Source organism: Coenobita brevimanus, chromosome 114 (assembly GCF_032717465.1).
Source record: "Coenobita brevimanus isolate Jiangsu-jjx chromosome 114, ASM3271746v2, whole genome shotgun sequence".
In the NCBI taxonomy this organism is placed as follows: Eukaryota; Metazoa; Arthropoda; class Malacostraca; order Decapoda; family Coenobitidae; genus Coenobita; species Coenobita brevimanus.
The window spans coordinates 459,171-585,279 of record NC_137067.1 but is presented as its reverse complement, the minus strand read 5'-3'; the positions used below and the strand labels follow the sequence as shown (position 1 = coordinate 585,279).

General features: G+C 41.9%; 3 protein-coding genes across 3 annotated transcripts; 2 read left to right on the top strand and 1 right to left on the bottom strand.

Annotated features, from left to right (window-relative positions):
• Positions 1–21,011: 21,011 nt before the first annotated feature.
• LOC145418406 (uncharacterized) lies at positions 21,012–34,447 on the top strand. Its single transcript, XM_080286811.1, has 6 exons — positions 21,012–21,812; positions 27,880–28,030; positions 28,320–28,432; positions 29,276–29,402; positions 30,766–30,965; positions 33,768–34,447. The coding sequence occupies exons 1-6, from the start codon at positions 21,012–21,014 to the stop codon at positions 33,912–33,914; spliced, it is 1,539 nt and encodes a 512-aa protein (XP_080142937.1). The 3' UTR covers positions 33,915–34,447.
• Positions 34,448–45,895: 11,448 nt separating this feature from the next.
• On the bottom strand, positions 45,896–76,212 carry LOC145418432 (uncharacterized). Its single transcript, XM_080286850.1, has 14 exons — positions 75,989–76,212; positions 72,743–72,932; positions 68,638–68,811; positions 67,267–67,578; positions 64,203–64,435; positions 63,516–63,714; positions 61,899–62,009; positions 59,842–60,054; positions 58,534–58,660; positions 57,403–57,483; positions 54,370–54,588; positions 53,839–53,930; positions 52,953–53,176; positions 45,896–46,010 (listed from the first exon to the last, which is right to left on the bottom strand). The coding sequence occupies exons 2-14, from the start codon at positions 72,827–72,829 to the stop codon at positions 45,896–45,898; spliced, it is 2,187 nt and encodes a 728-aa protein (XP_080142976.1). The 5' UTR covers positions 72,830–72,932; positions 75,989–76,212.
• LOC145418431 (uncharacterized) lies at positions 74,645–106,809 on the top strand. The gene is made up of 13 exons (XM_080286849.1): positions 74,645–74,793; positions 78,168–78,295; positions 79,539–79,858; positions 93,512–93,685; positions 94,008–94,319; positions 94,928–95,160; positions 98,345–98,512; positions 98,783–98,924; positions 100,564–100,776; positions 102,300–102,426; positions 102,858–103,076; positions 104,472–104,563; positions 106,606–106,809. The coding sequence occupies exons 1-13, from the start codon at positions 74,645–74,647 to the stop codon at positions 106,807–106,809; spliced, it is 2,481 nt and encodes an 826-aa protein (XP_080142975.1).
• The last annotated feature ends 19,300 nt before the right edge of the window (positions 106,810–126,109 follow it).

Sequence of the window (126,109 nt, the reverse complement as noted above, 5' to 3'; positions counted from 1 at the left end):
GAGTCTGATCTCAGGGATAAGGGACTAAACAGGCAGGCTGCCAGAGATCAAGCAGGATGGAGAACCGCCATTAGGTGACCAAGGCCGACGGATGCCAGCAGGTTGGTGCCTTATAAACGAAACGAAATGAAAGATATCAATCCTATGCTGCTGATGCTGGAAGTTACATCTTGCCATTTTTCAGAGGCCACTTTGTAATGATATAACAGTGCTTATATCTCAGTTGGTTGCAGCTGCAGCACATTAAAGTGTGTGTGTGTGTGTGTGTGTGTGGTGTGTGTGTGTGTGTGTAATTCACCGGGTCGGTCAGGATCACTTGATGGTCGTGATCGTCAGCTTTTACCCTCCCGGAAGGGAGCTGAGAGCTCATATAGTCCGATCTAAGGGCAAGGCTGTGACCTTCACACACGCACACACCCGTCCCCTTGCTCAAGGGGGACAGTAACCACCCATTTCGTCAGTGAAACTTTTCGCAACCTGAGCGAGGCGCGAACTCCCGTCTACCAGATGGCAAGCGAGAGCGTTACCACTGCACCAACGAGCGGTGTGTGTGTGTGTGTGTGTGTGTGTGTGTGTGTGTGCGTGCGTGCTGACCAAGGCTCGGGGGAGGGGGGGGGCGTAAATAAAGGAGGCAAGGCTGTGGGGACGCTGCCTGAACAAGGTTGCGAACCATTGCTCAAGATGGAAAGGAAGGAATAATGAAAAATGGCACCATGCCATCTTGATATATTTTCTACTGTAGTGGTAGAGTGACCCCAACCCTTGGTGTGCCAGTGCAGGGCATATATGTAGTGGTAGAGTGACCCCAACCCTTGGTGTGCCAGTGCAGGGCATATATGTAGTGATAGAGTGACCCCAACCCTTGGTGTGCCAGTGCAGGGCAAAAATGTAGTGATAGAGTGACCCCAACCCTTGGTGTGCCAGTGCAGGGCCAATGCCAGCCGTGGTGTGGGAAGGAAGGATCACGAGGCTGCCAAAAGATGCCTCGAGTCAAACTGAAGAGGGACTGACCCGGAGCTGCTGGTGGTGGAGGCTGTGGCGTGGACACCGCCTGGGGGGGTCATTGATGGGGTCCTGCTGGTGGTGGAGGCTGTGGTGTAGACACCACCTGGGGGGGGGTCATCGATGGGAGGCTGTGGCGTGGAGGCAGAGGAGGCCCCCTGGCGTGGGGGGGGGTATACCTAGCAAGTTAGCGCTATTCTATTCGGCAACTGAGGCGGCGGCGGCGGGGCTGGTGAGGTGAGGCAAAATATTTCTCATTACCTGACCAATAACTCGAGGCTTCAGACATTTTACAATATATTTCTATAATTATATATCCTTAGCAACTCAGCGCTCTTCAATTTGGCAACTGAGGTGAAGGTGATGTTATTGTGGTAGATGTGGTGGAGAGGGAAGGTGCAAGCTCCCCCCTACCTCACCCCCCCCTCCTTCATACTACTGTATAATAAAGGTAAGTATATTAACAAGTGATAAATAACATAATAATGACCATATCCCTTACTGCATCAGATACTCCTTTATTAGCCTCTGTAAAATAATTATTAGGCTTTGCACTGTGATATAATGGTGACGTATAACAAACAGCTTTATCACATTAGTAATATTAATGTAAAAGAAGGTATCACATAAATCTGTTACGTATTCATAAATTGGTTATATAAATACCCAGTTATACTCCAGTTTAAAGGTACCTAATTGACTTCCTGTTGTACTCTCGTGTTCTAATTATAATAAACATATACTATACCTAATGAACATCTATATATATATTGGAACTACACACACATTACATTATCATTTGTGTGTGCATTTTTGGAATGAAAATTAATATGAAAAGTGTATTTCTGACGATAATGGAGTTTTGATAAACTAATTCTATACTAAATAACGATCTCCAAAGGTAACACGTAGGACCAAGTTATATTTTATGATATATATTGGTGTCAAGCTTTCATCTTATGCATTTATGAAGATTTTACATCCAGTTCTGAGGAGTCAAAACAAATATTGGAACATGAAATAGCCTACCAGCCAAAATCTCAGTGCCAAAAACATGTGTTAAAAAGAATATATTGAAATCTTATGGAGGACACTAGGGTGAGTAGCCTTTCCAAAGACTTCACAGTATAATTGTGTAGCCTATTGCAAACAGTCCCAAGGGATCATTTGGGTGGGTAGAACTGTGGTAGGCCATTGCTCAGGGAGATGGAATTTATTATAATTATTCTACATATGCTTTACATATGATTTTTTTCTGTATTATTTTCCTATGGTCAGAGATTATATATACAGTATATATATATATATACAGTATATATATATATATATATATATTATATGTATATACTGTATATATATATATATATATATAGTATATGTATATACTGTATATATATATATATATATATATATATATATATATATATATATATATATATATATATATATGTATATACTGTATATATATATATAGTATATGTATATACTGTATATATATATATAGTATATGTATATACTGTATATATATATATATAGTATATGTATATACTGTATATATATATATAGTATATGTATATACTGTATATATATATATATATATACAGTATATGTATATACTGTATATATATATACAGTATAGGTATATACTGTATATATATACTGTATAGGTATATACTGTATATATATTTTAATACTTATTCTCACATGTAACAAGCCATTTTTTGCTTATATTTATTCAGCATAAGTTTACCATTGTACATTTGACACTGAAATATTTCTTAAGGTACTGCTATCAGAAGCTATCCAGCCAGGTCTGGTGCTGGGTCTTGCCACAACTGGAAGGCCTTACAGTCAGTACTTACAAACTGGAATGTACATGTCTTTCTTTCTTTCTTTTTTCTTGCAGTACTTACAAAGTGAGATTTATATGTGATGACTTTTTTCTGCAGTACATCTTATGGTCAAAGAAATAACTGCATAAAGAAATCCTACTAAGTTTCAACATTTTAATCCATCAATCAGTCATCTGTGGACATTTAATACACTGCTGTGTAACCTGTACTTCTATACTGTTCATCATTTTAAATATGCTTTATATGGGGTGAAATTTATGCAGTATTTCTTATGGCCAGAAAATATATATAAATAGAAGATCCTAATAAATTTCATATGGCATGTTTAAGGAAATGGGCAACACACTCATTCACTTACCTTTCAAAGCTCCTGGAGTATTGGTTCTGCACAACAGGTTCACCCATCTGTGAAAGGAAATTGACAGGCATTAGGAGAAAAGAAATAATTGATGGCATGGACTGGTGTCAAATGAGAGAGAGGGAGTGTGAGCTGGGGGAAGACAGTACAGTGGCAGGGGACAGGGCAACATGGAGGCAATTTTTTTGTGGCCACCCCTTATGGAATTATGGCATCTGACCACAGATAGACAGAACAGAAAAGATGAAGGATTAATACATGAAGAGTAAGAGCCAGGAAAGAGAATCCAGTCCATCTGGCCATCTCCTCCTTGATCTCCCCCTCCACCTCAATCCCTTACTCTTCTAGTCAGTCTCAATCTCCATCCTCTCCAGTGTGTGTATAGTAAGTCCCCTTCCCAGTTTTCTTTTTCTGCCTTCGACATATAAACACACAGATGCATATACATAAACAGATACAAAATGATGTTGAATTTGGCTTTCTTTTTTCTTGGAACAACTTTGCAGGCTTCAAGTCTTTGTTTCCTTCTGTCTATTCGCAGATGCCTTAACCTCATAACAGGTGTTCACAAACAAATCACCTTCACGTCACCTTGTCCTCTACCATTTGGCTGTCCTCCTTCCCCCTTTCATGCATGTCTCTCTATTCCATCCCTCCATCTCATCCTTGGTCTCCCCCTTCTCCTTCCCCCCTCCACCTCATGCACAAACTTTTCTAGTCAGTCTCTCATTCTCTGTCCCCTCCACATGCACCGTCCATCTCAGAGTATTTATTTTAACACTTTCAGTCACACCCACATCAACACAGAGCTTAACGTATTAATGTTTTTCAGAGTGTGGCCGTGTATGCCATGACAGGACGAGGCCGGCAGAGAGGCACAGGCCGTGGACGAGGGCGGGCAGGGCGGTTGCTGGACCCTTCCTTTAAATATACTCTTAGTAGGCTGGTGAGTGGCAAGAGACTGTTAGTAAGGTGGTGAGTGGCAAGAGACTGTTAGTAAGGTGGTGAGTGGCAAGAGACTGTTAGTAAGGTGGTGAGTGGCAAGAGACTGTTAGTAAGGTGGTGAGTGGCAAGAAACCATCTGATTGTTATTGCTGTAAAACAAATGACTGGGACAAGGGTACGGAGCGTGACGTTTCGTTTTTCGTTTCGTTTCGTTTTTAAAGGCTCCAACATGCTTGCATGTGTCGGCCCTGGTCACCTAATGGCATCCCTCCACGCTGCACGATCCATTGCAGCCTCCCTGTTCAGTCCCTTAACCCTGAGGTCACACTTAATCACCTCGTCCCATGTCTTTCTCGGTCTACCCCTCATAACCCCACCCCCAATATTAACACTTCTCACCTTCCTCACCCAATTATCATCCCCCATCCTCTCCACATGTCCAAACCATCTCAATCTACCTCTCCTCATCACAACACCAATACACTCCAGTCCCATCCTACCTCTCAACTCTTCCATCGTAAACCCAGCCCCTCCAGGCCTTGTCATTTCTGTACGTCTGAGCCAGCGAATATCTTCCTCCTTCACTGCCCAGGTCTCACTACCATACAGCATTACACTCCTAACACATGCTGCATACAAAGACCCCTTAGCACGTAGGGAGAGTCCTCTCAATGTCAGGAGAGGCAAGAGCTCCCTGACCTCAAGGATAAGGGACTGAAGAGAGAAGCTGCTAGAGATCGAGTAGCATAGAGAGTTGCCATTAAGTGATCAAGGCCAATACATGCAAGCAAGTTGGAGCCTTTATAAACAAAACAAAACATACCCCACAAGATTTGTTTTAGAAATGTTAGGAGGTTATTCTGGGAATAATTTTAAGAAATCTTACATATTGTTACAAATACTGTTCATCATCATCATCGTCATCATCCGCACCTCCTTTCCCTTTCTAGGGCAGGGTGAGGAGTAGCAACGTCCAGACAGCCCAAATTTGCCCAGTCCAATGGGCCACGCTTCCATTCACTCACCATTTAAGCCTCCGGAATCCTGGCTTTATCTGATATGTCAAAAACATTCACCATGTTCTGTAGCTTCACATAAATGTATCTGACAGAGTCAAATGTTGTTACATATCTCAAATATCTTTCTTTCCCAACAACTTTCAGCAACTATAGTGAAGTGCAGTACAATACTCCAAGTCCAAACATCCGATTCCCAAAAACCACCAGTTTCCAAATTATTTTTTGATGCCATGGGAGGATGTTGATATGATCTTTCCACACACCATCAGCGTATATTTAAAGACAAAGTTTACTGGTGTACAAGTATAAAAACTGATGATATACCTTATTACTAATACAAGCTCCTTCACCATCTTTACTATTCATGGTACTCCAGGCTATTTTTTACATGACATTCTCTTAGTCATAATTATGATTTGACTTTCAAATAATCCATTTTCCATAAAGCCTTTGGATCCAAGCTTCTCAGATTTCAGAGTTTATACTGTAGTGTTGTCTAGAGCCACTCTGATTCTTCTGATTCCATTTTAGATGTCAGGAGGTGCTGGTGGTGCATGTCTTCATGTGGTGGCACTGATGTGATTGGGCGGTGGGGCTGCCTGGTAACACAAACTTCCTTCAGTCTCCTCCCAGTCCTCCAAGACGAGGATGCCCACTGAGTTCATGACTAGAGGAGTCGGGCATTGCAACTGCAGCTACTACAGGCTGATTCACTACACTGAGGCCCCACAACAGTGTCAATATTTTTGTTTTTACCGTAACTGATTTAAGTCAAGTGGGGTTGGTGGAGGATTAGTGCCCCTCCCTGTAAAACAATTAACTCTAAGCCCTTGGCCACCCCGTTTGGGATACATGGCGTCTGGCAATGAATGAATGAATGAATGAATTTAAGTGAAACATGCTATTTCTATCTATCTATAGCCTGACACCATTATCCTGCAAGGGGTGGCTACAAACTAATTGCCTCCATGTCACCCTCTCCCTAACTACACACCCCTTCTTTCATATACCTCTCTACTTCATGCCTCAGTCTCAATCTCGGTCTCACTCTTTCTTCCCCCACCTCCACCTCAGGGAGGGGGAGACCATGGATGTTACATGCATTCATCATCTACTTCATTCATCACCTATCTATCTATCTATTGCCAGACGCCTTAATCCTGTTTGGGGTGGCCACAAACAAATCGCCTCCAAGTCGCCCTGTCCCCAGCCATTTCACTGCCCCGCTCCCAACTCACACCCCCCTCTCATATACCTCTCCACCCCATCCCTCCATCTCATCCTAATCCAGCATTTCCCCATGAGGAGCATGGGAGTATTATTCCATTAATTACAATTTATCCACAGTTTTACAAAATTTTAAAAGAAGTCTCCTCCAGAGTGTAAAGAAAATTGAACATGATTTATTAAGCTAGCAAATTTCTGATGCAATTTCTCTGCTGGAATGGCTGCATGTGAGGCCTGTTTTAAATCCCCTTAAGGCAACCCCAGGATCTGGAAATAAATACTCTTGAATTCAATCACAAGAATTAATTATTGAGTAGAGCATCATGTTTCCTGTACACCAGGAAACCATTTACTATGCTGGGTGGTAACCATATAACCAAATTTTGGCACCTGGTGGTTTGGTGGGTAATTATTACGCTCCAGTCGGATTGAGCCAGTGAAGGTTTATATCCAAGGGGTGGTTGGGGTTTATTGCTCATGTAATGCCACTCAGGGATGAGTGAGGCTGGTCACTCTCATCTGAAATGTCAGGACCAACTGCCTAGCCCTGGACTCCTACGCTCCTCATGGGGCAACGTAGGACTGGATGATGGATAGATGGATAGAGCATTGTCACTGGATCACTGCAGTTAACCTAATGATTCCCACTCACTGCTGTACTGGTGAAAGCACATCTCTTTTCCAGCACATGTCTCTTTTATTTCATATGTTAGGGAATTTCTGAAATGATGTACTGTACTGTATATGAATGACAGTTATTTTTGTATGTATGGAGTGTCATATAAATGTGTTCATTAACTGCAGGGGAAATGGCAAGGGGGCAGGGTGACATGGAGGTGGTTTGTTTGTGGCCACCCCTTATGGGATTATGGCTTATGGCTATAGAGTAGATAGACAGATAGATTAATAGCAGACATATTTGCATTGTTCTGGGCCTCATAATAGTGACTCATTCTGTACAACAATGTCAGGAACATTTTAGTAACTTTGTGATCTCATGTATCACCCTCCTCCTCTCTGACTTTTGGCTTGCTTTACTGAAGAGTAAGGATGGGACTTGAATGTATTAGTGTTGTGATGAGATGGGGTAGATTGAATAGGTTTGGACATTTAAATAGAATGGAGGATGACAACTGGGTTTGGAGGGTGAGAGATGTGAACGTTGAGGGTAGAGTTGCAAGAGGCAGACTGGAAATTACCTGAGATGAAGTCATACAGTGTGACCTCAGAGATAAGAGCTTGAACTGAGAGGCTGCTAGAGATTGAGCAGTGTGGAAAGTATCCATCAGGTGACCAAGGCCAATGCATGCTAGCATGCTAGAACCTTTATAAACGAAACAATATAAAATTGTTACCCAACATCCAATCTTATTTCTCTATGCAGATGTGCAGTTAATTTGGCAGAAGCACGAGTGATGGAGCATTGTGGTGTTTGTGGATGCGACTGAAAGTGTTGGCAGAAAAACTGAGATGGTTTGGCTATGTGGAGAGGATGGAGAATGAAAGACTGGCTAGATGAAAGTATGTGAGTGGGGTGATGCGAGAGAGGGGGCGAGGGAGATCAATGATGAAATGGAGGGATGGAAATATATGAGAGAGGGGGAAGTAAGTCAGAAGGAGAGCAGTCACGAGATAAAGGCATCTGGTGATAGACATGTAGATAAAATACATTGCTAATTTACTGTTATAGCTCAGCATTCAAGATACAGATGGCAATTTTATGTCTGGTAAAAGCGAACAGCTGGCTGGATGAATTTTGTGTGGGGGAATATATGACCAGGGTTTGGCACTCCTCTTAACTTGACTGACTTTGTCGGGCAGGTGAGTGTGAAGCTATTTGCAGAAAATCCTTTTGACCTATGAGGTGGAGCTAGGATTCCAATGGTGACTGAATGGTAGTGTGGCTCATTCAGCTGGATAAACTTTAGTTAGAATCATTCTATCAAGCTTTTTCTGACCCTTTAGACCCCTACCTTACCCCACCTTGGATGGGAAAGGAGGTCTGATGATGAGGTAAACAGAGTACAGTCAGGATGATTATACTGTATGCGATTTTTTTGTGTTCCTAAGTTTGCTCCTCACTTACTTAATTGCTCTCCCAACAGACTTTGTACCCGTCACTACACCACCATGACCTGGCCGAGGAGGAACGACCTAAGCGTATGAAGGTAAGTGTTGTTTTGACTGTTGCTGTCATGATTCCGGAGGCTTGAATGGTAACTGAATGAGTATGTGGCCAGTGGAGACGCTACAGACTCTGTACAATAATCCAAGCTTCTTTGGGGTGGGTTTAGTAAGTAATCTAATGTGACAAGTCAAACTGAGGGAATTGCTGAGTAAGACACCAAGAATTTCACTGCTGTTGGAGGTAGAAGTACTGATTGCACTGAATTTAATGTAGGAATCAGGGAATGTGTGTCTGTTAGGAAATTAGATATATTTGGTTTTCCTAGTATTAAATGAGATATCATTATATTGTCCCCATTCCGTGATCTTAGATAGGTCTTGATTTAAGGAGGTGGCTGTGCTGAGCTCTGAAAAGCTGTGACCACTGAAGTAGAGATTAAAAATTCAACAGTGTAGCAAAGAGACAGAGGTTCAAGGAAGTCAGTAAGAGCAGGGAAAAGAATCAGTAAGAGGTGGGAAGAGAGTCAGTAAGAGGAGGGAAGAGAGTCAGTAAGAGAAGAGGCGTGTGATGAGATTCAGAGGTATCACTGCTGTTTATTTATATTTTTATCCCATGTAGGTCCATAAATAAGATGAGGGTGACAAATGTTATGGATCTCTACCCATATACTATTAGCCTTTAACCTTGAATATGAGTGATGTCCCTTTTAGTTCATGCTTGCTGCTGCCAGACTATTATATCCAGCCCCATATAGAGAAGGAGTTTATCAAGGCTATATCTAACCTCTCTTGTACTAGTGAAAAAGCTATATGAGAGGTAGTTTACAGGTGAGAGGAGGCATGGTAGGCCAAGAAGAGGGTGGATAGATATGGAAAATGAATGAAAGAAAAAGAGAGGAACAGAAGTTGACAAGACTAGGAAACTGACAGTGGATCAGTACGGAGAGATAGATGGATGGATGGATGGTAGGCCAAGAAGCTGGAAAGATGTGGTAAATGTGTGTGTGAGAAAGAGGGGTATGGAGAGTGATGATGCGAGGCTACTGACAGCGGATCAGGTTGGAAGAATACAGAGGAGTGTGTGGCAAGGTTTAGGGGCCTCTTGTTTTTTTTGTTTTTTTTCCAGGGAAGTTATAGTCATTGGATTGACTTGATAGGTGGAATGAAATGTACAAGTGTCTGTGTATGTATGGAGAGGAGAGATGAATGAGGAGAGTGTATGTGCATGAGGTGGAGGGGGGAGAGGGAGGGGGAGACCAAGGATGAAGTGAAGGGATGGAGTGGAGAGGTATATGAGAGAGGGGGGTGTAAGCTGGGGGGTAGGACATCGAAATGGCAGGGGACAGGGTGAGATGGAGGCGATTCGTTTGTGACCACCCCTTATGAGATTAGGGCGCCTGGCTATAGACAGATAGAAAGAGATGGAGTCACAATTATGAGAGCTTGAGTGTTGAATATATGACTGTGGTCAGTGATATTTAGATGAGTGTTGAATATATGACTGTGGTCATTGATATTTAAATAGAAGCTACCTTGGACCCTGTGAGGCTCTGTTGTGGGTGAAGTGTGGCTACAAGCTTGGTAACTAGTCTCACAATTGTCACTCTTAGGCAGAAAACACAAGTACAGTCACTCTATGGTCTCTCTTCCCAGTGACTGAACATACTGTCAAAGACCAAGCCAAGATCTCACAGTGTTATATATCTTATTTTGTTTTTCCAACAGCCACCAACAACTCTTGGGAAGTAACTGGGTGGTTGGTTTTGGTGCTTGATTTAGCTTCCGGTTCATAGAAAAGATCAACAGTCTTAAGAAGAAGCAAGGCATCAGTTTCATGTTATTTAAGCATGTTACTTTTGTTGTGTTTCTCCTGTCCCTCCTCTCCCCCTTCCAGGACCCTACGGTACCTCACCGTGTCCTTAGGTGGGAAAAGAGGTGCTGCTGTTGATGTTGATGATAACAACATTATACACAGCACTAAATCTATATGTACAGTTCAAATAATGTATAATACAACTTAAATGGTTAGACTGGCAACACAGATCTGTATTCTACATGGCATGGGAGACTTCTTAGCATCGCTTCCTTTGTAATTTATTTTGTATATTATAGTGTTGCGGTGTTGGCGTGGATGTGATTGAAAGTGTTATGAGAAATACCTTGAGATGGTTTGGCCATGTGGAGAGGAGGGAGACTGAGAGACTGACTTGAAGAGTGTATATGAGTGAGGTGAAGGGGTAGAGGAGGGAAAACCAAGAATGATATGGAGGGAGGGATGGAGAGATATGAGACTGACTAGAAGACTGAGTGAGGTGGACCGGGAGAGGAAGAGAGGTCGACCAAGGACGAGATCGAGGGATGTTCTACCTATTGCCAGACACAGTAATCCTGTAAGGGGTGGCCACAAACAAATTGCTTCCATGTCGCCCTGTCCCCCGCCATTTCACTGCCCTGCTCCCAGTTTACACCCCCCTCTCTCATATACCTCTCCACTCCATCCCTCCATCTCTTCCTCGGCCTCCCCATCCCTCTCCCGCCCTCTACCTCACTCACACACACTCTCCTCATCAGTCTCTCGCTCTCCATCCTCTCCACATGGCCAAACCACCTTAATGTGTTTCTCCTAATGCTTCCTATCACACCCACAGCCACACCACAACGCTTCTGCACTTCCTCATTTGCCAGTCTGTCTCCCCTTGTGACTCTACATGCTCCTTTCAAATACTGTAACTCATTTCCACTGTTCTCACTCTTGACTTGAGACCCTCCAACAACATACAAGCTTCACTTCCATACGTTAGAGTTGGTATCACAATATTGTCATGCAGTAACTTTTTCACTTCCATATTTCTTATCACTGCTTTCAAAGAACCAGCAACCTTTCTTCCTTGTTGTACCCTTTCAAGCACTTCACCCTCTAAACTTTCATCCTTACTCATCACACTACCCAAGTACTAAAGTGCATTCACATTTTCCATTTCCTCCTCATCCAACCTCACTGTACATTCAGTGACTTCGTTTCCCTCAAAGACCATATCTTTGCTTTTCTCTACATTCACCTTTAGATTCTGTTTCTTACACACACTTCTTTCTTTGGCTCAGTGATAACGTGCGTGCCTATAAAGCGCAAGGGCCCAGGATCAAATCTCGGCCATGACAGTGTGATTAATTTGTAAAGTTTCATTTCACTTATTACATTGGTTGGCAGTGGTGTGGGATGTGAGGCGAGGCCTTGAGGGCAATGATGTTGTTGACAGCCTTACATCCTGGGGGTGAACTGTCCGGTGTGTTCCGCAGTGCCCCTAATGGTGGCCTCCAATGCTCTACGCTACCACGTGTGTTCAAAACTGACCAAATTAATCACCAGGGGGAGAAAGGAGTGATGTAATGGGGTGTATAAAAGCCCGTGTTGCTTAGAGGCAAAGGGGGGTTCCTCTCTTTGGCTCAGTGGTAACGTGCACGCGTATGAAGCGTGAGGGCGTGAGATCAAATCTCAGCCAGGACAGTGATTAATTTGTTAAGTTTCATTTCAGTTATTACAACAGTACAGGGAGTTTCTACACACTGCCCTCTCTCATTAGGGCTGCTCCATCATCCACTGCCCTACCTTGTATCTCTTTTATAACCCCATCCATATACAGATTGAACAACCATGGAAACATGACACATCCCTGTTTCAATCCAACCTTCAAATAGAAAAATTCACTCAGTTCACAGTCCACACGTACTGCAGCCTTAGCACCCTCATACATACTCTTCATGGCATTCAACAACTTCCCATCTACTCCATATATTCTTAATACTTTCCACAATCCTTGTCTATCCACCCTGTCATATGCTTTCTCCAAATCCATGAAGGCCACATACAACTTCTTTCCCTTCTCTAGAAACTTTCCTACTAATGACCTAAGAATGAATATCTGATCTACACAACCTCTTCCCTTCCTAAAACGTCCCTGTTCTTCTCCAACTAATTCCTCTGTTATTTCCTTAACTCTGTCAATAAGTATCCGACCATATACTTTTCCTATTACACTAAGAAGGCAATGCCCTTATGATTACCACACACTTCTTTTTCCCCTTTTCTTTTGCACAGGAGAATAACTACACCTGACTTCCAATACTCTGGAACTTTATCATCCTCCCAGGCCAATCTTCACATCTTCCACATCTATTCTGCTACTATCTCTCCCCCATGCTTCATCATTTCACCATACACTGCATCAGTTCCTGGGGCTTTCCCCATTTTGACTTTCTTCACTGCTTCCACAACTTTAATGTCACTGAGTGATGTATGAAGGAGGGGGGTGTGAGTTGCGGAGAATGCAGTATGGCAGAGGATGGAGCAACATGTTTGTGACCACCTCTTACAAAAGTGAGGTGTCTGGCAGAGACAGAGATAAATAGAAGTTTTGTTGTATGCTTCTATATTGTTTTAACATGACAGTCTGCATCAAACAATTACGAGGATGTTGAGTAATAATATATTCGTTAATTTTGTTTCATTTATAAAAGCTCCAGAATGCTTGCATGCATCTGCCGTGGTTATGTGATGATGGCTCTCTGCTCTGCTCAATCACTAACACCCTTATTATTCAGTCCCTTTTCCCTGAGATCATAATATATGACCTCACCCTGGTCCACCTCTCACAGCTCTACTCTCTACTTTCACACCTCTTGCCCTCTCCACCCAGTTGTCATCTTCCATCTTCCCCACATGCTCAAACCATCTCAATGAGCCCCTTTTCATCACATATATACATATAAATGATGCCATGCTTCCTTATAAGTACTGTAAGACCCATACTGACACTAATCATGGTACAGCTGATGTTTCCTATGGACTGGAAGCCAAACCAAGTGCCAGTACCATGTAATTACATCCCATAAGTTGCTGGAAACTGCTGGAAGAAAAGAAATCTGAGAAACAATGTGAGAGTCTCATCTTGGACTCTGTCTCATGTACAGTCACTGAAATAGGATCACTGAGTGACTGTGCTTGTGGCTGACAGGGTACATGGCCAGAGCAAGTACTGTATTTGGCTCAGGAAATAAGGACACCCCTGCCCTGCATTGTTCCAGGTCACCCCTGGACATAGGGTAGCACTGTTAGCCCACCAAAAAGGTAGTAGTGTAGATGGGTGGTTACCATTGTCCTTGGAGGTACTGTCATGGCAGTGATGAGGAGCATGTCCTGGCAGCTGGCCTTTCATAACACTCCCAGGTAAGGAACTCAACTAAATCTACCAAGTAGTCAAAGTCTGGGCTGAAACTGCTACTCATACATATCAACTATACGCAGCCCATCCTCTTGGGGCTATGCTTCCTCCATTTTCCTGGTACCTCGCGACCTGGAAGGACCCTGTTCCGACACTGGCCAGGTGCTGTCTGCCACAGGAAGGCAGCTGCTTGCATGTGGTCAGTGGGTATGCTTGGCTCAGCATACTGGGGTATAACAACAACAATTTGTGGCAGAATGTTTCCAGTCTAAGAGTGATGAATGTATGGCCAGGCACCAAGCTGTCTCCACATTTCACTCTCAGAGTACCATAAAACCTCCCATGTTAACGTGCAGAATAAATTACCGAGGAAGATGTGTTAGGAAGCATTGACAAAATACGACCCACAGTTAGAAAACAAACGAGTTAGTCTTCCAATACCGATATTTTTGTACGTTTTCTACGATGCCTCAAACACGTCAGCCTCTGAACTCGATCGTTATTTTGACCAACCTGCTGCATAAAATGAAACAGATTTTTGACATGCTCAGCCCCCCCCTCTCTCTCTCTCTCACACACACACACACACACACACACACACACCATATTCTTTTTTATTCTTGCTGCCTTCAGATTCCATGCAGCTTTCTCCCTATTCCATACCGCATGTAACTGAACTACGAAGTGCTACGGAAAGGATGTAAGGCCGTGGTATTTGTATTCAAGTGGGCTAGTTCTGTCATGTGAAAACTGAGACGTGGGAGACGATGGTGAAAAGTTACACCCATGGGAGAATAGTCCAAGTGGAGAGGATGGAGAGAATAAGACTGAACGGGAGAGTGCATGCGAGTGAAGTGGTGGGGGAAACCAAGGATGAGATAGAGGATGGGGCGTAGAGGTACGGTACGTGTGAGACGGTGAGTTGGAGAATGACCAGCCTGCGACAGGGTGACATGTAGGCGATTCGTTTGTGACCACCCCTTACGGTATTAAGATGTCTGGTGGTAAACAACGAGATGGACAAAAAATAATAAATAATATACCAATTACGTCCTCGTATTCAAAGAGTTAGCCGTAAAGGATTGGAAGGTGTTGGAACAAAAGGTGAAGGGACAATACAAGCGGTGGTGCAAAGACTGACCCGTAACAAGGTTATGTGTTGGCAAAACTGATTCTACCAAGGATATAAGCCAGGCACGGAGTAGGGGTGGGGGGGGTGAGGGGCCTACGACCCCTATCTTCAACACCAGTGATTAGTTAAGTAAAAGTATCTGTTCTGCATGAAATCAGGCCCCCTCCTTTTTCAGTGCTGTATCTGCCCTGTAAGCAGTGTGTGTGAGCAAAGGAGAGCAGAGATGAAGAATCGTGTGGCAATAGCTGAGAGGAGTCCGAGGTGTAAGTGATCTCGTGAGTGAGAGTGAGTATTGTTGATTCATTACAAGTGGAAAGGTTGGGTAGGAGAGAAACGCAGGCTACAACGTGAATTCTTCATTTTTTCAAGCGTTTCGGGCTACACAATCCTAGATGGGTTCGATGTGGCCCGGAACGTTAAAGAAAATAATGAATTCAAGCTCTGATCCGTGTTCCTCTCCCTCCTAACACTGAGGAAGGAGCTGCGAGTGTGAGTGTTGGGAGGAAGGTGTGACGTGGCCAGGGCAGGCGTGCGTCCCCAGGCCCAGCGGCTGCATTCACAACACTGCTTGCCATCAGCGCTCTCACAACCCAGATATTAACTCCCTGACGGGCTTCTATTTTAATTTATTCTTTGCATACGATTTTATTCAACTTAGCAAAGATCTGGAGTAGGGAAGGGGTAAATGAAAGGCTATGTCGAACCTGAGATGGGGCAAACACTCTCTCTCTGACTGTACTCCATTTTACTCTAACGTGGCCCCAGATGCCAGCTCTACATCATAGCAAAGTGGTAAACAGCAGATTAATGCTAGAAGTTGATGCTAGTCATGACGAAGTGCCATAGAAAGTATGCAAAGTCTTCTGTCACTGAGCTTCGAGAAATAAGCTGCAAAAGAACAAAAAGCTGGGGTAGGTTAGGGTAAAAAGGATATATTTAGAAGAACGAAACAAATGGGAAGACTGTTCACAATTCCTTGGCCATACTGCAGACGCAAATCAGTTATGGCTTGGAATTTGTTGTCTTTGAGAACTGCGGCCCGGTACAGACGCCAACATAAGCACGATTCCCTGCTGCCTGATTATACAAACGTCCCTCTACGCCATCCCTATCCTCCTAATCCCTCACAAGGTTGGTGGAGTGCAGGTACGGGGCAGCTTCAGGCCTGCAGTCCACTGGGGTCACATACAACACCGACCACACGCCAACACAGCAGCCTCCTTGCTTGCACCATTCGCAGTCTGGTCCATGTGCGATTTTCCTCCCATCTGCTCGCAGACTTGACACTATAGCAACGAAACTGAATCTGTCTATCTATATGTCTATTGCCTGATCCCATAAGAGGTGGCTATATGCAAATCGCCTCCAAAGTACGTCAACCTGTGCAGTATCATATGGCTGCCCTCCCTTCACAACTCACCCCCTCCCTCTTATATATACGATGCCTTTCCACTCCCATATGTCATTCTGGGTCTCCCCCTCCACCTCACTCATACACACTCTTCTAGTTTCTCGTATATCTCTCCATCCCTTCGTGTCATCCTTGGCCTCTCCCAGCATCTCACTTAGATAGCTACATTCTTCTATCTCATATCTCACCACTCCATCCCTCCGTCTCATCCATGGGCTCCCCCTCCCCCTCTGTCCTTCCACCTCACGCACATACTCTTCTAGTCAGTTTCCTATTGAACGTTACACAATTGAGTGGTAAGTATGAAGTGTGGACTGTTGAGTGAGAGTGGCTGTATTGATTGACTTTGTGAGCGGCGACTGGCATTCAGTGACACACACACACACACACACACACACACACACACACACACACACTGCTACTCTTGTCTCTTCAGTCTTCATCCATAACTGACGTTTTATATATAATTCTGGGCTACGATACACAAGCAAACTTGGGGTCAGGTCCCCATCTTAACTGTGATCAAATTCTCTCCTCGTAGGAAGCCTAAGGACAGGTGGGTTCAGGGTCTTGCCGTGGCTCTTGTTCCTCCTACAAAAACAAATCTGGGTTACGAGACGAAAATCATGGCACGTTTATCTGTTTCGTTTAGCAGGATGGCCAAGGAAAGGACGTTCAAATACGTTTATCTGTTTCGTTTAGCAGGATGGCCAAGGAAAGGACAGTTCAAATACGTTTATCTGTTTCGTTTGGCAGGATGGACAAGGAAAGGACAGTTCAAATACGTTTATCTGTTTCGTTTAGCAGGATGGACAAGGAAAGGACAGTTCAAATTTTTGCCATGTCTCAATAAATGGAAGTTACGACTGGTCTTGTACTCTCGCCCGTTAAGGAAGTTTCCTGACATTTTCCCCTAAACGATTTATTTTGTTTATTACTATCCTCTTTTGTGTTAAACAAATCCTTCCCCCTATACCAAAATAAATGGTAAAGAGGTGTGAGGAAGCCCCATTACGTGGCAAATATACTGACTACGGAATTGAGCGTATATGCACGTGAATCCCACTCCTGTTTGACTTATTCTAACCCCTGAGATTTTACTGGGATATGTGGTCACCCCAAGAGCAGGGAGCGAACCGACATGCATTCAGCTGTGAAGAATAAAGTTTTTCCTTTGTACTTTATTTGCAGTTAGGTTATGGACAACAAAGCCTGGGCACTTGTAGGCGTTGTACTGTGTGTGTGTGTGTAGGTAGGAAGGTAGGTCATTCATCGGTATGGAAGGTGTATGTAGTAGTAGAAAGGCCCGTCTGTATGCTATGTAAACCTGTGTGAACGTGATAGTAACCTACCTCCACACACACACACACACACACAAACTTATCCCCAATCCACTACACCACCACCACGACTTAGCATTCAAGCTGTGAGTGACCTGGTTCCATCAGATGAAAGCAGACAGCAAGGTAGTGCATGAGATTTTTCTTTCTCGGTGGATTGAGAGAGAGAGAGAGAGAGAGAGAGCAAAGTAGCGTGTCATTCACTCATTTTCATCAGTACTTATGACCGGGTTTAAATAAAAACATGTTAACATTTCACAGACAGCTAGACACTTGCTTTTCCCCCTTTTTCATATATAATTAATGTCGAATTTTCTTCAGAGAGACTAACTATAGGAGAGGAGTCATCGCCAGAGTGAGTTCCAATATGGCGGTCGTAGGCAACTCTCACCAGCTGGTTTTGTGCGTTGGGAGTATTGAACAACAAAAGACGGGCGGGGAATGGGAGTGATTTTCGTTACACCTCTTCCTCAGCGACTTGTTTTGCGCATTATACGTCAGCAACTACAAATTATGTCAAAATTAAAACAGTATCAGTGGCACAGACGAGAAAGATCAGGTGTAACATGTAAAATAAATCGCTGAAGAGGTGATATGAAGCTCCCATGCCGCTTTAAGCACTCCAGACTTATCCTTTTCTATTATTAAAAACCCATGGATACAAGTTTTGCCTATTTAAAATTTTGCTGAGTAATTGTGAATTGTCCGAGCGGGAAGATGGCGCCACCTGAACAGGATAAAGGCATGGACCGAATTTATGAAAGATCTCTGCCGTTTTCTAAGATGTTTTCATCTAACGGGACTGGGCTACTCCCACCACTTGAACAGTAATGGTGGATGCATGAAAGTGTTTTTTAGTAATGAGGGAGGAATGAATCTTTTTGGTGGCAAATAAGTGACCCTCCAACATGACTGCTCAACCATCAACTGAGCTGAAAGGGGTCAGGGAAAAATAATAATGAATAATAAAACGCACAAGAACTTAAATCTGAGCCAAGTTAAGGTAAAACGAGTAGGCCTTCCCGGTGAACTGCAGGTTGTTTAGCCAGGAACGCACCATCTTCCTTTGGGGGGACAGGGAGGGAGTAGATGCTTGTATATGTAGCCAGGTAGAGGAGTTGTTCAGTTGCATCAGTGCCACCACGTGAAGGAGCCTTTGTGAATCTCGCCCAGCCGGTCATGTGCCACATCGAGTCGTCCGCGACCCATTGTATTTATAAACTCTCCTAGGCTTAGCAGCACCGTTCCTTTTGTGATTAATTTTGCATATTGCAATGTCAGTGTATGTATGTGTATGTATATTCATGTCAACCTTAACTCTATATATTTGTTTGGTTCTACATCCTTCTCATAACATTTCTTCTCAGTGACTCATTCCCAAGGCGACTCATTCCTAAATTAATAAGTATTGATAACCAAGGACCTATTCCTATAATACAGTAGCCAGACTCCTTATACCTCCGACAGAGCCTTCTAACCATTATGCCACCAGGCTCCGTTGATGACGCAAGCTAAAGTGAACAGAGTAGTGTAAGCAGGGAGACCGATTTCTTAAGTCAAGTACTATGGGACCTCATTCCTACAGGCAGTTTATTTTCATCTGGGAGAGATCCGTAACCTTTGTCAGCTTAGTTTATAGCCACTTATGGTCAGAATGGAGGATGGATATGACTGGTAACCAAGGAGACTCATTCTTACCTCATAACTATACGCTCATCGTTTCATGCAACCACAATTTAGAATTCACGGTGTAAGAAGTGGCCTGTTCCTTCAGATGAAAATTTCCCCACTATGCCTCAAGGGGCCTGAACCTATGCATGGCCGTCACTCCCGGCGGTGCGTCCTAACCAGAGCTTTTATAAATGCAAGGCCAACGAGCGTCCGATGCGACCTTGGCCAGAACAAAAGCGTCCATAGATGGAACTGTTTATCTCATGCAATTATCCATACCCATTTACATTTGTGAGTGGTTATGGCATGAAGAAATAATAGGAGAGAGCCGTGTAAATATCATACCAGTCTCGCGAATTTTTTGTTGCTTTAAACGAAAGAGTGGCTTGTGTCAGCCAGTGTGGAGGTGGCGCGGCGCTGCGGAGGTGGTTGTGGTATGACGGGGTGTACGATGATTTGTTATTTTCGAAACTTCATTTTGCCTCTTCCATGGACTTTTGGAGCGCATTTCATTACCTAATTTAGTATTCGAATGGGTGGATGTATCTTTTAAATATATACGAGATTAGTTATAAGAAAAAATATTGGGGAATGGGGAAAATAAGGAGAACGCTCTGTTTGGGGGCCAGTAAATCTGAGCATGTTTTTCTCACTTTTCTTCTGGCCTTTCCATGTTCCTTGAAAGCGTGTTCCATTAACTTATTACGCTACGAAATGAGGAAAAGGGTATAATAATATGAGACTGGGTTGTCAGAAAGGAAATATAAGGGAGAAGGGAGGCTGCTAGGGTGTACGATGACGATCTCGGGAACTTGATTACGCCTTTTTAGATACACTAATAGCCTCACTGGAGAACCTGAATAAGGGATCGTGTTGGCAAAATAATTTTCTTATACGGAGGAGGGCGGTTATTAGGAAAAAATTAAGGAAAACGGGGAAAATAAGGAGAATGTTATATGTCTGGGTGCGGTAGTGTTAGAGCGCATGCGTTATGGGTGCGGCTGTGGCGGTATGGTTGCCTATTACAATAGGAGCTTGAATATCGCCACCTTTATCAAACCCCACATGCAGTTGAAGAATGAAGAAGCTAAATATTAACAAAAATTTCTAGAATATAGCCAGATTAGAGAGGAAACTGCAGACAGATGGGAATTTTATATATATATACACCGTATGCATATATATCTATATCTATATCTACCTATCTATCTATCTATATATATATATATATATATATATATATATATATATATATATATTGGCGTGATGGCAAAAGTGCTGCAACGGCAACTCAATATGGCGGGAGATCAGCTGGGGTGGGAGATAGGGTTGTCAATTTAGCACTTTCTTGCTAGACCTATATTTATAATCATATAAACGAATATTTAGCGGTAACTTTAAACGTTTAACGGCAAGAAATCTAACTATATCTCAGAATTCTACATGGATTTCTCGATATCCCCGTGTTTATAGGCCCACGTCATGCAATATGATTGGAGGTATTGGCAATTTTCAACCGATTTCCTGAGGATACTTGTACTTAGCGGTTTGGGGAGGGAGTTTAGTGGCATTTGTGGCTGTGGATTTGGCAACACTAGACAGCGAGGAGTTGTCGCTCGCCGGCTGGCCCTGAGCAGTAGCGATTCACGGCGCGTTGTTGGTCGTGCGGTATTCTTCCGAGGTAGTGAAAATCCCACTTCTGTCATTATGGTGACCAACAAGGAAAGGGAGATTATTATAGACGCCATACGAGTGCTCAGGTCCCGGCGAGTGAGGCCCAGCGCTCGCAAAATCGCATGGTATGTCCGGCGTGAGCACCTACTATCGGAGGCGACAACGGAGGCGGTGTTGGACGAACTTGTGGAGAGCGAGGACGTGCTCAGAGTGGAATATAAGGGCGCCACTTCGTACCGCGTGGCCGCGTCATGGTCCAAAGCAGACTTGGTTAGGCGGCGACCCACTAGGACCAAAGTTAATGTGATGAACAGTGAGGCAACATGTAGGGCTTTGCGTATGGCCGTGGAGTCATGTGGCCCTGGAGGCGCTAGTAAGGAGCAAATAGAGGAGAAGTTAGTGGCATGCGGTCAGCATAGACTAGTGGATAAGTTAGAAGTGCTGTTACATCGTGAAATTCGCGCTGGGACCCTACTACGCGTGGAGACAACTCATAGAACTGCTACTCTCATAACCTATGTCGTGCCGGCAGACGCCCCGGCTCCCCCTCCTTCCCCACCCTCCCCGACGCTGGAGGAGGAGTATGGGGAAGACATTGACGTTGAGGTGCTGGAGGGGGAGGAGGAGGAGGAGCTGGAGACAAAGGAAGTGGTGAAAATAGGCGAGATTAAAGAAGAAGCAGCCAACGAACAGCTGCTGCAGTCTGCCAGGGAGGGTGGACTGAGGCAGCGAGGACTGAGCAGTGTGAGGCGTGGGAGGCGAGGCAGGCCACCCCTTCGAAGCTTTGCCATCCCTCCATCTGCTAGAGGAAGAGCTCCTTCACGCAGGAATAAGGTATTTAGCACAATCACATGGGGTCTGAATGTCACTTAGGGATGTTACAATCGCCTAGGTATGAATCGGAGGAGAGCTTTACGCAGGAATAGAATCGTGGATTTTTTACAATCGCCTTGGTATCAGTACAAGAGGCGCACATAACACGAAAATGAACAGAACTTTCGTGTTTTACTGGCCAGTCTCACCATTTTACAGCGGCCTACGACACACACCGCTGGCCAGTGCCAAAGCCTGACCACTCCACTGAAACCTCCTGAAGTCTAAGGCGCAGGATTTTACTGCACAGAAGCCTCGTGAAGTCTGAGGGTTTAGAAACGTTTCCACTACTAAAATTCACTAAGTAACCTGCAATAATATCCATGCGTACCTATTGTAAAACTTGATAAAGGGATTTTCTCCGCGCTCGCGCGACAATGCTTTTTTTCCCCCCTTGTCCATCTTTCGAAAAAATATTACTTTGGACATTGAAACTGTCGTACGTCTGTGAATACGTAAGAAATCAACAGGTTTCACGGGCACAGAAACGTCACTCATATAAATAGCCGTATGATTAACACCTTATTCCATGCTGCAAGTCTACCTTTTCGACAAGAAATTAATACTAGAATATGATGCTACTCACGAAGTACTGAAATAATAAAACCATCAGCTGCTAGGTATAAGTTTAAGTAGGAGCGTCATATCCATCCTGAATGCGATCAAGATATCTGATCAAACTGGCGCTGAGAAACGAGACGGGATGTTACACACACACACACGCACACACTTTAACTAGGCACAAAATTGCCATCTTCATCTTGAATGCTATCCAAAATAAAGAGAATATGGTGCTAGTCATGAAGATGTGCTTGGAGAAGGCTGTAGGGTCGTGATACCAACTTATCCAGCCACGGAGTTCGGGGGAATGGACTGCACAAGGATGAGTGATGGTGAACGAACTATGATAGGTCTTCAGGTGATGGAACTGGGCCATTAATAGCTCGAATATTTAGTCGTGGTTCCATGAAATTCGATAAGCCAGTCTCCATGGTTACTACTGAAATGACCCTCCAAACTGACAATACTTGGCCATCAACTGAGCTAAATGTGGTTAGGGATTTTTCTGATGACAGAGGGGGTGGGGGGAAGGGAGCAATCAGGCAGGTAGAGAGGAAGCCACAGGAGCGAGAAGAGGTGGGAGGTAGTGAAGGAATGAAGAGAAAGGTGGGTAGATAAGAGAGAGGGGGAAGATGGAAGGGGACACTCTGAGAAAAAGAGGGAGGGAGTAGGATGAGGAGAGAAAAAAAGAGTGGTGTGCTACAGGTACGGGCAGCCTGTGTTTTTAAAAAGTCCTTGATAATACCATCGCCTGGGCAGGTGAAAATGGCCACGGTAGTTCTTTTTGCACCTTGGTTCAGATTTTCGTCGTTTTGTCGCTTATTTCACTTAAGTGGCAGAAAAAGACTGCTATGACGCTACATCCCTCCCACAGGAGTTCGTGACTAGCATCATAATTCTAATTTATCAGTGTAGCATTCAAGGGGATTTACAGATTAGTGGTGAAATGTGTTTGGAAGTTGCAGTTGACAAGAGACAAACTATTTGAGAGAGAGGGGGGGGAGGGAGGGAAAAATAAGCGTTCGTGTACAAGTATGTGGTGCAAGGTGTTTGAATGGTGCAGATTAGTTCGTGAATGTATGTTTCATGCAAGTTAGCGTTCGTGTGTACGTGTGGTTCAAGTGTGTGTGTGTGCGTGTGTGCGCGTTGGGGGGGGGGAGGTAGCGGTCACAGCCAGCCAGCCTGTGTCGGGATTCGAGAATATCCACCCGCCACGCCAACAGTGCTGCCAACCTCAGCGCATCACTACCTTTGCGTCCGCATACACCACCACTACCTCACATAGCCTCAGACTCCATGTTTTCACTCTTACCACCCGCAGATACCTCATTCGTGTTAACAGTCTCAGGTTCCATGTTCTCTCTCTCTCTCTCTCACAGTACCCCATTAACACTCGGGTTTCCATACATTAATACTCGGGTTCCTTACACCTTCCCCCCTGTCTCTCAGTATTACTTATGTCCACGTGGCCTACAATTGCCATCTCTATATATGATTGCAGTTGTAACAATAGATTAACAGTAGAATGTGGTGCTAGTGACGAAGTGAAAACACGACTGAAACGATTTGGTCAAGAGAATACTATGATGTAATATGTAAATGTTGAGAATGCTTTGCCAGCGATGAGAGAGGGAGGGAGAGAGGACATCGCCACAGATCTGCTTGAGAAGAAAAGCGTCTCGTGTCTCTATACTGTATGTAATAAACATAATGCAAAGGTTATGAATGTATGTGTAATGTGTAAAGTCGGAGAATAAGTCGCCAAAGATACAACACGAGGGAGAGGACACTGCGTCACTGATCTACTTAAGAAGTGCGTCGTGTGTGTGTGTGTTTGTGTAACACCTCAGTTTACCTAGTTCACAAAGTTGCAGGTTACTAGTGTACATAAACAATATATTCTCACTACAAATGATCGTGTGGTTTGTTGTACGGGTATGAGTTTTGTCTGTCTACAGCCAGAAGCCTTCATCCCGTAAGGAGTGGCCACAAACAAATCCCCTCCATGTCGCCTTGTCCTATGCCATTACGCTGCCCTCCTCCCAACTCGTACCCTTCATACCGGTACCTCCATTCCATCTCATCCTCGATCTCCCCCTCCCTCTCTCCGATCCTTAATATTTCCTAATTGTCCATATATAATAGTGTGCTTATCACTTATACCCGAAAAATTCTGAGTGTGATGGCTATGGACATAGGCAGATGGTTTGGCGCGTTAGGTCAGCTGGTGGGAGGATCAGTAAGTGAATAATGATTGTTGCCAGGACATGGCCAGTGTGGGAGACTGAGCTACACTGAACTTAAGCTCCTATGACCCATTCAGGGCAGTACAATCGTCTGGGTTGATTGGAAGACAAGGCGAGAGGTGGCCCTATTATGAGAGGGTTGAAAATCAATGAGCAACGATTGCTGGGAGGACAGTATAGTATAGTAACGATTGCTGGGGGGACAGTATAGTAACGATTGCTGGGAGGACAGTATAGTAACGATTGCTGGGAGGACAGTATAGTAACGATTGCTGGGAGGACAGTATAGTAACGATTGCGGGGGGACAATATAGTAACGATTGCTGGGGGGACAGTATAGTAACGATTGCTGGGGGGACAGTATAGTAACGATTGCTGGGGGGACTACAGTATAGTAACTACTATCTATCAAGCTCCTATGACACATTAAGCTGAATACAATCGTCTGTGATAAGGCATCGGAAGCTTCGTAGTACATCTTCCTGAGGGATTTACTTTCCCTGTTGTACATTCCATCTTAGGCTGTTTCAATAATTTTAATATTGACACTGCATTAGTAACATCTAAGAGGTGCGGTATGCTTTAGTGGCGTGATGTGTCGTCTGGTGAGGTGAGGTGGGGTGTGATGTGGTGAGGTGGATTATGATGTGTGGTGTGGTGAGATGGGGTATGATGTGCGGTGGGGTGTGATGTGTGGTGAGGTGAGGTGGTGGTGCTGTGGTGAGGTGAGCTGGTGGCGTGGAGAGGTACATGCATGGCGGGGTGGTCAGAGTTGCAACACAGCTTTCATGAGGAGCGCGCCGGCTTCCGCATCAACACACATACCCACAGAGTCCTTCGCTCACTGCCGAACTTATTCTGGATTCGTAATTTACCATTTATGTATCCATCTACCTACCCACCTATGTCTTGTTTCCTCATCCCTCCCCCCCACACCCACACGCAAACACTCACATCGCCTCTACTGCAGTATTATCGGTATTTTCATAATCCATCTACCGCGCCTACTTATCTGTCTGTCTGTATCTGTCAGTCTAACTTGCTCGGCTTCCGGATGAACTCACACCCACATCTTTTTTTTTTTTTTTTTTCCAAGCACATATTACAGGTCGTCACCGGATGTAACTACCGGTGTGTGTGTAGACAGCCTGGCCAGTGTACGGCTTCATTGGGGTTGTGTCTGTATTGTACAGTAGTTGGCATCACACACACACACACACACACACACACACACACGCACGCATAAGAAGAGAGGTGATAAAGACGTAAGGAAATTCAGTTTCCCAAACAGAGCAATTGATCAATGGAATGCACTACCGAATGAAATAGTTACTGTCCCAAAACAAGGGGACAAATGTAAGCGTGTGTGCGATAACAGCCTATGGTCTTAGATCGGGACTATATGAGCTTGACTCATTCCTGTAAAGATACAATTAGGTAAGAACATACACACACACACACACACACACACACACACACACACACACACACACACACACACACACCTATTATCTTGTGTAAATTGGCTGGCATTGTTCCCCTCATTCGCAAATGAGAGAGAGAGAGAGTTGCAATAGGGTAAAGTTATGAGGTAGATATGAGTCTTCTTGGTTACTAGTCAAATTAACTTCAGTCTGACTACACCTGGTCATCAACTGGGCTATAAGGGTAAAGCATCCAACCACAAGTGTATACTATGATCCAGTTCTGTCAGATGAAAAGTTATTATAGCAGGAAGGGAGAGTGGAGTGTTGGTATAAGGATTAGGTGAAAGGTAAGGAGTGGATCGGGTTGCATCTCTCTCTCTCTCTTTCTCTCTCTGTCTCTCTCTCAGGCAGAAATTCCATTGCTATTGTGAAAATATTTTGCTGATGAAAGTTAAAGTTTAGTCATGCATTAGCAATGTGTGTGTGTGTGTGTGTGTGTGTGTGTGTGTGGAGAGAGAGAGAGAGAGAGAATGTGATGGTGGGGTCTCTCTCTCTCTCTCTCTTAAAAAGCATCTAAATTCACCCTAGTTGACGGTATAGAAAATGTAAATGTGTAGCTGTTGTTGTGATTTTTTGTTTCCATAGAGTTAATCTCGCAGTATACCCGAACCATTCCTCTGATCTGAACCCGAAAGTCTTTGTTGACCAATCGATATATATTCTGTACAGTATGTACACTCAAACCTCAATTTAAGGGACCTCCATTGAAGGGATTTAAGGGACTCCATTACCTCACAAACAGACAAGACCATTCAAAAATGATACATAATTTCTAGGTTATACACATTAATATGTTTCTTTATACAGTACCCGTAAAATAATATTCATAGTCATATAAATATATAAGTGAAACATTCATTGCATTTCATAAGATTGTGGTAAAACAATGGACATTTTCAAGTAAGGGACAAGTTGATTCCCCATTTAGTCCCTTAAATCGAGGTCTGAGTGTATATATATGTCCACTTATGTCTGTCTGCGTATCTATAGTCAGTCAGCCACTTTAACCCCATACATGTCTACCTATGTCTGTCTACTTTATTTACTGTATGTACCTCTACGCTTCTCATGGGGCAACATAGGATTGGATGATGGATGATGATGGATTTATCTATAGTCAGCCACTTCAACTCCATACAAGGTAGCCTATAACAGATTGCACCCATGTCACCATCTTCTGCTGCCTGGCTGCCCTCTCTATGGTTTTTAGTACCATTAATTTGACTGACAAATGAGGAAGTGAAGGAGCATTGTGATGTGGATGTGATGGGATGCGTTAGGAGAAACACAGTGAAGTGGTTTGGCCATGTGGAGAGGATGGAGATTGAGAGACTGAGCAGGGGAGTATATGTGAGTGAGGTAGAGGGAGGGGGAGGCTGAGGATGAGATGGAAGGATGGGGTGGAGAGGTATGTGAGTGACAGGGGTGTGAGCTGTGCGCAGGGCTGTGAAATGGCGGGGGACAGGGCGACATGAAGGCGATTTGTTTGCGGCCATATTCCTTGCGGAATTATGGCGTCTGGTACTAGATAGATTGATAGAATTTTCTGCTTCCGTGTCACCCTGTCTGCTGCTATCTGGCTGCCCTGACTCTTCTCTTTTGGTATTATTTCTGCCTCCACATCACCGTGTCTTCTGCTATCATGCTGCCCTCTCTCTGCTGTCACCCTGTCCTTTGCTGTCACGCTGTCCTCTCTCTGCTGTTTTTAGTATCATTTCTCCATCTTCCTTTCAGAAAACCAAGAAAGTGTTTGATCCAAGTGAGGGTGGGTTGGGTGCAGCAGGGCGCAAGAGGACAGTGTATCGCTGTGATGTTTGCTTCCAGAGTGTTAGTCAGAGCACGGCACAAGAGGACCTGCTCGTTTGTCATCGCTGCACAGCAAGAGGTGTGTTACGTAGCCTGTCTGTCTGTCAGTCTATCTCTCTATTGTCAGATGTCTCGGTCAAATGTTTCAAAATGCATAGTGTTTGGACACTTTATAGTGATGAGTATATACCTGTAAAGTCAGGGACAGAACTGCCTAACGCCCTACAAGTGGTCATCAGCAGAGCTGAAAGGGGTTAGGGATCTATCAGGTTAAATGCACTACAGACCAGTATTGTATTGTAATATAAGACACACCCGTAGAATAAAAACTGTTATACCTAGCTAAAATATTTGTGTTTTGCTCACAGCCCATCCCAGCTGTCTAGGGTACAGTGCAGAGTTGGCCGTGCGCAGTCGGTTAGGACCATGGACTTGTATGGACTGCAAACATTGTGCAATATGCAACATGGACCATAATATTGTGAGTATACAGTACAGATTCAGGATTTCGGGGGCGTGAAGGGTGAGTAAATGAGTGCTTGGCCCATTTAATTTGGGAAGTTTCTCTTGTCAGGTTTTTCTTGCCATCTGTACCCTGCCAGTATGGATGATGATAATGACTGTATGAGATGGAGTCAGGATTCCAGAGGCTTGAATGGCTAGTGAATGAGTGTGTGGCCTAAACATGTATGGATTGCAAACTGCAGTATGCAACATGGACCTTAACACTGAGAGTATATGTCCTACACTCACTAACCAGGCAGAGATTTTCATCCCTTTCCACACACAGCTCAGTGGGAGAATAACACAGTACTACAGTTTACCATCCTTTCCATGGTACTTGTTTTTAACTAGCATCATATTCTAGTATTAATTTATTGTTACAACCCAATTTTCAAGATGGAAAGATTGGAAATGAAGAACTGAGAGGAGGGATGGGACTTGAGTGTAATAGTGATGTACTGTAATGAGAAGGGGTACCGTAGGTTGAGATGGTTTGGGTATGTGGAGATGATGGAGGATGACAACTGGGTGTGAGGGTGTGAGGTGAGAACGCGGAGGGTGGAGTTACGAGAGGCAGATCGAAAAAGACCTGAGACGAGGTCATACAGTGTGACCTCAGGGATAAGGGAGTGAACAGAGAGGCTGCTAGAGATGGTGCTTCATGAAGAGCTGTCATCAGATGACAAGTCCAACCCATGCATGCATGCTGGAGCCTTTATAAATGCAGCAAAACAAAGTGTGGCTCATGAGTGATAATTGTAAGTTAAGCAACAAAATATTTTTGTAAAAAGCATGATGTTAACAGAAGGTGTTTTTCCAGGGTACGTTGATCTTCTGTGATGAATGCGACCGAGCCTATCACCTCACCTGCCACCAGCCGCCCCTCAATGAACAACCTCAGGGATCGTGGATTTGTTTTGCGTGTTCTCCCCAGTCTTCACAGAGTCGTGAGTATTCTTGAACTGTTCATGTTTTACATGATACAGTAATCTGACTGCCAACTGTAGTTCACATATGTACAGTGATACGGTTCGTTATATTCACGAATGCTGTATGCGAAACAATTGTTAGATGCATTCAGAACATCAGTGTTGTTGAGCTACCAATAAATGTTCACCAAATTCAATGTTTTTTTTTTTTTTTTTTTTTAAATAAACAAAATTAAAGGATAAAAAAGTAAAAAAATACACTCCACCCTATTACTGGTTGGGCAGCCTCCTGGGATGCTACTCCCGGGTTCGGGCCCTTCTCTATTGGACAGAATCGGCAGCCTGGGCGTGGCAATGCCCTGTATCCTCTAGCACAGATCCGAGCCCCATCCCACCCCGGCCCCCAAAACTAGGCTGGCGGAGCCTGCGTCACACCCCTCAATAGGTCTGCCACTAGGTAGTGGGGGCAAAGTTTTCTGGCCACATGCCCTTGCTGGCGTCAACCTTTGTAACGTAGTGGGGCATGTTGTGTGATGTATAAAGCGCATGTAGGGTAGTGTATAATTAGAGAAAAGTGTTTGGGAGAGTATGCTGGTCTACTCTCCATGTTGGTGTCACAAGGGAGATGGTCGGATAGTCTGGTGGCTAGTGAAACAGGAGCTCCAGCTGTCCCTGTCACCAGCATTCCCATTCCCCTTGAGAGTACCACCTTGATTGTCTTGTGGTACAGCCTACTCCCTATATCACACATCTCATTTTGTTTTTTGTTTTTCACCAACAGCTTCCAGCAATTTTTGGAAAGTAATTAGCTGGTTTTGGCACTTGGTTTAGCCTCCAGTTCATACAAAAACAGCCGGATCATGGCCAGCCTCAGTACGGGAAGCATGACATCATTTGTGGGTGTGGGTGGGTGTTTATGTATGGTTTTTGAAGGCACTGATCATATAGCCAGGTCATGTGTAAACATCTAAGCCTGTGTGTGTGTGGGGGGGGGGGGCATTTTTGTCCAGTTCATTAATGTCAGAGTTAACCCACTGAAACTCTCCTCCTCAAGTCTGTATATCCCTCTGCCAATGACCTTCAGTGTTCTAAATGCAGTGTATCTAGGCCAGGGGAATAGCTAGACTTTTTGTAATGGGGTAGTCCAAGGAGAAATGTTGAAGGTGGGTATGGAACTATTCCTCCAGAATTTTAGGATGGCCACTGGGGTGCCTAGAGCTACCCTGGCCACCATTCTGGCTCAGATATCCTGAAATGACTCAATCTTGATTCTGGGTCTCCATTTATTTTGTTTTCTGTAGAAGAGCAGTTTTGCAAGTTTCAAGTCTCTGACATTATGCATGAAGAAAAAACTGGTACTAAAAATCATTCACCTTTTCAGCATATGACTGCCTACCGGGACTGCCAACCCCAAGAGACTCTCCTGTACCTGATGATGAAAGCCGAGGGTCAAGTGGGTCCTGGGACAACAACATATATGACCCCAAAGTTCCAAATGTCACTCACTGGACTGTGGATCAGATCATGGAGTATTTTGATGAGAAAGGGTTTAAGATGGTGTCGGAGGTGTTTAAAGAGCAGGTGAGTGCATGACGGAACGGGGCCTCTGCCCCAAACTGAATACAGTACACTTTCGTTCAATCACTTGGTATACAGGTAATAAGCTTCTAGGTTCCTTTTTTGCTTTATAAGTGATTTTCCACTAACACAACCACTGTGATGCCTGATTTCTTGTTAGATGATAATTTTTCTTGCATATGCAATAGCTGTGAACACTAAATTTATTACAGTCAATCATTAAATGACCCATTTTCAAAAAGGTATCCCAGTCATAAAAGAGAGGATGCTGTACTAAGTTTACATGAAACTCTGTCATTCTATGGGCTGTACTTATAGGAATGAGTCAAGCTGATGGGTGGTATGAAACATGGAATTGTGGATGTGTATGCCTGTGGAGTGGAGTCAAGATGGTATGAAGCATCTAAGTGTGGATGTTTGTGCTTTGTGGGGTGAAGTCAGAATTCTGAAGGTTTGAATGGGGAATGAAACTTTGGTTAGTTTCATCATCATCATCATTTGGACCTCCTTTCCCACCCTAGGACAGGGTGAGGGGTAGCAACATCAACACAGCCCAAGTCTGTCCAATTCAGTAGGCCAAGCTTCCATTCACTCATCATTCAAGCCCCCTGGAATCCTGGCCGTATCCAATACGCCTAAAACATTCACCACATTCTGTAGCTTTATATAAACGTATCCAATAAAGTCAGTCCGGATGCTGTCACGTTAAAAAGGGGTGCCAGATCCCTAATCATGCACTTCTTACAACATTCATCCAGCCAGCTCGATCTCTTGTCTGTCCCCTAGCCTCACCGACTTCCATACCTCTCAGCTCACACACTCATCCACCATATCCCTCCACCTTCTCCTTGGCCTATTGCACCTCCTCCCTCCTTCAAATTTGCTCAGATGTACCTTTTTCACCACTCTGTTGTTATCCATTCTTTCCACATGACCATACCATCTCAGTACACTCTCTTTGGTTCTGGTGTCCACAGACTTCCTCACTCCACATCTTTCATGAATCACATTATTTCATATCCTATCCACTCTCTGTACTCCACATACATTCCTCAGCAGTTCCATCTCCATTGCTTTCACTCCTGACTTTTCATTTTCATGCCACACCATAGTCTCACATCCATACGTTAAAGTTGACATTAACACTCCTTCATGTAAGCCTTGTACAGCTGCAACACTCAAACTTCTGTTTCTTATCAAGGCCTTCATAGCACCTGCTACTTTCCTTCCTTGTGTCATTTAATTTCCACTTCTTATGCACATTTTCATTTTTGTTTTCTTTTTTTTTCTATCACGGTATCCAGGTATTTGAACTCTCTTACCTATTCCAGTCTTTCTCCATTCACTGTAACATCACACTGGGATGCACCTTCTTTCTCAGTAACCATAACTTTACTCTTTTCTACATTTACTCTCAAGGCACAATGCTCACGGACATTAGCAAAACTCTGCGCTAGTCTACCATGTTCTTGTCTAGTATTTGCAAGTAGTAGGCTGCTACATCATCAACATACAACAGATTTGAGATATTGCCTCCATCACCATTCATTACCAACACCATCCCTCTCTCCATTACTTCTGTGTTTATTTCTCTCATTACCCCATCCATATATATACTGAACAACCATGGTGACATCACACAACCTTGTTGCATGTCCATACTGATCGTGAACCATTCACTTGAATGCCTGTTTACTTTTACACATGCATCAACACCATCATAAAAATTCTTGACGGCACCTAGCAGCATCCCATATACACTGTACATGTGCAGAACCTTCCACAATCCTTCTCTGTCTCCATTGTCTTCTAGATCCGTGAATGCCATAAACACCTTATAGTCCATCTCACAAGCCTTCTCCACTATCTGTCTTACTTCAAATATTTGATCAACACATCCTCTGTCACTCCTAAAGCCACCCTGTTCATCACACTAGGACTTCTGATATCTCTCATATTTTCTCAGTAATAATTCATCCATATACCTTCCCCATCACATTCAGTAAACTTATGCCACGATAATTCTTGCACTCACTTTGCTCACCTTTATTTTTGTATAGGGGTTCAATCACTGCCTTTTTCCACTCTGCCATTCCCCAGCCATTTATACTCGCATTACTTCCACTCTCTATGTTCAACAGTTCCTTGAAGTGTTCTCTCCATCCACTCACTTTTTCTCCCTTCTCCTCTAACAATCTACCACATTTATCTTTCACTTCCTGACTAACTTCTTTATCACCCTGTCCAACTCTCATTACCTCTTTCCAGAACATTTTCTCACAGTCCCTCCACTGTACACTCAAATTCCTTCCAAATTCCACATCCACTCTCTTCTTATTCTATCTTTATTGATCTTTTCACCTCTTTCTTCCTTTCTACATATAACCCTCTCTTCCATCACTCAACTTCCTCCACGCCCCTGGTTCTCATCCACTCATTATATGCCTTCTTTTTTTGTGCCACAGCCTGTCTCACCTCTTCATTCCACCATGCTGTTCCTTGCACCCTCTTTCATCTTCTTTTCACCCCACACACCTCTCATGCTGTACAGATTTCTTCTGTGAATATCTTGCACACACCTTCCACCTCCCCCATCTGCACCAAATTATATTTACCCAATTGCACCTCCACTTTGCTCTTACTTTTTTCCATCCTCTTGCAACCTTTCTACCCACCTTGTATGAACTACTTCCTCCTGTCCTTCCCTTCTTCTATGTCTCCATTTAATTTGACCCTTGCCTTTCACCACCACCAACTGGTGCTAATGCTGCTGATGATACTTAACACATCCCTCTTCCTCCGCAGGACATTGATGGCACCGCCCTACTCATGCTGACTCGAGCTGATGTCCTAATGGGCCTAAACCTCAAGCTCGGACCGGCCCTCAAGATATACAAGCAAGTTCGAATACTGCAGACCAGACTAACAAATCCACCCCTACCTGGAAACTAGATTTTTGTATGCTGAACAAATGGGAATGAGATTTTGTACGTTATCTGTTGAACGTATTGTGTGTGTGTGCGTGTGTAGACAACCTTCCCTCCACATGTAAACTTTTCAAAGAGATGTTTTGGTGGTGGTTTGAGGCATTTAGCATTAGAAGATTGTCTTGCACCAATGGTTCTAATGATAGAGGGAGGGGGAGACCAAGGATGAGATGGAGGGATGGATTAGGGAGATATATGAGAGGGGGTAGTGTGAGTTGGAAGGAAGGCAGCCAAATAGTAGAGGTTAGGGCAACATGGAGACAGTTTGTTTGTGGCCACCTCTTATGAGATTATGGTGACTGGCAATAACTGATAGACAGAAATGCGCAGTTGAAAGCTTACGAAGTGTACTACTATATATCCAGTTGTGGCAGCAACCTCTCACCCCTTTTCTGTCCAACTCTCTACTGCAAGAGTTAACCAGTTACTTCCAGTCCTTCATGCCTGCAACAGGTCAACTCTGGACTGTCTTCCTTACCGTACTCTATATTTCTTTATGCCTATGACCTCCATTCTTACATAATGTACCCTGGCATCTGGAAATAGGTGGACTTAGAATTTTACTCGTGTACCTATTTATTTTAATCGGAGGGAACAATTTTGTGGTCGTCTAGCCTATGCCTCCTTCTTTGCATGGGGGGGTGGGGGGAATCTTCCTCCTCAGTATTTCCCTCTGCCTATGACCTCCAGTCTTACACAATATATCCTGGCATCTGGAAGTAAGTGGACCTTGAATTTTACTCGATTACGTATTTATTTTTTTATTGTAGGAACAATTTTGAGGGCTTATAGCCTTTGGCTCCGTCCTCCCTGCATTAAAAAAAAAAAAAAAGTGCTCTACTGTAATTGTGTATGCTTGGAATTTGATGAGCTTTAGGAAATAGGAATGAGTCTTCTTGGTTACTATAGAAATTTACCCTTCAGTCTGAATCCACCCAAACATTAACTAAGCTGAAATGGTTTAGAGATGCTTGTCATGTTCAAGGAAATGCACTGTAATAACAAAGGTGTACAGGACTGACTTTCCTGGGTCCATCCATCCATCCATCACCCAATCCTGTGTTGCCCCATGAGAAGCATAGGAGCCCGGGGCTAGGCAAGTTGGTCCTGACATTTAAGCTGAGAGTGACCAGCCTCACTCATCCGTGAGTGGCGTTATGTGTGCAATAAACCAACCACCCCTTGGATACAAACCTACACAGGCTTAACCTGATTGGAGTGCCTTACTTACCCACTAAACCACCAGGTGCAATAATTTGGTTATATGGTTACCACCCAGCATAGTAAATGGTTTTCTGGTGTACAGGAAACCATTTGGCTTGTCCCTCAGTGTAGTCACCCATAGTTGGTAACTGTTCAAATTACTCTTCAATCTGACTACACCTTGCCATCAACTGAACTGAAAGGGGGTAGTCACTGTCAAGTTAGAGTACACACAATATAATAAAGGTATGGTAACTAGGAATGAGTCTCCTTGGTTGCTATTCAAAACTGCCAGATGCTGAGTGCATTTTTCTCCTATTTTTTTTTTCTTTTTTATTTTTTTTTGTGAAACCATCTTTTAATGCTGAATGCCTTAACAGAACCCCTACAATATGGTGGTGTTTATTTCATTTTATTCTTGCTGCCTCCACGAGAGACTGACTGGGAGAGTGTACGTGAGTGTGGAGGTGGGGGGAGCCCAAGGATGAGATGGAGGAATGGAGTGGAGAGAGATATGGAAGAAGGGTGTGTGAGCTGGAAGGAGGGCAGTCAAATGGCGGAGGGTCTGTTTGTGGCCATAGATAGGATAAGTACAATGATAGTTTATTATAAGAATGGATGAATGAAGGAAGGCTTTATGTAACCCCTCCATTATGAAAAGTCTCATAAGGTTAAAACATAGATATATATATTTTATTATAATAATCTGGAGGTAGCAAGAACAGTGAATAATACAGGGTGGTCTGTAAACAACCCTCCATTAGAAACTCCTGTGGCAGTATCTTCTGTGTTGCAGGGAAAGCCTAGTCTGCTGGTGTGGGTATGGTGCTGAGAGTAGAGAATGAATTAATGATGCAGGGTAGGTACTGATAACACTGAGTTGTCCCAGCAACACGAGAAATTGCCTGGCAGAGCAGTAATGGAGTGTCGTATATGGACGCTGTACTGTACTTTACATCATCAGTGTCAGGCTTAAACTCTTATGTTAAAAATATCAAAGCTTTGGATATTAGGATTAGAGTTCCATGGGCTTCTCTTTAACACTCTGTCACCCCTTCACTATAAGAGGTCCCTGGTAGTGCAGTTGGTAGCACTCTGGTGGCCTACAAGCTATGGGTCAAGTACCAAATGTGGGTGGAGGTTCTGTCATTTCACTGCCACCAGGGGCATAGTTTGGTCCCAAACCTTAAATGTTCTGGAGTAAAGTAGTCTAGCCTCAGGCCCTTATGCTCCATAAGGGACAGATTGGGATTGGCAGTTACAATTTTTATCTTCATCATCCAGGCCTCTTTTCCCACCCCTCGGTACAGTGAGGTAGGGTCCAGAGAGACAGAAAAAAAATTAATAGAATGAGATATATACTAGTCAGAGTTTGCCCACTTGAATAAGCTACACTTCTTACTCACCATTCATGCCTCTAGAATCCTGGCTCCATTCAATACATCAAAAAACATTCCTCAAGAAGCATCATACTTAATGTCTGACAGTGTCTCTCTTTGTCCCCTCCACTTGGTCAAACAGTTTCAAAGTACTGGGTATTTCTTCAAATTCTAACACATCCACAGAATGAGTAAGACTGAAAAATGTGTCCTGGTGGTGAAGGGGTGGATGGAACAAGAGTGTTAAAGAAATGGCATTTCCTTGTGGGATCTGCTAATATGGGGTTAACTCTAGCTGAATTGTTTTCACCTGACAGAACTGAGCCATTCTCACAACTTGAATATTGAAGTTATACTTGAATGAATGTCATTGAGCCTCATTTACAAGTTAGGAATGTGGCTTCTTGGTTACTAGGTAAACCAGCCCTCCAGAATGACTACTTTTAGCCATCACTAACCTTAGTTATGAGTTAGTAATGTGTATCCTTGGTTAGTAGCCGCATGAACCTCCACACAGACAACACATAGCCATTAACAAAGCCTGCAAAGTTGTTAGGCACAAATTAACCCTCCAGTCTGACTACACCTGGCCATCAACTAAGCTGTTAAGTGGCTCAACTCTGTCAAATGAAAATAAACAGATAATAATGTAAGGACGTTATTCTGTATATAAAATAATTTCGATACAAAGTGAGAGAATGTACATATCTTATTGTTATTTGTGATATTATGCACTAATTGTTGTTTGTATTGCAGTAAACTCGTAAAATCACCAGCTTTAATATGACAGAGAATGAGAGACGAAGAGTGTATGTGAGTTAGAGAGGGAGAATGAGAAACCAAGGAGATGGATGGGTGGAGTGGAGGTAAACGAGAGACTAACTGGAGTGTATCAGAGTGATGTGCAGGGGGAAACCCAGGATGAGATGGAGGGGAAAGATACATGAAAGACTGACAAGAAGAGTGTATATGAAGGATGTGGAGGGGGAAACCAAGGATGAAATGAAGGGATGCAGTGAAGGTTTGAGAGAGAGGGGGGGGGGTGAGTTGGAGGGTAGCAAAGCGACAGGATGGGGAAATGTAGAGGCAATCTCTCTCTCTCTCTCTTTCAGTGCTGGCTGTCAGTTGAGGTAAAAGGGTATGGGATCTTCATCAGGTTGGCGCTATAGAAACTCATGTACTGTACTGAAAAGCCATGAATTATAATGGTAGGCTGTACTGTATTTAGAAATTTTTGAAACATTGAATACAGGTGATTTGTCAGTATTCCATTTTCATTTATGTAAGTTCTGTTTTTTTTTTTGTTTTTTTTCCCATGATGAAAAAAGGTGAACTGTATTTATATAAGTGGCTATTGGACAGTCTTATTTTTTTTGGTTAATTTTTCATGGTTTTATTTTTGTGTATATAAAAAAATGCTCCTCACGGGGGTATTTTTATTACTGGAAAAAAAAAAATAATGCTCCTTATGGGGCAGCACTGGATTACATGATGAATGAATGATTTTTTTTTTTTTTTTTTTTTTTTTTTTTTTTTTTTTTTTTTACATGTTCTATTTTTCATTTGGGTTTTTTCCCCACATTACATCATAAGGTAAATTGTATTTTTATAATCTCAGGACCAACTTGCCTACCCCCATGCTCCTACGCTCCTCCTGGGGCAACACAGGACTGGATGCTGGATGGATGGATAAGTGAATAGACTAAGTTGTTTCTGTTTAAGTGTTCAGTCTGTCATTGTTTGTTTTTTACCTTCACGTACAGAGGTAAATTATATTTAAATACAGGTGGTCCTCAACTTACAATCGGATCACATTTCGGGAAACTAATTGTTAGTCACATTTTTCTTCAGTCAAAATTAATACACCCAGCCACCTTACCATCATAGCCTAGCCAAGCCTCCCAAGCATTTTATATGTTCTTAGAACGCTTACATTAGCCTACAGTAGGGCAAAATCATTAACACAGAGCCTATTTTACAATAAAGTGTTGAATCTCTCATGTAATTTATTGAATACTGAAAGTACACGATCGTAAAGGAAAAAATGCCTAAGTTGAATGGTGGTAAACTGGGGACTGCTTGTAATTAACTATTGTCTACACATTCTCTTCAGTTAGTTTTTCATTATTTTGGCTGTATATTTGTATTTATTTTTTACTTTTGTTAGGTGTTTGGTTTTCTTTTTTTCCCCACTGGATGCCCGAAGGTGAACTGGATTTTTATAATACAATTTGATTTACCTTCCCCTTTTTTGTGTGTGTGTTCAGTTTGTCATTTCTCCCTCACGATGTCATAAGGTGAACTGTATTTATATAATTTATAATGAAACCTATTTAGTCTTGTTTTATTTTTCATTGACACCAGTTACTGTATTTGCCCCTGAGCAGCATAACATAAGCCAGACCTACGTGCCCATCGCACACCATGTTGTCCCAATGTACACAGACACGTATGGGTTAGACGTACAAATGGTTTAGCCCGACTGTTTGCATGGGGCTCGATGTGGTGGTTGTGACCATCATCCACTCACTTGATGTAGTGCTGCCTACTTCTTCCTTCATGTTTTATCATTCTTTTTCTGTGTCTGCCCTCCTCTCTTCCTATTTCTCCCATCTTTCCTGTCACTTTCTGTTACTCTTCTTTCCTTTTCAGGTGGCTTTCCATTCAGTGACAAGCATAAAGGTTTCCTGTAAACCAGGAATCCATTTACAACCGTGGGTGGTAACCATATAACCAACCCATATATACTCCCTATGTGTCAGCAAGTGGGCTGGTGAAGTTAGTGCATCTCCCTGCAAAACAACTAAGTCAAAGTCAAACAGTCACCCCTTATGGGATCATGGTGTCTGGTTTTACACAGGCAGATAGTGATGTGGAAATATACAGTACACAACGTGAGCTGTCGCTGCAGCATGAACCACGGCCTGCGATGTGATGAAACCTACCAGGCACGCTAGGAAGGTTCATGTTGCTATGGGTCCCTTGACACACAGACACCAACTGTGTTTATGCTCTATGAGAAACACTGGCACACTGAACACAATACTGTATTCATGCAGCAGAAAAACACGTTCATGTCAAGGGCTGACAATTTTGGTACTATATATAGGTACATATGTAATTCCTTCACTAATTTCTTGGTGCTGGAGAGAGGCCTTCAAGTGGTGATACTGACATGAGTGGATGATGGACCTACCCAGATACGCTCCATGTCCCCTGAAGGAGGACAGTGAACTGCATAAGATGGGCAAATACTTTAACCTGCAGTCCACAGGGTTTAAGTTCAGATGAACCTGGGTTTCCAACAACTACTAATATTTTTACAATTTTAAAAATCACCAGTCAATTTAGTTTGGCTCTGGAAAGAGCTTGATGTCAAGGCTTTCCCAAAATTCAGTGAAATTGGGGATAGCAAGAATAATGTAAGGAGCTTCGTGGTGCAATATGAGAAAGTTTGGCCATTCCTAGAAGGATGGGAACTCCTGGATAAATGGCACCAACAATAATGACATTACAAAGGTGGATTTACATTACTGACACCACACTTTGTACTGTGTTCTCCCTGCATCCAACTCATGCTGGGAAAATCATCAGACCTACATAAGCCTACAGAGCCTATCATTCTCGGTACCAGTAACTTTTCTTCTACAGCCATGTCTGAAAACAATTCCCTGTGAATACTGTATTTGTGTTTCTTTACAAGAGTCACACACAGGTCATCATAACAGCCTTTCCTAAAGACACTACATTTTATCGAATTCATATCTTAGAAGCTGCTTTTGTGATGTTTACAGAAAATTTGCTAAGAATAACAAGGAGATATAATACAGAGGAGGGGTGAGGTGGAGGGGGAGACCAAGGGTGAGATGGAGGGATGGAGATATGTGTGAGAGGGAGGTTTGAGTTGGAGGGAGGACATCCAAAAGACAGGGGACAGGATGACATGGAGGCAATTTGTATTACAGTATTATTACACAGAATAATGAAAAGATAGTCCTTCTTTTCCCTCCCTCTCTTTACTGAGGTGGGGGAGATGAGGGTGGGGTGGAGTGGGGAGGGACTGAAGTAAGTTGAGTCCCCTATAGCTATGGTTGATTAGGGTGTTGTCCAAAAACATAAACAAATAAATAAGTAAATAATAAGCTAAGCTAACTGAGAGTATACAGCACTGAAACTGACCTTATGTATGTGGTGTCAGGATGTAGAATTGCATATGTCCTAGTAAAGACCTGCTTGCTTAGAGAGACAGCGGAGGAGGCCTGGAATTTGCAGGCAGCTCATCGCACACATAATAATCCCACTGTATACTGCATCCATCCTAGTAACGAGGAAGTAGTGTACTGGCTACAGAATCAGTGCAGTGATGACAATATATAATCTGCTGGCAAATTATTAGCTACACACTACTGTACAGTATATCTGTCTGTTTTGTATACCCTAGTAGCAAAGTGCAAACCAACAGAGTCACAGAGGAGTGTAAATTCTGAATATCAGTTGCTGGCAACTTATTACAGCGCATATTCAACACTGTTGCGCATGTCCTAGTCACGAAGAAGTGCTTGTCACACCTTACGCTTTGCAGCAGGTTAATTACATCTTATCTCCTTATCCACTGTACATGTCCTTACATACTCACAGTTTGCATAATTAAGAATAACACTTCACACAATAAAACGTTTACGAAGTGCTACCTTGAAGACACTAACATAGAAACTTGTGCTGTAAGTTCAATACACCTCGCAAAGTCCCTTATTTATATAGCATGTTATTTAGAATGTCTCTTGAACAAGCTGGTCTTGCCTGAATGCCACACAACGTAATATACACACCACAAACAAACAATAATACTTCGCCAGTACTGCCGCCCGTCTCCCTCACCCCAAGCGTCCCGCTCTCCTGAAACGTCAACAAACGTTCGCGTTTCATGCAATTTTTTATCACATTCAGCGGCGCACCCAGGGGGCGGGGGGCGGCCGGGCCCGGGGCCCCCCCTTAGCTCTCTGGGTCCTTTAAAAATTTATATATATATTTTCGATAACAGCAAAACATGAAAAACTGGCAAGTACAAACAAAGAGTAACACATGAGCCAGCAGCTCTGACTCTAAACCTGCATATGACCTCCCAGTAATTATCGGATTACCTGACCTCACCTCACTACGGGCCCCCTTCCCCGTAGAAAATTCCTGGGTGCGCCCCTGATCACATTTAATCTTTCGTTTGTAAATTTTGTATCGTTAAGATGTTATAATAGAAATTATTAATACTTCTTAGTGGTCTGGGCATTTTAAATATTCTCTGCCCAACCTTGGAGCTTTTCACTTTTGAAATGCACAGGCACGGTACTTCAACTTCCTGCCCCACCTACTACTGTACTACTGATTAGCATCCTCGTCCCCCCCCCCCTTCAGTATTTGTCAATCTGCCTATCGCCAGACATAAGTCCCGAAACGGCTGGGCACAAACGAATCGCCTCCATGTCACTGCCTCCTGCCAACAGGCTGCCTATTCTCAAATTCACTCCCTCTCATATACTTAATCCGCCCCATCCCGACCACTTTTCCACCACTGACTCCCCCCAATCCCGACCATTTTATTTTTTTTTTATTATTTTTTTTTTTTTTTGGCTCAAACCTTCGCTTTTGGTGAGAAACATCGAAAATTCATAGAGAAATCGCTCACCTGAGGTTTAAAATACTCATTACAGGTAGTACCTCCTTACCTTACTGGGTTTTCTATCAGGCTGGCACACCAAAGAAAACGAGTTCTAAGGAAGGGTAACTATTTCACACCACTCATAAACGGTATTTATTTATTCACTTGGTACGAATTTATCTGTAGTACGAGAGTATATTGGTTTTCAAGCAGTAATATAGGCATTATAAGCATTGTTTCACTCACTAATACCTGACCTTTTTTTGCCACATTACCTGATCATCATTTCTAACTGTTTCTTCCTCTAATGCTATGTAAAGTTTGTCCTCCACATTGTCATTGATTGGGGAATCACTCTGGCCCTGAATTTCGTACCGTGGCATGACATGGCTATACTGGCCAGGTCACTGATAACAGGTGAATTGCTGAGACAATGGCATGCAGGGGGAGGGGAGGAGGTCATGCTGGGTAAGGCATTGTCCCTGCCTGGCATCTTGTTGAGGAAGGTGTCACGTGTATACGTACCAAAAATGACTCGCGAAAATTGTAAATTGTGCAAATTAGGGACCTTGCAATTTTTTCGAGTTTATGTACGTCGATGGGATTGGCGGTGACAAAACGTGTGGACGTTAAAGAACGTCGACGGGACGCCACGGGTTAAGATGATGAAAGGTCAGTCCCAATATATTCTACAGGAAGTAGAAAAACTCATGCAAGTACACAGCCCCATCAGCTCCATACCTCTCTCATGCACTAATTCAACATTTCTATCCACCTTCTTCTGGGCCTATCACAGCTCCTCCCACCTTCACATCTGCACACATACAACCACTGCACCTCCCTATTTACATCCCATTCTCTCCACATGACCATACCATCTAAATACTCAAACTCTGGTGTCTGCAAGTTTCCTTACTCCATGTCTTTCAAGAATTACATTATTTCTCATCCTATCCACTCTCTACATGCCACATTTGTTTCTCAAGAATCCCATCTCCATTGCTCTAAGTCCTGACGTCTTGTTTCATGTCACATTAAAATCTAATGCCCATAATGGTGGTTGCTGCTGCCACCAGGGTTGCCCAGCACCACCACATGTGGGTTCCCCTTCGCTGCCATACCCATACATTAAGCCAAAAAAACAGTAACTAAAAGAACAAGTTACATGTAACCTTTTATTTACTATTCAGCTTATTTTTAAATTAAATAAAATTGATCTAGTGGAAAACCTTTACAGAATTTATCAAGAATGGAAAAAGAAGAAAGCTTCAAATAATGTCTATCAACTGTGTGGAGGCCACTGGGGCAAATAATATGTTTCTAAGGTCAAATCTTCCCCTAGACTAAGACACCTAAGTATTGGAACTGCATAAGAGGGTTTAATGTTAATGCCTACTGACTTGAAAAGAGTCATTAAGGCACAGTCTATGTTTTCTAAGTCACAATCTTCTCCTGTCATAAGACCCATGAGCTTTATCAACTATACGAGGGTTGTTTTTGATAACCCATTGGACTGTAGACTTGAGGTAACCTACTGCAGTCCACCATCCGCCTTTCAGGGGATGAGGAAGTAGCAAAGGGATGACTGTAACCAAGCAGTTGTGCCTCCTAATTATACTGATGCCACCACATGAAGGCATCCCTGTCCAGCACTTACAAAAAGGTCATTACAGTACACAGTCTATACATACTAAGTCTTTATCTTCCCCTAAAATACGGACCAAAGACGCCCATGTTAAATCCCAGTGGTAGTACTGATGGGTGGACAGGGACAAGGGAAACACAAACTTTGTCCAAGAGTCTGATCAGCCCAAGAATCACACTCTCTCCAACTCCCTAATGGAAGAATTAACCAATACTCTGTCCTTCATGTATGAAATATGGCAACTCTGGAACTGTTGTCCCTCAGTCTGCTTCTCCCTTTGCCTATGACCTTCGGTTTTTAAAATAATGTATCCAGGGAGTGTGATAAATAAATCTAGAATCTGCATTTTTTTTTCTTTACCTTGTCAAGAAACAGCAACTTCTGTGTGTTCTTTCAATTTTGGTTCTTTCTTTACTGTTTTTTTTTTTCATCTTTTTCATGGTGCAAGCTAGACAGGCAACAGTAAGCTTGTTTTCATCTGGTGGAAATCTGTAACCCTTCTCAGCTCAGTTGATGGCCAAGTGTAGTCAAACAGGAGGAAAAATTTGACTAGTAACCAAGGAGATTCATTTGTGCCTCAAACTAAAGGATCATTCCACTTCATGCAACCATAACTTGGTACTGTATCGGAGCCACAAGAATGACCTATTTCCACCAGAGGAAAACAAACCATCTATGCCAATGCATCGAAAGATTCCCTATCAGGAGTTGTAACGTTTATTCCCGTCACAGCTATCAACATAAGCCACACTTCAGCAGTGATAATGTCATCCCTCTCTGTATCCAGACTCATTAAATCAAATTTTGGATATACTGTATCAACCACCCTGCGCCTACTCAACAACTCTGCTATACATCAAACCAGGGGTTGAAATGACAAGGGGATATGGCCACCAGAATGAACAAAAGGCAAATACAGATCAATTTTTGTTGCTTTTCACTTTTGTTAAACACTGAATGAAAATTTACAATATTTATCTATAATATATCAAAGTACAAACTCACACAAAATTGAAGAATAACCATAAACATGCATATTTCCGTTAAGTATCCACTGAAGAAGAACTAACGGATGTATTGTCAGCCTCTTTCCCCAGTTGGCTCAATACAGCAAGGATTCAGTAGTGCATTTTCAGATCCAGTGTGTAGGTGCTTCATTGGAAAACACACTGGCAACAATATACTTTGTTTTGTCTCTGGTCAAGTTTCAATAAACAGAAAATAGAATGGCAATGTTTTCATTTATGTTTTGTGACACTATGACACATGGCAAAAGCCTACGTATGTATGTATGAAGTTATAGTGTGTATCTATCTGTGCATGTATGTATGTATGAAGTTATAGTGTGTATCTATCTGTGCATGTATGTATGTATGAAGTTATAGTGTGTATCTATCTGTGCATGTATGTATGTATGAAGTTATAGTGTGTATCTATCTGTGCATGTATGTATGTATGAAGTTATAGTGTGTATCTATCTGTGCATGTATGTATGTATGAAGTTATAGTGTGTATCTATCTGTGCATGTATGCTTGTACAGTAAGCTTTTGTATTTATGAATGTATTTATGTATGTATGTGCAATGAAATCAGTCAATAACACATGAGTCATAGATATGCTGATATCCACAGGGGAAGAGGAAACACAAAATATCCCGAGCACTTTCCTGCCGTGGAAACATGAATGTGCTTGGGATATATTGTGTTTCCTTTTTCCTTGTGGATATTAGCATATGTATGTATTTACAGTATATATGTATGAACATACAGTATGCATGCCTGTATGTTGTGTATGTACATAATTAAAAGGGCTTCTGGACAGAATCACCTTTAGGCTCCAAGTACTGCTACTCCCTGCCAGTTTGTACATGGCCTGCAGCATCTGGTCTACAAATGCCTAACACTGGCTGGCGGTTCTACTATACACATCGTAGCTAACTCCAAAAAGGTGCAAAATAATTCTTTGGTGACTGTACATACATTTAATGGTATAGCTGTGTGTACATTTTTGTAATGTTGTGGTAAAAGTGCAAGTGTAATTGTGTGCATATGTGCAATGATGGTGATCATACAGTCATGTGTACATTTGCAAGTGGTGATGGTGTAGTTGTGTGTACATCTGCAACATCAGTGACTGTGTACTTGTGTGCACACTGTGACTGCAATGTTGGCATGGTCATCCTGACATAAAATACTATACTATAATGATGGTGTCTGTACAATTTTATAACAATGAACAGGGGTTTTGCCCCTGTGCAACTGCTGACTTTATACAGGATTTATTACCTCCTGTGTGGAGCACAGTTCCCATCATCATCATCATCATCACCACTGCAGTGTTACATCTCTTTCCATCTAGTATTCCTATTTCAGTGGTCAATGCTCTTCTGAACTGTCTGCTTGCACCTCTCCTTCATTACAATGGTTGCATGGCACCCATCTACCAATGCATTTTCACCTCCTTTGTCCAACTCTCTCATGTAAGAGAAAACCAATACTATCAGCCCTTCGTATATGCAACACGTCAATTCTGAAACTGTTTTCCTCTGCCTGTATTTCCCTCTCCCTACGGCCACCAGTCTTTTAAATGCAATATGTCGATGCTTATCAAAATTAACTGATCTTGAATTTGGCTCTTTTGTACATTACTTCCTGGAAAGAGTAACTGCTTTGCAGGTTTCTAGCCTTTCACTCTTTCTACTTTGCATTTACATATATATATATATATATATAGGTATACCTTGATATATGATACCTCTAGATGCAATACCCAGGCTTAACAATGGGAGTAGAAATACCACCATACCTCGCCTTACGATGGCCAAACCCTGGTTTAGCAATGGGTTTTGATTCTTTAACCAATTTTGATGATATTTTGGACTAAAATGGTGTGTTTAGTTTGAATTAGAAACTGCTTTTAGACTTAATGTGTTTTAGCCACAGGTGGTGTGAACACTGACATTTTGGGGTACAGTTTACTAAGCTTGATTTTTCCCAAACATATTCGAACATTCAGATTTTATTTTTTGGTTTTAATGAGTTACTTACAGGTGTTAGGCACAGGTTAACTTCTTGTACAGCTGTCAAGCCATTTGGTGTGGCTTTAAACTTGTTTTTGGACTCATTGGGGTGGGTTTAGGACTTGGTTGGGGGGGAAACCCAAGGCTTGGAAACACATCCCTATACATTATGTGTTAAATCTACCCTGAGATACGATACCCCGCCTAACAATGGGTTTTTACTTAACCAACTGCATTGTTAAACTGGAGAATTCCTGTATGTATGTATGTATATCTATCTATATACTGTATATCATCATCATCATCATCATCCAGACCTCCCTTCCCACCCAAGGGCAGGATGAGGAGTAACAATGTCCAGACAGCACAAACTTGCCCAATCCAAATAGGCCACACTTCCATTCACTCATCATTCAAGCCCCTGGAATCCTGGCCCTACCGGATATGTCAAAAACATTCACCACATTCTGCAACTTCACACAAATGTATCCGATTGAGTCAATCTGGACGCTGCCATGCTCACAAGGGGTGCCAAAATCCCTGATCACGCATTTCTCCTCACAACATTCATCCAGCCAGCTCGATCTCTTGTCAGTTCCCTAGCCTCACCGACTTCCAAACCTCTCTTCCTCAAACACTCATCCACCATATCTCTCCAACTTCTCCTTGGCCCACCTCAGCTCCTCCCTCCTTCAAATTCGTTCAGGTATACCTTTTTCACAACTCTATTGTTATCCATTCTTTTCACACGACCATACCATCTCAGTACACTCTCTTCGATTCTGGTGTCCACCGACTTCCTTACTCCACACCTTTCACGAATCACATTATTTCGTATCCTATCCACCCTCTGTACTCCACATACAGTACATTCCTCAGCAGTCCCATCTCCACTGCTCTTACTCTTGACTTTTCATTTTCATGCCACACCATAGTCTCACACCCATATATTAAAGTTTGCACTAACAATCCCTCATGCAGTTCCAACACTCAAGCCTCTGTTTCTTATCAAGGCTTTCATTGCACCAGCTACTTTTCTTCCTTGTGTCACTCTGTTTTCAACTTCTTTTGCACATTTTCCTCTCTTTTCTATCACTGTACCCAAGAATTTGAACTCTCTCACCAATTCCAGTCTCTCTCCATTCACTGTAACATCACACTGAGAGTCACCTTCTCTCTCAATAACCATCACTTTACTCTTTTCTACATTTACTCTCAGGGCACGACGCTCACAGACATCAGCAAAACTCTGCACTAGCCTACCAAGTTCTTGTCCGGTATTTGCAAGCAGTACTGCATCATCAGCATACAACAAATTTGAGATATTCCATCCATCACCATTCATTACCAACGCCATCCCTCTCTCCATTACTCATGTTTTTACTTCTCTCATCACCCCATTCATATATATACTGAACAACCATGGGGACATCACGCAACCTTGTCGCACACCCACACCAATCGTGAACCATCCACTTAGATGCCCATCAACGGGGTAAAAGAAGGCTATATCTATCCTCTGTTACTGGAAATGTCTATCCTAGGCAAAGTAAAATTGTCTGGAGATGGCAAGAATGAAATGAAATATATAGTAGCAGCCGTGGCTCAGTGGGTTAGAGCGCTCCACTCTGACCGATGGGTCGGAGGATCGAACCCACCCAAGGGTCATTGGTAGACATCAGGAAGGGCATCCGGTCATAAAATGCTACATGCTCCAAACCAAAGTCCTCTACCCAGGGGCAACGCCTTAGCCCTTATCCAAAAAAGGGGTACCTGGCGTAAAACTCACTAGGTCACTGGATTAAAGGAGGTAACTTTATAATTCTACTGTTAAATTTACAATGTCTATCAACGTGGGCACAGATCCTGGGGGACGGGGGAATAGACTGTAGATCCTCCTTACAACTGGGTCAGGGGGATGGCCTATGTACAAGGTAATCATTCCCCTCACTACATTTCAAGCAATCCAGAAGAACTGCTAAGCTAAACCTACAGTTACCCATCAAAATACACTCTTTACACTGAAAATATATTTATTTCCAAAACAGAAATAGTGTAACTGCAGAAAATATAACATCAGAATTACATCGCTTTGATACAGCAAGCTCAGCTTTTAAATCAAGCATCAAGGTGATGATGCAATTGTGCCATATATGGATACAAACAATAATTATACAACTTTTAATGTTCTCGTACTAACAAATTTGACTTTTTGCATAGTTTGATGTGCCTGTACAAGTGGCTGTATCAGATCACTTCCCTTGGTAGTGGCCACCTCTTCTTTCTACATCTAAGTACTCTTTAGTCTCATACGTCATCACCCCTGGGAATTAGTATATAATCTACACCAAAGCTGTTTACCAGCACTAAACTACTTACAATATCCACCAGTATTTGACTCTATGACTATTGTATAGCTACAAGGTACTATAAAATGTACAGTATCTACCAAATACTTAACTCCGTTACACCAGTGTCTACCAACATTAAACTCTTCACAATATCTACCGGCATTTGACTCTTTAACTTAAATGTACAGGTACAAGGTACTATAAATGTGCAATATCTATCAGTGTTTAACTCAAGTACATCAATGTCTACCAGAATTAAACTCTTTACAATATAATGTTACTGTACAGGTACAGGATATTATCAAATGTATAATATCTATCAGTATTTAACTCAAAACTCAATTACATCAATGTCTACTAGCATTAGCTCTTTACAATATTTACCAGTATTTGACTATGACTTTATAATGCATAGGGACAGGCTACTATCAAATGTACAATATACCCCCATATTTAACTCAATTATTCTACTATGAAATCTACAGTGCCTACCAGCACTGTACTCTATGTAACCCGATGGCTCAACAATGAAATATACAATGCCTACAATGAGTAATGAGTGTTTGTATACTTCAGTGAGTGGCAATGCTAAGGTTCCTTTCATGCTGAAACACAGTGCTTTCTGACCTGGTCACTGGCAGGTCTGGGGCTTAAGGAAGTTGAAAATACTGATAAAGATAATTTTCAAATTATTACCACAAGTCCCATTTACAGTAGATAAATATGTGAAAATAGCTTTAACATTATATAAAATACTTACTGAACAATATTATGTTTTGATTTTGCGGTAAATATGAAAAGTATAATACCAAAGCCCATTCATCTTTTCAGTTTGAGAAACTGCTTATTATTTTACTTAACAGCTGAATCTAAACACAGCATTGTTCATCAAGTACTTGCTACAGTGTCAAAAGCTATTCTCACACAATTTTTATCAATGTTAAACATGATTTATGCTGATAATATGAGAATTATCAATGTTGCTTTCTGTTTCTCCTAACTTTCCTGTCACTTTTTATTACTCTTCTTTCCATTTCAGGTGGCTTTACACTGAGTGGCAAGTCGAATGTTTCCTGTAAGCAAGGAAACTATTCACAAAGCTGGATGGTAACCATATAACCAACCCATCCATGCTCCCTATGTGTCAGCAAGCAGGTTGGCCGAGGGTTAGTGCCCCTCCCCATAAAACAACTAATTCAAAGGCAAGCAGCCACCCCTTATGGGACTGTGGCAGATGGCATTAGACAGACAGATAGATAGATATTTTCAACTTCCTTGAAACCCAAACTGGCAAATGGTTACTTACAGTTTCAGGCCTGAACTGAAAAATGTACTATGTCTGTTCTAACCTTGTTATTTGGAAACATACTGATGCTTCTGTTGTGTCTATCAGGTCAACTCTGGAATTATCTTTCTCACTGTGCATTTCCCTCTGCCTTTGACCTTCAGATTTTAAAAACATAATGTGTTCAGGCATCTTAAACAAAATGGATCCTGACTCTGGCTGTCTTTAGTTAAATTTTTCCTGGAGAGATAAACTATTTGCCAACTTTCTATTTTTTTTTTTTTTTTTTTTTTTTAAAATAGGAGTGAGACAATCCGTTTTTGCCAAGTTACATCTGACTTGACCCACATTTTCATTCTTTTTGCAGCTTATTACACAGCTCAATGGCAGAAAAAGACTATGCTGAGGCTCTGTAACTTCTAATGCACTTGTCTGTTACTAGCATTACATTCCACTGTTTATCTAGTGTTAGAGGTCCGTGTTCATGATAGAGATATGGCAATTATTTGGTCCAGTTAATGTGATCAGAATACAGTTTGTTTTCAAAATAGTTATACAGCAAACCTTTGTTAAATGATCGGTGAAAATTTAGGCTCCCATTTCTGCATTATGATAGCTTCAATTTCTCTTTACAGTACATGACTTTTTTTAATGCTTATGTGATCACTACCTTGCTAAATTCATCATACAACTGGCTTTCAAAAATGCATCCCACTGTAAAATGAAGGCATGTTGTACCTAGGTCTTCATTCCCTAACTGTCTGACAAACTTTCGCTCTATGAGGAGTTTAATGGCCATACACTGTAGATAAAAAATTGTCATCAATGTGACCCTGCCTCACAACCTTTCCACAGCCTTTCTCTGTGGCCTAGCATCATACTCTAGTGTTAATCTATTGTTACAACTCCAAATTCAAGACGTAGAGATGGCAATCTTAGGCCAAGTTAAAATAAGAAGAGCATAATAATGATGCCATAGTAGTGAAGATGTCAATTTGAAATAAGGTAGAAGAGCATTTCCCTGCTGGACATGAGGGCCAGGGTCAATGACAAGACTTTGGTGGATGAATGTATGCCCAGATGGAGGTTTGTAATTGTGGAAGATATGGAGGTAGTGTGGTGATCCTCTGTACTCATTTCACCACTTAGCTGAGGAGGGAGAGGTGACATTAGTGTGAGGAGCCATGGAGAATACAAAACTGATCTTATCATTATATCAGATGTTAGTAAGTGAGTGGCTACCATGGACTCTGGGAGGGACTACTGTGTGAAATATGGCTACAAGACTGGTAACTAGCTACACAATAGTACCCTTTGGCAGAAACATGCAGCCACTAGTACAGTCACTTGATCTTTCATCTGAGGGCCTTTTTTTTCTTTCTTTCTTTTTTCGATGATGAACAGAGGATGGAAAAACAAATTAAATAATAAAAATAATTCATACTACCAGTTTACAGGAGTTCTCCATTCATAAAAAATCTGTAACAGTTGGACATGAAATGCTGCAGGGTGAAGTTTGGGGAGAAACTATTCTGGGGATGAGAGTTCAAAGTCGTCCAAGCTAAGACTCTCACATGGCTAGAAATCTTACCACATATCTCAAATTTCTGTTTTCCCAGCAGCTTCCTGAAACTGATGGGAAGTAATTACCTGGTTCTGGCACTTGGTTTACCTTCAACTCCATAAAAAACATCCATTATACTGTACCATGGCCAAGCCCAATGCAGTGATGCCTTAAGTGGAAGCATGTCATCATTTTCACCGTAAATAGTGTCACCAACCTTGTCTGAATGTGAACCCAATGGACTGCAGGTTGATGCTGCCATATTCCTGCAGTCCATCATCTTACCTTTGGGGGACAGTGAGGGAGCTAAGAGACATTTGCATAACTAGGTGCGGGGCAGTGGAGATGGTCATCAACCTCATCACATTGAAATATCAGAGGTTAGACTCAGCTAGTTGTCATTTGACAGAAATGGTTCACTATTATAGCATGAAAATTTAGCCACTGTTGCATGAAATTCAGAGAGCTCTGGTTATGGTCTTTATATGTGGCACGCGTTAGGAGTGTAATGCAGTTGGGTAATGAGACCTGGGCAGTAAAGGAAGAGGGTAATTATTCGTAGGTTCACTCTTCAATCTCTAGCAGCCTCTCTATTCAATCCCTTATCCCTGAGGACACACTGTGTGATCTCGTCCCAAGACATTCTCGGTCTGCCTCTCGCAACCCTACCCTCAACGTTCACATCTCTCACAGTACCAAGCTTTATACCATCTATCAACCAGAGTCAAACTGCTAGCTATTGCTTCACTGGGGAGAAAAGAAAAAAGTGCCAAACCTTTCTCATACATTTCTCAGTACAATATTCCTCCATCCAGCTCAAGGATAAACAAAAACATAACAACAACAAAACTCAAAAATACACAATATAAAATAAAATTTTAAAGGGTAAAAAGGATGACTTACTTGGGCAGATGCTCCTTTACTGAATCAATTGCTCTACGTAGTGTTGATTTCTCCTTGTTCTCTCTCTCTTTCTTCTTCTGCGCCTTCCTCTGCTTGCGTCGTGCGTCTGTGTGTGGGTTTTCTGCCATCACATCGATTTCTTCCTCTCTGTCTGACTCCACCCGACGCTCGGGTAACTTTCCATGCTTTCCAATCAGCCAATAGGTCTCCATCGAACCTTTACCCTGAAAAAAAAAAAAAAGACAATGTTCAGACTGAATATTCTATTTATCTACCTATTCATTGCCAGATGCCTTAATTTCATAAAGGGTGGCCAAAAACAAATCACCTCCACGTCACTCACGCCTTTGCCATTAGGCTACCCTCCCTTCAACTCACATCATCCTCTCTCATACTGGTATCTCTCTCTCCCATCCTTCCATCTCATTGGTCCCCGTCATCCTCTCCCCCTCCACCTCTTCCACACACACTCTTCTATTCAGACCGAATAATGCTAAAGTTAACTTCATCAAAAACTTTACCATCATCATCAACATCTCCGACATCTTGCTACTTATACGTAATAATCTTTGAAGATTATCCTACCTACCCACATCATTATTTTTTTGCAAATATCGCACTCTCTTCCAATAAACTTCAATTATCACATTTTTTGCAAAATGTCCGATGTTTGGGCGCTGTCTGAAGTTTTGGTGTTTTACGGTATCTATCTTTTGCCAGACACCTTAATCCCATAAAGCATGACCACAAACAAACTATCTCCATGTAGCCCTCCCTCCAACTAATTCCTCCTCTCCATCCCTCTATCTCATCCTTGGTCTGCCTCTCTCCCGCTCCTCCGCTACCTAACTCACATACATTCTTCTAGTTGGTCTCTCCAACTCACCTTAATCTCCATCTCTCCTCGCAGTTTCATGATAAACCCTCCCACTTTATCCAATGCCTCCTTGGTGGCTGCTGTGATGTGGATTTTGAAGGCTGGAATATGGAAGAACACATGGCTGGCATAAATAGGCATGATGCTGCTGCTGCTGCTGATGATGATGATAATTTTGACATGTTAGTTAATAAGCTTACATTGACAGACCACTGACAATGACAGCATATGCTGGTCTTTTTACTTGATGGTGACTAGGCACTAGGGGGAGACCAAGTTGGGAAAGAGGTCTGGGATGGCCCTCCTTCCAACTCACATCCCCTCCCTCACGTATCTCTCCACTCCATTTTAGGAGTAACTGTGATTATCGGGCATGGTCTGCCTGCATCCCACATTCTGGAACGCAGTCAGCAACAATACAGAAAGGCTAAACATGCTGCATATGACTCACACAATTCAGAAATTACCATAAAAGCTGGGAAGCATGCAATCCACCTAGTTGTTCAGTGTTTCAGCATACAACCTTTAGATTTTACTCACGCAATCCAGTGGACTCCATCTTTGAGGCAATGTTGACAGACTCGCCAAAGAGCGTGTAGCGTGGCATTTTCGAGCCCACCACACCAGCCACGACCGGACCCGTGTGGATGCCAATGCGAATCTGCAGACGTTCACCGGGCATGTGGGGCACAACAAAGTTCTCAGTGGCATGGAGGAGGTCTAGGGCCATAGAGGCAATCTCAGCTGCATGATCCTTGCCTGAAAAAGCCAATCATCAATGTAGGTAACCAGTATAACAGTTTTTACCACTGGACTATGCTGTTTTTACCCTAACCTGGTCTAAAATTGCCATCTCTCCATCTTCAATGGTGAGTTGTAACAACAGATTAACACTAGAAAAAATGCTAGTCATGAAGACGTACTATGTAAAGGATGTAGAGGCACAGCATTGTCTTTACTGCCACTGAGATACATAAAATAAGTTGCAATAGTATGAAAATCTGGACCAAGTTAGTGTAAAAGATCTGTAGCCACACTGTTTATGTCTAGGGTGTACTGAGACTTGATTTACTGTATCAACTTCTGCAGCTTTGTGTAGAAAAACAAAATGAACCTAAATAATTACCAAAATATACCCAAACAAGTTTAAACATACTAAAAGGGAGGAGGAAGTACCCAAATGAATCTAAATATACCCAAATGCTACATGCACATAGGTCCAATTTACAACCATGATGGAGCTACAATTAATGATGAACTTATGGATGAAAATGGTTTAACTCACCCATAAGGTCAATGATAACTATAGCTCTGTAATGACCAAGAATTGGATCAAAGTTCATGTAGCATTTCCGTGCTAAAAATCAGGCATACAATCGCCTCCTAAAATCAATGTCAAGTCCTGGGACACCTTGTAAATAATGGATGAAAAAAAAATCAAGCAATGTAATACACGTAGTTTCAACACAGCATAAAACATGTGCAACATATTATTTGCTTATATACAATAAGTAGTGCATGGTGCTAGACAGGGAGACCTTCATGTGGTAGCACTGATATATCTAGGCAGATCCACTGCTCAGTTATTAAAAAATAAATCCCTGGACTCCTCTATCACCCAAAAGGAAGAGGATGGATGCAGAAGGACAACTTAAGCCAGCAGTCTACCAAGTTCATATTTCAGATAAACCTGGGGCTACGAGAACTACTTACATTAATACTACAGTAGTGTGTGTGTGTGTGTGTGTGTGTGTGTGTGTGTGTGTGTGTGTGGTGGTGGTGGTGTCAGTACCAATGACTTATAAGGCTACAAGAACAGGCAGCAGCACATTTTTTCTGTGCACTGTAGTTATAAAGCTGCAACTGAACAAGTATTACTGTAATGCCATACAATCTGCTTGCAAAAGAGGCTGAAAAACTAAGAAGGTGCTTACAGAGCTAGTCAAAACAACTGTGCAGGTGGTTGTGTCCGTGTATGGGACTCTGTTATGGTGAGGATGATACGCAGTGATGATGTATTGTGGTGGTGGAGGCAGTGATGGTTGTTGTTGTTGCTCAACCCTAGCTCATCTGATCGAGCAAACCTGTTGAATGCAGGCAAGCAACTACCTCTACAGAGTTGTTTATCGGTTCCCTACACCACTGATGTTGTGTTTGTGACTTGGTGTGGCATATGCTGTGTGGTGCTCCAATATATGTGTTATGTTGTGCCTGTGTCTTAGTGAGGCATGTGTTGTGTGGTGCTCCTCTAAGTCTGTTATATTGTGTGGGCATATTCTATAAGCAGGAAACATGTCGTCTGTAATTCCACCCAATCCAAATCTACGCTGACAGTTGACGAGGACTGGGTGATATCCTGATCTAAGCTTAGGAAGTGATGATGTTTGGCAGTGTTGGTGTTAATGAGGGTGGCAGTGGTGGTGTTAATGAGGGTGGTGCTGGTGTTCATCAAGCACAGTGCTAAGTGCCTGAAGCATGCTATGTCAAAAATACAGTAATATAGCTAAGCGAGGATTGCAAGTAGCCGATACATTCGAGTTCAAAAACATTAAAAATTTATTTTTCTTAATGATCTGTGTACACAGATGAATAAGCAGGAGGGATAGATAGGACCAGATTTGTGGAAAATGAACAAAATAATTAACTCTGGCATGTACATTGCTTACACCTCTGAGATAACATAGCTATTTGAGCACTTAATGTTTGAGTAATGTTAAACACAACTCCCTCCATGTCCTCCAAACGAGGGGATGGTGGACTGCAGGAGAAGGTCAGTTTCAGCCTCCAATCCACTGGGTTCATGTTCAAATGAGCTTGGGGGATGCACCAACACTGTCTAGCAATTGCTAGACAATATTAGTTGTCATCGGGGAACCTCCCAAGGTCTGAGTTATGAAACCATCTTGAATTTACTCTTGAATCTTGAGGGACATCTTATGTATCTTACTTTGGCTCATGTCAAAACTTTTACTCACCACTGGGAACCTCCATAGGTCTACAGGCTAATTTTTCACTGAAGTAAGCTTCAAATGTTAAATATTCCAGTGAAGGTTATCATACTTCCATGTTCTGATACTGTCAGCCGTGAGGGAGGTGAGAGAGAGGGAGACGTCCAACAAAATAACATTAACACTGACTAACACGAGCCAATTTCTTCTGAGTACACAGCTCACACACGATGTCAACAATTTTGGGTGACTGATTCGTATGTTAAAATATTCTGAACTCGAGAGGTGCAGACACACACACTAACCCTGCGCTTCATTACCTCTGCCAAGGAGGTTATGTTTTTGGCTCTCTTTGTCTGTGTCTGTCTGTCTGTCTATCTGTTAGCAACATTATGAAAAACTGTTGAATGGAACTGCACCAAATAATGATTACTGAGTGAGGACCAGCAATGGAACAACTGATTAAATTTTGGGAACAAACAGATCAAAGGTCAAGGTCAAAAAGGGTGGTGGTGCTGCCTTGGCAGAGGTATGCACTCCCTGAGTGCTGTTGTTTCACCATGTCAATCACATATTTCAAGCAAGTGTGTCAGCGGCCTTACGTGTACGATCCACATGAAGTTACCTAAGCCCGTATGGCTCATGATTTTGTAGACAGGTGAGGTGTATATGAGGCGGTCCAGGTTGGTGGAGCCTTTGGGTGTGTCTAGTGAGGGAGAGACTGAGTTACCCGAGCACCACAGTGACACACCACACACCTGCCCCTACTCCCTCACCCTCACCTCACTCCACTTACAGTTTAGGCTAAAAGTCACTGCACTTGCTATGCAGCTTGGTACTGCGTAGACACAAAAATCTGTGCTTGATCTCACTCCATTAAAAAAAAAGCCACAAATACTATGATACCTTGGTATAAATCCACTTTTAAAAACCTACAAATACAGTCACTACTCGTTATAAGATGGGGTTACATCAGGTCATACCTTAACGTATAATGAGTTTATCGTAAATCGGGAGATTGAAAAACACTATAAAAGGGGGGTTACGTCAACACAACTTCCCAAAGTCACTTACCCAAGACTGAAACACAAATGACAACCCACCTTAGTCACTTCTTGTGTCGGTCCAAGTCGTCTCAAGACCAAAACAAACACTATCACACCAATACAGGCAGCGTTACTCACGTACAGCAAATCTTTGCAACAACACAATTAATCACACTTGCATAACGTTGGCCTGGTGCTACACGATGTATACTGTAGTATGATGTTTGGCTGAGAGGTGACGATAGCAGGGGGGCACACATGAACGAATGGAAAAGACAGGGCTTTGAAGGGATGGCTGGACTGCGCAACTGAATCAAAACAATGCTCTGCACACCGGGGCTGCCATCTTGCTTGAGACGAGCGATGGTCACCTTGCATGCGCCTGGAGCTTCGTACAATATTTTCCGATGGCAATATCGTTATACTGGGAAATTCATTGTAAATTGGATCGTGGGGTGTAACTTTTTTGTTATCGTTGTAGCAAATTATCGTATACCGGTTCAACGTATAACGAGTAGTGACTGTACTTTTGCACTCTGCAGCAATTTATACACAACTTAGGTATAACGTGAAAAATGATCTGGTGCTAAATAATTCTTTGCCAATGCTGCTAGATTATATCTTGATACAGATCTTCAATGCTTGTTCTATCCCAAACATCTCTGCTTTTCCTACTTTTGCCCTGCACTACTCTACCCTAACCTACTCACCTTCTCCTCGTTGTGGCAGTCCTGATGCAACCATATAGGCGTCTCCAATGGTCTCGATCTTGTACACTTCGTAGAGTTCAATACGAGAGTCGAACATCTTGTACAGTGCATTGAGGAGCGAGATGACCTGTTGATATACAAGCAGGGAGAGAGTTGGTGTTGGTGTTGCTCATCAACCTGTCTGCCTGCCTGAGCTGGCAAGTGGTCTGGGAGAGTTTGTGAAAACTATGAGAAGGATTTAATTGATGTACTTTATTATCTTGTGGTAGGTGGTGGTCACTATCATCCACTCACTTGATGTAGTGCAGCTTACTTACTCCTTCACCTTTATCATTCTTTTTCTGTGTCTGCCTGCCTCTCTTCCCATTTCCCTCATCTTTCCTGTCATTTTTTATTCCTCTTCTTTCCATTTCAGGTGGCTTTACATTCAGTGACAAGCATAAAGGTTTCCTGTATGCCAGGAAAGCACTCACAAAGCTGGGTGGTAACCATATAACCAACCCATATATACTCCCTATGTGTCAGCAAGTGGGCTGGTGAAGGGTTAGTGCATCTCCCTGCAAAACAACTAAGTCAAAGTCAAACAGTCACCCCTTATGGGATCATGGTGTCTGGCTTTACACAGACAGATAGTGATGTGGAAATATACAGTACACAACGTGAGCTGTCGCTGCAGCATGAACCACGGCCTGTGATGCGATGAAACCTACCAGACACGCTAGGAAGGTTCATGTTGCTATGGGTCCCTTGACACACACACACCAATTGTGTTTATGCTCTACGAGAAACACTGGCACACTGCCTCTTTTTCTCGCCAGTAGGTAAAAAAAAAAAAAAAAAAAAAAAAAAAAAAAAAACTAATCAGTACACCCAGCAAAATGAACCACATACTCACCATTCAAGCCCATGAAACCCTGACTCAAAGCAGATGTATGAGCAGAAAAAAAACAATAATAAATAAATAAATAAATAAATAAGCTTATTAGGCTATTCCCTGCACAGGAGTACTATACTTTGAAAAGCATGTTAAGCACATTTCACAATGTTGCAGAAGAAGAGTTGCAGACAGAGAAATACAGAACAGGGAGAGAGGGAGAGAGAGAGAGAGAGAGAGAGAGAGAGAGAGAGAGCATGTGTGTGTGTGTGTTCTTACCTTACCTAATTGTTCTTACCTAATTGTATCTTTACAGGAATGAGTCAAGCTCGTACTGTCCCGTGTCTTAAACCATATTTATGTGTGTGTGTGTGTGTGTGTGTGTGTGTGTGTGTGTGTGTGTGTGTGTGTCTGTAAACAAACCAGGTCATTACCTGCATGGGAGTACTTTCTGAAGCCAGCTCAGTAAACCCCACAATATCACTGAAGTAGATTGTGACAGACTCGTACGTCTCAGCGGACACCTGCTTCCTCTGTTTCAGCTGTTGTGCTACGGTTGGGGGAAGCATCTGGTACAGCAGTTTGTCTGAGCGTTTCTTTTCGTAGCGCAATTCATAGGTTTTGTACTGCAGAGTTTCAGTGAAGGCCTGTGTGTGAATATAAGATGCTGATGGGGACAAAAAATGGCAAGAGGGTATTGGAGGGAGGGCAGCATGATGGCAAAGGACATGAGAGAAGGAGAGAGAATGATGATGAGGAGGAGAACCTGGTCAGATTTACCCATCTGTGGGTTGCTGGAGCTGCCTGGTTATAATGGTGCCACCACATGAAGGCATCCCACTCCACCATCCTTCCTGAAAAATAGTCGCTGAAATTGACTATTCCTCTATCAAGCCCCACAAACATTTCACCTCTATGCCACCCTGTCCTCCACCATCAAGCAGCCCTTTCCCCAACTCACAGTCCCCTACCTTATACACCTCTCCATCCCATGCTTCAATTTCATCCTTGGTCTCCCCCTCCGTTCCATCACAGTACAATTCAACCTCTCAAATCCAAACATCCAGTTTCCAATAATCCACTTGCCAAAATATTTTTTCATGCAACAGGGGGATGCTGACGTCACATGTCCTCACACGATCAATGCATATGGTGTGGATATGTACAGGAGGAAATAAAAAATTACTCATCATCATCATCATCATCCAGATCTCCTTTCCCACCCTAGGGCAGGGTGAGGAGTAGCAGCATCTAGACAGCCAAAGTTTGCCCAATTCAATGGGCCACGCTTCCATTCACTCATCATTCAAGCCCACGGAATCCTGGCTCCATCTGATAGGCCAAAATATTTCACCATGAACTGTAGCTTCATATACACCTATCTGATAAAGTCAACCCGGACAATATCATGTTAAAAAGGGATGCCAGATTCCTGGTCATGCACTTCTCTGAATGAAATTCTTCCAGCCAGCTCAATCTCTTGTCAGTCCCTTTGCCTCACCTACTTCCATACCTCTTTTCCGCACATACTCATCCACCATGTCTCTCCACCTTCTTCTTGGCCAAACAGCCTCCTCCCTCCTTCAAATTCACTCAGACATACTGTACCTTTTCACTACTCTATTGTCATCTATTCTCTCCACATGATCGAACCATCTCAATACATTCTCTTCGATTCTGATGTCCACAGACATCCTCATTCTGCATCATTCACGAATCACCTTATTCAATATCCTATCCACATACATTCCTCAACATTCCCATTTCCAATGCTCTTGACTTTTCATTTTCATGCCACACCATAGTCTCACACCCATATATTTAAGCTGGCACTAACACTCCTTCATGTAAGCCTCGTACAGCTGCAACACTCATGCCTCTGTTTCTTATCAAGGCCTTCATTGCACCAGCTACATTCCGTGTGTTACTCTACTTTCCACTACTTTTGCACATATTCCTCTCTTTTCTATCACTGTACCCAGATATTTGAACTCTGTCACCCATTTCAGTCTTGCTCCATTCACTGTAACATCACACTGGGAGTCACCTTCTCTCTCATCAATCATCACTACTCATTTCTACATGTACTCTCAAGGCACAATGCTCACAAACATCTACAAAACTTTGCAACAGTCTACCAAGTTCTTGTCTAGTGTCTGCAAGTAGTACTGCATCATCAGCATACATCAAATTTGAGATATTCCGTTCATCATCGTTCATTACCAACGCCATCCCTCTCTCCATTACTCGTGGTTTTACTTCTCTCATCACCCCATCTATATATATATTGAACAAACATGGGGACATCACACAACCAGCTTGCACGCCCACACCGATCGTGAACCATTCACTTAAATGCCCATTTACCCCTACTAATGTAAAATAATTAATTGTATTTAACATAAACAGTACTCGTGACTATTTTACATGATTATCTCACAGTTTCATTATGACTGTACTGTACATAAATATGCAACTCTTCTGTACTAACCTGCAGTGTCCTGGTGACCATTCTAACCAGTACAATGATGACTGGTGATATTAGCAACACCACTGCCAGGATAGCAATGCCCACTACCACATGGCTGTTGGATGATGTCACCTAGGGGGCACAGAACCAGTACATTTATAATCATTATCATCATCGTTATCCAGACCTCCTTTTCCACCCTAGGGCAGGGTGAGGAGTAACAATGTCCAGGCTGCCAAAGTTTGCCAAAGTCAACAGGCCACGCTTTCAATTCATGCATCATTCAAGCCCTCGAAATCCTGGTTCCATCAGATGGGTAAAAAAAAAATGCACAATGTTCTGTACCTTTACATATATGTATTTGAAAGAGCTAATTCAAATGCTGTCACGATTAAAAGGGGTGCCAATTAACAAAACTGAGATCTAACTGTTGTTGCTGTTAAGTGTCTGCCTGGCTGAGCAAACCCATCAGCCACAGTCAAGCAACCTCCCTCATAGGACCATCCCCTTCAATGACCCAAAGCTCCCCTGCAGCAGACAGTGCCTCACTTCAGCAGTGAGGGGCAGGGAGGTCTGGTTCCCAGATAGATGTCATAGTTATGTCTCTTCACCCAGTTAACAAGGGCACCATTATCTCTGACAGAATGGTGGGATATGGCTTCAATACATATTCTGTACTAGTATGTAATGTATCACACAAAAGTCAAGCATACAGTTCAACAGAAAGAATATTAAGAATGGTCCATATATAATGCTCTACAAACTATCATTTGTTCCACTAGTCTCCATATATCTAAGCAATAAAATGATAAGGGCAAAAATAATTATGTATATTATTATGCAGTAGTAGGTGGGGACGCTCACCATCCACTTACTCAATGTAGTGCTGCTCTCGGGCGACTGCCCTTTCCTCTCTTCCTTCTTTCTTTCCTTCCACCTCTGTCTTCCTTTCCTTCTATTTTTCCTCTTCCTTCTGTCTATGGGTGACTACACTGAGTGACAAACCAAATGGTTTCCTGTACACTAGAAAACCATTTACTACGCAGGGTGGCAATCATATGACCAAACTATGACGCCTGGTGGTTTAGCAGTTTATATCCAAAGGGTAGTTAGGGTTTATTGCTCATGTAATGCTACTCAGGATGAGTGAGGCTGGTCACTCTCATCTTAAATGTCAGGACCAACTTGCCCAGCCCCAGGCTCCTATGCTCCTCATAGGGCGGGATAAGACTGGATGATGGATGGATGTATATTCATATGTCCATTCAATTAATAATACTGTGTCACAATACAGTTAAACAGAAACAAGAATAAGACTGATCCACATGAGTCCATATATAATGCTTCTTTCACTCTGTTGGGCAATATCTCATGTGTTGTGGGGAGAGCTCAGTGTCATCAATTCCTACTCTGCATCATTTATCCATTTCCTACAGCCAGTGCCACACCCATGCTCTGTGTGTTGTAGGTGTGGCTCAGTCAGAGTTATAAATGTCTATCCTGCATCATTAACTCATTTTCTACTCCCACTGCCACACCAATGTCCCCACAATACATAACATACTGCAGAGTTTCTAGTGGAAAGCTATTAACAAAGCAACCAATATACAAACAATCTGACAACATGACGTTCCCTACCTCAGACAAAATAGTTTCCTCAATCCTTGTCCTAATTTCATATTGTATCTTCTGCAGGGCATCCAGATATCCCAACATGGCATAGAAGTACTCAGTGGCCTTGTCAAAGTCTGGCTGGATCTTGACCCGGTTGACAATCTCTTGGCGACGACGCGTAATGTTGGAATACCACGGGTACGTCTGCTGTAACTGAAGGTATCTGAGGGAAGGAAGAAAATTATGCAAAAAAATATATAAAAATAAAAAATAAAGGAAAAATGCAGTACAGAGGGAAAGGGAGGAAGAAAAATGGCTTAAAAAAAAAGAAAAAAAGAAGGAGGGTGAAATGAATGGAGGATCTGACGGAGAGAGATATGAGGTGTGGTTCAAGCTGCCTCTTCCAGTTTTTTTTCTTTATCTTCCACAACTCCCCTCTGCTCCTCTCATTCAACAGTTCCATTCTCACTTACTCTCTCTCTCTCTCTCTCTCACTTTCACTTTTTCTCTCTATTTTGTCTTTAATCCAAAATGCAAATCCCTTTCTCTCTCTCTCTGACAAATATCCTCTCTTTGCATATCCACCCCTTTCTCTTTCATACAATTCCTTTCTGATTTTCTCTCTTACAAATCTCTCTCTCCCTCTGTCTCTCTGACAACTTCTCTTTTCATCTCTTTCCCAGATATATCCTCTCTCTTTGACTCTCTCACCTGTCTTTAATCCAGAAAGCAAAACTCTTGCTTGCATTCAAAAAATCTTGTCCCAGCGCATCGTTCGTCACAAAATTGAGGTAGGATGTGTGATCCAGGTCTCCCCTGCCGAAGTATTCCTCTCCAAAAACCATAGAGATGCCAAGATGTTCTATGGCACGGATTAAGTTCTTGTAGGCCAGCAGTGGTCGCCATACCCCAGAGCTGTCCTTCTCTTTGATCTCTCGGGTTAACTGTGGAAAGAGAGACTGACTAGGAGAGTGTACATTATGAATGAGGTGGAGGGAGGGTTGCCATATTCCTGTCGGATAAGTATACTCCCTAGCATCTTTTCCTAAGCAATTCATTTAACTTATTACACCTCTAACCTATTCTGTGTTGCACTATTCCTTCACACATTGCTACACTCTGCATAAATAATGTACAAAAGGATATCAACCAGACTTATCCAAAAATAAACCACCAAGGAAGAGGTGCTAGGGAGCTTCCTTAGTTGACGGGAATATGGACCCTTAACTCCCTCTTTGATTTGGTGTTAACTGTGGAGACACATATTAATTTTTAGCACAATATACAGTTTTGTTATTACAATCCTCACCAGAATAAACATCCTATAGGTAAAGAGAGGTCACCGTAATCCTAAACCGCCTTCTTCGATCTTTTAGGTAAACTGAAAGTAGATTAGTTAACTCTTTTAGTGTGATGACTGGTGTCAGGGTGGGACGTCCTCACACGCTGGAACCAATATGACAGGGTGGTGGATCTGCTCAGTTGAACACATGTCCCTTAGTCTCCTCAATAACCCCAGAAAGGAGGATGGTGGACTGCAGGAGAAGGGAATCTTCCACCTGGAGTCCACTGGGTTCATGTTCAGCTAAGTCTGGGGTTGCTACTATTACTACTACTACTACTACTAACTGTGGATACTTAAAAAAAAACACTTACCAGCGTTATTGGACTATTCATTACTAGTCAGTCGTCACTGATTAGTAATTTATCACTCAGTGCTAACTACTGCCGCATATTTGCTTTCATCTGACAAAAATTCCTAAATCCTTCTAGCTCAGCTGATGCCCTTATGTGGTCAGACTGGAGGGTGAATTTGACTACAGTCATTCCAGAATATGCTGTGTGTTTGGGTGTTGGCCTTTCCGGGGATTCCCCCACCCACGTTACTGCCAAGTCAGTCCCAACACACATCACTCTGTCTTATAATTATGTCAGCTATTTACTACTTCTAAATTAATTTGTATATATTTACTTCTCTAATAAGGCTATATAATGTAATGAACGTATCTTCTTTTTTATAATAGCAATGATTTTGTATAAATACAACAGTACTTGGCAGTGTAGCTGTCCGACGTTACATTCCTCTGAGCATGGGGGCAGGTGAGTCAGGGATGAACGTGCTAATCCAAAGGTCAGGTCACTTACTCTCTGGCCGCCACCCAAGATGGACACTACCCCTGCTACACCTGCTGCTCATCCTCTTGTGCTACACAGTCGAGAGAAGGAACTTATTTACAATGTAAATAAGTATTTTTTAGAAGGTAAAGCAAATAGAGGACCCACAAACCTCTTAAAAAAAATGCACTTTGACTTTTACCCCAGAGGTGGTGTGGAAAAAAAGTCAATGCAAGAGAAAAAAAAATTATATTGTGTAAGGAAAGTGTCTCATTCATAATAAAACAAAATGTTGAGAGAGAGAGAGAGAGAGAGAGAGAGAGAGACTCCGGTAACTTAGGGAAATGACCCAGTAATCCGACAACTGACCCTGTACGAGGTTCGGCAGCACTGCAAGTGGGGGAAGCCCCGGAAAGGCCAACGCCCAAACGCTCAGCATATACTAGAAGGACTGAATAATAATCCAGGAGACTCATTCTTATCTCACAGCTAAGATTAACGGAATTTCATGCACTCATAACACAACTGGAGTGAGTTACTTTCACCTGACAAAGATCCCTAACCTCTTTCAGCTCAGTGGATGGCCAAGTGTAGGCAGGGTGGCTGTACAAAATTCAACTGGTTATGTGATAATGAAAACCCTTGATCGTACTGCTCTGGTCGGGTCTGAAGTTGCCATCTCTCCATCTTGAATGCTGAGGCGCGGCAAAAGAATAATATCACTGTAGGTTGTGATGCTCGTCACAAGGAAGTGCTATGGGAAGGATGGAGAGCTTTATTTATTTCTGAGTGGGCCATATGAAGTTGGCTGCAGAATCATTAAAATCTATCCACCTCCAATCTGACTACACCAGACAATCAACTATGCTTGCAAAGGGGTTATGGATCTGTACCAGGTGAAAACAAACTGACTATAGCACTCAAGATTGTGGTCACACTTCACTACCATTGTATTACTTCCCCAGGGTCAAGGGCAGCCATCTACAAGTGTATATGAAGAGTAGAAGTAGCAAAAACCCCAGGCTCATCTGAACCCAGTGGACTGCAGGCTGTTACTCCTTTCCTACATTCCACCATCCTCCTTTAGTGGGGACTGGGAGGGACTTGAGGGATATTTATATAACAAGGCAACAGAGTCACTTGGTTATATCAGTGCCACATATGAAGGCATCCCCCTCCATTATGCAATATGAAGAAAACAAAGATACACACGCACACACACACACACACACACACACACACACACACACACACACACACACACACACACATACTGTATATACCCACCGCAAATTGACTTAGGACCTACACTCAGAATTGCTATGGGAGAGCTGTCTCTCTCTGCCTTGTGTTTCCATCTCTACCAAGTGAATTTTTTGGGCATCACATTACCCAAGTACTTAAATGTACTCACATTTTCCATTTCCTTATCATCCAACCTCGCTGTACATTCACTGACTTCACCTCTCTGAAAGACCATCACTTTACTCTTCCCTGCATTCACCTTTAGATTCCGTTTCTTACACACTCTCCCAAACTCATCCACCATGCCTTGCAGCTCCCGTTCGTCTTCACTCAACATCACAGTGTCATCTGCAAACAACAGTACAGGGAGTTTCCAAACACTATATTTATATATATAGTTAGATATACTCTATACCTGATCCAAGAAGATATAATTAGCCCTGTTATAGAATCGTATTCCAGCGTCGATCGAAGGGGTGTCAAATTTTGTAATCTTGTCCCTGAAATCATCAAGCCGAATGCGGAAGAGGATCTTATTCTTGAACAGCGGGTCCTCTATGCGAAAGATTGGCCACTTGAGGTTGTCAATGAGCGAGTTGGTGTAGGCGAAATGCTCTGAGAGGTTTCGGCGTATGACAGAGCCGTTGGTGAACAGGTAGAAAGCAATCTCTGCACGTTCGGATTGCAGTGCCTCCGTTACATTCCCTAAACCAGTGCTGATTTGAACCTGGGGAGAGAAATAGAGGATGAGAGACTGACCAAGAGATTGTATGTGACATGGAAGGGGGGAGAAGGGAGGGGAAACTGAGGATGAGATGGAGGGACAAGGTAGAGGGGTATGTGAGTGAGGATATGAGCTGGTAAGAGGGCAGCCTGTACCAATTTAAACCCGAAGAAAAAATGGAGAATGAGAGACTAACTAGAAGAGTGTATATATGAGATGGAGATGGGAGGAGGAAACTATGGATGAGACTGGAGGCAGACGGTGGACAGATATATAAGAGAAGGGTGTGTATGGTAGCGAGGGAAGCCTGATAGCAGAAGGCAGAGTGACATGGGGGTGATCTGTTTGTGACTGATGACAGAACCTATGGTGACGAGGTGGAAGGTAACTTGAATCTGAGGAAAGAAAATCATCATCATCATCATCACCTCTTTACATCTCCAATTTGGTGATCTGAGTGCTTCCATACTCTCTTCACTTTAACTTGGCCTAAAATTGTCATAATCCCATCTTGAATGATGAGTAGTGACAATACATTAACAGTAGTACAGTGCTAGTCATGAAGATTTGCTACAATAAGAATGTAGAGCTACAGTACTGTCTTATTCTGACAGAGAGTTATGAGAGATAAGCTGCATAAAGAGATTTTTTTCCAAGTTGAAACAAATAAACAATACTGTTCTCCTGTTTCTGTGCTTTTCTGTATGTCTCTCTCTCTCTCTCTCTCTAGTCCCTCCATTCTCTCTCCCTTTCCCCCCTTGCTTTATACAAATACTTCTCAACTATCCTTTGCCTACTTTCCCGTCCCTTTCTTAAATTCTCTCCATTCCCTCCAGTCTCCTCTGTTTCCTGACTCTCACCTGGCTGATGATTTCCAGCATCTCTCACAGAAACATAAACATACTGATTATTACATCTTTTCTCTATCACACATCTTTCCTTTGCCAACCTTCTCTACCTTTTACCTTTCCAATTTTATGTTTCCTCCACTCTCTCTTCATTTCCCTCCCTCTTTCCTCCAATCTCTCTTCATTTCTCTCCCTTTTTCCTCCATTCCCTCACCTGGTCAATGGTCTCCTGCATCTCATACTGATACTGCAATACGTTGACCATGTTCAGTCCATTCTGTATGATAAGGGCCATGATTGGAACAAAAGGCAGCAGCAGCATCTGAGCAAGATGAATCTGCTTGCCTCTGCCCGTTGTTGGATCCAACCCACAGCATCCTGTCTTAACCTGCCAGGAGACTGATAATTAGAACTGACAAACAGATAATTAGGACAGATAGATAGGTTGATAGATAGGCAGACTGACAGACAGATACAGTACTTACACAGATGCAGAGATCAAAGAATGACCCTAGAGTTTACAGTCGTGGTCATAAATAATCACCTATCCTCCAATATCCCATGCATCAGGCAGGCTCCTTTAAGCACGGCAAGTAACAGTGGGACTGAAAGGGAGGAGCCAGAGAGAGAAGGAAAGGTGGGTGGTGAGACGAGCGATGGTGCGGGGTGGAGTGAGGAGGAAGAGTAGGTAGAGGTGGAAGTATGAAATTCAAAGTTGTGGTCACATAATTTGTCCATTTTCTTTCATTCAGGGCATGATATAAAGGAGTTAATATTTGGTAGACAATGCTGCATTATACCTTGTATGGCGGCAGCAGATAACAAGCTTTAGATAGGTGGTGATATCGAGGGCTGGCTAGCGAGAGAAATATACTGACGTGACAGATCCAACATAATTGCAGCGCCAGAAGTTTCCAGAACAAATTATTGCCTTCTCCACCAATTTGTAACTTGCTGCTTTTTGCTGGAGGAAAATATAATTCCAAGGTGATGAGAGGGCGTAGGGGTTGTTGGACCCATACCTGCATGGAGTCCAAGCAACAGCTTATGAGAGATATCGTTGTTATATCCACTGATGTGCACGTACATCAAATTCATTTACCTTACAGGCATAATTAATTAAACAGCCTTTTCACATAGAGATTCCATAAAATAGCTAACGTGATGCAGATAAAACAAAAGTTACGATATCTAGGGTTGGTGGCGGTACTGTCAAAGACGAGGGAGAGTGGCCATGTGCAGTCTGACACAAGGGTGTGGGAAGTAATTCCATATTGTGCAGTGTTTGCGATAAATGGGTGCACAAGAGATGTAGTGGTATGTAGACTGCGAGATAATGCTGATTCTATGTGTACGTTGTGTCGAGTAGAGCAGGTGGAGATTGTCAGGCATGAAAGGATTGAACTTGCTGGTGAATCTCTTGAGTGTGTGGAAGAGTTTTGTTATTTGGGAGACATGCTGTGTGCTGGAGGTGGGGCTGGAGCTAGCTCTGTGGCTTGGGTGAGAAGTGGTTGGAAGAAGTTCAGGGAGCTCTTGCCTCTCCAGACATGAGAGGACTCTCCCTACGTGCTAAGGGGTCTTTGTATGCAGCACGTGTTAGGAGTGTAATGCTGTATGGTAGTGAGACCTGGGCAGTAAAGGAGGAGGAAATTCGCAGGCTCAGACGTACAGAAATGACAATGATTAGGTGGATGTGTAGTGTGTCCCTGCGTGCAAAGTCTGGGGGTACTGGGTTTACAATGGAAGAGTTGAGAGGTAGGATGGGACTGGAGTGTATTGGTGTTGTGATGAGGAGAGGTAAATTGAGATGGTTTGGACATGTGGAGAGGATGGGGGATGATAATTGGGTGAGGAAGGTGAGAAGTGTTAATATTGGGGGTGGGGTTTTGAGGGGTAGACCGAGAAAGACATGGGACGAGGTCTTTAAGTGTGACCTTAGGGTTAAGGGACTGAACAGGGAGGCTGCAATAGAGTGAGCAGCATGGAGAGCCGCCATTAGGTGACCAAGGACGACGCACACAAGCATGTTGGAGCCTTTAAAAACAAAAACAAAAACGAAAATGATGGTGACTGTATAGAGGGAGTGTATACCAAGAGGATTATCAAATTTACTGTGGACACAGCCATGTCAAAGGTTGAATATGATATTTAGTTCCATCATCCATCATCCGATCCTGTGTTGCCCCATGAGGAGCGTAGGAGCCCGGGGCTAGGCAGTTGGTCCTGACAGTTAAGATGAGAGTGACCAGCCTCACTCATCCCTGAGTGGCATTACATGAGCAATCAACCCCAACCACCCCTTGGATATAAACCTTCACAGGCTCAATCCGACTGGAGCACAATAATTACTCACTAAACTACCAGGCGCCAAAATTTGGTTATATGGTTACCACCCAGCGTAGTAAAGTCAGAGACAGAAATATGGATGGATGAAAGTGGCTTCAAACAGAATAAAACTGACAGACTGACAAACAGACAGACTGATGGACAGATGGATGGATGGAGAATGGAAATAGTTCAAAGCACTGTTTTTTACCTACTGATAAAATACCCTAACCAACTACCAAGCAATCTCCAGCCTCACCTCATGCATATATCATATACCCCTCAAAAGAGCTCCCCCTCACAATCAAGAGACTCTCCAGTACAGTCAGCCCTTTTCTGCCTCTCTCCATCTGTTTGCTCTTCCGTACACACCACACACACGAGTAGCATTATTTTGCAGCTTACCCCTAATACCATCACATCTCTTACCTACCCACTTACCATAAGCAATGCACAGGATGAAGTTATAACACCCTTATGGCAAACTGCAAATGTACACACTCCCACTTCTTTGACAGTACCACCACTACAGCCTTTTTCACGGGAGAAAAGAAACTGCCCTTCGGCAACCCTCTTCCAAACTGTCCGATTTCGTGCATTCTTGTGAATAGCTAAATACAGTAATACCTAGATATATGATACCCCTAGATGCAATACCCCGGCTTAATGATGTGGGTAGAAATTGCACCATACCCCTCCTAATGATGGCCAAACCCCGGTTTAATGATGGGTTTTGATTTTTCTTACCGATTTTGATGATATTTTAGACAAAATTGTGTGTTTAGGTTGATTTATAAACTGCTTTTAGACTTCGATTAACGTGTTTTAGCCACAAGTGGGGAGAACATTGTCTTTCTGGGGTACAGTTTACTGAGTTTGATTTTTTCCAGACTTATATTTGACGATATTTAGATTATTTTTGTTGGTTTAGGTGAGCTATTTACAGGTGTTAGGCTTGGATTAGCTTCCCTGACAGCTGTTAGGCCATTTAGATTGCCTTTAAACTTGTTTTTGGGCTAATCTGGGTGGGTTTTGGACTTGGTTTGGGGGGAAACCCAAGGCTGGTAAATGGTCCACATTGAAATACATGTTAAAACTACCCCGATATACGATACCCCACCTGATGATGGGGTTTTACCTAACCAGTTACATCGTTAAACTGGGATATGCCTGTAACATACAGTGATATTAAAGACAGCAGCCTTAACTGAAAAACAATGGAATAAAATATATTTTTAAAACACAAACATAAATGTAACAAAAGTGTTAGCAGTCTGCTGATGAAATAAACAAAAGCTAAGCACACACATTACAATTCATGGGGCACCTGAAAGTTGTCATGTGCGTAATGAAGTAGTGCTGAATATATGACTTAATAAATAATGACACAGACGTCTCCCTGTACCATGTTATTGCGTAATACATTAAGAGAAGGTACACATAGCCCTTCATAGTATTTTAAATTATTACTGAGAATGAAATGATGACACAGATGATAGTAATTTTGTTGGTGCTACGGAGCTGCTCAGATGACAGATTGCGGCGGAAAATGCGAGTCAACCTGACTGACTCAATGATGCTCACACATGACCACACCTACAGTAGGCCTATGCTCCCTACAGCCTCGCAAATTGGAAGTAATGATGTTATACGCTTCACCCATGCTTAATGTAAGATGATATTTTAGACAATTCTTAACATCACTGTATATTATTTACCTACTCACAACAAGAATGCACAAAATTTGACAGTTTGGAAGAGGGCTGCCAAAGGGCAATTTCTTTTCTCCCATGAAATAGTCTATAGCCCTAGGTATCATCACTTTTGTCTTATCTACATTTACTTTCAAATCCTTGTACCCAATTCCATTCCTCCACTTCCTAATCTTTCCTACATCATCATCATCATCATCAAGATCATCATCACCACCACCATCACTAAATAATAATAATAATAATAATAATAATAATTCAGTAATTACAAATACTACTCACTTCAACCAACTTATTTTCATCCTCAGAGTCCAGTGACAGTACAGATGATCGTCTCTCCATGTCTCCCTTTTGTGTTCCTCCTCCCATGCTTGTTCCGTACCTGTCCTCGCTGACTTGCTGGTCGTCCCAGCGTTGAATTTACTCGCCAAGGACACCAGCCCGTCGTCAGACCCTCAAGGACATCCTTGTACTAAGAGGAGGGGAAGATTAGGCCAGGGCGCTCCATCTTTGTAGTCTGTTTTCATCTGACAAAGATGTGTAATGGCTGCAACCAGGAATATTGTTATGGGTGGCTGAATTTTGGTTGCCAATATTCTAGATATATGGCTGCTTGTAAAGTATTATATAAGTATCCATCCATCCATCAGCTAATCCTATGTTGCCCCATTAGGTGCGCGGAAGCCAGGAGCTAGGCAAGTTGGTCCTGACATTTAAGATGAGACTGACCAGCTTCACTCATCCAAGTGGCATTACATGAGCAATAAACCCCAACCACCTCTTGGATAGAAATCAGCACAGGCTCAATTCGATTGGAGCACCCTAACTGCCCACCAAACCACCAGGTGCCATAATTTGGTTATATGGCTACCACCCAGCACAGTAAATGGTTTTCTGGTGTACAAGAAACCATTTGGCTTGTCACTCGGTGTAGAGTCACCCACAAGCAGAAGAAGAGGAAAGAATGAAGGAAAGGAAGACAGAAGAGAGAGTGTAAAGTCACCCACAGGCAGAAGGAAGAGGAAGGAATGAAGGCAGTAAAGAAAAAAGAGGAAGGAAGGAAGAGAGAAAAGGGCAGTCACCCGAAGGCAGCACTACATTGAGTGAGTGGATGGTGAGTGCCCCCCAAAACTGTACCTAGTGTTAAACAGTACAGAATCCAAGAAAATTTTCATCAGCAAATTACTAACTAAAAATACGAATGAAAGACTACATAACTACCTCCTGACAAGCAAAAGCAGTTCAAGGGGAGAACATGCACCACTTTTACTTGTTAAGGTTATGATACCCACAGGCAAACTCCCATAAGCTGCCTTGTATGGGTGATAAGAGAGTAAACAGGAGGATAGAATTAAACTTGGGTGCTCTGTCCTCTGGGTTTTGGTGACAGTTATCATGTGGTTAAAGGGTAAAACACATGCTAAATTTACTGTCAAACCACTTCAGAAACCCTTGCAGAGGAAATAAGTAAGAGAGTGTGAGGATAGAATCCGATCTGGGTGCTATGTCCTCGGATGGCTAGAGATACAGGACTTAGATGCAGTTGGAGGGGAGATGATGCACAGAATTTGCCATCACACCACCAGCAACAGCCTTGCAGGGGAAATGTGACAAGTGAGAGAATAGAAGGGTACAGTCAGACCTGGATGCTGTGTCCTATAATGGCTGGAGGTATTGTACTTAGAAATGGTTGGAGGGGAGATGTGTAAAATTTACTGTCAAACCACTACCATCCTCCTCACAGGGGAAATGCAACCAGTGAGGAGGAGAAACAGGAGGAATAAGAGCTGAGTGTTGTGTTCTCCGGCTTCTGGAGATAATTAGAAGTGACTGGAAGGGAGAAGATGCTTAGAATTTAAAGTCAAAACAGTACAGACATCCACGAAAGAGGAATACCAGGGACGCGGGGACACAAGGACTGAATTAAACATGGATGTTCTGTCCTTTGTCAGTTGGAGACTTACAAGTGGCTGGAGAGAAGATGTATAGAGTCTACCTTCGAAACACCAACATCCTTATACAGGAATGATCAGGAGTGACAGGGCAAGAAAATAGAATCAGACCTGGATGTTGTGGCTTAGGATAGTTGGAGATATTTAGAGGGGAGATGATACATAGAATTGACTGTCATACTGCTACGAAATTCCTTATAAAGAAAATACAGTAAAAGTCCTTTAATCCAGAATGCAACAGCCCACAGACCTTCTGGATTATCAAAATTTCCGGACTATCAGACAGGTACCTGAAAATGTTCCAAACACGCCCAAAAAAATAAAGTGCACTACGGACAACCAGCTGAGTGAACATCCGGGGCCTCCCGAATGTCAGCGTTGGTGCGGAACTGGATAGTCTGGTGCACCGCTTTCGGCTATTTTTCAATATTTTTTTACTTTTTCCTGATTTTTTACACAAGCTAAAAATGACCCTGGGCTGAAAATTCTGAACCATCGGATGCCATATTATCAGGAGTTCACTATAAGGTGTGACAGGGAGGGAGAAATTTTGCTTGGGTACTGTCGCCTTTGGAGGCTGGATACTTAGTTGGAGAGATGTGTATAACTGGAGAGGAGATGCGTATAATTTACCATCAAACCACTCCCACCATCCCTGCTGGGGAAATGTAACCAGTAAGAGGGCGGGATGAAAGATTTAGAATCGCATGTTGTGTCCTGTAATGGCTGGGGGTACTTGGAAGTGGTTGGAGGGGCAAAGATACATTGAATTTACCTTTAAACCACCAGAGACAGCCCTAGGAGGGAGTACAAGGAATGTGAGGGCTGAAAGATGTAAACAGATTTGGATGCTGCATTCTGTGATGGGTGGAGGCACTTAGAAGCTGTTGGAGGGGAGCAGATAAATTGAAATGAACATCAAACCACAACCAACATCTTTGCAGGGAAATATAATGAGTAAGATGGATAAAGATAGACAGATACATAGATAGAGACAGAGATTGTGAGAATTGAAACAGACCTGGGTGCTGTCCTATGGTGTTTGGCAATAAAGAGAAATAGTTGGAAGTGAAAATGGGTTGACCTTATTCTCAAGGACACAAGACCCATTGTAACAAACTCACATAAACATTCTTATAAGGGAGAAAAGATGCATGAGAGGACACAAGGTTAGAATCAGATCTAAAGGATGATTAGAATGTGTTGGAGCAGAGAACATAAGACAAATTTACTGTCACACCACAACGGGCATCCTTGCAGGGGAGGCGGGGGGAACATGAGAGGAGAGAAGAATAGAATTAGACATGGGCCTGTGTCCTTTGGCATTTGATGACTATTAAAAAAAGGCTGGCGGGTAGAACACAAGCCAAATTACCGTCAAACCACCATGGACATCCTTGTTGGGGGAGAAAAACACAAGGGAATGGGTGGGAAGATGTAAACAGACCTGGGTTTGGTGTCTTTTGGCAGCTGAAAGGTACATGTCAAATTTACTTGTATACCACCACAAACATTTCTGCATGGGAAATAACAAATGAGAGAGCAGGAGGACGTACTTTAAAGGTTGGTGGTCTACCTGTAACAGCTGGAGGACAGTTAGAAGTGGCTGGAGAGGTGAACAGAAGTCGAATATACTCCTCAAGGACACAATCCACTGTCAAACTTCCACCATCCTTGTGGGGGTGATACGACGAGTGAGAGTGCGGGAGGAGGTAATTAGATGTGGGTGCTGCGTCCTTTGGCGGTTGGTGATGGCCAGAGGCAGCTTGGCGATGGTTGACAGGCACAAGACACACTATTGGCTCCCTCACCAGTGACGTCACACCAACCTCAGCCAATAACAGGAGCCGCACCAACACCTGCCCCTGCGTAGGTATTGGCAGTTTGATTAGGGTATATTAAGACAAGCTCCAGAGGCAGGTCATCACCTCAACTGAAAGTTACAATCAATAATGACACAATGTTAAGTTCAGGAGGCTTCCATCAAAGCAGGAAATCAACTGATCATGTGACTAGATGCCTGACTACTGCAGATCATTGTGTATTAAACGTACCATCCATATGACTGATAAATATTAGGGTGGTTTACATTGCACCGGATACTTCACCATGAGTTACTAGAGAAGAGCATGTGGAGATAAATGGAGAGAAAGGCATGCAAATGAGGAAGAAAAGGAGGCTTCTGGTTGTGATGTTGATGTGACTGTGTTAAGCGAAATATTCCAAGATGGTCTGGCCATGTGGAGAGGTTGGAAAATGAAAGACTGACAAGGGAAGTGTATGTGAGTGAGGTAAATAATTTCAGCAGGAGGGCAAGATTAGGGATGAGATGGAGGAATGGAATGGAGAGGTATATGAGAAAGGGATGTGTGAGATGAAGGGAGGGGAGCCAGACGATACTGAACTGGGTGACGTGGAGATGTGTTTGTGACCCACACTGACAGGATTACCGTCACGTGTCTGGCAATAGATACAAACAGACTGACAAAACCTGGAAGGCAGAAAGGTCAGTCCAGCCTTTTGCCCTGTCTGTCATCCATTCTAGGATGTCCAGCAAGATTTTTCATTTCTATTTTTTTTTGCACAGTGGTAGGCGGGGTCACACACCAACCACTCACTTGATGTGGTGCTGCTCTCAGGGAACTGCCCTTTCCCCTCTTCCTTCTTTCCTCTTCTGTCTTTGTTTCCTTCAGTCTTTCCTCTTCCTTCTGTCTACCGGTGGCTCTACACTGAGTGACATGCCAAATGATTTCCTGTACACCAAGAAACCATTTACAATATTGGGTGGTAACCATAAAACCAAATTATGGCACCTGGTGGTTAAGTGGGTAAATAAGGCACTCCAATTGGATTGAACCGGTTCAGGTTTATATCCAAGGAGTGGTTGGGGTTTATTGCTCACGTAATGTCACTCAGGAATGAGTTAGGTTGGCCACTCTCAACTTAAATGTCAGGATCAACTTGCTTAGCCCCAGGCTCCTATGTTCCTCATGCGGCAACACAGGAATAAATATATATATATATATATATATATATATATATATATATATATATATATATATATATATATATATAAAGAGTATGTCCAATTCTCAACCATTACGGAGCCACAATTACTGATGATGTTGTGGGTCAATTACCTATCATACTATAGCCAGATGCCTTAATCCCATAAAGGGGGCAGGGCAATGTAATGCCAGAGAAGAGGCTGACATGGAGGTGATTTGCTTGTGGCCATCCCTTACAGGATTAACATGAATTATGAAGGACACAAGTTCCCCCCATGCCATCAGTAACTCTGCAATGGTTGAGAAGACGATGGTGATTTTTTTTTTTCAATACTCAATGTGTACTGTATATTAACAGGCACATCCCCCGCCTGGCCATATCTGTGTCATCACATGAAGGCATCCCTCTCCACCACCCTTTAAACTACTGCTGCAAGGTTAGCCAACTCTCCATCTTGATTTCCCACCAGCAACAACAGGCTCTTACTAGGATATGATACTAGTCACAAAGAATATGATACTCATCACAAATATGATGCCAGTCACAAAGAAGTAACAAATACAGAATCTAAGACTCATTCTGCCACTGAGGTATGGAAAATAGGTTGAAAAGTTTCCTATTAAAAGGTTACTAGGTGAGGGAGAGAGAGAGAGAGAGAGAGAGAGAGAGAGAGAGAGAGAGAGAGAGAGAGAGAGAGAGAGAGTAAGCTACCTAATAAACATTCCTCATTAACAATCTCATATCAGCTGTCTCCTAGGGGGCCAGCTCTCCTTCTTCCTTGCCGAGGGTGATCAAAATGTGCACCCAGTGGACTGCAGGCTGAAGCTGACCTCCTGCAGTCACCCAGCTCCCTTCCAGTACAGCAAGAGCTACAGTATGATGCTAGTTACGAATAAGTGCCATGAAGAGAATGCAGAGTTGTAGTATTGTCTGATTTTGCCATTGTTACATGAAATAAGATACAAAAAGACAAAAATCCCAACCAAGTTAAAGTGAAAGGACTATAACAGTGTTGCTAAACATGATGCTAGTCAGGAAGAAGTGCTATGGAAAGGATACAGAGGAAATATGGTAGAAAAGGAAAACCAGGGATAAGGTAAAATAAAATGAGTATAAGCTGTGTTGAATACAATGCTAGTAATGAAGACCTGACAATGAAAAGGGTGTATGCAGCACTGATAAATATGATGCTAGTCATGAAGAAGTGCTATGGAATGGATAAGCAGGCAATATTATAGCTGATTATTGGACCTCATCTGGCACTTACATGAGGTTCAATACTCATTACTGGGAGTCAATATGTGTTTAGGGATGACCTCTCCCTCTCCCTCTCTCTTCTTCCTTTCTCGTCCTCTTTGTCTCCATCCCTCAGTATCCGTCCACCACTGACAACATCACAGCATACTGACATCACCCCTACCAACACTACCATGTGTAAACAAACATTAGCTCTCTCTTTCTCTCTCATATATATATCTACACCTCTGTACTTATGCATCTATTTATCTATCTATCCAGCACTGTATCTATCTATCTACTTCTCTACCGACCAACACCACCACTGACACTACCACCACCTTCATAGATGAGTGAACTAGCTCACATTCCCTCTCTCTCTCTATACCTTCATACCTCCCTACCTATCCATCCATTTATCTATCAATCTAAGGCTCTATCTATCTATTTCTCTACCTGCCCACCTCCCTCCCTACCTATTTCATCTATGTACCTATCTACCAACTTCCCAGCCGGTACATCCATCCATTCACCTACCTATCAATCTATTTATCTATCAATCTATTTATCTACCCACCAACCAATCAATCTGTATCATCCTACCTGGTTTTCTACCTGTCTATCCCTCAATCTAACTCTATCACTATCTCTCTTTGTCAACCTAACAATCAATTTCTATCGATCTATCTGTCTGTCGACAAACCTATGTATCTGAACCATACTATCTATTTTTCTATCTGCCTGTCTGTCACTATCTATCTATCAATTCTTTCTCTCTCCCTCTCTTACCCTTTTCCTCACTGTATTCCTTCCCTCCTTCTCCCCCCCCCTTGACCCTACATAATCAGTGTCTCAAATAATTACTGATAATCAATTCACAGGAGCCCAATTCGCTCCAACAAGGGATCGAAGAGTGGGCGGAACTTGTACAGCACGAGCAGCCGGACCAGAGAGCAAACCCCTCACCACACTCGCTACGGTGGCTCATTCCAAGTATCCCTGGTACCTCACGCCCTTCACCTTGTATGAGATCACCATGAAGAGTGGAGAGAAGCACAAAATTGGACCAGACATTGAGGTGGAGGAGGGTGGAGGAGGAGGAGGTGGAGTGAAGAAAGAGAAAGATATGGACCTACCTCCAAAGCCAAAACGACCTTCCTTGGTCTCCATCGACAGTGAGGATGAGAACAAGATGGTGGAGGTAAGTTACATACTTTCTATTATAACCCTCTTGTGGTTGGGGCAGCTCTAGCATCATATTCCAGGAGACAGACCAAAAAACTTACTGGCCTCCAAAACTGAAACAACCTTTATATTTACCAGGTAGTCAAAGTCCAGGCTGAGACTACTACTCGTACACATCTCCTCTACATGGCTCATCCTCTTGGGGCTATGCCTCCAAAAATGTTCCCAGCACCTCGCCATGCAGGACTGTTCCGACCTGGTGAGGCACATTCTGCCACAGGAAGGAGACTGCTTGCTTGTGGTCAATCGGTCTGCTTGGTCAGACAGACCAGGATAGGGCAACAATAACAACAAATGTTCACATATTTTAAGCATTTTAGGTATTTCTTTCATTTGAAAAGCTCAAATAGTATGAACTGTCATTCAGAACTGTAATGCACAGACTAGAATGAGGATATATATGAGCACACTTAGAGAAGGCTAGACTGAGATGGATCAGGCATGTGGAGAGGATGGAGGATGACAACTGACTCAGGGGGTAAGAGTTGTGAACACTGAGGATGGAGTTATGAGAAGCATACTGAAAAAGATGGGAACGAGGCCACACAGTGTGATCTCAGGGATTAAGGACTGAACAGAGAGGCTGCTAGAGACTCAGTAGCACGGAGAGCCGACATTAGGTGACCAAGTCTGACAGGCATGTTGGAGAATTTAATAAGAGGAAATTAAGCACAACTCTGATTCAAGACGTTGGCTGTTTTGCAGACTATAATGTTATCCACCACAGCTGTTAAACTAAGATCTGGCTAATTGTAGGTGGGGGTGCCCACCATCCACTCACTCAATGTAGAGTGATGCCATATAAGCTCTACACTGAGTGACAAGCCAAATGGTTTCCTGCACCCAGGAAACCATTTACTACGCTGGGTGGTAACCATATAACCAGTGTTTCTGGCAGGGTTAAGTGTCTCCCAGATTCCCCTATCCAAAATCACTTAATCATGGCAGTTGTCTCAGACAGCCTTGGAGGGCCCAATACCTGCCCAGGGCCCCAACCAAATGGACAGATTTGCACGGCCAAGTGGAATGTGAAAGGTGTCAATGAGGAGAGCAAGAGGGTGGAAGTGGTAAATGTGTTCAAGAGTGCAAGGTATGCCGTGATGCCATTGTGTGAAACGAAGATGAAAGGGTGAGAAGTGGAGGAGTGGGAGGGTGTGAAATGTGTAAGATCGGGAATGAATGGGTGAGGAAGATGCAAGGAAGGAGTTGCTTTGTTGATGAATGAGGTGTGGCAGAGGGGAATGAGAGACTACAAATGTGTTAGCTCGGGATGTATGTATGTCAAGTTCAAGTCTGAGAAGGTGAAAGTGACTGTCATTGTAGCATATGCACCATATGAGGACCTGGAGTGAGAGAGAGAAATACAGATTTTGGGATGAGCTGGATGAAGTAGTGGGAGAAATGCCCAGGAGCTACAAGGTGATCATAATGGGGGATATGAATGGATGAGTAGGCACTGGTCCTTAGGATGACATAATGGGTTGTTATGGAGTACCGTACCAGGAGAAAATGATAATGGGAAGCAACTTAAGGACATGTGTCAGGAGAGGAGGTTGTGCATTTGTAACTCGTATTTCAAACACAAAGATGCATACATATATATACATGGTATACAGGGAATGGGGACCGTGTTGAAAGAAGCCTGATTGATTACGTGCTCGTAGAGAGGTCGATGATGAGAATGGTTGCTAATACGAAGGACGATGTGGAGGTCTGTCAGATCACATGATTGTGGTATGCAAGATCAAGCTGAGAGGAGTGAGGTGGATCAGGAGAGAGAGTAACAGTCAGGGAGAAAGACTGAAAGTTGAGAAGTTGAGGATCAAAGAAATGGCAGATGATTACAGGACCAAAGTAGACAAGGAGTTAGAATCAGTGAACTGGAATGAAATGGATCTGGACAGCCTGTGGAATGAATATAGGGACTGCTTAGTTAGGAATGCTAAAGTGGTGTGTGGTGTGGCACGAGTACCAACGAACAAGAAAGGTACGGCATGGTGGGATGAGGAGGTTAAGTGAGCGGTGGAGGAAAAGAGGAAGAAGTGGCAAAAGTGGTTACAGGATGGAGGTTCAGTTGAAGTAAGAACTGAGTATACTGAGAGCAAGAAGCAAGTAAAGAGACTAGTAAAGAGGAAAAAAAGGGAGGTAAATGAGGATCTAGGAAGAAAAATGAATGCAAACTACTCTGAAAATAGGAAGTTATTCTGGAAAGAGGTGTGGAAATGTAGAAGTGAAAGTGGAAAGAAATGTGATGGCGTGAAGGATGTAGGTGGTAGATTAACCCATGGAGATGAAGTAAGGACCAGATGAAAAGAATACCTGTACTTTGAAAGCCTGTTGAATGGGAATAGAGAAAGCAGAGCGGCTGCAAACATGACTGGTTTTGGGGGTGTGCAGAGAAGGAATGCAGTGCCAGGAGACGTGACACTCACACAGGTAAAGAGTGCTGTGAAGCAGCTGAAAAATGGGAAAGCAGCTGGGGTTGATGAGGTGTATGCAGAGATGCTTAAGTGTAGGTGGAAGAGTGGAATGAAGTGCCTGTTGGAGATACGTAAGAAGGCATGGATGAGTGAAACAGTGCCTGCAGAGTGAAAAAAGGCTGTGATTGTACCCCTGTACAAAAATAAAGGTGAGCAAAGTGAGTGCAAGAATTATCGTGGCATAAGTTTACTGACTGTGGTAGGGAAGGTATATGGATGATTACTGAGAAAATAAGAGAGATAACAGAAGTCCTAGTGGGTGATGAACAAGGTGGCTTTAGCAGTGGTAGGGGACGTGTGGATCAAATATTTGCAGTGATGTGGTAGGTGGTGGCAACCATCATCCAATCACTTGATGTAGTGCTGCCTACTTCCTTAGCTTTAATCATTCTTTTTCTGTGCCTGTCCTCCTCTCTTCCTATTTCTCCTATCTTTCCTGTCACTTCTTATTCCTTTTCTTTCCTTTACAGGTGGCTTTACATTGAGTGACAAGCCAAATGGTTTCCTGTAAGCCAAGAAACCATTTACAACGCTGGGTGGTAACCATATAACCAAAACATACGTGCTCCCTATGTGTCAACAAGTGGGTTGGTGGAGGGTTGGTGCCCCTCCCTGTAAAACAACTAACTCAGTGTCAAATGGCCACCCTTTACGGGATTTTGGTGTCTGGCAATAGATAGATAGATAGAGACAGACAGACAGCAGAGAAGGCTTGTGAGAAGGACCATAAGGTGTTTATGGCATTCATAGATCTGGAAACAACATTCGACAAATTGGACAGAAAGGGACTGTGGAAAGTTTTGCGCATGTACGGTGTAGATGATAAGCTGCTAGGTGCCGTCAAGAGTGTTTACGATGGTAGTGAAGCATGTGTAGTGGTTAATGGGCATCTAAGTGAATGGTTCATGATCGGTGCGGGCATAGGACGACGTTCTGTGATGCCCCCGTGGTTGTTCAATACATATATGGATGGGGTGATGAGAGAAGTAAAAAAACGAGTAAAGGAGAGGTGTATTGCATTGGTATTGAATGAGAATGGATGGAATATCTCAAAGTTGTTGTATGCTGATGATGCAGCACTACTTGCAAATACTGGACAATAACTTGGTAGGCTAGTGCAGAGTCTAGGCCTGTGAGCATCGTGCCTTGAGAGTAAATGTAGAAAAGAGTAAGGTGATGGTTACTGAGAGAGAAGGTGACTCCCAATGCGATGTTACAGTGAATGGAGTGAGACTGGAATTGGTGATAGAAAAGAGAGGAAAATGTGCAAAAGAAGTGGAAAGTAGAGTAACACAAAGAAGAAAAGTAGCTTGTGCAATGAAGACCTTGATAGGAAACAGAGGCTTGAGTGTTGCAGCTGAATGAGGCTTACATGAAGGAGTTTTGTGCCAACTTTAACATATGGATGTGAGACTATGGCATGGCATGAAAACGAAAAGTGCTGAGGAATGAATGTGGAGTACAGAGGGTGGATGGGATATGAAATAATGTGATTTGTGAAAGATATGGAGTGAGAAAATCTATGGACACCAGAATCGAAGACAGCATACTGAGATGGTATGGTCATGTGAAGAGAATGGATAACAACAGAGTGGTGAAAAAGGTACAGCTACTGAAAACTGACTTAGGACCTCCCTCCACAAGGTATTAAAAAACACAGAAATCATAGTATATCACAATGTTTGTTTATGAAATGCCATTCATTAATAAGAAATCATGTTTCCCTTGTTTTTCAGGACCAGTTGGATGCCTTTTGGCAGGGAATCACTTAGATCTCCAAAGTAATCTTAGGACATTTCTTTGCACCAAACATTCACATCCCCTTTTCTCATGTACCTCTCCACTCCATCCCTCCATCTCATCCTTGGCCTTCCCCTCCCTCTCTCCCCCTCCACCTCACTCACATACACTCTCCTCATCAGTCTCTCACTTTCCATCCTCTCCCCAAGGCCACACCACCTCAATGTGTTTCTCCTAATGCTTCCTATCACATCCACATCCACACCACAATGCTCCTTCACATCCTCATTTGTCAGTCTCTCCATGTGATTCCACAGGCTCCTCTCAAACTCATTTCCACTGCTCTCACTCTTGACTTGTGTCCCTCCAACAATGTCCAAGCTTCACTTCCATACATTAGAGTTGGTATCACAATACTGTCATGTAATAACTTTTTCACTAATACGAGGTCTTGAAATCTGCACCACCGCCTGTTTAATGAGCAGGTAAAATCCCCCCAAATCCCAACGTACGAGAACTGAGACGAGGGTATTTGTATTTCCTGTGTATTAACCCTTTATTCCTGCTTAAAATTGTCTGCCACAGGCCTTGGTGGTCAGTGGAGGTCATTTGGCTGGGTGTTCACCCCATCCCTATTTTACCTTTAATTTATGTTATTCTGCTTATATTAATGCTGTTTTTATATTTCAGGTGTATTACCCTCTTGTATATATTAATAATCCCTTATTCCAGCTTAAAATGATCAGAAAGTCAGTTTTGGTGGTTTGGGGGGAGGTTGTTCGAAGGCCTTGCTCCCTAACCCTATTTTTCCCATAAGTTCTTCACTTCGTTTAATGAGAATTCAGCTAACGAGCAAATTCCTTGCTCCCAATTAGCTCGTAAGATTGGGACCCACCTGTATACTGTACATGCGCAAAACCTTCCACAATCCTTCTCTGTCTACTTTGTCGTATGCTTCTTCCAGATCCATAAATGCCATATAGCCCTTCTCACAAGCCTTCTCCACTATCTCTCACTGCAAATATATAATCCACACATCCTCTGCTACTCCTAAAACCACCCTGTTCATCATTCACTAGGCCTTCCGATATCTCTCTTACTTTATAATAATACGTCCAAATATCTTCCCTATCACACTCAATAAACTTATGCCACGATAATTCTTGTGTTCACTTCGCTCACCTTTATTTTTGTACAGGGGTACAATCACTGCCTTTTTCCACGCTGCTGGCACAGTTTCACTCATCCATGGCTTCTTACATATCTCCAACAAGCACTTCTTTCCTCTCTCTCCACTAGACTTAATCATCTCTGCATACACCTCATCAACCCTAGCTGCTGCTTTCCCATCTTTCAGTTGCTTCACAGCGTTCTTCACCTCTGCAAGTGCCACGTTTCCCATCACTGCATTCCCTCTCTGCACACCCCCAGAACCAATCATGTTTACAGTGGCTCTGCTCTCCCTATTCCCATTTCTGAGGCTTTTAAAATATTCTTTCCATCTGGTCTTTACTTCATCCCCATGGCTTAATAAGCAATTACTTACATCCCTGACACTTTCACATTTCTTTCTGCTCTCACTTCTACATTTCTGCATCTATTTCCACAATAACTTCCTTTGTTCAGAGTAATTTGCATTCATTATTCTTCCTAGATCATCATTTACCTCCTTCTTTTTCATCTTCAATAGTCTCTTTATGTGCGTCTTGCTCTAAATATATTCAGTTCTTATTTCAATTGAACCCCTGTTCTGTAACCACTCTAGCCACTTCTTCCTCTTTTCCTCCACTGCTCTCTTAACCTCTTCAGCCCATCATACCGTACCTTTGTTCTTTGTTGTCACCCCTGCCACACCACACAGCGCTTTAGCATTCCTAACCAAGCAATCTCCACATGCATTCCACAGACTGTCCAGATCCATTTCATTCCAATTCACTGATTCCAACCCCTCCCCCACTGTACTCTGGTCCTGTATTTATCTGGCATGTTCTTTGATCTTAAGCTTCTCGACTTTCGGTCTTTCTCCCTGACTACTCCTCTCTCTACTGGTCCACCTCACTCCCCTCAGCTTGATCTTGCATACCACAACCATATGACCTGACAGACTTCCACACTGTCCTCTCACGGTCCTCGTATCAGCAACCATTCCCAGCATCGACCTCTCTATGAGCAGGTAATCAATGCACAAAACCTTCTAAGCCTCCTATGAGCTGGAGACAAGTCCTAATTTAATTAAGAGAAGGTGTAAAGTCGTAAGAGGATATCATAAATGTTCTGGCCAAGTTAAGAGTACTCAGAACAGCGTGAGTACAACCTACCCACTCCTAACTTTTTATGATCTACTCAGGGATTATGGCAGAACAACAACAAAGGCGCCAGCGCACTTTCAAGAAAAGAGAAAACCCATTTGAATTATTTGATGATTGTGAATTTATCAGAAGATATTGGCTGGATGATGGTGGAATTTTGTTTGTGAATGACTTGATCAGAGATGCCATAACCAGCCCTACACCCAGGACCAAACACCTCTCTGCTGAGTTGAAATTGATCTTGATATTAAGATGTCTAGCAAGAGGAAAAATGCAACTCTGTAGTAGTGATGATTTTGGGTGTACTCAGCCAACCATCAGCAGAGCCATAACACAAACAGTACATGCATTATTAAGACCAGATACTGCGAGACAGATAGACAGATACCGGTAGTCATATATATATTATGCAAACTCACCACAAGGTAAAGCTGCCTTAATTATATTTAATTCTACACCAAACACCATCCATGTAAAAACCATTAAAATACCATACAAAACTCTGCTTCAAGTTAATGTCCTACAATCATTACAGTAAAATTGCCAGGCCATACAGAAAAGAATGGTGTCTAAATAGGTCAAGTTTCACAAGTTGCCAACCAAACGACAGAGTAACCTAACTTATCCTAACTGACCTAACCAGAGCCAAACCAAACCAAATTTACCAAAGCAAACTTACCTGATAATTCATATTAGTAACTTGCGTACTAATACCGTTGCTGTATTGCACGTGCATTATTTGTTATTATCCAGTATATTGTCGTAACTTAAGTAATGATTTCCCTATTGCAGTTAGGTTAGGTTTTCAACTACTGTTCTTAATTAATATGCCAAAGGAGGAAATTATAGAAGCATAATGCTTTTAGACCAGACAATGAAGGTAATGAAGAGAGTTCTAGAAGGTATGATTTAAGAAAGCATGGGTGTCCAGAGGGGGGGGGAAGGATGGCTGAGTGATTTGAGCCGATTCATGCATTGTCACTTTATGCATTTGGTGTCAGTCATGTAACTCATTTAAGGATATGTGCATCCCTATTTGGAGTATTTTGATATAGCAGCACATATATGTATAATTTTTATTTTGCCCCTCCTCCTTTAAAAAAATCCTGCGGACGCCCCTGAGAGAATGCGTGAATATTATTGATGAGATGCAGTTTGGGTGTATGTCAGGCAAAGGGCCCACTGATGCTTGTTGTGGCTGAAATTTGAAATGCCTCCATTGTTCTTTGTGCTTAAAGTGCTTTCCTGGTGCCGCATATGAAGAACATGGAGCTCGCTGGTGAACAAGTCTCCATGTTCTTGTTTACGTCCGACTCCGATCAGTCTGGCATCAACCACAGATCCATGTAGTGGAAAATATATATTCTAATTAAAAATTTAGCACTATTTTCTGAAATAAATAAAATAATATATATATATCTCTATCTATCTATCTATCTATAGCCCGACGCCCTAATCCCGCAAAGGGTGGCCGCAGACAAAACGCCTCCAAGTCACTCTGTCACCCACCATTTGACTCCCCTCCCCCCAACTCACCCCCCCTTCCTCATATATATATATATAAATCCTTTTATTAAGTTATTCTGGTCGTTTTCTACCACACCAATGCCTCTATTTCATAACATAGTGTAACCTATTTTTTTATTTTTTTTAATCAAAAGATATGTGGCTACACACACACACACACACACACACACAAAGTGTAGCCACACCCACGACTGTCCAATTCTATCTATCTATCTATTGCCAGACACCTCAACCCCGTTTGGGGTGGCCACAAACAAATCGCCTCCACGTCGTCCTGTCCCCCGCCATTTCACTGCCCCGCTCCCAACTCGCACACCCCTTTCTCATATACCTCTCCACCCCATCCCTCCATCTCATCCTCGGCCTCCCCCTCCCTCTTCCCCTCTCCACCTCACTCACATACACTCTCTTCGTTAGTCTTTCACCCTCCATCCTCTCCACATGGCCAAACCACCTCAGTGTGTTCCTCATAACACTTCCTATCACATCCACACCACAACGCTCCTTTATATCCTCATTCGTCAGCCTGTCTCTCCATGTGACTCCACAGGCTCCTCTTAAATAACTCATTTCTACTGCTCTCACTCTTGACTTGTGTCCTTCCAACAACGTCCAAGCTTCACTTCTATACGTTAGAGTTGGTATCACAATACTGTCATGTAGTAACTTTTTCACTTCCATGCTCACTTCCCTGTTTCTTATCACTGCCTTCAAAGAACCAGCAACCTTTCTTCCCTGCTGTACCCTTTCAAGCACTTCACCTCCCAAACCTCCATCCTTACTCAATACACTACCTAAGAACCTAAATGTACTCACATTTTCCAATTCCTCACCATCCAACCTCGCTGTACATTCACTGACTTCACCTCTCTCAAAGACCATCACTTTACGCTTCCCAACATTCACCTTTAGATTCCGTTTCTTACACACTCTCCCAAACTCATCCACCAAGCCTTGCAGCTCCCCTTCGTCTTCACTGTCCAATTACTAACTGTATATAACTGTATTGGCTGAAGAAGGTGTGTGGCACGACCCACCATCCCAGCTCCCAGCAAGGATGTTGGTTGGGAATTAGAGTAACTTTAAGTGGAGGTCATAGATTTGAGCATACCGCCCCAGCTCCAATAAAATCTCCATTTCCTCTTTACCATGTATATTTTTATGCATCTTTGTGTTTGAAATATCAGTTACAAATATACAAACTCCTTTCCCGACACATAAACTTCAGTCGCTTCCCATTATCATTTTCTCCTGGTACTCTGTTACAACCCATTATGTCATCCTCAGGACCAATGCCTACTCTTCCATTCATATTGCTCATTACATCACTTTAGAGCTCCTGGGCATTTCTCCCACTGCTTCATCTAGCTCACTCCAAAACCTGTTTTTCTCCATCTCACTCCTGTCAGCATAATATATATATATATATATATATATATATATATATATATATATATATATATATATATATATATATATATATATACTCTACCTATTGCCAGATGCCTTAATCCCATAATGGGTGGCTACAGACAAATTGCTTCCATGGCATCCTGTCCTCTGCCACATGCCTGCCATCCCCCCAACTCATCTCCCCCTCTCTCATACATCTCTCCACTTCATGCCTCCATCTTACCTTTGTCTTCCCCTCCTCCTTTCCCTCTCCACCTCCCTTACTCACACTCATCTAGTCAATCTTTCAGTCACCATCCTCTCCACATGGCCAAACCATCTCAAAGTATTTCTCTTAACACTTTCAATCACATCCACATCAACACCACAATGCTCTCAAAACCTGAAGACTGTTAAAGCAACATCGAATACAGTACCGGGAGATCACATATAGCTCTGTGTGTTCTTACCTAATTGTACCTAACTGTTCTTACCTAACTGTATCTTTACAGGAATGAGTCAAGCTCATACTGTCCCATCTATTAAACCATGTTTATCATAAATATCCTTGAAATTATGAATAGTTTTGGCACACACTACTTCATTCGGTAGTGCATTCCACTGATCAATTGCCCTTTTTGGGAAACTGAATTTCCTTACATCTTTATCACCTCTCTTTTTATGCAGTTTTTTGCAATGTCCTCTTGCTGATGCTTCATCATATGGAATATATTCATTTATGTCTATTTTCTCTTTCCCTGAGATGCATTTATAATGCATAATCATCTCTCCTCTTCTCCTCCTCTCCTGCATCAATGGTAAATTCAATCTTTCCAATCTTTCTCTATAACTTAGATCCCTTAAGCTTGGTGCCTATCTTGTAGCAGCCCTTTGTACTTGTTCGATCTTATCTATGTGTTTTTTTAAATGATTCCAGACTACTGATGCATATTCCAGAGTTGGTCTGATGAATATTATTATCTTTCTCAGCATATCTTCATTTATGTATGTAAATGCTATTCTCATATTGGCAAGCAATGTATACATGTTTTATACCTTCTCACTGATGTGATAATCTGAAGATAGTCTGTTATTGATAATTACTCCTAGGTCCTTCTCCTTTTCTGATATGTGCAGGGTTGATCTTCCTAACTTATAATCCCAATCTGGTCTTTTCTCACTTTTACCAAATTTAATGACATGACATCCACATTAAATTCCATTTGCCATTTATTGCTCCATTCATGAAGCTTGTTCAATTCCTCTTGCAGCTCTTTGCAAGAATCTGTCAGTAGTGTTCCTTTGAATTTTTGCATCATCAGCAAACATATTTAGATAGCTTCCATTTCCAATATTACTGTCTATATCATTTATATACATTAAAAACATAATTCGTGCCAGTACTGAGCTCTGTGGAACTCTGCTGGTCACTTCCCTCCATGATAAGCAATTTCCCCTTAATATTGTTCTCATTTCCCTTTTTCTGAGAAAATCCTACAACCAACAGTGGAGATTACCTTGGACACCTCCTTGATGGTACAGTTTCCATAAAAGTCTTTGGTGTGGTATCCTGTCAACCCATCCTTCTCTTTTCTGTAATATTTCTGTAACTCTGTCATAATAGCTTAGGAGATTAGTAACACATGATCTTCCCTTCCTAAAACCAAACTGCCTCTCTGTTATCATACCATGTTCTTCTAGATGTTTTACACAAGCTTCCCTTATCAGCTTTTCTGGTATCTTACTACAACACTGGTCAGTGATACTGGTCTGTAGTTGAGTGGATCCTGTCTATTCCCTTTCTTGAACAGGGGAACAATGGTTGCTTTCTTCCAAACGTCAGGTAGTTTACCTTGACCTAAGGATTCTTTAAATATTAAATACAATGGTCTCAATGTGGGACTGAAACAGGGGTGTGTGATGTCTCCATGGCTGTTTAATATATATATGGATGGGGTTGTAAAGGAGGTGCAAGGTAGGGCAGTGGATGTGGGGGTTGCCCTAATGAATGAGGGTGAGATTTGGAAGCTTCTGGTGTTGCTGTTTGCTGATGATACAGTATTGTTGAGTGAAGATGAATGGGAGCTTCAAAGTTTGGTGAATGAATTTGGGACAGTGTGTAGGAGGAGGAAGCTGAAAGTTAATGTAAACAAAAGTAAAGTTATGGTGTTTGAGAGGAATGAAGTCACAGAGTGTGCAGTGAGGTTGGATGGTGAGGATATGGAGAATGTGAATGCATTCAAGTACTTGGGTAGTGTGATGAGTAAGGATGGAACTTTGGGGGATGAAGTACGTGAAAGGGTACAGCAGGCAAGAAAGGTTGTTGGTACACTGAAAGCAGTGATGAGAAATAGGGAGGTGAGTATGGAAGTTAAGAAGTCACTGTATGATGGTATTGTGATCCCTACCCTGACGTATGGAAGCGAGGCGTGGACCTTGCAAGAGGGGAACAAGTCAAGAGTGAGAGCAGTGGAAATGAGTTACTTGAGAGGAGCATGTGGAGTGACGTGGAGGGACAGGTTGACGAATGAAGAAGTGAAGGAACGTTGTGGGGTAGATGTGGATGTGGTTGAAAAGATTAGGAGAAATACACTGAGGTGGTTTGGACATGTGGAGAGAATGGAGAATGAAAGACTGACTAAGAGGGTGTATGTAGGTGAGGTGGATGGAGGGAGAGGGAGGGGTAGACTGAGGATGAGGTGGAGGGATGGAGTTGAGAGGTATATGAGGGAGGGGGGGGTGAGTTGGGGGGAGGGGAGTCAAATGGTGGGTGACAGAGTGACTTGGAGGCGTTTTGTCTGCGGCCACCCTTTGCGGGATTAGGGCGTCGGGCTATAGATAGATAGATAGATAGTCTGCTTAGCTCTTCTGCACATTCATGTAACACCCAACCTGAGATTCCATCAGGACCATTTGCTTTTCCTTTGTCCAATTTATGCAACTCTTCCTGTACTTCTTTTGTTATATTTGTATATCTAGTCTGCCTACGTGTCAGCAAATGGGTTGGTGGAGGGTTAGTGCCCCTCCCCGTAAAACAAATAACTCAAAGTCAAATGGCCACCCCTTACAGGATTATGGCGTCTGGCAATAGATAGATAGTATATCTAGTAATACATGTGGGGATGCATATTCCATATCATCTCTCAAACTTTTTTTCTTTTGTAAAAGCTGATTGAGTTTTTATTTAGTACTTAACAAATATCTTTTTCCTGTGTTTAGATGATCCCCTCATCTGTAATGGACTGTATTTTATCTTTAACTTTGGTTTTACTTCAGATGTACTGTAGCTATAAAAAAGCCTAGGTTGATTCATTCATTCATTGCCAGACGCCATGTATCCCAAACGGGGTGGTCAAGGGCTTAGAGTTAATTGTCTTTTATTTACAATGTCCTCCTCAAACTGTCTCTGAGCCTCCCTCCTTATCTTTGCATAATCATTTCTTGCCTGTTTATAGTTGTAATATGCCCTGTCACTATTATGTCTTCTGTATCTATTCTACAGCATGTCTTTTTTCTTTTTCTTTTTTTACACTCTGTATTAAACCATTTCTTTGTTTTCATTTCTGTTCCTCTGTGCTGTGGGATGTAATTTTGGACTCCTGTTTCATAAAGATCACAGAATTTTCTATACATAATATTTAAACCTTGTCCTCTAAATTCTGCCTCCCAATCTGTTTCTAAGAGGTACTTTTTCAGGTCATGATAATTGCCCTTTTTGTAATTTAGACTCTTTTTGTAACTCTCATTGCTTGTAGCGTCATATGTATTTGCCTAATTTACCTAATTGTGATATACAGGAAATGAGCTATGCTCGTGGGGTCCCGTCTCTGTTTCTCAATAAGTCAAATTTGGCTTTAAACTTGTTTAAGTTTTTAGACTGGATGATCTCATTGTACACACTATTCCACAGGTCTATACATCTATAAGGAAAACTATATTTCTTGATATCCTTCAAGATGTGTGTGTGTGTGTGTGTGTGTGTGTGTGTGTGTGTGTGTGTTCTTATCTAATTGTATCATTACACGAAAGGGTCAAGCTTGTACTGTCCTGCGTGTCAAATCACTTTTATCATACATATCCTTAAATTTATGAATCTTACTTGTGGCCTCTTGAAATGTGTGTATGTGTCCATAAAAAGAATCTATTTTCTTTTTTTCCCAGGTAAAGACTGGAATTTGTGGGCTCGATCCAACAACAGGGAAAGGGAAGCAAATTCACCTCATTCAGATGCTGTTACTGCCATTTGTTCCTATCATGGCACTTATCATTCAAAACTCTATCAACATGGTTAGCATCTTGGAGTACCAGAACGACATGCAGGAGACTATTGACCAGGTGAGGAAAAAAAGAGAATGGAGAGAAAGCAAGGTGAGGAAAAATGGGTAATGGACAGAAGGCAACATGGTTAGCATCTTGGATTACCAGAACGACATGCAGGAGACTACTGACCAGGTGAGGAAAAAAATGAGAATGGAGAGAAAGCAAGGAAAAAAAAAAAAGCAAGGTGTGTGCACACACACACACACACACACACACACACACACACACACACACACACACACACACACACACACACACACATTTTGTGTGATTTACAAATGATGTTCCAAAAAAAATTCAGGTGACAAAAACATTTTATTTTATTTCTCGCCTTCAGGTTCAAATCAGCACAGGCCTGGGCAATGTCACGGAGGCACTACAGTCTGAAAGGGCTGAGATTGCCTTTTACCTCTTCACCAACGGCTCAATCATCCGCCGCAATCTGTCTGAACATTTCGCCTACACCAACTCCCTCATTGAAAACCTAAAGTGGCCAGCCTTCAGGATCGATGACCAGCTGTTTCAGAATAAGATCCTGTTTCGTATTCGCCTTGATGATTTCAGGGACAAGATCACAAAATTTGACACTCCAAATATCGAAGCTGGAATTGCCTTCTATAACAGGGCAAACTACATATTCTTAGACCAGGTATGGGGGTTTATTTACCTCTTTATTTATCTATATATCCTCCTCATTACAAGCTCAAAATTCAGCACCCTGATTACTGAAGCTGGAAGTGCATTTAATAACAGAGCCAACCCTATTTTTTTTTTCATCTGGTGTTTGAATTCTACTTCTTATTATAATTAGTCATTATCATCAGGTGGTGTTCATGTTGATGCAACCAAAAGTGTTAAGAAAAATTACTACTACTACTCTGAGATGGTTTGGCCATGTGGGGATGATGAGAATGAGCGACTGGCTAAAAAAGTGTACGTGAGTTAGGTGGAGGGGAAGGAGGAGGAGCAGGAGACCAAGGATGAGATGGAGGGATGGAGATTAAATGGGAGACTGGAGTGTGAGTCGGAGGGAGGGCAATCAAATGGCAGAGGACAGGGCAATGTACAGGTAATCTGTTTGTGGCTACCCCTTATTTGATCAAGGCTTCAGCAAATGATAGATAATCTTAAATTTTTATCAACATCATCATCAATGTCATAAGACTGTGATATCCGACGCCCCAAATATAAAAAAATGTATGTGCGTGTTTTTCATCACCACCACCACCACCACTAAATCTACCCTTCCTGCTGCAGCTAACACGTGAGATCAAGGAAAAGGATGCATCAGGAGTGTGGCGTCCTCTGCTAGCATACAAAAACATGATTCGTGCCATAGAACATCTCGGAATCTCTATGGTTTTTGGTGAGCAGTATTTTGGCCGTGGAGACCTGGACCAGAGTTCATACATTGCTTTTGTCACCAATGATGCCTTGGGTCAAGATTTCCTGAATGCCTCCCAGAATTTTGCCTTCTGGATAGGAACAAGGTATGTATTATGCAGGGTTTTTTTTTTTTTTTTTTTTTTTTTAATGCAAGGAAGGAGGACCCAAAGGCCAGAAACCTGCAAGATTGTTCCCTGCAGGAGCCAAATTCAAGATACATTCATTTTGAGTTGACTGGATACATTGTTTAAAAGACTGGAGGTCATAGGCAGTAGGAAACACAAACAGAGGAAGACAGTTCCAGAGCTCACCCATTGCACACATGAAGGAATGGGAGTAACAGTTACATCTTGCATTAGAAGGCTGGACAGAAAAGGGATGAGAGTTTGCTGCAAGCTAAGTGTTACATGCCTGCTGTAAAGGTGAAGGGATGCAAGCAGACAGTTCAGAGTAGCAGTGATCACTGAAGTTGTGACAGAAAAGAGATGCAGAAGCAACAAGGTAGCAAAGCCAGAGGTTGAAGGGAATCAGTAACACAAGGAGTTAATGAGGTGAAAAGTCTTTGCTCCACCTTGCTGAAATAAGCTGTATGTGGGGAGCCTCCCCACACTTGGGAGTTGTGCTCAACACAGGGGCAAATAAAACTCCTGTATAAAGTCAAGAAGTGTGTTGGGGTAAAGAAGGCACAGAGTCAGCTTAGTACACCTAATCTCTCTGAAGTAGATTTTACAAAAGAGGTAATATATCATCATCATCACCATCATCTGGACCTCCTTTCCCACTCTAGGACAGGGTGAGGAGCTGCAATGCCCAGACAGCCCATGACTACCCAGTTCAATGGGCCAAGCTTCCATTCACTCATCATTCAAGCCTCCAGAATCCTGGCTCAATCTGATTCACCAAAAACTTTCACCATGTTCTGTAGCTTCACATAAACGCATCCAATAGAGACAATCCCAACACTGTAACATTAAAAAAGGGGTGCCAAATCCCTGATCATGCACTTCTTCTCACAACATTCACCCAGCCGGCTTGATCTCTTGTCAGTCCCCTAGCCTCAGTGACTTCCATACCTCTCTTCCTCACACACTCATCCACCACAGCCCTCCATCTTCTCCTTGGCCTACCTCACCTCCTCCCTCCTTCAGATTCTCTCAGATGTCCCTTTTTTGCTATATTGTTATCCATTCTCTCCACATGACCATACCATCTCAGTACACTCTCTTCAATTCTGGTGTCCACAGACTTCCTCACTCCACATCTTTCACAAATCACATTCTTTCATATCCTATCCACTCTCTGTATTCCACATTCATTCCTCTGCAGTCCCATCTCCACTGCTCTCACTCCCTGACTTTAAATTTTCATGCATGAAAAATAATATAATCTTTCCATGATAGATCCCTGAGAGAGTGAAACCCTAAACCTGGCCCAGATTTGTCCTTTTGAAGCTTATTTTTCATAGTGTTGTGGCAGAAATGACAATTCAGGTACTAAGGCTCTCCATTAACTACACAGCATTTCTTGAGCAGCATATGTTCAACTGTTAATCTACCGTTCTCATTTTAGGGGACAGGAAGGAACTGAGGGACTTTCCATGTACAGGTGACCCCATACTTTCGCAGAATCCACGTTCGCGGATTTTTATAGGAGAGGATCCGACTTTCGTGGGTGAAGCCCCAGTTATCATGGGCTCTTTCACGGCGTTGGTTTGTTCCTAAGTGAAAACAAGCTGTCTCCTGTCGTCCCCTGCCCACTGTCCCGTGCTCATCCCTCGCGCCTCTCACCTGGTCTCAGTCATTGCCTGACCACCGCCTCTGCAAAGCCATTTTTTTTTAAGTGGGAATACCTGTGGAAGATTTTGTCGGGTTGATAGGTGCAAAAACTGAGTCTTTGATGCATAAAAAACAACCAGATTATTTTTACCCCGGTCGAAGATACGAGCCAAGTCAGACATTAGGTGTGCCATAGCCTCATCCCTTGTTTGTTGAAGTAACTGCTGAGATGGGCATTGCGGGAACCAAATGGAAAGGTGAAGGGTGGAGTCGTCAGCGTATGAGTGGATAGGGTTAGATGTACAGCTCAGAAGATCATTGATGAATAAAAGGAAGATAGTTGGTGATAGGACAGAGCCATGAGGAACACCACTGTTAACAGATCTAGGAGAAGAACGATGGCCGTCTACAACAGCGGCTATAGAATGACCTGAGAGGAAGCTGTAGATGTAGGCACAGATGGATGAATAAAAACCGTAAGAGGGCAGTTTGGAAATTAAAGATTTGTGCCAGACTCGGTCGAAAGCCTTTGAGATGTCAAGTGCAATGGCAAAGCTTTTGCCAAAGTCGAGGATGACCAAGAGTCTGAAAGGTAGGTGAGAACATTACCAATTACTGTTATTTTGTGTTGAATAGGGTTTGTTTGTGATTGTTTAGGATGTTTTGAGGTGTTGAAATTGATTTATGTGCCTTCCAGGTGTTATTTCTTTGTGTATGGCATGGGCCTAGGGGGGTCAGAAATTATTCGCGGAAAATCCACTTTCGCGGAGGTTTGTGTCCCCTAACCTCCACAAAAGTAGGGGGTCACCTGTATATGCAGCAGTCATCACTCTTTTTACTCTGACTTGGCCGCCTTTCCACCTTGAATGCTGAGTTGTAACAACAGATTAACACTAGAAAACTATGCTAGTCATGAAGTGGTGCAGAAAGAATGCAGTGTCATAGTACTGTCTTATTCTGCCACTGTGCTACAAGCAATAGCCTGCATAAGTATGAAAATCTGCACCAACTTAAGGTGAAAAGAGTAGTCATACTGATGCAACTGTACGAAGGCATCTTTCTCAAGAATGGCCAAGTTTGAATGAAGAAAAATATATTATACAGTATTGTCACATTCATAAATATTATGGCAAAATAAACACCATTAATGGAGACTGATGAGTGAATGAGAATGTGATTCACTTCATTCGGCAGACTTCTGGTTGGTGAGAATCTTCTTATTTTTTTTCTCTCTCTGGAACCAACTTCACCTCACCCTCAGGTAGGAAAAGAGGTCTGGATCATAATCATTCATTCTCATTCATTCATTGCCAGACACCATGTATCCGAGACGGGGTGGCCAAGGGCTTAGAGTTAATTGTTTTACAGGGAGGGGCACTAATCCTCCACCAACCCCACTTGACACGTAGGGATGCCAACAGCATCTGGTGTTCCCAGGCGGTCACCTATCCAAGTACTAACCAGACCCAACGGATCATAATGATGATGACAAATGATACTGGTCTCACTACAGGTACAGAGCGCTTCAGAATGACTATCCTTGGTATTCCAACATTACACGACGCCGGCTGGAGATCCTTGGGCGGGAGAAGATCCAGCCAGACTTTGACAAGGCCACCGAATATTTCTACGCTATGTTGGGGTACCTAGATGCTCTTCAGAAAATACAGTATGAGATTAGGTAAGATTAAAGTGCATTCATTTTTCAGCTCAGTTGACAGCCAAATGTAGAGTCATTATTATTCTTATTTTTTAAAGAATAAGGTACCAAGGCCTACACATGTAAGCATGTTGGTCTTTATAAGTAATTGATTATGAATGACACTATGAAGGAAGACCATCAAAGGGGCCAATGTTAAAGAAATACAAGCATCTAATAGGTAGGTGGTCATCTTCCACATACAGTACATTGTATGTATTTCTCTCTCTCTCTTTATCTATCTATCTACAGGAAAACCATTGAACAAACCATCGTTAAAGAAGTACAAGCATCTAACAGCCATGTGGTCATTGGCATCGCTCTACTAGCAGTTGTCCTTATTATTTCTCCTGTCATCATCATCCTTGTTCGTATGATCACTAGAACTCTGCAGGTCAGTTGAAGGTCACTATTCTATGCTCTGTTTACTTTAAATAAGCATAAAATTGCCATTTCACTAAGGGACAACCAACGATGAAATGGATGAATAGGGTGGGGAAGTACTGTACTGTATTTGAGTGAGAGGGGTGTGAGTCGCAGAAAGGGCAGTCTGATGACAGAGGACAGGAGGATATGGATGCAATTTGATTAAGGAGTCTGGCAATAAACAGAGTTAGATAGAATAGTAAATGTGGTATCTCCCTACCTTGAATGTTGAGCTGCAGTTGAGATTAACTGTACAATATGGTGCTGGTCATGAGAAAGTGCTATGCAGCGCATATTCAGCCTCATTTGTATGATCAGTAGGATTTTGCAGATGAGTACAACAAACTTCCTCACCATATGTTCCTTCCTTTAACCTCACTATTTCTTCCATCACTATTGTTCTATGTGGAGTCACTTACAATTTCTCCTTGCATATTCATCCTATAGATGTTTCACCTTAACCTGGCCCAGATTTTCAGCCCTTTGCAGCTTTTTTCTCATAGCTTACCGACAGAAAAAGAAACTGCTATAGCTTTACAGCTTTTCTACAGCACTTCTTCTTTATTTTTTCCTATACAAGGAAGAAGGAACCAAAGGCCAGGAACCTGCAAATTGTTCCCTCCAAGGAAAAAAACACAAACATGATAACAGAGAGCCAAATTCAAGATTCGAATCTTTTGAGATGGCTGGACACACTGCGACTGAAAAACTGGAGATCATTGGGAGTTGGAAATACAGACAAAGGAAGACAGTTCCAGAGATGACCTGCTGCATATATGAAGGATTGGGAGCAATGGTTAACTCTTGCATTAGAGAGTTGTACAGGAAAAGGGATGAGAGTTTGTTGCTAGATTAGTGTTATGCGCCCCATGCAGTGGTGGGGGGATGCTAGGAGACGGTTCAGAGGAGCAGTGACCATTGAAATAGTGACAGAAAAGAGATAAAGATGCAACAGTGAGGCAAAGAGACAGAGGTGAAAGGAGCCAGTAAGAGGAGGAGAGTTAGAGATAAAAAGCATTTTACTCCACCTTGTTGAGAAGAGCTGTATGTTGTGAGTCTCCCCACACATGAGAGTTGTACTTTACACAGGGGCGAATAAAACCCATGCATAAAGCAAAGGCATCTGGCAGTAGAAAGATAAAGTATACAACTGTGGAGGAGTAAAGAAAGAACGGAGTTGGCTTAGCAACCTAATCTCGCAGAAGCAGATTTTACAAGAGAGGCAATCATTCTTTCCAAGATAAATCCCGAGAGAATGAAACCCCAAGTATATTTAAAGATGATGCAGGATTAAGATGAATATTATTGGAACTTAGAGGGTACTCCAGTGGAAGATGGTGTTGGGTTGATAGATAAGAACTGAGTTTTTGATGTATTAAAAAAACAAGACTACTTTTACCCCAACCAGAGATATGAGCCAAGTCAGACATTAGGTGTGCCATAGCCTCATCCCTTGTTTGTTGAAGTAACTGCTGAGCAGGGTGCTGCGGGAAATGAAGGGTGGAGCCATCACACACACACACACACTCTCTCTCTCTCTGCCTGCTCTTTTCTTTTTTTCCTTTCCTAGTCTATTTATCACATCAGTATCCAACTCTCTCCCTCAGGCCTTCTCTGAAACGCTACTGCACAAGACCCATGAGTTACGGTTTGAGAAGAAAAGATCAGACAAGCTACTCTACCAAATGCTTCCTACAAGTGTCGCCCAGCAGCTGAGAATACACAAGACAGTGGCAGCCGAGACCTATTCCTCTATCACTATTTACTTCAGTGATATTGTGGGATTTTCTGAGCTGGCATATCAGAGCACACCTATGCAGGTGTGTGTGTGTGTGTGTGTGTGTGTGTGTGTGTGTGTGTGTGTGTGTGTGTGTATTTACCTATTTGTAGTACTGTATACAGGAATTGAGCTAAGCTTGTGTTGTCCTGTCTCCATATCTACATTTATCTAGTCTTTTTTTAAACACATGAATGTTTTTTGCCTGCACCACCTCTTCATCTAAGTCATTCCAAATACTTATGCTTCTATTTGGGAAACTGAACCTTTTAAGATCATTCAGACATTTAATTTTCCTTAACTTGAAGCCATGACCTCTTGTTCTTCCATCATCCAACACAAGATCCTCTCTATCCACCCTTTCCAATTCTCTTACATTTTCAAATATCGTGATCAAGTCACCTCTTTCCTTTCTCTCGCGCAGTGTTAGTAACTTCAATTTTTCGTGTCTCTCCTCGTAGGTCAGTTCCCTTAAGCACGGTATCATCCTTGGTGTCATCCGGTGAACCCTCTCCAGTTTATCAATATGCTTCTTCAAATGAGGTGACCATACCACAGCTGCATACTCTAGTCTTGGTCTTATCATGGTCACTATCAACTCCCTCAGCATTTCCTTGTCCATATAATTAAAAGCCACTCTCACGTTGGTCAGTAATCCATGAGTGCCTCCAATGATTTTGTTTATATGCTTTTCTGGTGACAAGTCATCCTGAATAATCACTCCCAAGTCTTTCTCAGCTTTTCTTTTACTAATTATCTCATTGCCCATTTTTTTTGTCCAGTGTGGTCTTTTGTCACTCATTCCCATTTCTAGTACATGACACTTCATGCATTAAAATCCATTTTCCAAGTCTGGCTCCAGCTGTGGAGTATGTCCAGGTCCTCTTGAAGTTTTTTACAACTATCAGTACATTCAATATGTTTCATGATTTTTGCATCAGCTGTGAACATATTCATATAACTATTCAAACCCTCTGGCAAATCATATACAGTACATAATATATCAAAAACATTATTGGGGCTAGGACAGAGCCCTGGGGAACTCTGTTAGTCACATTTCTCCACTGTGACACCTTGTTTCTTATAACTGTTCTCATTTGCCTTCTTATCAAATAATCTTCCATCCATTTTAATAGTTTCCCATGCATCCCTCCAAAGGTCTTTAGCAGTCTCTTACAGGGCACTCTGTCAGATGCTTTCTTGAGATCAAGACAGGAACAATCTGCCCATCCCTCTGTCTCTTGTGTGACATCTATTACCCTACTGTAGAAACTTAATAGGTTAGTAACACATGATCTCCCTTCCCTAAAACCAAATTGTCTTGGTGTTATCACTTCATTTTCTTCCAAATGCTTTATCCATCTTTTTCTAATAATTTTCTCGCAGATTTTACAAACAATACTAGTAAGTGATACAGGTCTGTAATTGAGTGGATCTTCCCTATCTCCTCCCTTGAAGACTGGCACAAAAACCAAACTTAAACTAAGCAAAATTTAACCTAACTTAAACTAAACCAAAATGAACCTAATCTTATGTAACCTAGCTGAAATTAGCTTCTAATCACAGGTAATCTCACTAATGAATGTGCTGTACAAGATGTTCGACTCTCGCATCGACTGTTATGATGTGTACAAGATTGAGACAATTGGTGATGCATACATGGTGGCTTCAGGCCTGCATATGCGGGATGAAGGTAAGAAGAGAAGGAAGGGAAGGTTGGAGGGAAGGCAGCAGGGAGAGAGAGATGATGGGACAGGGGGAAAGCAAGAGGAAGGAGTGAAGGAAAGATGGGCACAGAGATCCTCTTTCTCATCATCCACTCCTTCAGTATCATGTCACATGTCAAGAAGGGAAAAAACAACAAAAATTACCCTTTATTTAGATCTGTTTGGTCTAGTGGCAGCATTACCTTGATAGACCAACTGCTGTTTGATATACAGTATTTGAAGGATGTTCAGAAGGCTCACAGAGGCTGATATAGCTGAAGTTCAGGGTAACCAGGTTCAATACAGTAAGGATATAGTCTTCATCTATATTTTTATATACCTACCAACCAGTAATTCTCTTTATCTATCTAATCTGTCTGTCTACCTAATGTGCCTATCTAATCAATATATCCACCAGGCAAAGACCACGCAGAAGAAATCTCTGCCATGGCCATTGACCTTCTCCACGGCACTGAGAATTTCGTAATCCCTCACATGCCCGGCGAGAGACTCAAGATTCGAATAGGCATCCACACAGGCCCTGCCGTTGCTGGAGTTATTGGAACAAAGACTCCGAGATATTGTCTGTTTGGGGATTCAGTCAACTTGGCGGCAAAAATTGAGTCCACTGGCTTGCGTAAGTAAAAAGGAAGTTGACTTTGTGAGAGGAGAAGGGAAACTAAAGCAAGGGAATGGGAGTTAAAACTGGATGAAGGAAGATAACGTTTATACTGTGGTTTATTTGGCAATCATGTCAATTTGGCTGCCAATGATGAATTTATGGGATTATGTAACTCAAGAGGAAGTTGAATTTTGATAGGAATTGATGAAGGAAAAAGGGAGAGGGAGTGGAGCAGCAGGGAAATGGGAAGAAGGTTGAATGATAGGGAAAGGGTGAATGAAAGGAGTACCAGAATGGATGAAAGGAAGAAAGGGAGAGAAGGCAGGAAAGGGATAGCAGTAGGGAGGTAAATAAGAAGGTAGAAAAATACAAATGGGTACCAAACTATAGCAAAGAATACAAAATAGTATTGAGAAGTACAAATAAGTGCAAAAGAAGTCCCTCAACATACCTACATGTTCTCTTATGGCTGTTTGCTATAGGGTGAGAAATAATGTAACTACAATACAGTCTTCTATGAGTCAAAGATAAGGAAAGTAAAGCAGGAGGGAGGAAGGGAGGGAAGGAAGAAAGGAAGAAAGAATGGATACTACTTTGAAACTGTCATGAAAGTTGCCTTTCAGCAGTGCCAGACTTTTCCCCTAAAAGAATTAAATACACCTGGAAAAAAAATGGCCAGTACATTTCCACCCAGCAGATGTAGTGCTGCCTACTTCTTCCCGCACCTTTATAATTCTCTTTCTGTGTCTGCAATCCTCTGTCCCTATTTCTCCCATCTTTCCTGTCGCTTTATATTACCCTTCTTTCCTTTTCAGGTGGCTTTACACTGAGTGACAAGCCAAATTGTTTCTTGTAAGTCAGAAAACCATTTACAGTGGTGGGTGGTAACCACATAACCAACCCACACGTGTTCCCTGAGTGTCAACAAGTTGGTTGGCAGAGGGTTAGTGTCCCTTCCTGTAAATTAGCTAACTCAAAGACAAACGGCCACCCCTCATAGGATTATGGTGTCTGGCTAAACACAGATAAATAGAAAAACAAAATAAGAACACTTCCCCGTCCCCCCATAAGTATTAGGCCAATTGTGGTATGATGTATCTTTTTGAAGCTGTTTTGAATCTGAAAGCATGAAAAAATGTTAAAATATTCTGAGATGGTTTGCCATGTGGAAAGGATGGAGAATGAGAGACTGGTTAGAAGTGTGTTATGTGGATGTGGTGGAGTGGGTGACCAAGGATGAGGTGGAGGGATGGAATGGAGAGATATAAGACAGAGGGGTGTGTGAGTTGGAGGGGGGGCAGGGATATGGAAGAGGACGGGACGATATGGAGGCGATTTATTTGTGCCACCCCTTAGAGGATTAAAGGGTGTTGCAATGGACAGATTAATTTCATTTATTTTTCATAACAGCTTTCAAGATTCACATTTCCCAAGACACCAAGGATGCACTTGATCGAGTGGGTGGCTTCATAGTTAAACTGAGAGGAGAACTGGAGATTAAGGTGAGAATATAAAGAAATAAGTAAGTAAATAGAATATATATATATATATATTTTTTTTTTTTTTTCGATAATGAATGGAGGAAGGAAAAACAAAGGAAAAAAAATAAGTCCATGTGCCTAAAGGCATCCTCCATTCATAAAATACTTATAACAACTGGATTTAAAATTGAGAGGATTAAATGTATGTGGGACGCAACTCCCAGGAAGTGAATTCCAGAGAGTAGTAGTTCTGGGGATAAATGAATTTTGATAAGCAGAGGTTCTGCATTGTGGGGGAGAGAGTGTGAGTTCATGGGAGCTCCCAGCTGCCCAAGTATTTCGGGAGAAAATGTGAAGGGGAGGCACAATATACTGTATACACACAGGTATATTCTATGTAAGGATTCATGTAATGCCACTCAGGGATGAGTGAGGCTGGTCACTCATATTAAATGTCAGGACCAACTTGCCTAGCCCCGGGCTCCTACATTCCTCATGGGGCAAAGTAGGATTGGATGATGTTTGGATGGATACACAGGTATACCCTGGTTTAACAACGTCCAGTATTGGTTAGGTAAAGCCCCATCGTTAAGCGGGATATCGTATATCGGGGTACTTTTAACATGTAAAGTAATAGGAAGCATTTATCAGCCTTGGGTTTCCCCCCCCCAACCAAGTCCAAAACCCACCCAAATGAGTCCAAAAACAAGATTAAAGTCACACCAAATGGTCTGACAGCTGTAAAGGAAGCTAACCTAAGCCTAACACCTGTAAAAAACTCATTAAAACCAATAAATAAAATCTCAAAATCATGAAATACAAGTCTGGAAAAAATCAAGCTTAGTAAACTGAACCCCAAAATGAAAATGTTCACCCCACCTATGGCTAAAACGCCTTAATCCAAGTCTATACGTTTATAAATCAACCTAAACACACAATTTTAGTCAAAAATATCACCAAAATCAGTAAAAAAGATCAAAACCCGTCATTAAACTAGGGTTTAGCCATTGTTAGGCAGGGTATGGTGGTATTTCTACCCCCATCGCTAAGCCGGCATATTGCATCTAGGGGTATCATATATCGGGGCATCACTGTACAGTATACAGTACAGGGAGTCCCCGATAAACGAAAGGGTTAGGTACTGGTACCTTTAAAATCTTTCGTATATAGATCTTTTGTATACTGAAGCATTTTTCCCCATGAGAAACTTAAGAAAATGAGGAGATGCATTCCAGGAGCCCCCCAGAATCTGTTAGGCTGGTTGTAAGATCTTAAATCTATAGTAGAAATGTTAATAAAATCTAAAATGAACTTTAAGCGGTTGTTTATTTATCAAATTACTGAGTAAAAAATTGAAAACAGTACTGTACAGTATATACAGGTGAGGCCCGATCTCACTTCCTCGTGCCTCTTCATAATTTCCAGCTTGCGCTCCAGCGTCAGGGTTGGGTGTTGCTTCTTGAAGCTCCACAGATGATGATGAAAGTGAAGGACGCTTGGGTGGCATGATGCAAGATGGGAATGATTCTCGGAGTACAAATGGCACGCACTACACAGCTGGGGAGTGGGAACAGACTGGGACGAAGCAGAGGTTGCTGATTGTCTTGCCATACACGATAGTGGCACTGCGGTCACTCGTGCGTGAAATTTGAATAATTTTCTCATAGCACTTTTTGCACCATCGATATATATGCCTTTCATATAGGAGAATTTGTCCTATATTTTTCACTTTCGTACCTTCAAATTTTTGTATATTGGGGATTCGTTTATTGGGGACTCCCTGTATATATTTCGTTGTTTTCGTTTTTGAAGGCTAGGCAAGTTGGTCCTGACATTTATGATGAGTGATGATATAATCCATCCATGCATTATCCAATTCTACGTAGCCCATGAGGAGCGTAGGAGCCCGGGGTTAGGCAGTTGGTCCTGACATTAAGATGAGAGTGACCAGCCTCACTTATCCCTAATGATATAATAATAATAATAATAATAATAATAATAATAATATAGTAATAGCAATAATAATAATAATAATAATAATAATAAACCCACCAACCTTCCAGGGCCACGGAGTTATGGACACTTACTGGCTTACTGGCAAGCACGGTGTACTTCCTGATCGCCGCAGGTATTCCGCCCGAGAGGATGATCTAGAGTTTATGGCAGACAACCCACATTCCGAGGCTGGACACAAGCCCAAGGATGGTGTGGCTCCTACATCATTTTTCAAGAAGACCATTGGCATCTGCAAGGAGTTTTTGGGATAAGTTGGAGGAATGGAAGCCTGATGGTGGAGGAACCAAGGGGTATGGGGGTTTGAATGGTGAGTGAATGAATGTGGTTCATTCAACTGGACAAGCTTTGGTTATTGTCTCACTGCATATATATATATATATATATATATATATTTTCTGGACGCTATCTCATCCCACCTTGGAATGGGAAAGGAGGTCTGAGTATTGATGATGATGATAATGATATATTAGAAGAAATAGTACATTATTAATATGATCCACACTATCTAGGTGTCATATATGTATTATAAGAAATGGTACTGTAATGTGGTCAGTATGATCTGTGGAGTTTTCATTCATGTAGATTAAATAATGAAAGAGATGGAACCGTACTGTGTTAATATCATCTACTTAGTTTTCTTTTATGTAGGTGATGTATTACGAGAGATGGTATTTGTGATAATATGATCTATGTTTTTTTTTTTTTTTAATGCAGATAATGTATTGTGAGTGACAGTATTGTGTTAATATAAACTATCTAGGTGTCATATATGTAGATAGGCCAAATGTGTTAGAAAGTATGGTACCTGTGTCAATATGATCTTTGTAGTTTTATGTTGATACTGTAGCATGAGAGATGGCAGTGTTCAGTATGGTATCCTCTATATAGTTTCCCTGTGTGCAGAGACTGTATTACTTGCCAGGTTTCATCTGAGAGAACTGGACAATTGAGTCATGGCTCCAGGAAATTTAATGAGTCTTAGTTATGAAGAAGGAATGAGTCTCCCTGGTTAAGAGTCAAATTTAATCTCCAATCAGATTACACTTGGCCATGAACCAAACTGAAAGAAGTTTTTTATTCCCTGTCAGGTTAGAGCAAATGCACTGTTGTACAGGTAAATGGTTTCTTGTTGCCCAGGTTACCACCTGGTTATATGGTTACCACCAGGTGGTAACCATATAACCAAATGGATGCCTGGTGGTCTAGTGACTTAAAGTGCTCCAACTGGATGTGGTCCATATGTGTGGTTTATCATCAGATTTGCAAAAACTGTGAGAGAAACTGGATTATAATGTGGGAAACTGCAGATGAACCTGGAGCCGCTGCAACATGAGATTACTGTATGGCAATGTGGAGAGGATGGAGAATGAGAGACTGGCTAGAAGAGTGTATGTGAGTGAGGAGGAAAGGAAGAGGGGGAGGGGGAGACTTAGAATGTTATGGTGGGATAGAGTAGAAAGATATATGGGAGAGGAGTGTGAGTTGGTGGGAGGATAGCCAAATGGCATTGGACAAAAGGTGATGCAGGAGCCATTTGTGTGTGGCCACCTCTTATAAGATTATGAAGCCTAGCAAGAGATAGGTAGACAGATAGATAGATACACAGATAGATGGTTTATCATTATGCTATACTCTTTTTACTCTAACCTGGCCAAAAAATGACATCTTTCTGGAATGCGAAACTGTAGCTATACAATGACATTAGAATACAGTATGATGCTAGTCATGAAGCAGTGCTTGGGAAAGTATGTAGAGCTACAGAATTGCCTTTTTCTGCCATCAAGCTAAATAGCAAAAGGACAAAATACTGGACCAAGTTAAGGTGAAAAAACTACTGATAAATCCATCATTATATATTGTGGGGTTTACTGTACTGTTTGCAGACTCTCACAGTAAATGAAGTGCAGTCGAAAATAATACTGACCTGTGAACACATTGTGAACATGAACTGTATTATACAATAAAATGTAGAAGTATATGTATTCTTGTATACTGCAACCTTTGGTTCCTGGTGTTTGTTGTTGACTAAACATGGTCAGTCTGGATGAGCAGACCCATCAACCGCAGACAAGCAACTGCCCCTGCTGTGAACTGATGTTCCCTTGTGGTAGACAGCACTTCGCCACAGTGAGGCTTGGGGATGAGTATGGAGGTTTGGTTCCTGTTGAGACACCGCATGTGTGTCTCTCCACCCAGTTAACAGGGGGAACCACAGTGAACTCTGTATCACCCCATTAGTTGGTTATATGGCTACTACCCAGTGGTGTAAATGGTTTCCTGGGTTACAGGAAACCATTAGGTTTGCCACTCAATGTAGAGCCACTTGAAGCAGAGAGAAGAGTGACAGAAAGTGGCAGGAGGGATGGGAGAAATAGGAAGACAGGAGGGTGGACACAGAAAAAGAATGATAATGGTGAAGAAAAAAGTATGCAGCCCTACATCATGTGAGTAACCATCATCCTTTGACAGTATAGTAGGGAGGAAAGGACAGTAGAGAGCAGAGAGGAAAGTACAGTAGAGAAAGTAGAGGCAAAAGTACAGTACAGAGCCGAAGAGGAGTGTAGAGAGGGAATTTGTGATGGATGGCACGCTACTAGACGTGCTGATCCCTGCCCTCCTGCCTCCCTCCCTTCCCCTCTTCCCTCCCCCACCTCCCTCCCTTCCCCTCTTCCCTCTCCCTCCTCCCCTTCCCTGACCACCTCACCCACGGCCTTGTCAAACTGACTCAAACACTGTCTGCCACAAAGACACCCCATGCACACCGCCACCACCACCATCAGAGTTTTTGGTCAGTGTCATGTACTCTAAAGCCTTGCCTTCACGCGGTGGCACACATATAACCCAACAGTTCCTTGCCAGTACACAAACATCTCTCATTTCCCTCCCTATGCCTCTAATGAACTAATGAAGGATGGTGGACAGCAGGATGTCACCTTCAGCCTGGAGTCCACTGGGTTCACGTTCAGATAATCCGGACATGTATTAAAAGTGAAGTTGAGAGAGAGAGAGAGAGAGAGAGAGAGAGAGAGAGAGAGAGAGAGAGAGAGAGAGAGAGAGAGAGGTGGTGGTTGTTTTAGCTATCACTCACCGACCTCACACGACCTACAGATAAGGCAGTCGATATGCTGGGGATGCTGCTGTGCTTTGCTCCTGACCTGCTCTGCTCCTCTCTCTCCTGTATCTGACTTTTATGAATACTTATACATTTTACTAAAGGTAGTAGTAGTAGTAGTAGTAGTAGTAGTAGTAGTGTGTGTGTGCGTGTATGTGTGTGGTTTCATGCTGCCCCTCGCATGGGTGTAGGTCCTCCCCTACCTCGCCCCTCCACCCCCTCCTTCCACAGCCCCAGTCCAGCCCCTCGGACAGTCAACACACCGGGACAGGGCACCCTCCATCCCCCCACCCCCACACCCTGCTGTTGCGTTTCTCTGCCCTTCACCTCACACCCCATACCACACCGACCCTCACGAAGGACAGTGTGGAGTGGTTTGCTCCCCCTTCCCTTAACCCAGGCAAACTTAGCCTGTCTTAATATTTCAAAAAATCTTTCATATTTATTATACTGTCTTTGGTCAAATTAAGGGATATATTACCCTATTTTGATGATTAAGTACTTCCTGTCCTCAAAATTGCCCTGATTACATATGTCGTCATTTGGCAGTGAGCTACTGGGCTGCACTCTACCCTTACAGCATTTCCAGTCTTTCAATCTACAGGACTTTTTTGGGCTACGTTTAGATATACATCACTTTTATGACACTATACAATTCTCAGTTGGTTTACTTGAAATTATCAAGATCAAAGGAAAAAGAATTGGAATACTGTTTATTTCTCAGACCATAATATTCCTTTTTTCACATATACTGTTGGTGGTAGGTGGTGGCGACCATCATCCACTCACTTGATGTAGTCCTGCCTACTTCTTCCTTAGCCTTTATCATTATTTTTCTGTGTCTGTCCTCCTCTCTTCCTATTTATCCCATCTTTCCTGTCATTTCTTATTGCTTTTCTTTCCTTTACAGGTGGCTTTACATTGAGTGACAAGCCAAATGGTTTCCTGTAAGCCAAGAAACCATTTACAACACTGGGTGGTAACCATATGTAGCCAAATCATACGTGCTCCCTACGCGTCAGCAAATGGGTTGGTAGAGGGTTAGTGCCCCTCCCCGTAAAACAAATAACTGAAAGTCAAATGGCCGCCCCTTACGTGATTATGGCTTCTGGCAATAGACAGATAGATAGATATTCTCTTCCTTCGTCTTCTATTAACTCTCTCTCTGACACACACACACACACACACACACACATTTCCCAACCTTTTGTTGTATATGTGCTCTATTTACCAGTACAACAATAAAACATTTCAAATAAGCAAAAGAAGGCTGGCGCGATGGGAGCCGGGCATGGGGGGGTGGGGCTGGCACTGGCATCGATGTGGAGACTTATCAAACTTCGTGATTTCAAACCTATAGTGCAAATAGATCCATGTATTCCTATGTAAGCCTCGTATATATTTATTCTTCAGTTATTTGGCAGCTTTAAATTTAACGTCAAAACTCAGAGGAAGCATTTCGCGGATAAAATAGATCAAACGATGGCAGAGGCCTGAGCTTCAATACCATGGCGCATTTTTCAATTTTATACCCCGTTTGCAAGCCATTATGCTTTTGGAAAGGATCTGCAGTATGGAGAGACATAGTTGAGGCACTATATAATCCCTCTAGCTAGAAAAATATCGCCTACAATGCATAAATTGCCTCAAAATAACACTAAAACAGAATGAGAGAGAGAGAGAGAGAGAGAGAGAGTGAGAGAGAGAGAGAGAGACGCTTCTTCCGGTCTGTGTCTAACACACAGTCACCCTATCGCCAGGAAGGAGGAGGGATATATGGCTAATTATTGTGATGTGATGTTGCCAATAAAAGCCACTAGTGTCTGTACATCTCCCTGTAAGTATATAATAGTGTCAAATTTAATAGTGCATCGTCATATTAGTGGTATTCGCCCACGTGAAGAGGATGAGAAAGGGTCTGAGCTGGGAGCTGAAATGGTGGGGGACGACGACATGGAGGCGATTTGTTTGTGGCCGCCCCTGACGAGATTAAGGCGTCTGGTTAATATAGATGGATAGATAGGTTATTTCACGTAGCTTAGTTGCTATGAGAGGGGGGAGTGAGCTGGGAACAGGGCAGTGAAATGGTGGGGGACAGGGCGACATGAAGGCGATTTGTTTGTGGCCACCCCTTACGTGATTAAGGTGTCAGGTTATAGATAGGATATTTCACGTAGCTCAGTTGCAGAAGAAAACAGTATATACTCTGACTCAACATTCTTTCCCTAGTACTTCTTCGTGACTAGCATTATATTCAAGTGTTAATCAATTGCTACAGCTAATACAGGAAGTTGCCTTACTCGTGCAACATATTCCTTAGCGATTTATTTTTAGATGTGGCAGGTAAAATGCTTTTGTATGTAATATATGCAGTGTGTGGTGATATTGGAAGACTTTATGTATAGGATAGTAAGGTGTAATAAACAATAAATCGCTTAGGATAAGGTGTTAGCGAACTTTATGCGAGTAAGGCGATATTGCAAGGTTTAATATAAGAGAAAATGACAGTAACTTGTAATAAATCAGTCGCGTAGGGAAGGGCGTTAGGAAGCTTTCTGCAGAGTAAGGCGATAGTGGAAGGAGTAATAAAATAAATCGCTTAGGAAAAGGTGTTAGGGACGGTTATGCAGAGTATAACGATATTGATAGGATTTGTCAGAGTAGGGTAAACAAAATTAATCACTTGGGATGAGGTGTTAGGGAGTTTTATTCAGAGTATGACGGTATTGGGAAGTTTTATATCGCAGAATAGGACAGTAAGGTTCCATAAACAAAATAAATCACCAAGGAAAATATATCAGGGAGTTTTATTCAGAGTAGACGATATTGGCAGACTGTCAGAGTAAGAGTAAGGTGTAACAGACAGAATGAATCGCCTAGGAAAAGTTGTTAGGGAGGTTTATGAATAGTATAGGGATATTGGAAGGCTTATGTCAGAGAATAGGACAGCAAGGCGTAATAAACAAAATAAATGGCTTAGGAAAAGGTGATAGGGAGCTTCCTTACCCGACGAGGATTGTGTGCAATAAACCCAGCCATTTTTTATTTAATTTATTATCAGTTTGGAGTGCCATAACCCACTGAACCACCAGGCGACGAGTAATATTAATTCCGATTTAGGAAGAGAAAAAAGATCTATATAGATGTCAGAAATACGTTAATACATATAAGGTTTTCAGTTGGCAAGGTTAATGTTAAAATGCACTTCAGATAGATTTATTTCACTTAAGGGGCTGAATGTCCTTGAAGTGTCCTAACTGCATATAAAATCTATAATCGCAGTTAGGTTATTTTGTACTCATTATTTCACTTCAGGGGCTGAATGTCCTTGAAGTGTCCTAACTGCATATAAAATCTTTAATCGCAGTTAGGTTATTTTGTACTCATTTTTGATGCAGGAAAATCATTTGAACATTCATTTACACCACCTAAGGACATTCAGGATAGACCTAGGGTGTCCTGAAAGTACATGGAGTGTCCTGATGTCCCTGAAGTGATGTAAATATTTCTGAAGTCAGTTTAATGAGCCTGATAAAGACAAATTTCCCTAACCGCCAAAAGGTATGAAACCATTTAAAACCCTGGGTGATTTGTGGTTAGGTTAATTTCTTGTCCATTTTTGATTTATTATATTCGCCTCAGGTATTTTTGCATCACTTCAGGAAAGTTTCAGGGCAAGTCTGTCTTGTCCTGAAGCTGCTTGAAGTATCCTATATGTACCTGAGTGAGTTTGAAGTCATATTGTACTATAATGAACATTAATGAACCGTCATATTCTTAATCGTGCTTAGCCTAACTGTTTTTGTACCGTTATGTATTAGAAAGGGGCTAACCTGGCATTTTGAAAGTAATTTAAATGGATCTGAAGCCTAATTAGTGGCACTGACATGAGTTTAGTAGCTTTCAATAGGTTATCTCGTCGTGGAGAAGCCAAAAAATCCCGAATAATTTAATTCAGCCTTGAAACAGCTGATTTGGCGGGCGAATTTTATGTTGCAATCTGTATGGGAAGATTAAATGGACCTGAAGCCTAATTAGTGACACTGATGATGATTTCAGTAGCCCGCAATGAATTATCTAGTCGTGGAAAGGTCAGAAAGTCCCAAAAATATCTGTTGATTTTGGCGCCTAAACAGCCGATGTTGGAGGACGAAATTTACTTTGACGATCGTAACCAAAAATGTCTCGATATATGGGTTAATAAACAATTTAGAGGGACTGGAGGGGCATGGAGGGAAAGAGGGGAAAATAGAGACATAGGAGACATAGGAAAGATAGGTTTTGTAGATGGAGGAGAAGGGAAAATGTCAATATAAATGTTTACTCAACGTCACTTTTCTCACCTCCAACCCTCCAGGTTTTATCGTCTCAAAAACTACTTTCTGAAGTCCAAATCACCTGGTCCTATATATCAGGAGAATCTCTGAATCACAGAGATTCTCCATGTAACCTCAATTTCATTCAAGGCAGTGTAATAGAGGAGAAATTAGGTATGCGTTGGTTTTTCTGTCCCCCCTTCATCATGTCTCAAAAAACCCCTTTCTAGAGTCCAAATGGCATTGATTAGTATATCAGGCAAATCTCTGGCATTCACATTTATTGTAGGCAATTGCCATTTGATTTGACTGGCTGTATTTAGGGAGAAATAAGACTTTTTTCTGTTTCTCTGGGTAAGCTGGCATTCGCAATTCAGTGATTTTTTGGAGGAGATAAGAATCGTAACTTCTATTACATCTTCGGGTTCTCAAACTCTTTATCTGTATTTGTGCCAAGTTTTAATGAATTTAGTGGGATTTAAAAAAAAAAATAAAGCACAGGTGTTAACTCGAATTGTATGTAGCGTTCGTTCGTATCCTTCGTCTTGCTGAGATACATCACATTAAACTCATAAATACGGCCACTTACCTCCAAATTCGCATATGGAACTGGCTTAGAAATATTTTTTTGATTTTAACAGTGTGTGTAGGTGTGTAAAAATTGTAAAATGATGAAGAAAAGGATAATTTCAAGAAACGTATGTGAAGGAATCGGACACGCCAGGTAACTTAATGGATGCTAGCTAGTGTTACGAGCCATTCGGAGATGAGCAGCGGTCGGAGGAGGTCCTTCGCGAGATGGGTCCTCCATATTTAGTGTTTTATGCCCAAAAGAGGGACATTTTATGGTGAATTATGTAAGGTAAGTTGTATTATGACATCGTAGATCAGTGTATTATGGTGATTAGTGATTTTTTGTGTGTTAAATAAGGCGGAATGATGATGGCGTGGCTTGGCCGACTTGCATACGTACAGGTAGACCCCGTGACGTCATCCACCTGGCCTTGTGACGTCATACCTTCAACTCTGACGTCATTCCCTGCAACCCAGCCACACACTGCCTGCCGCACACCCATTTTTTTTTTATTATTTTTTTTTTATTTTTTTTTTTACTTTTTAATTTTTTTTTTAACTTTTTTTTACTTTTTTTTTACTTTTTTTTTTTTTTTTTTACTTTTTTTTTACTTTTTTTTTACTTTTTTTTTTTTTTTAAATTTTTTTTAATTTTTTTTTTTACTTTTTTTTTTTACTTTTTTTTTTATTTTTTTTTTTTACTTTTTTTTTTACTTTATTTTTTTTTTTACTTTTACTTATTTTTTTTTACTTATTTTTTTTTTATTTTTTTATTTTTTTTTTACTTTTTTTTTTTACTTTTTATTTTTTACTTTATTTTTTACTTTTTTATTTTTTTTTTTACTTTTTTTTTACTTTTACTTTTTTTTTTTTTTTTTAATTTTTTTATTTTTTAATTTTTTTTTTATTTTTTTTTTTACTTTTTTTTACTTTATTTTTTTTTTTACTTTTTTATTTTTTACTTTATTTTTTTTTTACTTTTTTTTTTTTACTTTATTTTTTTTTTTACTTTTATTTTTTTTATTTTTTTTTTACTTTTTTATTTTTTTTTTACTTTTTTTTTTATTTTTTATTTTTTATTTTTTATTTTATTTTTTTTTAATTTTTTTTTATTTTTTTTTTAATTTTTTAATTTTTTTTTTACTTTTTTTTTTTAATTTTTTTACTTTTTTATTTTTTTACTTTTACTTTTTTTTTTTAATTTCCCTTTTTTTTTTTTAACTTTTTTCTTTTACTTTTTTTCTTACTTTTTTTTTCTTTGTATTTTTATTACAGGCTACCATATTTTATTTAATTGATATTAGGATTATACTACTACTATTATTATTATTATTATACTACAGTTATTACTAATACTACTATTACTATCATCACTACTATAACTATTATTATTACTACTATTTTACTACTACTACTACTACTACTACTACTACTACTACTATACTACTACTATTACTACTACTACTACTATTATGTATACTACTACTACTGCACAGCTATCACTACTGCTATTACAACTACTGCTAGTAGTAAAAATAGTAGTGGTGGTGGTGGTATAGTAGTAGCAGTACTGTAGTAGTAGTAGTAGTAGTAGTATGGTGTTGGTGGTAGCAGTAGTAGTAGTAGTAGTAATGGTGGTGAGGTAGTAGTAGTAGTGGTGGTAGTATATCAGTATACGTTCTTGTCATAGCACATCGTTATGAGTATCAAAATATTGTTCATTCTCTTACAGATTGGCGGCAAGTCGTCAGGATGGCAGTTTTAGGCCAAGAGTGATCAGAGGAAGCAGCGAAAGGGTTCCCCGCTCAACCATCTCTTCAGACAAGGTAAGTATTCTCGTATAATGTTTTATGTATGATGTCGTTCCTTTTAATAGAGGGTGGTAGAGGTGGGAGGAGGGAGAGGAAGACTGAGGATGAATTGGAGAGATATATAGTATGTGAGAAGGGGAGACCTAGGATGAGATGAAGGAATGGAGAGATATAAGAGAGGGTGACTCAGGATGAGATGGAGGGATGGAGTAGAGAGGTATATGAGAGAGGGGGGACCTAGAATGACATGGAGGGATGGTGTGGAGAGGTATATGATAGAGGAGGAGACCTAGCATAAGATGAATGATGGAGTGGAGAAGTATATGAGGAGATGTAAGCTGGGGCAGGGCAGTGAAATGGTAGGGGACAGGGTGACATGGAGATGATTTGTTTGTGACCACCCCTTACAGGATTGAGCCATCTGACAGTAGATAGATAGACATAGTTATATATAATGCTGCATATTACTGTATCTTATTGTTTATAAGTTTGTGTCATAATGAGCGATTGGTGAAAAAGATAACTAGATCTGATGTGAGAGGTGTAAGACTGAGAGGAAGACCACGAATAGGATGGATGGACAGTGTGAAGAGAGCGCTGGATGCGAGAGGGATGTCCGTTGAGCAAGGAAGAGTGGCTGTGCGTGACAGAAATAAATGGAGAGAAATTGTGAATGAATAAGTGATGACGCAGCCCTGAGGGGATATTCTCCCGCATTTGGTCTGATCAGCTAGTCAGGTCAGGTGCGGGTAAGGGGATGGGTCTGTTATGATGTGGCAGGGGTAAACCAGTTCTGCTGTCGGGCCCTGCTGTGGATGTCACTGCTTGCATTGCGCAGTTGACCCTTGTGTGGTGTGATGCGGTGAGGATCTGTCCGTTCTCCCCTTTGGGGCTAAGATGCGAATGAATGTGTTTGAATGGATGAGTAAATGGAGAGTGAGTCGTCCTGTCTCGGCTACCTCCCTTTCCTTGGGGGAAGCAGCCTAGGTATATAGATAGATAGATGTATATAATTCACGACTATCCATTTTGCAGAGTAATTGCTTGTGTGTTGAGGGTATAGCTCAGTGTAATTTTTTATCATTAAATTCCTTACTGTCACTATTATGCCCAAGCCAGGAGACTGAGCCGTTCCCACAACTCACAATATTACCAAGAGTTTTTATCGTTCACTAACTTGGCCTAAATTAATATCCTTCTGCCGCTTATTTTACATAGCAGATAAAGAAAATACAATCCCACATTTTCACCATAGCACTTCTTCATAACTAGCATCATTATCAAGCATTAATCTCTCTAAAAACAGGAGTCAGGTTGGAGGAATGCCAGTGTTAGGCCAAGTTAGAGTATGTTTTCGTATCATTTACTGTATCTTATTGTTTATAAGTTTGTGTCATTGTGCTGTACTGTACAGTGCTTATAAAGACTGTAACATGTACAGGCATACTCTGGTTTAACGATATAAATGGTTAGGTAAAACCCCATCGTTATGCGGGTATCGTATATCGGGGGATTTTTAACTTGTAAAGCAATGTGGAGCGTTTACCAGCCATGGGTTTCCCCCCAAATCAAGTCCAAAACCCACCCAAATGAGTTTAAAGCCAGTCTAAACGGCCTAACAGCCGTCAAGGCAGCTAACGTAAACCTAAACCTGTAAATAACACACTAAAATCAACCAATAAAGTTAGAAAATCTTTAAATATAAGTCTGGAAAAAATCAAGCTTAGTAAACTTTACCCCAAAATGTCAATGATCACCCCATCTGTGACAAAAACACATTAATCTAAGTCTAAAAACAGTTTATAAATCAACCTAAACATATTTTTAGCCTAAAATATCATCAAAATAATTTTTTAAAAATAAAAACCCATCAATAAACCAGGGTTTGGCCATCGTTAGGCAGGTTATGGTGGTTTTTCTACCCGCAGCATTAAGCCTGGGTATCGTATATTGAGATATACAGGAAACTCGCACTGAACACGATCTCACGGAACGTGCCGCAATTATACACGGTAAGGGCTGGGATACATATAAGACAACGTAAGATTAAAGAACCATCATGAAAACTACAAATTAACGCAGGAGAGGTCTGTGAAAGATCAAATCCTCGAACGTCACCGCAGTGCGCGCGGTTTGTTTTGATTACATTTCGATCTTGGCGGGAAATTATTCAGTGAGTCAGAATATTGCCCATTTTATTTGTTTGTTTTTTCCACAGTACTGTACAGTATTTGTAAGTTAAATATTTACTGTTCTCGTATGTACTGTACTTGTAAGCACTTAAATAAAGTTAAATCATTAAATAAAGCATTGTAACCAGTTAACCCGAATTATATGATTACAAATGATCAGCGTCGGAATATTGCCTTTTTTGTTTGTTCGTTAAACTCTTACTGTACTGCTTTTCTACAGTACTGTATTTGTAAGTTAAATATTTACTGTTCTGGTATGTACTTGTAAGCAATTAAAGCATTAAATAAAGCCTTGTAACCAGTTAACCTGATTTATATGATTACCCATGATCGGCATCGGAATATTGCCATTTTTGTTTGTTCGTTAAAGACTTGCTGTACAGCTTTTCCACAGTACTGCATTTCTAAGTTAAATATGTACTGTTCTGGTATGTACTTGTAAGTTAAAGCACTCAAAAAAGATAAGGCATTAAATAAAGCCCTGGTACCAGTTAACATGATTTATGTGATTACCTATGATCGGCGTCGGAATGTTTCCTTGTGTTTACGTATTTGTGTTTTGAAGTTTTGCTGTGGAGTACTGTATTTGTGAGTTATAACATTAAATAAACCTTCTAACCACTTAAAGTGCTTTCTAGTGATTACCAGTGACAGATAACAGCAAAACAACACATTTGGGGGCTCTAGGGAGCAAAATACAGAGTAGTTTAAACATACGCGATTTCGCACCTAACGCGGCACGGTAGGAACGAAACCCACGTGTTCAGTGCGAGTTTCATGTAACTGTATAGCTACCAGTTTCCTCAAAATGTATCCTCCATGACTGTTTAATAGTAATAAGTGAAAGAGACATCAGTAGGGAATCACACAGTTATATTTTGATTTTCTTCTCCCTGTCATAACTGATTTTGACATGTAGGAATATCTAGAGGGAAGCACAATTTTCCCATATTTATTGTTCTGAGAAAACAGGCACCGGTATCCGATACTAGGAAAATATAGAATTGTCTTGTATGATGGATTAGAAAAAGGAAAGCGCAAATACTGTATTAGTGTATCTAGTTATGTAAGAATAATGTTATGACAGGGAGCCGATAATAAGAGTTTGATGTCATGAACTCAGAAATGGACAACGTTGGTTGTCTAGTGGGCTAACCAGACTGTGGTGCCCTTTGCTGAGGGTTCAATATTCCCAGATTTTCATTTTGTTTTGTTTATAAAGGCTCCAATACACTTGCATGTGTTGGCCTTGGTCACCTAATGCTGGCTCTGCAGGCTGCTTGATCTTTGGCAGCCTCCCTATTCTGTCCCCCATTCCTGAGGTCACACATTTCGTATCATAAGGTTTCAACTTGCGTGCTTGCGTCAGCCTTGGTCACTTAATGGTGGATCTTCTTGCTGCTTGATCAGTGGCAGCCTCCCTATTCTGTCCCCTCCATCCCTGAGGTCACACTCCATAGCCTCACCCCAGGTTCTTTTCAGTCTTACCTCTCTTAACCCCAACCCTGACGCTCATGCCTCTCACCTTCGACACCCAGTTGCCATCCTTTAACCTCCCTACACGCACAGACCATCTCAGTCTACCCCTTCTCATTACAGCAGGAAATTTTGGGAATTTTGTATGGGTGAAAATACACTCAATCCTTGCGTAACACATTTTTGTTCAGATGCATAATGAGACAAGTCATGTCAACACATGGAAAAACTTGAGCTCATGCTCGAGTCACCTGGTCTGGTGATGAAATTTGAAAGTTGCGCGTGATGACATCACCCTCTAGACATTGGATACCTTACCTGGGTACATATTACCGTTCTGTATGGGTATTTGTCTCAGGACCACAGCCATCCTCCTCAGCCAAGCAGCCCCAGTAAGACAGGTTAGGTTAGGTTGTTAAATTTTGCTAGGGAAACACATTAAGCATATGTTCGAGAAAAACATATGGTTAGTTTTCAAACGATAGGGCAAGCATTGTTCCTGGCTGAGGGTTCCCGGTAGTTAGGTGTACAGGCAAGACCTGATTAACAAGCAACTGCTTAACGAGAATTCGCAAATACATATCTTGAACTTTGCACCACCGCCTGTTTAACGAACAGGTAAAATTCCTCCAAGTCCCAACTTACGAGAATCGATACGAGGGTCGCGGTGCAGCTATCTGCCATGTTTACCTAGCACGCTAGGTAAACAGCAGATAGCTGTGGCGTTGCTAGCTAAGAAATGAGTCGCACGTTAGCTCTGTGATCCTCCTTCTTCCTTATCTTCGTAAATATTCTTTCAGCTTCAGTCAAGATCAGTCTAGAAGCATGCTTTTTTTCTGTGCCCTGGATTACTGTATCACCATGTTTTCTAAGCATTCCATTGTAGTCCCTAGTTCTCCCAGTGCTAAGCGTGCTTGGATGGGGGAGGTTACTTGAAGGCCTTGCTCCCTAACCCTGTTTTTCCCATAAGTTCTCTACTTCGTTTAACGAGAATTCGGCTAACGAGCAAAATCCTTGCTCCCAATTAGCTAGTAATTTCAGGACCCACCTGTATAAGCATACAGAACAAAAACTTGCTTCCTGGGCACACTCAAGGCTGTATGGTTAGAAGAAAATTGGGTTCCGCAATTTCAGGGAACGAAATGGAATGAAAATGTACCCTAATCAGAAAAAAGAGAAACAAAAATATGTGTTCTCGTAAGTTGGGGTTCAGTTCCACGTTCTTTGTTTGATTTCATGCGGCCCAACACACTTTTGGACCAGCTGGGCCTATTGTTATCAGACCTTTCTTGCACTTCACCTAGTTCTTCCCCACACTCATAATGGGTTTTGCAGTTTTAAGGGACGGAATGGAACGAAATGTTTGCTAATTAGAAGAAAAATTGCTCATTCATCCATGTGTTCTCGTAAGTTAGTGTTCAGTTCCACATTTTTCGGTCAATTTCGTGCCTCCCAACACGTTTCGGACTGACTGAGCATACAGCTCTCAAGTCCTATCTTGTGTCTCACTGATTTTACCCCACAGTCACATGGGTTTTTACCCCACAGTCACATGAGTTTCGTTGTTTTAGGGGACAAAACTGAACAAAATGTTTGCTATTCAGGAAAAAAAAATTGCAGTACTGTAATACCTGGATATATTGTACGATACCGCTAGATGCAATACCCTAGTTTAACGTTGGGGGTGGAAATACCACCATACCCAGCCTAACGATGGCCAAACCTTGGTTTAACGATGGGTTTTGATTTTTTTTTACCGATTTTGATAGTTTAGACTAAAATTGTGTCTTTAGGTTGATTTATAAACTGTTTTTAGACTGAGGTTAATGTGTTTTAGCCATAGGTGAGGTGAACATTGTCATTTTGGGGTACAGTTTACTAAGTTTAATTTTTTCCAGACATATTTGACAATTTTCAGATTTTATTTGTTGGTTTTAGTGAGTTATTTACAGGTGTTAGGCTTGGGTTAGCTTCTTTTACAGCTGTTAGGCTTGGGTTAGCTTCTTTTACAGCTGTTAGGCCATTTAGATTGGCTTTAAACTTGTTTTTGGGCTCATTTGGGTGGGTTTTGGACTTGGCTGGGGGGAAGCCTAAGGCTCAAAAACGCATCCCATAACTTTACATGTTAAATCTACCCCGATATATATATGATACCCTGCATAACGATGGGTTTTTATCTAACCAATTGCATCGTTAAACTGGGGTATACCTGTACTCCTATCCATGTGTTCTTGTAAGTTAGCGTTCTGTTCCACATTCTTCGCTCTTCTTCCTGATAGTCTGTTATATTTTTCTGATTACTTCTGGGTGATAAATAAATGTTTCATGGGAAATCTGTTTCCCCATTGTGTTTAACTATGTTCCACGTGTCAAATCGTTTGACTCGTCAGTGTTACGGCGAAAGGGCCTGTCCTAACCAAACCCAGCTTAACCATACCTAATAATTTAATCAAACCTAACCTATCCTAATCTAACCTAACATCCAGTTGGGAAACGAAAACCACCTTTGAGTTCAGGTACTTCAAGACAATCATAGGTATGGCTTAAGGAACACGATGATAAAAAGTGGGAAATTTTTCAGCAGGAGAAGAGTGTGAGTTCATGAGCCTCCCAGCTGCCTTAGTATTTCGGGAGAAAATGTGAAGGGGAGGCACAATCGAAGCCAGTTCGTTAGAGCATTTACGGTAAAAATATCGATAAAATAGTGCTAAAGGAGCAACATCTCTATGTACTGATAACGGAGGAAGTTCCTGCGTTATGGCAGGATTATTGATTAATCTAATGGCTTTATTTTGAATTTTGTCCAACTGCCTCAATGCAGCTGCTCCACATCCAGTCCACAGTGGTGAACAGTATTCGATCTGAGAACGTACATGACTTTTGTATATTGTGGCCATCTGCTCATCAGTGAAGAACTCACGAACTCTACATAAGTCCCAGTTTTTTAGAAGCATTTTTAGCAAGGGATTTAACATAAGCTGTCCAACTTAGGTTGGAGTTTAGAGTAACACCTACAATATCAATTGTAGTGGATATGGGAATACTGACATCATTTAAAATTATGTGAGAGTCTGAGGGATTCTTTCTATTGGAGAAATTAATGTATTTAGTTTTCTGAGCATTAAATGAGACCAGATTTTTTTTGTCTCCATTGATTAATTTTAGAAAGAACCTGGTACAGAGAAAATGCTGTGTTTATTTGGGAATTTATAATATCAAATTGTGTAAAGGAGGTACTAAATGTGAAAGATCTATGAAGGGTCGAGCCATCAGCATAAGAGTGTATTGGGTTGTGCGTGACAAATAGGAGGTCATTTATATGTATGAGAAAGAGGGTTGGAGCCAAAACTGATTCCTGAGGTACGCCAGCATTTGTAGAATTAAAATGAGAATAAATTCCATGTACCATGACCCATATTTTTCTGCTGTGAAGGTAAGAAGAAATTAGAGGAACCAGTGATGCAAGGCCATAGTGTGACATCTTAGACAATGAGGCCTGGTGCCATACTCTGTCAATTGCTTTTGAAATATCAAGTGGTACTGTGTGTGTTTCACCATGTTGGTCTATTGTTTTGTTAATCTGATAGGTAAGAAGACAAAAAATATCCACAGTTGAACGTTCTAGTCTAAATCCATACTGCCGATCATTGATCAATTTATTGATTTCTAGATACTTGACTATGTGTTTGTTAATTAGTGTCTAAAAAACTTTACTGAGAACGGAAGTTATTGCAATTGGTCTATAGTTTGATGGATCAGAAGTTGCCCCCTTTTTAGGAACATGATAGATATTTGCTTCTTTCCAAGGGGCTGGAAAAATTGAGGTACGGATGCATAAGCGGAAAAATTTTGCTAATACAGGAGCCAACGCTGAGGAGCAATTTTTAAGTACTGTTGAAGGAATATCATCTGGACCAGTGGCTTTGTCTGCTGATAGATTCTGTAATACGGCTTGTACGTGTCTGGTGTGTATCATGAAAAGAGATATTTGAGGGAAATCAAAATCAAGTACAGGAATATTATGATTTTCAGAATTTAGAATTGAGTTTGGTGAAAAAATGTCAACAAGAAGGTTGGCTTTTCTGCGTGGGTCACTTACTAGATTTCCATTGGGACTGTAATGGTGGAATGGAAGAGGAGGTAATGAAGTTAGTTTTGAATGAATTAAGGGTTGACCAGAATATTTCGTTATCATTTGGATTGTTTAGTAGTTTGTTAGCTTGTCTACGTAGAAAGTTTGATTTAGAAAGATTGATAATAGTTTTGGTATGGTTTCTGATATTTTTACAGTAGTTAAAGGCTTCTTTGGTTTTGGTCCTTGTATAAGTGTTATAGGGTATTGTTTTATGTTCTGTTACTCAAGCACAATTGGAGTCAAACCATTTAGGAGAATTACATCTTTTTCTGTAACTATGATGGGGAATGAATGTTTCCATGCCGACTTTAATGAAATCCTGTATGTGGCCCAATGTGGAATTTTCATCATGGGAGAAAAAGGAGGTCCAAGGAACGTCCATGAGATTGAATTGGTAATGTACTTCTACTGCTTTAAGTAAAGCGTATGTTTACTGTAATGATAAAGATGCGTGGCATGAAAGAAAACATCACTGTAATGGTAAAGATGCATGGCATGAATGAAAACATCACTGTAATGGTAAAGATGTGTGGCATGAATGAAAACATCACCAGAACGATTTGGTAGGACCGGGAGAAATTAAAGATTGTGCTTAGGAAGTGATGTGAACCTGGCAGCAGTGAAAGTTTATACTTTGTCCTGAAGCTGACTGTGAAGCTCGTAGGACGTTATGTGGAGCGTTAGACAAAGAAAACTCATTTTTACCCCTTCTTACCACCTTATGCCATGTAAATTACCCCCACTTATATGCACCATCAGGTAAAACACTGGGAGAGATATAGCTATTGTAAATAAGATCATCAGTGGTATTAAAAACAGCATTAAGAAAACAAGTTGGTCTGCGTACCCTTGTGTTGTTCATACATAACTCCCCGGTACGCTTTTCCCACCAGCTACCCCTTATGATGTTGTCAAGGTTTCGCCTTCTCCGTATCATGTGGTCACTGGGAGAGATGTTAAGCCGTATGGTTAGATCAAAATATATGGGTCTGGCAGTTTTAGGGGACGAAATGGAACAAAAATGTGCTAACCAGAAAAAATTACTCTTTCATCCTCGTGTTCATGTGATATAGCATTCAGTTTCACATTCTTCATTTGATATCGCGCCTCCTAACACATTTTGGACTGACTGAGCATATGGCTAAACTGCTCAGTCAGTTTGAAATGTGTTGGGAGGTGCGATATCAAACAAAGAATGTGAAACTGAGTGCTAACTCACAAGAACACACAGATGAAAGAGTAATTTTTCCTGGTTAGCAGACATTTTTATATCATTTTGTCCCCTAAAACTGCCAGACCCATAAATCTTCATCTAACCATATGGCATAAGGTTTCTCCCAAGGGCCACATGATACGAGAGAAGGTGAAACTTTGGCATCATCATCAGGGTTGGCGGGTGGGAGGAGAGGACCGGGGAGCTACGTATCAACAACACAAGGGTATCCAAGCCCAACTTCTGTTTTGTTAATGCCATTTTTAATACCACTGATGTTCTCAATTACCATAGTTATATCTCCTTCAGTGCTTTACCTGATGGTGGGTATAAGTGGGGGTAATTTATGTGGAGTAAGGTGGTATGAAGGGGTAAAAGTGAGAGGTTTGGAAAGTTGTCAGAACATATTGTACCATTAAACATGCATCGTTGTTTGAGTGACGCGGATTTGGGTACCATAGTCCTTGTCCAGTCCCTATTGCCTTCAGTTCTCGAGGTTTGAGTTTTTATTTTATTTTATTTTATTTTTTTATTCCCTGTTAAGATGGATTAGTTATTAATGCTCACAATTTAGCAGTTTTGAAATACAGGCCGTCCTCATTATAATGATGGCATGTGTTTGAGAAAACCCATTGTTGAGCCGGGTTATTGTTAATCGGGGACATCATAACATAGAAGGTACTGTAAAGGGATGTGTTTGGGAGCCTAGGGATCCCCATCCCC

What these genes read in the sequence shown, in the direction of transcription:
- LOC145418406 (XM_080286811.1), top strand. Translation starts at nt 21,012, where the DNA reads ATGGTGACCAACAAGGAAAGGGAGATTATTATAGACGCCATACGAGTG. An exon ending in TCCCCAGTCTTCACAGAGTC is followed by an intron (nt 29,403 to 30,765) that starts GTGAGTATTCTT and finishes TCACCTTTTCAG; the next exon opens with CATATGACTGCCTACCGGGA. An exon ending in CGGAGGTGTTTAAAGAGCAG is followed by an intron (nt 30,966 to 33,767) that starts GTGAGTGCATGA and finishes CTTCCTCCGCAG; the next exon opens with GACATTGATGGCACCGCCCT.
- LOC145418431 (XM_080286849.1), top strand. Translation starts at nt 74,645, where the DNA reads ATGCAACAGCCCACAGACCTTCTGGATTATCAAAATTTCCGGACTATC. An exon ending in TGCAGGAGACTATTGACCAG is followed by an intron (nt 93,686 to 94,007) that starts GTGAGGAAAAAA and finishes TCTCGCCTTCAG; the next exon opens with GTTCAAATCAGCACAGGCCT. An exon ending in AATTGAGTCCACTGGCTTGC is followed by an intron (nt 103,077 to 104,471) that starts GTAAGTAAAAAG and finishes TTTTCATAACAG; the next exon opens with CTTTCAAGATTCACATTTCC.
- LOC145418432 (XM_080286850.1), bottom strand. Translation starts at nt 72,829, where the DNA reads ATGGGAGGAGGAACACAAAAGGGAGACATGGAGAGACGATCATCTGTA. An exon ending in ATGAAAATAAGTTGGTTGAA is followed by an intron (nt 68,812 to 72,742) that starts GTGAGTAGTATT and finishes GTCTCCTGGCAG; the next exon opens with GTTAAGACAGGATGCTGTGG. An exon ending in ACTGCCACAACGAGGAGAAG is followed by an intron (nt 57,484 to 58,533) that starts GTGAGTAGGTTA and finishes CTCCCTCACTAG; the next exon opens with ACACACCCAAAGGCTCCACC.